General features: G+C 38.7%; 4 protein-coding genes across 10 annotated transcripts; 2 read left to right on the forward strand and 2 right to left on the reverse strand.

Annotated features, from left to right (window-relative positions):
- Positions 1-2,360: 2,360 nt before the first annotated feature.
- aifm3 (AIF family member 3) lies at positions 2,361-41,834 on the forward strand. 5 transcript variants are annotated; one of them, XM_028457387.1, is made up of 22 exons: positions 2,361-2,495; positions 12,050-12,120; positions 15,087-15,294; positions 18,454-18,667; positions 20,161-20,270; positions 21,912-22,021; positions 22,116-22,160; positions 22,244-22,340; positions 23,597-23,709; positions 23,996-24,082; positions 24,788-24,879; positions 24,965-25,095; positions 26,523-26,638; positions 29,255-29,326; positions 30,916-30,979; positions 31,046-31,140; positions 33,080-33,194; positions 33,275-33,373; positions 36,595-36,670; positions 36,742-36,846; positions 38,406-38,426; positions 41,058-41,834. In XM_028457387.1, exons 3-22 carry the CDS (start codon positions 15,264-15,266, stop codon positions 41,098-41,100), a joined length of 1,836 nt encoding a protein of 611 aa, XP_028313188.1. In that variant the 5' UTR covers positions 2,361-2,495; positions 12,050-12,120; positions 15,087-15,263; the 3' UTR covers positions 41,101-41,834. The 5 variants fall into 5 exon arrangements, with proteins under 5 accessions (XP_028313188.1, XP_028313187.1, XP_028313189.1 ...); XM_028457386.1 differs by lacking the exon at positions 12,050-12,120; XM_028457388.1 differs by lacking the exon at positions 12,050-12,120 and having other exon boundaries at positions 31,046-31,122.
- LOC114469662 (uncharacterized) lies at positions 39,089-68,139 on the reverse strand. 3 transcript variants are annotated; one of them, XR_003674794.1, is made up of 13 exons: positions 67,894-68,139; positions 65,048-65,159; positions 62,860-62,953; positions 60,295-60,349; positions 57,522-57,662; positions 55,599-55,759; positions 55,412-55,510; positions 53,666-53,811; positions 53,240-53,411; positions 53,057-53,169; positions 51,016-51,103; positions 49,732-49,892; positions 39,089-40,436 (listed from the first exon to the last, which is right to left on the reverse strand). XR_003674794.1 is itself a non-coding variant. In XM_028457391.1 (12 exons), exons 1-12 carry the CDS (start codon positions 68,003-68,005, stop codon positions 49,839-49,841), a joined length of 1,347 nt encoding a protein of 448 aa, XP_028313192.1. In that variant the 5' UTR covers positions 68,006-68,139; the 3' UTR covers positions 48,650-49,838. The 3 variants fall into 3 exon arrangements, 1 of the variants encoding a protein (XP_028313192.1); XR_003674793.1 differs by having other exon boundaries at positions 39,089-40,441; XM_028457391.1 differs by lacking the exon at positions 39,089-40,436 and having other exon boundaries at positions 48,650-49,892.
- A 2,040-nt stretch (positions 68,140-70,179) lies between these two features.
- LOC114470339 (uncharacterized) lies at positions 70,180-81,880 on the forward strand. The gene is made up of 4 exons (XM_028458497.1): positions 70,180-71,069; positions 78,746-78,949; positions 79,048-79,258; positions 80,419-81,880. Exons 1-4 carry the CDS (start codon positions 70,325-70,327, stop codon positions 80,669-80,671), a joined length of 1,413 nt encoding a protein of 470 aa, XP_028314298.1. The 5' UTR covers positions 70,180-70,324; the 3' UTR covers positions 80,672-81,880.
- An 11,939-nt stretch (positions 81,881-93,819) lies between these two features.
- slc2a11b (solute carrier family 2 member 11b) lies at positions 93,820-112,099 on the reverse strand. Its single transcript, XM_028457760.1, has 12 exons — positions 111,963-112,099; positions 111,755-111,853; positions 110,577-110,737; positions 110,352-110,476; positions 110,091-110,220; positions 107,510-107,658; positions 101,784-101,971; positions 101,579-101,689; positions 99,766-99,867; positions 99,601-99,676; positions 97,556-97,683; positions 93,820-94,371 (listed from the first exon to the last, which is right to left on the reverse strand). Exons 1-12 carry the CDS (start codon positions 112,032-112,034, stop codon positions 94,174-94,176), a joined length of 1,539 nt encoding a protein of 512 aa, XP_028313561.1. The 5' UTR covers positions 112,035-112,099; the 3' UTR covers positions 93,820-94,173.
- Positions 112,100-118,129: the final 6,030 nt, after the last annotated feature.

The following is a 118,129-nucleotide window of genomic DNA, read 5'->3' on the forward strand; positions in this document are numbered from 1 at the left end:
ATTTGTTTGGACCAGCAGAGGGCGCTGGTAACCCAGTGGTCGGTTGGCATGCAGATATCTTGCAGTGAAGAAGATAAGCTATGCTAGCAGACAGAGCTAATAGAAAAACGTGACTTTTACAGATATTCAAGTAATATTACAGATATTCTTTCGGTGCTAAAGGGATAATGAATCATTTATTAACATATTTAAGAGTAGAAGGCGGCCAGAAGAAACTATTAGCAGACTACGCCCGCCGCCAACACTTCCGCCCTCTGCTGGTTAAAAAAAGTACTGCGATTCAATTGTCAGAAAATCGATATCAACCGTGATACCTATGAATCGATTTTTAACTGCCTTACGATTAATCGTTACATCCCTAATAGCGACTACCTGTAGACCGTCAAAATAGCTGCACCAAATGGCTGGATGGATGTCCCTATTGGCAATAAAGAGCAACTGCAAAGCTTTAACAGAGAATGTTAAAATCCCCTAAAATGGGATTGATAAAACAACAACCTGCACAACCAAAAATTAATCCCTTGGGTTTTTTAAAAATAGAAACTTGCATTAAATTTTTTTTTTTTACGTAAAATTAACATTTTAAAAGAAGAGGTTATAGTGGGTATTTGAAACAGTTTGTAAAGGGACCATGTGAGATTCCACCACATCTGTAATCCTTTTCCATGTAGCACTAATAATTACTACGGTGGTCTGGAGGACCACCGCCCAAAGACGGACCGGGAGAGAGACTCATGTCGGGATTACCCTCGTAAACAGAAAAATCTATTTTATGATTATGACTTTTTAAAAATCGTCCTCAATAATTAATCTAACTTTGATTTTATATTGATTAAACAATGCAGCCTTATTCCCTGTTTACTTATTGAGACTTTCAGGGCGTCTGGAAGGAGACCCCGATGAAGACCCAAGACATGATGAGGGACTATTGCACCAAATGCGTTTCGGGCTTCAAAATCGTGGCTCACGTGCGTCCAAACAAGTAGGGAAGAGAGTGTGTTCATACCATGGATGATATTATGGTGATCAGTTACGTTCATAATTCACCCAGTGACTGTGAAGTGGTGGAACATTGTGTTGATAAGGCTGTGTTTCTGGTCAGATGTATTTTGGTGTGACTCAGTGTGTGCACTGTGATGTCAGAGGCCTATAAAGAAGTGTGGGTGAATGGAGAATCCTTGATGAACACGGCGCTTCCGACTCCTGTTCATCAGCTCTACATTATCCAGAGAGTTTCTGGATTCACCAGATCTGCGCTCGGACGAGGGTCTCTTTCAGAGCTACTTCCGTCTCTCCCGTGCCCAGTTTGACGACCTGCTGACCAGCATCGGCGCTCACATCTCTTACCAGGACCCCCACTACAGGCGCTCTATTCCAGTAGAAGAGTCCCTGTCCATCTGTCTCTGGTTAGTGTTTTTTTTTTTCATTATTCTGAATACGTCATGGTTGAGGAAAGGTCCTGATTGGTCGACACGCCGCGACATGCAACAAAAGTTCAACAATCCTAACTCAAGCGTCGGATGCGCCGGATGAACGTCTAGCGGCTGCCGCGCGTGAAGCTTCAAAAAGCAACGCACAGGAGGGGCGGGACGCGTAGCGGGACCTCTCGACGCTCCTAGAAGTGCGTCCACCATATATTGTGTATATACACCTGACGCTTTTGGCGCGTTTGGTGTGAACGTGCCGTATCTCTGAGACTGCCTCTCAGCTGGCCTGGGAATGCCTCAGGATTACCCCGGAAGAGCTCGACCAAATGGCCAAGGAGAGGGAAGTCTGGTCCTCCCTGCTAAGGATGCTGACCCCACGACCCGGCTAAAGATAAGCAACAGAAAATGGATGGATTTCAGGCGACCCCAATTGCTGCAATATTGTCTTGTCCGCTACACTATCGTCCCACCCTAGCGTGTGTATATGTATATAAAGGGAAACTGAGAGATTTACTGCAAACCTTGTTTTTGTTTTCCTGCTGCATGCTGGGAGCAGTGATTACAGCGTTCAGCACTTAGTGACGACAGTGAATTCCACTTCTCACATGGGGAGCTGCTGCAATGCACTGCAGCACATGCAGCAGTAGCAGATAAAGCGGTCAGTGCATAAAACACAGGGGCAGCAGGTCTCTGAGCTGGTTTAACTGGTCAGTTGGCTCTGTGACAGACAGACAGACAGACAGACAGACAGAGAGCTGTGTCAGCATCCTCACTAACTCCATCAATACTGCAACAGCTGAGAGAGAAACTGGCGGAGCTCGAGACACTCGCAGCACAGGACGGGCCGGTCCCACGCGCGCGCGCGCACACACACACGCGCGCGCACTGCACCGAGAGGCTGGAGGCGGGGGCGCGCACACACGCACTCTCTGAGCGCAGAGACTCCATCCTGGACCCGAAGCGGGCACGAGACTGACACGAGAGCCCGGAGAATATGAAGCCGAGGTCCGCGTGCGACGCTGAGCAGCAGCGGGAAATGTGACAGGTGCACCTGCCCCATGCACACCGGTAAGACTTTAACACACACACACACACACACACACGCACACACACACACACACACACACACACACACACACACACACACACACACACACACACACACACACACACACACACACACACACACACACACGTACTACTTTAGTTTGCTCTGTGTGTGTGTGTGTGTGTGTGTGTGTGTGTGTGTGTGTTGTAAATGCTACTTTTCCATGACATCATGGGGAAGTTGTGAGTCCAAGTATCTGGAAAATGACCGGATAGTGATTGAACTGAGAAGAAAGACAATTGTTCATGTTTTGACCAACATTAGACCACAAAAACCCCTCGGAATGTGACTTTAGGACGTGTTCCTATATGAAAAAATATTATTAGACTTTATAACATATTCATCAGAGATTATTGCAATTGATTCAAAGGCCACATTATCAATATTCATGTCAGCATTTTAAATAATGACCAAATCTGAGCTTTAACACAGGAAAAAAAAAAATCAAAAATCATTGGCCAGTTTAGGTCACGTGACTAAGACTGAACTTGAACAATTGAAAAATTATTGCGATATAGGGTTATAACCTAACCCTAACCCTAAGGCGTTACGTACATGTACTTCGGTAAACGTACCAATAGCACGGGGTTGTCCGTACGAATAGGCACTTTCTTTTTATTAACCTTTCCATTATTTTTATCTTCGTCTTTTGTACTTTTCGGGGGTAAATTATGAATCTAGATTATCTCTTATCGCACTAACTTCCGCGATTAAATCGGTGCGTGCTGGACCACAAAGCTCGCTAACCTCTTACGGTTAACACGGTTAACTCAGCGTATTGTTATCGACCTTCGTAGGACAGTTTCTCTCTGACAGGGAATGTTTAGTTAGGTGAAGCCTGCTAACAGAGATTAATCCAGGATAAAATTATCTAGATTCGTAACAGGCCCTTGGAGTAGATTGGTCTTTTAGTTGTTGTTGTTGTTTTGGAAATTTTTCAGTTTTTTGTGTATTTTTAGTCATCTTGTGTAACTTTTGGTTAATGGTGTATAATTCTGTTGTCATTTTGTATATTTTTGTTGTCCTTATGTGTATTTTTCTGTTATTTTGTTTATGGAGTGATTTTGTGTATTTATGTTGTCATTTTGGATTTTTTTCCGTAATTTTTGTGTATTTTCAGTTGTCTTCTCTATTTCAGTTTTTTTTTGGTTAATTTTGTGTATTTTTGTTATCATTTTAGGTATTTCTCTGTTAATTTTGTTGTCATTTTATCAGTGTTTCTGATGTTTTGTGTATATTTCTGTAATTTTAGTTTTTTTGGAGTCATTGTTTACTTTGGGGAGCGCACAAAACCAGACCAAGGGGCACGGGCCGCATGTGGCCCATGTCTGACATACATTAAACACATAACAATTGTACATTTTCTGTCCCTTCTTTGCATGAGGAACAAGCCGGTCAACGTGTGGTGCATGTTTGTTCTTTGTGGAGGTGACAGTAAACAAACAAAGTGCGCACTTACAGCGTGGCAACAAAAAAAACCCACACCCCCCCCCAGGCTTATCTGGTGGTTCATAAAGCAGGAAAACGTGCAGACAGGTCATGAGGTGGGGTCACGGTGTTAAGAGTTGTCCCACTGACGGTCCCAGTTAACCTGCTGGGACAAAGACACTGCTTAGATTAGATTGATGACATAGATCATAGACGGTAACTTTTATCACGGCAAGGGCCACAAAAATGTGATTGTCTGACCCATGGGCCACATGTCATCATTCATGTTAGTATTTAGAATAATGACCAAACTGAGCATTATTACAGGAAAGAAATTAAGGTTTGTGTATGTTTAATGTTTTAGAGTTTTTCTGATATTTTTGTGTAATTTGTTAGTAATTTTGATAGTTTTTTGAGTCATTATTGTACTTTTTTCTTCTGTTTTTTGTTTGTCATTTTTGTTGTTTTGTGATTTTATCTGTTATTTTTTTGTTCTCGTCTTGTTTGTTTTTGATTGAGTTCTTTTGTCAAAAATGTAGAACAAGAAGGTTTTTGTGTATTTTTACTGACATTTTCTGTATTTATTTATCTGTCATTTTGTGTGTGTTTTGAGTCATTTTGTCTATTTTTGTTTGTATTTGTTTTATGGGGCTACACAGAATCAGACAGAGGGCTACATGTGGCCCATGTTAAGGTGAAGTCTTGTCTAACTGGTGAACAGTGGCATTTCTTTCTTCTCACAGTCATCTCCAGCCTGGAGCTGCATGTCACTAATTCTCTGCTCCAACATTCCAGTAACAGGTATTACAATTGTAGGGGAGTGAGTGAAACTGACAGCTTGTTTGCAGGCAGGATTATTAGCACGACTTGGGGACAGGCCCTACAGCGAGCGGGACCTGCGTCATATGTTGTGAGGACCAAATCTGCTTAACCTACTTTAGTTTTGCACAAAATATCTGTGGTTTGCTGGGACTTTGGTGTCGTAGCTCTTTTCTGTTATTTACTAGAAAAGAACGTTCTTTAACTCAGTGGTTCTCAAACTTTCCACCCTGCGACCCCTCAAAATAAAGGTTCCAGAAACTGTGGACCCCCACTGTAGCCGAAGGTGGTTAAACACAGACATAAACATTGGAGAGCAGTCATGTGTAGACAGGACCATTTATATAAGGGGGAATAAAGGGGAGAGCTTTATGTGACCCATCCATAAAGTCAGCAAAATGATGGTCCATTGTTCTATGAATTTATGATAACCACATTTATTTATTTATCTAAATAATATCCACTGTTATCCAGGAAGTTTAATATTATTTGCGCCATAGCATATCGTAATCTTAAAGATTTAAATTATTATTTTAATCAGAAATATAATGGGTTAAATGTGACAAGAAATGGTGGAAAAAGTGGTGAAAAGGGATTTTACAAACCACAGAAATTGGTTAAAAGTTGAAAATTTGAGTGACAGAAAAATTGGTGAAAAGGGTTCAAAGTGTCAATATTGGCTTAAAAGTGGCTGAAATTGGGGAAGGGGGGTTGGGGTAATGCCATTTAAAAAGTACGAACAATTCGTTTAAACTGGCAAATAATGGCCATGACAAATCATGAATGTAGTTAAATTTGCAAAAAATAAACGTGAAATATGGTGAAAAGAGGTTAAAAGTGACAATAATGGGTCAACAACATATGCGACATTAGGTGGAAAGGGTTTATAAGTGCCGAAAATGTCTTAAAAGTAGATAAAATGTGCATAAAAGGCATTGGAATTTGATGGAGAAGTAGCAGAGATGGGAGTAATGTAGCTAAAATACATTAAAGGGGACATATCATGGTTTTAAATCCTTCCTTTTTAGATATAAATCATACAGTTGTGGTCTATATAAAGCGGAACTGCACTGCTTGGGTCTGAATTCCTCATTATTATAGCTCCACAGGCCCCTTTTCTACCGCTTTTCTGATGTGCTTCTAAGAGTAACTCGTTTTGGTGTGGTCTCTTTAAATGCAAATGAGACACTTCATACCCCGCCCCCTCTCCAGGTTCAACTCCACCCTGCTCGGCCATTTTTGTAGTTTGATAGAAGAGATATGGCTATGTAGCGGCGCAGAAAAAGTTTATTCACACGTTATTTACACAATGTCAACAATGGAATACTTGTCCATCCAGCCTTACATGTTCGAGCCAGAGTCTGACCCGGCGGAGCGAGATGAAAATGAAGATGAACCTGCAGAACCCTAACAAGTGAGCTAACACAAGCACCGAGCTAACGCTAGCGCCAAGCTAACGTCACGAAATGCATTTTAATACAGTCTTTTCAAAGACAAAAACGGCAAAATGAAATGACTAATGAAATCTTTAGACCTAAATTAAACCACGTAGGCCATATCATCAAGGATCTAAAACGAGCACACAGCGCTAACATATGAAGATGGTGCAACTGCTAATGCTAACAAAACAATGACAGGGACGTCTTATCATCACACTTTTTAGCGTTATTTACAGGTTACCGGCGTCCTCTGTTCGCCGTCTCCAAAGATAGAAGGAATTGAACCTTCAATCAGACAAAGTCTTTCGGCAAATCCTTCTTTATACTGGTGGAGGTTGCTGAAGCAGTCATCCTTGAAGTGCTGCGCGCACACAAAAATGACCTTACCCACAGATGTGGGTACATTTCCGTGAAAAATAAAACTCAACCTGGCACTTTGAAAAGGTTCTGATGCTGGGAGACGGTGTAATGAAGCGTGTGGGTTACTACATCCAACAACCAAACATTTTGATTTCTCCTCTCGTAACTTCTGCATCCTGGAGCTTGGACTACAAAATAAAAGCGAGAAATAAAAATGGCGGATCGCTCGAAGTGTTGGGCCTGGAGTCGATGTCCTAATTTGGCAGTTCCACTGATGTTATTGTTCAAAAAACGTAATAGAGAATCGAAAAATCGAAACAGATTGAAAAATATGACCAAAACAGAATATAAAGATATCTACGGAGCACCTGAAGAGATTAATTTGAACTTTTCTGTGGTTCTAAACAATCTAAATATACATCAAAATGCATTTAAGGGCTAAAAAAGTGGACTTAGTATGATTTGTCCCCTTTAAAAGGAGCAAAAATATGGCAAGAAAAAGTGATGAAAATAGGTTAAAATATGGCAAGTTTAGTGTAGTTGCAAAAATGGGCTCAAATTGTTCAAGAGAATATTCTTAGTTTCTTGAAGGCTTTTGGGGACCCTCTTCCAGTGTCTCGCAACCCCAAGGTTGAGAACCCCTGCTTTAACCGACTCCTCACACAGTTTCCCTGTTTAGGCAAGTATTGTATTTTGTTCACTCATTTTAATCTAATATGAGCTCAGATGGACTAATGTGGGTTTTATCTCCTGTAAGAGCAGCTCAGTATTTAGAATAAAGAATATTGACATTTTTTTTTTTCAAAATTACATTAATTAAACAAACAATCGATTGATGCTTTTCTGATCAAAAGACGTGTGACAAGTTTGCGACTCGTGTGTATAAACATCTGCCATACAAGGTGTAAATATTTTAGACAAAGGACCAATATTAGGCCACGTTTAAACACAGTTTCTGGTAATATAGTAAGTACGATCAAACCTAATGAGAAATAGAAAATGAAGAATTCATTATTATGTTTGGTAGAGTCGAATGTGTATTATCGTAAATAGCTCTTTAACATCTAATAAATAAATTTAAACCATATTTTTATTGTATTCATTGGTACACAGATGCTGAATATTCAATCCAATCCAATCCAACTTTATTTGTTAAGCACTTAAAAACAACCACAGCTGACCAAAGTGCTGCACAGACAAAACATCTCACATGAGATAAAAAAAAAAAAAAACTATATAAAAATAAATTAAGAAGCATAAAACATGTCAAGGAACGTAGTAAAATAAATAAAAGAAATAAAATCAATGTCAAAGGCCAAGGAAAAGAGATGAGTCTTATAGCATACGTACAGTATGACTAATAGGGATCGACCGATATGGGTTTTTTAGGGCCGATGCCGATACCGTTTTTTTTTTTCAATCAGCCTTAGCCGATGACCTATACAGACTACTTTTGCTCCCTCATTTTACATCATAAAAATTACACAATGATGATGAAAATAACGTGATGTCAGATGCGCATTAAGCAACAAACTGTTCAAGTTTCTGTTCTAAATTGCATCAACATTAACAGGAATAAATATTCAAACAAGCAGTAAACTGCTTCTCAAAGTTAAAAACTTCTCAGCACAGTGCTGAGTGAAAAGCAGAGAGAGAGAGGAAAAGACACACACACGCCAAACCTCCAGCCAGCTGCTCGTTAACTACAAGTGCGACAACACGGACCCACGGAACAGATAAGATAAACAGTTAAAAGATGCTTTGAAAGTTCAAAACCTGCCATTGCGATTGAAGAGCTTGCTTCACGCTCCGCTAGTAGGGGGAGGGGCTCTGAAGCCTCTGTCTCCAGCAACACAGGAGTGTTGCTGGAGACAGAGCAGCAGTGCGCAGCAGTGCGCATCGGCCGATGCCGATACGTGTAAAACAAGCTAAAATCGGCCGATTAAATCGGCCGGCCGATGAATCAGTCGATCACTAATAACTAAAATGTTAAAACGTGAAAATAGATTAGGAAACATACTGATTTCATCCCAATTCATGCAATGTTAACATTTGATGTCATGTTCAGAACACCCTAAAGCATCAACTCAGCTTTATTTATATATTGCGCAAATTACAACAAAGTCATTTCAGCGCACTTAACAAAATATATGGTCCGTAGTAAGAAAGAACCCAACAAGATCCACATGAACAAGCATTTATTGACAGTGGGAAGAAAAAACCCCTTCTTTTTACGGGAAGAAATATCCAGCAGAATCAGGTTCAGAGGTGGCAGCCATTCGTGTCGACTGGTTGGGTTAGTGGACCAAAAAATACCTTAAACGTTTCCCTCATCTGAAGAGAAATCTGGTGAGGAAGTGTTTAAAAAAAACTCCAATATTGCATCATCATCTGTTACGGAAGAGAATTAGGGCCAGTTTTGATGGAGAAAATATTTTTGGGTAAATCAAGATTAAAGTTGAAATGTCGAGAATTAAAGTAGAAATTTCATGATTAAAGTTGAAATTTCATGATTAAAGTTGAAATATAAGGTCGATGAGATTAAAGTCGAAGAGACACTTCGAAATTTCAAAAATAAACTCAAAACACAATATTGTGATAAAAGTTGAAGGTTTGCTAAATAATAAAGTCAAATCTACGGAAGCTGACGGGGGTCAATCCACCATATGACACCAAACAGTAGATCTGTCTACAAAATGCTGTGTATTGATGAATGTGTTAAACTGTACTTCAAAGTTAGATTAAATAACAGAGATTCTTTCTTTTTTAGCTCATAAATCCAGCATTGTAAATCTCTTTAAGGACTTTTGAAGAGAGAAGCTGTACGGAAAACAGATTAGGGCCAGTTTTCATGGAGACTGTGTGGCGTTTAGTGCAAAACGTGAGAGGGAGTTATTGGTTGGCGATAATTAAAGCTTTCACAAATAATGTTCAGGGACCATATCATCACACTTTTTTATGTAATGATTCCAGTTCAATGGGTAGCTGAGGGTTAGCAGTGCAGCTAATGCTGCTCTAGTGATGTAATCTCACGGGATTTTAGCATAACATACAGTTTTTGTAAATCTTCTTAAGCAGATAAAATGTAAAATTATTAACCGTTGTTGACTCTATTAACCCTGATTAGCCTGCTAGCCTGTAAATTATTTTAAATGTGTAAATAGGTAAACTAAACTAATTTAGGAGAAAAAAATTGAAACTGAAAGTATGGGAAAAATCTTGATTAGAAATGATTGACATTATTTTATTTCCATGTCTGCATATGTGGTCATAGGTTACCATTACATGTAGTGTAGTGCACTTTCATTGCAGTGTAAATAAATGTTGAGTACAGCATAGCCATACATGCTGATGAATAGTTAACTTAACTGGTGTACCGTAGTTTTGTATGAAGTAAAGATTGACAATGACTCGAGATATATTTGCTAAATGTTTTCAGGTTTTGGTGTCAATATTAAGTTTTTCTGCAACAAGCAGTGGCTGAAATAACAGGTCGATTCTTTTATAAAATTTTAAAAGAAGACGTAACAAATTAAAAAAAAAAAAAAGCAGCAAAGCATAACAACAGGTTACATGTATTCTGTTTTTTTATTTAGCTGAAATGCTGTACTTAATGTAGCATAACCAATTTAGCATCTGCATTGCTTCACCCCATGGAATTAATTTCAGAAGGTCCAGCTCTTATAGTGGGGTCTCCTAACCCTCTTCCCCTGGTCAGGGGTCTGCAACCTTTCCTCTACAAGGAACCATTTAACCTCATCTCACCTGGATTAAAGTCCTCCTGAAGCCAGAAAAAATACCTTCTCAATGAAGACAATACAGTGTATTAAATTCTATACAGTTAAAATTATATAGAATAATCTTTGATTTATTTTGATTTGTTTTATAATGATCATGTAAATGGAAACTTAAAAACTGTTTGAAATAAAATAAAATAAATTGACATCAAGAAATAAAACACTATCTTGCATCTTCAAATTCTTATACATCTCGGTTTACATGAACACTATGTTATATAAAAAAGATTCTTTTTTAGTTAATGTATTTGAAAGGCTACAAAAAGTAACTTGAATTTGATAACACATGATCATGTGATCAACACATGCTAATTTTTCATTTCTTGCCACACATAAAACATGTATATTTAACCTGCACATTGGTGGTTAAATGAATCTGTTCCCACACAATTATAATCTCTGTTTTCTTCCAGAATAGTGTTTTTGTTGGTTTAATTATCTTACCAGAAATTTAAAACTTAAGGTTAGCCACAGGTGTAAGGAAAGTTGATGGTCTGTGGATGTAGCAGGAGGTGAAGTAGGAAAGTGCTGAGTCACTGCACATGATTTATTTTTAGGTGAACAAATTGTTATATCTCGATTTTATTTGTCTTTAATCATTAATAGCCTCTGTAAAAAAAACAACTATTTTCAATAGTTTTTTTAAAGGTATAGTAGCCATGGATGTCCCATCTGAAGACTAAGCTCTTAAGGTCACTGAGGCACCCAGACCCCCTGACCACACAAAATAACAAAAAAATACCCAAAAGGACAACAAAAACACTAAAAGTTCAGCAGAAACAAAATGACTCTAGAAACCCAAAACTACAACAAGAAGACAAACATATACTCCAAAAAGACACAAAGGGACAAAAAAATATACTAATATGAATTAAAAACTCAAAACGACAATAAAAATAGGCAAAAGGAGAACAGAAATGCATAGAAATAACTGCAAAACACAAACTGACAACAAAAACTCACAAAAGGACAACAAAATTACACAAAACAACAAAAATATGCAACAAAAACACACAAACTCTTTGTTCTTTCCTGTATTAATGCTCAGATTGATCAATATTCTAAATGCTGACATTGTGGCCATCCAATCAGATACAATCACATTTGTTCTCCGGATGTTTTCTCAGCTCGGCTCTGTTCAACGCTTCACACTGTTTTCAGCAAAGTTAAAGGACATTAAGATGTGCTCAGAATTACAAGCAGCCCGTTTGGTTGTTTCTCAGAAGAATGATGTGGTCATGGATAGTAACATGTTGATACACCTGCTATTGTGAGCCGCTCAGATTCATAGCCGCCCGTGCTGCTGCTGGGAGTCATTTAACTACAGTATGTGTGTGTGCATGAAATTCCAGCGCTGGCACGAATTGGGAAAGCGATGTGGCAACAAAACAAGGGGGATTTTAAAAGCCAAGGGGCCCCTGCTTCCCTTATAAGAACAGTGTGACGAGAAAGTTAATAGGTGTGGGAGTGCTGTTAATATTTAACAGATTCCTATGCAATATGCATGAACAAAGGTAACAAAGTGTGTGGAAATGTTCCTAATTAACACAATCACTTCCTTTTTACAAGCACTAACATGTTACAATGACATGTTAAACCTCACTATAAACACGCAAATACAACAACCCATTTTTCCTATTAATTACAATAAATATAGAATGATCATTGCAGAGATGGACAACTGATGTCACAGTGCACCCCATCGTCTGACCCGAGGGTCGCATTTCAGTAAAAAGTGTTTTGTGAGTATTTCTGTGTAATTTATTAGTCATTTTGTTTTGTTTTTTGAGTCATTTTGTTTGTTATTTTTATTATTATTATTTTTTTTTGTATGTATTTTTTTCTTCTGGTTTGTATTTTTGTTGGTTATTTTGTGTTGGTTATGTTGTGTTTGAGTGTTTTTTGTTGTCATCTTATATGTTTTTGAATCATTAAGGGAGTATGCTGCAATGCCCGATTACCCCTTATCGCACTAACTCCTGGAATTTAATCAGTGTGCTGTCATACGAAGCTCGCCAATGTCTTACGGAGCTAAATCACCATGGTAACTTAGGCTGAATGACTAACCTGGTCAGGACCAGTCCCACCTCCCTACCAATCAGTTTTCTTGGAAAACGACCTGCCCATTGTTAGAAGATCCTGGTTGGTGCAGATCAATGAATTAGGAAAGAAAGATTACCGTATTTTTCGGACTATAAAGTGCACCGGATTATAAGGCGGACCATCAATGAATGGGTCTGACCGGGTCTATTTTAATGCATAAAGCGCACCGGACTATAAGGCGCACCGGCTTGTTATTATTATTATTATTTTTATTATTATTAAGCGAAACAAAATAGTCATATAAGTCAAACTTTATTCAACTCATTAACAATAACTCTCAACATTGTTCAGGTTTAACACATAAAATATAGAACATTACACTCACTTTTTCAGTTCAGTATGTTGAAGCACAGTAGTGGTACATATCACTCCATGAGGCCCCTGACTACGGTAGCCCTGAAGTGCCAAAAATCCATCAAGAGGTGCAGCTTCATAGTTTACCAAAGTTGTACTAAAACATTTTGACATATTAATTTCATACATAAGTCCGAAAAATACAGTATTAATGGATAAATGCAATCCTTTCATTTCACATCCTTTAGGAAAGATATAGATTTATATCTGATGGACTGATCTATAGTCAGCTGATGAAGCCTGTGTCTCCATATGCACAGACAGGTGAAGTCATTCATTCATTCGTTTATTCATTCATTCATTCATTCATTTGTAACAACAGTGTTGTTTTTAGTCTGAATTATGGATTTTAATTATTCATTATTTTAAACTTAAGCTGACTATGTTATGAAGTGGATCAGATCTGAGCGAGTATAAAAGCTCCACCTCCTAACCAATCCCTCCTGAGGGGTATTCCATAAGGGAGGGTTAACAAACTCTGAGTCTATCCATAAACTCTTGGTCAACATATCCCGCGATGGGAAACTCTGGGTATCTGGTTCCATTACAGCTGGTATGAAGTGAGTTAATCAACCCTGAGTATGTAAACCTTGGGTTACTTACGTGCACGCGCGATAAAAAGCCATCATCAACGGATCGAAGATGACTCGAGCTGCCATGACAACCAAACAGAAGAGAGTGATTATTCACCGTAATAGGTGAAACAAGCCGGTGTTTGAGGACTATGAGCCTGTTCTAAAGGTGCGTTCAGTCTTCAGTGACTATAGTGGCTTAAATCACTCGTAATTAGTCACACTTTTTGGTCACTTCATCACTTTATTGCTTCAGTGACGTGACGAGCGTGAATAAAATGTGTCTGAGAAGACGTGGCAGCAGCATAGGATGGCTGCATAGAGAGCCCTCCTGTTACTCTGGATATAAAGACAGTGACTGCCGCTTGATATCGAATCAGTTATATTGATTTTTAATGTAATATTGTCGCCAGAGTCATCTCAACATCCTAAAAAATGTCATTAAAAAACACTGAAGCGGGACACGAACCTGCAACCCATCGCTTCCAGGCGCAGCGTCACAATTCACTAAAAGTGGATTCATTTAAATGATCATCTCCTCCTTTATATTATCCACAGGTTTGTATTCAGTGAACTTTACTACAGACGTCAGTAGATGTTTTAATGCAGATCAACCTCTCAGTGACTTTCACTAAATGATCTGTATCCACAATGTTAGAAAGAAAACTACCGTTTGATAAAAAACCCCCCAAAAAAAACCCAACATTAGTAATGATGTGAACACGTCTGTGGTGTGTGATGTTACTAATGTGTTTCAGAGAAAAGTGTCAATGTTCATTAAAATGTTCAGAAGCGGTGTTCAGGTGGGCGGAGCCAGGTAGAGACCCAGGGTTTCTTTGATAAAACCTGCCAGCAACCAGGTTTAGTTCACGGACAATGTTGCCATGGTAACATACTCAGAGTTTGAACATAACCCAACTTTATGGAATACCCCTCTGGTGCACGCTGCACTAACACTGTTGCTCTTCGCCGTCGTCATGGTTTTAAAACCATCATATTTGTTCAAGATCATAAGCTGTTCCTCCATTGTAAAAAAGGTGGCTCTGCCAGGTTTCTCCATTGTAGTGATTGGTCAGACGCTGCAGTCTCCACCCCTTTTATGGGAGCGTGCACGCAGCAAGCTGAAAACACTTGGCTTATGTTGTTATTGATCTTCGTAGGACAGCTTCTCTCTGACAGGGAATGTTTGGTTAGGTAAAGCTTGCTAACGGAGATTAATCCAGGATATAATTATCTAGATTTGTAGCATACCCCCTATGTGTATTTTTTTTATGGCTTTGTATTTTTTCATTCTGTGTGTTTTTGTGTATTTTTGATGTTGTTTTGTATATTTTCTTGTATTTTTGTTGTCATTGTTTTGTTTTTGTTTTAATGTGTTTTGTGTATTTTTCAATCATTCTGTGTGTTTTTGGAGACAAGTTTGTGTTGTTTTTTGGAATTGTGAGTCATATTTGTGTACCTGTATTTTGAATGTCGGTTTGTATATTTTTTTGTAATTTTATGGGACCTTTGTAGTCATCTTGTATATTTTGTGTCATTTTCTGTTATTCTGTGTGTTTTGGGAGTATATTTTGTGTATTTTGATGTCTTTTTGTTCGTTTTATTTGGGGCTTGCACAAAATTAGACTAAGCCAGTTTCTAATGTCTGAAAGGCTCTCATAGCCTTTTTTTGTTTACAGATGATGTGGAGCAGCTGAGGACTGCCATGGACAGCTGGGACCTTCGGGCTCTACCTTCACTTTTGCATTACTGTCACTTCCCAACCAGGCAGCGCGGCCCGGGGATCTGACCCAGCCCTCCCTGCCTCTCCCCCCCACCCTCCCTCCTCCTGGGTGTCCCTCACTCCTGGGCCCAACATGGGAGGATGTTTCTCCAAACCCAAACCAGGTAAACAGCACAGTTCTCCCTAACTCAGGCTGTGGACGAATAGAAAACAACAATAATAAAAAGAAACAAAATACTGTTGCGCCTTATGTACAGGGTTTAATGGTAAAGGCTTGTGGAGGATGGTGGTGTGTTCAGGGACAACTCGTAAAACTGTCAAAACTACACTTCTGTTTAAACTTTACTGGTAAAAACAAACTGCCATTAGTTGTCTAACCAAGAAGCTTGGACAGCGTTACACACACCCAAACTCTGTGTGGTTTGCAAATAACAAAAACACCCTAATGTATTTTTTTTTTTTTTTTTTTTTTTTTTTTTTTGCAAATAAGAAACGTGCCTATCAATTACAGCATGTTTTACCACATGCAAAAAAACATTTCTTCAGTTACATAAAATGATCTTTCAAGTACGAAACCGGGCATTTATTAGAAAGTTTATTACCCTTTTTGTTTCAATCTAAGAGGTGGAAAATTAGTGCCAAAAGTCATGACATTTTTTAAGTAGAGAAAGTAAATCCTTCTAGTATAAAAGAACATTTAGTAGCACTAAGGGTTCCTTAATTAACATTAGTTAAGGCATAATTAAACATTCATTGTATTGTATTAACTAACATTAACTAGCATACCAGTTAATGCATTAATAAGCAGTGACTTAATGCATACTAATTCAAACAATACTAAGCATGAATAAATGCTTTATAATGTGAGTTGCTATCCTTATCTAACATTAATTAACAGTTTAATAATATTATATTTACATTAACATACCAGTTAATGCATTAATAAGCAGTGACTTAATGCTTATTAATGCATTAACGAGTATGTTAGTTAATGTTAGGTAATGCACTATAATTATTATTATGATAATATCAAACTGTTAATTTATGTTTAGTAATGCCTTAACTAATGTTAATTAAGAGCCAAAAAAACCTGTGGATAACGTGGATCATTTTTTGTAATTGAATTGATGTTTTTTTGCATGTGTAAGATATGATGTATTTGTTTGGTAGGTGCGTTTCTTATTTGGAAAACTAAATGTATTTGGATGTTTTGTATTCACAAACCACACTGAGTTTGTTTGTGATTCGTTGAGCTTGAGTAAAAACTCGTTTTGTGACTTTGTGAGGTTTGGACATGATTTTAACTCCACACTGTGTTTTTTTTAAAGAAAGTTTTTATCAAACCTAAAAGATAAAGGATAGAGGAAAGTCATGTGGTAGTAACAATGTCTGCGACATTGAGGTTATGTTGGTGTTTTATGGCGGGAAAGTGGCGAGTTTAGCATGTTTTTTTTGGGGGGGGGGGTTCTCTAGGTTCTCTGTGAGCCATAAACACCCACAGGAGATTTCAGCCTAAATACTGTAAGTCTGGGGGTAAACTGGCACAGTGTCAAGCTTTAAAACCTCTACATTAGCACAACAATATAAGGTCAAAAGTTATAGAGTAATCTAAATGTAGACAAATCAGCGTAGTAACTTCTCGCTGCTGCATCAAGAGATTCTTTTCAGCAGTGGAAACCTTTCTCTTTCTTTTCTCTTGTATGTGCTCTCACCCTTAGGATTTTCCATTGATTTTAATTAAGACTCGCTCAGCAGGAGAAAATTCCAGCCAGATTACCGTACTGTGTAAGAACCAGATGATCGGTGCATTTTTCCAGCCCAACAGATAAAGCCTGCTGCATTGAACCAAAAAAAATGTTACATAACTATTTCCTAATGTTAACAAATATAAGCACAAAAGCGTCGACCATTAATTAAGACATGCTGATTTCAATAATATGACCTCCATATGTATGTGTTAAGAGGTTGAATAAAATGGGATGTTTTGGATTTGTCTATTTTTTTTTTTTTTTTTTTTTTTTTTTTGGGGGTTTGTCTTATCATCTCCAAACCTGCAGCTCTTTGAGGTATTTCCATCTGCAGTGGGAGGAAAGAGCAAAGGCTTGACTGTGGTGAAAGAAGCCGCTTCTGCTCAAAAAGAGGAAAAAAAACTAAAACGTCCAAATCACTCAGATTTCTGTCTGTTGCACTGCGCAGTCAGCATGGCTCGGGGGCCAGATGCAGGCCTCGATCAAATATTGTGTGGCTCCTCAAAGTAAATGCACAAAATGACTCCCAAAATAAACAAAAGGACAGAAAATACTCAAAAGGACAACAAAAACATGCAATGAATGACTGCAAAATCCCACAACTACAAAAATACACAAAAAATACTCCAGTAACACACAAAAGAGACCGAGAAATACATGAAAGGAATGCAAAAACACAAAAATTACTCCGATAACACCAAACGACTACAAAAACTAACAAAATAACATCCTAAACTCACATAATAACACCAAAAGAACAACATGAATACACAAAAATGACTTTAAAAACCCAAAACTACAACAAATTGGCATACATATACTCCAAAAAGACAGAAAATGACAGAAAAACACAAAAAAATACAGAAAAGTTCATGTAAAATACACCAATATGAATTCAAAAACTTAAAATGACAACAGAAATACACAAAAGGAGAACAGGAATGCATAAAACAAAAACACAAACCCACAAAGGGACATCAAAAATACACAAAAATTTGAGAAATTTAATATGGTACAAAATAAATGTTTTTAAAAATACACAAAACAACAAAAACACACAAAATGACTCTAAAAATATACAAACTCTTGTTCTTTTATTATTGTATTAATGTTTAGATTGGTCAATATTCTAGATGCTGACATGAAGGTTGATATTGTTGCCATCGGATCAGATACTATGACATTTGTGTGCTCCCCCCTCGATATACTGAATGTGAAGGATCAGCTGCTTTATTTTTTGATGTGGAGCTGATGTGGAGCTTAGAGACCCTTTTACCCAGCTGTAAAACTACATTTAATGGAGCCAAACAAAAGACAATAATGATGCTGCTACACAATTCACCCTTCACTTCCCTCTGGGAGATATTTCATCAGTTTGAACTGTAGAGCAGTCTGATTCATTCTGTTGTGGACTCTTAGAAATACAGTGAGTTATGTCCACAGATGAGTGGTAGCGTTAGTGATGTTCTACTCTTACCTTGTTTTGGAAAGATTGACACTTTCTACCTATAGGACTAAAAAACATGTTTACACCCGATGTGTTTTGTCTAACAGAGACGTGTTTGTGTTATGCAGTTGAAGTTAAAGTGGAACTCTCTCTCCTGGATAAAGAAAAAGAGGTGGACGGGCTGTCGCCCAATGGCAAGGCGAGTCCTTTTGCTGACTGCAGGCCTAATGGAGCTCTGGGACACAGCTCTGATGACGACACCACGCCCCTCCCGTTGCACCACAAGTCACGGGACTACATCGAGGCATCTGTGTGCCACGTGAAAGATCTGGAAAACGGACAGTGAGTTAGCAAAGTAACCATTAAAAATGCAAGTTATGAATCTTAAAGCTGCTAACCCTGCTAATCTGATCAAATCATAGGCTGTGTTCGAAATTGCATACTTACGTACTACACACCAGGGTTGGGGTCAATTATAATTGTAATCGTGTAATTGATAATTAATTACAATTATGACATTATTATAATTGCTATTGTATTGAAAAAAATAGTTGCTGTTGTAATTTCTCTATAAAAGCACGGAAGTTCTGCGTGCGTGCGTCTGTGTGTATGTGCGTGTGTGTGTTTGTGTGTGTGTTTGTGGAGCAAATTTCTCCCTGACACCACAACAAAAATATGAAAATGACTCAAAATACACAAAACTAAATATTTATACAAAAAATACACAAAATGACAACAGAAATGTACAAAACTACACCAAAAAAGATACAAAAATACACAAAATGACTCAAGAATCACACTAAAATGGCAACAAAAAACAATAATCATACAAAAAATGCACAAAAAGACAACTTACAATGTATTACATAGATATTAGATAGCACAAGGAGTGTATGTGTTTTTATTTGTTTAGCATGAATAAATGTTACCTTTTGTCTTAAGTTTGCCTTTGTGTGATTACATCATTGGAATCAGTTTATTTCAAATTGCTTTATACAAACTGTATTGTTTTGATGCCATAATTTGCCTTAACACACTATCAATTGCATCAATTTTTGAATCGAGAATCAATTTTAAATCGAATTGTGAGACACCCAAAGATTCACATCCCTCCTATCTAATGTGAACGCACTACCCACTAGTTTTGATTTATTTGTCTTCGTATGAGTAGTATGAGTAGTATGTTAGTATGAGTAGTATGAGTATTATGAGTAGTATGTTAGTATGAGTAGTATGAGTAGTAGGAGTATTATGAGTAGTATGCGATTTCGAACACAGCCAGAGTATAGGCCACATACAACATTGAATCAAACATCATTTACTCCAAAAAGAAAGAGAAAAAGGTTGAAATTGCTCCCAGAAAGTTTGTTTTCATCGCCACTGTAAACACTAGCGTTGTATAAATTTTGGCGCATTGCATTGTGGGATGTTGAATGGCAGCGACAAGTGCAGAAAAGTGTTTTCACTTCATTCTGATATCATAAGAATACCGGGAACAAACTAGAATAAAAATGTAGTCAAGCCAACCACTATTCTCCTATTCTGTTAAACAAACAAACAAACAAACAAACAAACAAACACTTCTCTGTATCTGTTCACGGGACTCCATATCCCACAATGCAATGCGTAAAAATGCAGTGCTTAGACCTTTTTTCTCTCTTTTTGTGGTAAATAATGTTTCATTCATTGATCTATGAGGAATACGCCCCCTTCACACACCTTTAAAGTGACCCATTCATACGCTTAGATGTAAATATTCTCTGGAGCTTTTGCACATGATTGATAAAATGTGTCATAGTAACAGCTCAAATCTTTGTGGATTTGTCTGCCATCAGAATGCGAGAGGTAGATCTGGGGAGCGGCCGAGCTTTGTTGATCAAAGAACATGGGGAGTTTTCAGCCATGGGCCACAAATGCCCACATTATGGAGCCCCACTGGTCAAAGGTGAGAAAGACTTTTAGTAACAATCATAAAGGGATTCTCCACTGTTTTTACTGCGGACTGTTGAAGGACTCCCACCCAAAAGGACTTCTATACTCAGGGTTTGTGCATCTTCAATAGTCCGTGATTACTCGCTAACTTTAGCCACCAGAGCATCAGCTGCACACTGATGAAGAGAGAGTAAAGGTCCCTTAGAAGAGCTCTTCTTCTCTGCTTCATTGTCTACTACCAACCCCAGTGGTTACAGATTTCTTTGGACAGTTTTTATTTTCTTTCTGTAAACAGAAAAGGTCTACATCGGCATATTTGACTTTTCCTGTTTTTTTAGAGCAGCACAAGTTGTCATTTTGACCAAAAAAGCTGCTAAATTATCTAAAAACAGACTGAATATTTCACCCCAATAGAAAACAATGGGATGTTTACAGGTGGTGGGACCGTGTGACATCATCAGTCACATGATTTCAAAATGGCAGGACACAGGCTCTAAAACTGTATTGAATGCAATTAAATAAATATGGTGCAAAGTGATGCATTTTGTTTGGCATGGATCTTCTAATAAGTACATTTAAAAGATTTTAGGCCAAACTTGTAAAAACAGTGGACGATCCCTTTGAATAAATAAAGCAACAAATGTTTCTTTAGAACTTTATTTCACAGGTGTCAAGATCCAACATTGATATCAGGTATCGGTCCAATATTCAAGCAGTCAATTAATGTTGTTTTTCAGGGTCTTCAAATTTAATTTTTTAGTTAATTTAATCAATTGTAGAATATTCTTATGTTTAAGGTTAAAATGTATTAACTGATTGGTTAATAATAAATAATAATAATAAATCTCTGTTAGAGTATTATCACTTGGTGAAGCCTTTTCTAACATTCCACACTAGAAAACATACAAAACAAGTCATAAAAGTATGTATGACTCATGCGGATGCCGTATCGTATCGATATTGACCAATACTCAGTGCTGCAATATGATGATGCAAAATGATGGAAGTTCAACAATTCTTAAAGTCAAATGCTACACATGAACGTTATTGCTTTATGCTTAAGGATGCTCTAAGTGAATTACATACATTGTTTACACTGTAAGGTGAATTAGGGAACAATATTGATCTAATAGCACTTTTTCTTCAAAGAAATCAGTATTTTTTCTTCTTCGGGGGGTCTGTTCGTGCCTATCTCCAGCTTTCGTTGGGCATTAGACAGGGGTACACCCTGGACAGAGTGCTAGTCCAACGCAGGGCAACCACTCACACTCCCATTTACTCCTACGAGCAATTTATGGACTCCAATCAACCTAACATTCATGTTTTTTGGATTAAGGGAGGAAGCCGGAGTACCCAGAATAAACCTAGCACGGGGAGAACATCCAAACTCCACACAAAAGGACCCAAGTGTCCACCCCAGGGAATTGAACAATTTTAAAAATGTACATTTTACACTGTTGGATCTTGTGAAGGTTCTAAGTAGAGCTTCAAAATGCAAAAAGAAGAAATGACAGTGAGACAAAATATTTTTAAAGCTTTACTTTACAGTTCAAAAATGTAAATTCTGGCAATTTTTCAACTGGTCTTGAAATTTTGATCAGGAGTGTACATAAACCTGTGCTTTATGTGAATACGAACGTCAATGTGTTTCTAGGTGTGCTGTCTAAAGGCCACGTGCGCTGTCCGTGGCATGGTGCATGTTTCAACATCGCAACAGGAGACATTGAGGACTTCCCTGGTCTGGACAGCCTGCCCACCTTCCAGGTGACCCCCCCCCCCCCGCTGTCTCTTTACACACTCGCTACCTTATCATGCCTAGCAGTGCCATTAAAAACATCTTTGTGTCTGTTTGTTCCAGGTCAGAGTTGAAAAGGACAAAGTCATCATTCGTGCAAACAAGCAGGTAAACCCCATGAGAACGCAGCGTCTTTGGAGGCGAACAGACAACGATTGATTGATCTCAGATCTTTCTTTAAACATTTCCAGGCCCTCCAGTCACAGAAAAGGTCAAAGCCCATGGCTCGATGTTCAGCAGTGATTAACTCCAACACAAGCTTCAGCCACGTACTCATCATTGGCTCAGGTTGGTGTGTTTGTGTCTAACCTCATCTTCAGTCATTGCTATTTGTCCAAACTCCATTTGCAGTCTGAACGTAGCCTTTTAGGGTGCATTCACACCACAGCGGTTGTAACTCAGCAGACGCCTCTGAGGAAGACTGATGCAGTTTAGGACCCGAAACATGTCAGGAGATCAAAGTAAACATCCTGAAAAAAGTTGTCAGAATAAATTAAACCGTAAAGTATAAATCCACCCTAAAACCACTTTTTTCTGCTGAAATCATGTATGATTTGGTATGAAGTAATGTAGTTTATTGATCTTAGTCCCACTTTTTAGTCTTAAGTATTTTAATTTAGAATGTTTAATTTTAAAATGTCAGAGCGACTGCCCTCTATGGGTTGAACATTTGCTATTGCAATAAAATTTTGCCATTGGCTGATATTAGATCAGTGACATCTCTAACCGTCACTGTTAACCCCGCCCCTCCTATAAAAGAGGGGAGGAAGGACTAGGTAGAAGCATAGACTGTAAAAAGAATGGACGAAACAAGCTCCTCCAAAAGTGAAGCTTTTTTTTTTTTAGAGCTCCTCCTGCTGACTGGCTGCAGTATAGGTTATAAACCCCGCCTCCTCAATGTTAACTGATGGGACTTAGGTCAAACTGTAAAGTTAAATACTCATCACATAATTTTTTTCCAAACCTAAACTCTGCTGTAATCATCAGTTATTATCACCCGACATTGTGTTCAAGTGCTCATTTTTCCGTAAAGTTTGTTTTAAATAAGTTATTTGAGGTTGAAATATGGGATTTGACATAATATATTACAATGATTGACAGCCGATGATTGGGCAGTATGCTAAATGGGCGGGGCGTGTTACCAGGGCTCCTCTCGCAGGACCCTACTGCGCAGACTCTGGTGCCAAATGACGTCAAATTTGCAAGATGGCACCGCCCCAAACGCTGTATTTTGGCTTCAAGAATGTTGAGTGGGAACTATGGAGGACGTCACGTCTATTCTTTTTACAATCTATGGGTAGAAGCAGAACTGTGCAGCGCTGTGGGGGCGGGGCTGTTGTGACTGGGCGTATCTTAACTACTCTAGGAGCAACGCCCATAATCAAGGCATTTTTTAAATTTCCCCCTAGTGGCAGGTCAGCAAAAACCTGGGGGTGTACTTACACTTTAACACATTATTCAAAAAGAAGACAAAAATAACTGGCTGGAGTTATTATTTAGTGTCTTATTCACTGTTTTTCATGAGCTGTTGCACATGTTGGCAGGTCCAGCAGGTCTGGTTTGTGCTGAGACACTGAGGCAGGAGGGCTTCACTGATCGTATCGTCATGTGCACGACGGACCGTCATCCACCATATGACAGGCCTAAACTGAGTAAGGTTTGTACACAGAGCTGAACAGCACACACTGAGCACTGAGCTGCTTTGGTCAGTGTGACTTTAAAGCAACAGGACTTTAATGAATCCAGTGCATACACGCGTGGATTCACCTGAACTCTCTTATTAGTCCCAATAGTAATAAATACAATCTTTTCTGTTGGTTTCCGACGACAGTAATCACCAACGCAGACACATTTCCCTTGAAGAAGCCAGGGTGGAAGATGGCTTCTGTGGATTTGTCTTTTGCGTTTAGTTCCTTACTCAGCACTAATTCACTGATCTCTAGTCTTTAGAAAGCACAGCAGAGCAGCTCAGACTGCGCTCCACCGACTTCCTGCAGGACCACGACATCGAACTGTTCACAGAAAAAGAGGTGAGAGCTTGAATCATAATATTTGTTACTAAATTATTCATTTAATTGATAATTTAGGTCACGGGAAATAAGAAAAACATACTTCACATGTTCAGTAAATGGATGCTGGATACAAACAGTGCTGTATCACTGTCAAGTGTGATGGATACAAAAAGGGGGCACAGAAGGGTGTAGGAAAAAAAATGATTTGATGATACTGTATATTGCAATATTTCACGGCGCGATAATCGTATGAATCCAAAAAATGTCCAAATTGATTTTTTAAATTAAAAAACATTTAATTTTGCTAACATATGCATAGCATGTAAATATCCGGTCACTAGGTGTCAGTGAACCACATCAGATCTTGTTAAACTACCTCACTCCTCAATGCATTTTAGATGAAGTTGATTGCACTTTATTTTCATAAAACATACTGTACACTTTTATAGATGTAAGTGGTTACTTTATTAAAAAAAAAAAAATTAATAATAATAATTTACCACTTGTTTTTTATATTGGTACTCCGTCTTTGGCCCCTGAACTAAAATGAGTTGACGCCCCTGTTTTATTCTATTACTTTTTTTGGATTGGCCTTTTTTGCAACTTTATATATATTGATAATTGTAAATATCTCTCTTTTTACCTCATAAAACAGAGTTGTTCATTATTTTCTACTGTAATGAATGTCCTGCTGGTGTGAAAGTGTAACCAGCTTTGTTTTAGGTTGTGGCAATCGATGTGAAAACACAGTGTGTCACCTTTGAAGATGGCTTCAGAATGGAGTACCGGAAATTGTTTATTGCCACAGGAAGCAAGTAAGGAGCATTTTTGGTTACATGGTAAAAAAAAAATTTGATATCGTAACCTGACCTGAAATTTATTGTATTTTTGTCTTGAAAGACCAAAACCAATGAACTACAAGGGCAAAGACATAAGAAATGTCTTTTACCTCAGGACACCTGAAGATGCTAACAGCGTAGCGAAGCTAGCTAACAACAAGAACGCCGTCATTGTGGGAACATCGTTTGTTGGTGAGATACATATCTGACCGTTGTGTCAATTAAATGTTGCAACCAAAGATAAAATGTATTATTTCATTAACAGAAATTGAGTTTAGGTTTTTTTTACTTTTACATATTCTTGGGATTTATTTGGTGTGTGCTGTACTACGACACTGTTTAACTTTTTAATGCGTATATCTCCATGATAATTTAGGCTGAACAGCTAACCTGATCAGGAGTAGGTTAAATGCTGGATTAGATTCAAGCCAGCATAAAGCTCCGCCTCCTGACCAATCAGTTCTCTTACTGAGCCTTTATTAAATAAGCCCCTAAAACGTATCCTTCCTCTTGTGTTAGCTTTCTGTTTGCATCTCTTATGATAACAGGTCAGTTTTGACGCATGTCTTAAATGTCATCTTAAAAAATATAATCCGTCATCCAATCTGTTTTTAATCTCTTGGTTACCTTGTTAGGCTGCCTGCTCAATAAAAATATTGGTTTTAATATTTTTGATGGGGGCGTCTGAGCCTTTTTTTCTGTCACTATACACCTGGGGTTTTTTTTAAATGGTAGAATGATCCTCAAAAGACATGTTGAAAAGTTGATTTGAAACACATTTTAATAAATGTTCATTACATATTTATTTATTTATTTATTGGAGGATATGCCCCTTGAGATGGAACATCTCGTTTTCGAGGGGGTCCTCAACTTACATAAAATGACAGATACAGCAGAGCAGACAATACAAGAATTCAATATTTAAAAAATAATAAATACAACAAAATATAGATAGACACACACACACATACACACCCACACACACACAGTATACATTTAACAGTTGATCAAAACAGTAAATATTTTATACAAAAATAAATAAGTAATAATAGTGATATCATTAATAGTAGCTATCTAATGATAGTAAAAACTTTCATTAGATTAAATGAATAAAAAAGGTTTAGGTTACATAGCCTATAATCAAAAACACTGACAGATATTCTGGAGATATACAGTATGTGTAAGATATGGAACCGTAACATGGTCCCACAGGTTTGTGTTTGATTAAATTGTAAATGACTGTTTTTATAGAATTTCCATTACAATTATGTTTACAATATTAACAGATTTTTTTTCAATTTCAATTACAATTATAATTACACCATAATTGAACTTATTTATCAATTACATGATTACAACTATAATTGACCCCAGCCCTGGTTACTAGTAGTACTAGTGAAGTTTTTACTACTAGTTTACTCGTTAATAAACAGCTTTCCACTCCTACATAGACGTATTGTTACTTTACTGCACTGCTGTTATTTGTCCAGCCTCTAATTTTGTCAAAATAACGTTTTACACAAACATTCATAATCAGTGTGTGCTCTAAAGATGTTTTCGTTGACCTCTACAGCCTTCACTATGTGCTGCGTATGTGATGTACTTGGTTGTGTGGACAGGCATGGAGGTGGCTGCAGCTCTCACAGACAAGGCCCACTCCGTCTCCGTCATCGGCATCGAGCCTGTCACGTTCAAAAAAGCTCTCGGGGAAAAAGTGGGAAAAGCCATAATGAAGGTAGTAACATCAGCATAATAATACCAGCATATTCACGTTGTCTTCTTTTTGAATGATATGATAAGTTTTAATTTATTCCGACAACTTGCTGAAGTTGTTACGTGGAAGTCAAGGACGTGTCAAAGCGATCAGCAGACGCCTCTGAAGAATACTGGCAGTTGACAGTTGAAACATGTCAGGAGATCAAAGTAAATTTCCTCAAAAAAAAAGTTGTCTGAATAAATTAAACTGTACGTAATTCAGACTCATGGGAAATTTGGCTTTTTAGATCAAGCTGTGACCTCTGAGAACCAGGTTTGGGGTCAATTACATTTTTCAATTACAATTACACCTTCAATTATCCATGTTTAATTACAACTCGATTATGATTATGGTGACGGGCATTTTTCATCCAATTTGTTTCTGATTTCGTGGTTACCTTGTTAGGCTTCTTAATCAATGAAAATATTGGTATTAATATTTTTCTTAATCAATGAAAATATTGGTATTAGTATTTTTGGTGTGGGTGTCTGAGCTTGTTTTGGTGCAATTATACCCTCGATTTCCATTTATTTAAATGGTAAAATTATCTTTAAGAGAACTGACAGGTTGTGGGAAATGATCTGAAACATATTTCAATATTTTTAAGCCATAGAATTGTAACATGGTTTCACAGTTTTGCATTTAATTAAAGGTCCCATATCGTGCTATTTTTCACCCATCTCCATTTATTCTAAGAACCCCAAAAACATAGTATTTGAGGTTTATTTTCCCAAACTCGCCTGTTTTCCAGAGTTTTAGCCTCTGAAAAGTCATTTTCTTGAGCAACTCTACACAAACAGGCTGATTTGTGGCCTACTTATGCATATTCATGAGTGGGCGTGTCTATAGACGGGACACTGACTTCCTCCTCCCACCCACTCCATAGCTGAGCTCATGCTGCTTTATAAACATGAGACAGAGCGTGGGGGCGGGGCATCTGCCGGTACATACATAAATTGTAGAAAATACATACTGTACATAGCACTGCGCGAAGAATGCTGAAATGCTCACCTTTGTGGGCGTGTTTGTTTACATGTCAATCACAGCAGAGAGCTTCCTGGAGGCGCGGCTTCTCCAGCTCAGTGCCGCGTCAAATTTGTCATCAAAGTGGGAACGTGTCATCAAATTGTAGCGAGGTGTTTGGGCTCACCCTGTAGTAAGAAAGGAGCAAAAAAACACACTTTAGACATGTGTATGAAACCATAATAGCACTTTATGATGTTTAAAGCACAGAAAAGTCAATTTAGCTTGACATGGGCCCTTTAAATTGTAAATGAGATATGTTATAGAATTTTCATGCCAATTAATATTACAAAGTCAATTATCTGAACTCATTTCAATTACGATTACAACAGCAACAGATATTTTTCAATTACAATTACAGTTGTAACTAGGAAAGCACTGAGAGCGCAGACCTCCGCCATGCAGCTCATTTCCACCCATATTGTGATTTTCACCCTATGTTGTAGTTCTACATTGATTTTATATACACTATTAGATTCATTGATAATCAAAACATACCTTTAGTATTTAAAATAACAATGACATTATTAATTGTCAAATAGTTATTAAAATATTGCAACTCATGCTCTGTGAGGTTATATTTTTGTTCTTTTTGTTCTTTTTTATTTCAAAAGTAAAACATTTGCAAACTTTGCCATCTTAACCGTCGACATTAAACATAATTATGTCATAATTGTAATTAATTATCAGAATCAGAATCAGAAATGTTTTAATGGCCATGTACAGTTTTAAGGACAGTACAAGGAATTTGTCTTGGTAGTTGGTGCACGAAAAAAAAACAAAAAACAAAGAAACAACCCAGCAACAATAATAATAATAATGATAAATATAAAGGATGAGGGATAAATAAAGGATAGATAGAGAATAAAGGATAAAAAGGATAAATATAAATATATATATATATATATATATATATACAGTGCAGCAGATAATGTCATCATGGAGGGGATGATCGGGTGGGGGGGGGGGGGTTCAGTGGGTGACTGGGGATGTGTTCATGTGGATGGTGGCAGAGGGAAAGAAGCTGTTTTTGTGTCTGGAGGTTCTGGTCCTGATGGACCGAAACCTCCTTCCAGAAGGGAGAGATTGAAACCGTTTATGACCGGGGTGGGAGGGGTCAGCCACAATCTTTCCTGCACGCCTCAAAATCCTGGAGGCGTACAGGTCCTGGAGGGAGGGCAGATTGCAGTCGATGACCTTCTCTGCAGAGTGGATGATACGCTGCAGTCTGGCCTTGTCCTTGGCCGTAGCTGCAACGTACCAGATGGTGATGAGGAGCAGAGGATGGACTGGATGATGGAGCTGTAGAAGTTCACCATCATCTTTGTTGGCAGACTGAACTTCTTCAGCTGCCGCAGGAAGTACATCAATTACGCTATTACAATTGTAATTGACCCCAACACTGCTGAGAACCTATCTCCAGCTTTCTCCAAGACATGATTCTATTCATCAAAAAATCCTAAAAAAAGATCCTCCCATTAGCAGCAATCAATTGCATCAACACATGAGAATCCAGATGTTACTTAGTGCTCCTGTTTTAATGCCTGTGCTGTGGTTCCTGTGTCTCTGCAGCTGTTTGAGGCCAACAGGGTGAAGTTCTACATGCTGAACGAGGTGTCAGAGATGATTGGCCATCATGGACAGGTATTCAGAAAGTGAGAGACACTGCCTGACCTGGTGATTTTTTTGCTTATCCTTTCTGTTGATTAAAGAAACAAAATGGGTTAAAAGTGACCGAAAATGGTGGTGAAATGGAATTTTAAAAACCACAGAAATTAATAGTAATGCATCAATTTTATATAGCGCTTTTTTGGACACTCATAGACACTTTACAGAATTAAGGGATTATTCTTGCCCAAGGACACAATGACAGATACCACTTGGGTGACTGCCAATTCTCAGCAGACCCAGCCCTGCTTAGCTTCCAAGATCTAACGGGATCGGGCAATGACAGGCTGGTATGGCCACAAATTGGTTAAAAGTTGCAAATTAGAGTGGCCAAAAAAAGACAGAAAAAGTGGTAAAAGGGTTCAAAGTGTCAATATTGGCTTAAAAGTGGCAAAAATGGGGTTGGGGTATTGTGCGGTAATTTAAAAAGTAGGAACAATTAGTTTAAACTGGCATGACAAATCATAAACGGGGTTAATTTGGCAAAAATAAGCATGAAATATGGTGAAAAGAGGTTAAAAGTGACAATAATGGGTCAACATATGCAACAGGTAGGTAAAGTTGTGGAAAGGGTTTAAAAGTGTCGAAAAATTGCAGAAAAGGCATTTAAAATTGACGGAGTAGTGGTAGAATATGGAGTAATGTAGAAAAAATTTATTAAAAGGAGCAAAAATATGGCATGAAAAAGTGATGAAAATAGGTTAAAATTAGGGATGTAACAATATGGATTTTTTTAGGGCCGATACCGATTTTTTTTCCATCAGCCTTAGCCGATGACCTATGCGGACTGCCGGTTTTCTTGAGCCGATATTTGGAGCCGATACTACTTTTGCTCCCTCAATTTACATCATAAAAATTATGCAATGATGATAACAAATGGTTTGCAACTCAATTTGTTAAAAAAGGAACATTTATTGAAATTAACAAAAGTGAGATAGAACAAGAACAAGTAAAAAATGTTTAACAAATATTAAAAACAGGTGATGCAGAATAAGAATGAGTAAAAAATGTTTAACAAATATTAAAAACAGGTGATGCAGAATAAGAATGAGTAAAAAATGTTTAACAAATATTAAAAACAGGTGATGTAGAACAAGAACAAGTAAAAAATATTTCTGCTCTCTGTATATAATGCGGATCGGCGAACGCAGCAGCCTGCATCGGCCGATGCCGATACACGTAAAAAATGCAAAAATTGGCCGATAATATCGGCCAGCTGATGTATCGGCCTATCACGCGTTAAAATATGGCAAGTTTGGTGTAGTTGCAGAAAAAGGGTAAAAATAAGCAAAGTATACACAGTAAATATACACAAAATGACTCAAAAACACAATTTCATGTAATCCTGCAAACAGACCACCAGTGAAAATGTGACCTCCTTGTTGGCTGTAACTGTCAAAGCTTTGCCTCAAGCATGTACATTATGATATGATCAAAACAGCATCGAAGACCTTTGTGGCAAAACAAGAGGTTTATTATTCGAGACCTAGATATGATGTAATTTTTGATTAAAATCCCGATTTAATTCTGAAAACAGTCCACCTGTTTTTGATGTTGTCTTGTAGCTCAAGGAGGTCGTACTGAAGAGTGGAAAGGTCCTGCGTGCTGATGTGTGTGTCATCGGAGCAGGTGATGAAAACTGTCCTCTGTGTGTGTGTGTGTGAGCATGTTTAACCCACTCCACCTTGTCTGCAGGAAGCGTTCCTGCGACTGGTTTCCTGAAGCAGAGCGGCATCCACTTGGACTCCAAAGGCTTCATCACAGTGAATAAGGTTGTGTGTAAACGTGAGGTGAAGTGTGTTTGATGTGTTCATGTCAGGGTTGGGGTCAATTACAATTGTTATCTCTTAACTGATCATTTATTACAGCTAGTGCAGTGCCTGTAGGAAGTATGTGTTGCTATAGAAAAGTGGGAGGTTAAGTAGCTTTTTCATGGATGGTTAAATGAGGTTGTATTTGAAGGTGTGTTTGCTTTTTTTAGCCATTAGGAAAAAGCAAAATTAGTAATGCAACAGCATGATATTTGAAAGTGTTTTGAAGGCTAAATCTGGTTAGATTTCTATTTTGAGGATAATTATGTATGGTATGCATGTATTGTCAAATATTGTATTAAGTATGAATATGTTATCCATTATGGTTATGCTGTTGCATTGGTGTTAAACACAAACCCTTAATATGTTTAAACAAACATGTTAAGTTTCGAATAATTGGTTTTAAGACAGAATTTGGTAAGGTAGATGGCGGCTGTTGTAGCACAATGATTATTTTATTAGAATGAGAAATTGTTCAGTAATGGTGAGGGTTAGTGTTAGTGACAGTCATTTAAATTTTACCACATTCACAATTTGTCATGCCCTTTATTTGCCAAAATGACAACAAAAAAAAACTAATTTTAATCCAATTGCACAACTTGCACAACTAATTACTCCAAAAACAAAAGTAAATGACAGAAAATACACAAAATGTAAACAAAAGTACACAAAATGACAACAAATACAAAGTGACAACAAAAATACACTAAATTAGCACTAAAACACACCAAATGAACAAAAAAAGTCATATTGAACTAGGCAAGACCTGTATTCGCAAGGCAAATACGTATTTGGCAATTGAAAATTAGTTATCTAATGCAGAGAAAACAGAAGACTGACCTTGACCTTAAATATGAACTTTAGTGAAGGTCAAGGTCACACATTGAATGGAAATGTTGTTCAATGGTACCAGTCTGAGCACTATGTCTAAATTTGTGGCCAAGTTATAGGGAAAAAGTTTTTTTTTTTGGTAACGTCATTAACTTTGACCCCTACCGATCTTTCTACTGCTAGGTCGTACAGCTTCGGTCCTACAAAATAAAATACTCCACTTGAGATGAGCTTTTCAGAAATGTAAGCATCATTCTTGTACGATAAATATTCGTAGAGATTTGGAAAATTTTGGTTTTTGACACTTGACGCGACAGTTCTGTAGTGTGGCTTGTTTAGGGTTAGGACGTACCCAGCAATCGATCCAACTGTGCTTTTCATGCTGTTCTGAGAAGTAGAGAATGTAGTGACTCCCAAAATGAGTATTATAATAAAAATAAAAGCTATAAAATAAAAATATATCGATACAGGCGATTGGAATTTCCTATATCCTCAAAATAGAAATCTCGATATATCTTGACTCTCGATGTATTGCCCAGGTCTACTGGGAACGATGTTACATTTCTATGGCTTACACATACGTAGTTAACAATCATTAAAATATGTTTCATATCAACTACCCGTCAGTTCTCTTGAGGATGATTTTACCATTTAAAAAAAAATTTAAATAAAAAATTGAAGGGCATACTGACAGAAAAAAGGCCATACCAAAAATATTGATGCCAATGTTTTCATGGATTAGGAAGCATAAAAAGGTAACTAAGAAATTAAAAACAAATTAGATGATTTTTTAGTGTATTTTACAGCTGATTTAAGACATGGGTCGTTATTGTAAGAGATGCTAACAGAAAGCTGACATAAGAGGAATGTTACGTTTTATAGGTTTATAATTTAATTTGAACTTTAGGAATTGAGAATGTAATTGCAATTGACGTTTAGGGGAAATACAATAATTGTAATTGCGATTGCAATTGGAAAAAACGTTGGTCACCGTAATCATAATTGAGTTGGAATTGAACATGGATGATTGAAGATGTAATTGCAATTGAAAAATGTAATTGACCCCAACCCCCCCCCCCCCTTCCAGACGATGCAGACCAACGTTGACGGGGTGTTTGCAGGAGGAGACGTGGTCATGTTCCCTTTCCCACCACGCAATAAGAAAGTGAACATCCCTCACTGGCAAATGGCTCACGTACACGGTCGGTATGACACAGTAATGGACCATTACTGGTGTTAAAGCCATGTTTCTTACTAATTGTCTTCTATTGCACATTAACAGGAAGGGTAGCAGCTCTCAGCATGATGGGCAGAGCCTCCGAGATCAAAACTGTGCCTTACTTCTGGTCAGCCATGTTTGGCAAAACCATTCGCTATGCAGGTGAGATGTTCTCTGTGCTATCTGACCCAGTAGACTACACCAGGGGTTCTCAACCTTTGGATCAGGACCCCATTAGCTGTCACAAGATACTGCGAGGGGGTCGTTCACATTCATGATTTGTCATGCCCATTATTTGTCAGTTTAAGCTAAATAATCCTACTATTTTCTGCCACTTTTAAGCCAATATTGACACTTTTTCTGTCTGTTTTTAGCCACTCTAATTTGCCACTTTTAACCAATTTCTTTGGTTTTTAAAATCCCATTTCACCACCTTTTCCAGCATTTTTGGTCACTTTTAACCCATTTTATTTCTGAGTAAAACAAGGATTTACATCTTTAAGATGACTATATACTATGGTGCAAATAATACATTTCCTGGATAACAGTGGATATTATTCAGATAAATAAATAAATGTGGTTATCACAGATTCATAGAACAATGGACCATCATTTTGCTGACTTTATGGATGGACCCCAAAAATCTCTCCCCTTTATTCCCCCTAATAGATGACCCTGTCTCCACATGACTGTTCTTCAATGTTCATGTCTGTGTTCAACCACCTTCAAGTACAGTGGGGGTCCTTGGTCTCTGGAAGCTTTATTTTGGGGGTTGCGGTTGCAAATTGTCAATGTGGTTAAATTGGCAAAAATAAACATAAAATGTGGATGAAAAGAGCTACAAAGTGACAATAATTGGTCAACATATTTGACAAAAGTAGTGGAAAGGGTTTATAAGTGCCGAAAATGTCTTGAAAGTGAAAAAAATGCATTTAAAACAGCAAAAATATGGTACGAAAAAGTGATGGAAAAAGGTTAAAATTTGACCAGTTTGGTGCAGTTGCAGAAAAAGGGTAAAAAATAAGCAAAACTTGGCTCAAATTATTAAAAGAATATTCTGTTTCTTGAAGGCATCTGGCGACCCCCTCACAGTGTTTCATGACAACAAATAGGGTCCTGACCTTAAGCTTGAGAACCACTGTTCTACAGGACTCCATATCCCACAATGCAATGCACAAAACTTTTCTGCAGTTTAAGTCACATGACCATATGTCAGCCAACCCATTGTCACATGGATATATCTGGGATAGGAATGTACCTTCAAACTGTATACAAATAATCACAAGTGTTATGTGTTCACTTCATCACCACCAAGTCATCACGGACATGAGGCCTGGATTATCACCATCATGTACCTCCCCCTTGTGGCTTACTGCAGTACAATAAGTCATATAATGTAAACAAGGGTAGGTTTCAATTGTAATTGTAATCGTGTAATTCAGAGGTAGGTAACTTTTATCACAGCAGGGCCACAAAAATGTGTTTGATCAGAGCACCACATGGTCAACATTCATGTCAGCATTTAGAATAATGAGCATTAATACAGGGAAGAACAACGAGTTTTTATAGTAATTTTGTGTGTTTTTCTCTCATTCTGTGTATGTTTGTTGTTGTCTTGCTCGTATTGAGACATTTTGTGCATTTCTGTAATCCTCTTGTGTATTTTTCCTGTAAAATGCATGTTTTTGGAGTCATATTGTGTATTTGTGCTGCCATTTTGCATTTGTTAGAGTAATTTTTATGTATTTCCGTTGTTGTTTTGCTTGTTTGTTAGTGCTGTGGGTTTGCTGAGTCATTTTTGTGTTTTTTTTGCCTTTCGGTGGACTTTTGTTGTTAATTTCTGTAATTGTATATATTTCCTGCATAATTTTGTGTATTACTGTTGTCGTTTTGTTAATTTTTGTTGTAGTTTTGTGTTTTTTTGGACTATTTTCTCTGTTTTTCTCTTGTATTTTACTGTATTTTTCTGCAATGTTGTAATTATTTGTATTTTTATGTGTTCTTGCTTTTGTTTTGTGTATTTTTCTGTTATTTTGTACGTTTACATTTTTGGGGGCCGCATGAAATTAGACCGAGGGCCGCATGTGGCCCCCGGGTCGCCAGTTGCCTATGTCTGGGGTAACTGATAATTGCATACAATTATGACATAATTATAATTGTAATTAGAACAAATCTTTTTTATTGTAATTGTAATTGAATTCAGATAACTGTCTTTGTAATTTGAATTGGAATGAACATCCTATAAGAACTGTCGTTTACAATTTAATCAAACCAAGTTACAATTCTATGGCTTACACACATGTAGTTAACATCGATTACAATAGGTTTCATATCAAGTTTACCTATTAGTTTTCTTGATGATCATTTTACCATTAAAAAAATTAAAGGGATGTAAACGTAGAGTAAAATTGTAATAATAATAATATTAGCTCGGATTTATATAGCGCTTTGTAAAAGTGAGATTATGGAGGACGAAGAGTGCCACAATTAAATAAATATATAAATACACCTTTCATTAATTAATTAAAAGTGTCAATAATTAATTAAATATGTCAATAATTAATTAAATCAATTTTACATTTTATTTTCATTCGGAAAAGTATGAAGTATAAATATTTCAATATTTATTTAATGGTCTGGTGTTGCAGCACTTCATGAATTAATTTTATCTGTCAAACTCGCTCTTCAAAGTGTGAGGGGGCGGAGTTAACGTCAATCCATCAAAATCCATTGCTTTGGTCTTCACTCTTTCCAATCCTGGTGGCTGTGACAATGGAGGATGTCCATGAACTTTCCAGGGAGTTGATTTCAGACCTCGCTGAGCATGTAGACACAGGAATATCATACAAAACCAATGTATAGATTGTATAGCACCACCCAGTGTATCACAATAATGTTTACTAGCTCTGCCTCAATCCATTGTCAGGGATCGATTGAGCTTGACTTGATGTGCAGGTAACCAATCAAGTGTTAGGAAACCGCCTCCAACAGACTGTGACGAGCGAGTTTGACAGATCAAATTAATTCATGAAGTGCTGCAACACCAGATCATGAAATAAATAAACTAAAAAGGGAAATTTTTATACTTTATACTTTTCAGATTGAAAATGAAATGTAAAATGGATTTAATTAAATATTGGCACATTTAAATAATTATTGACGTTTTTAATTAATTAATTAATTAATTAATGAACAATGTATTTATTTATTTAATTGTGGCACTCCTCGTCCTCCATATCAGATCAGCTCTATTACTGAGGTCAAATTAAATGTTTTATTCTATTTTACAAACACGTCCGTGTGTGGCGTTAATACATTATGTCTGCGTTTGATTGAGATGCCAAAAAAAAAAAAAACCCTCATAAGATCTTCTACGTCTGCAGGTTATGGCGATGGATTCGATGACGTGATTATACAAGGCGACCTGGACGATCTGCGATTTGTGGCGTTTTACACCAGGTAATAAGTGTTTTTGTCAATAGTTTCAGCATCTGATTTTCAGATTTCTTTTCCCATTGTTTGGTCTATAGGAGCGAGGAGGTGGTGGCTGTTGCCAGCATGAACTACGATCCCATTGTGTCCCGAGTGGCAGAGGTCTTAGGATCCGGAAAGACGATTAAAAAACGAGATGTGGAGTAAGTCTCCCTGAGAGTGTTCTCACAGTTACAATAGCTGTTATGTTCTGGAAGGTCTCTCTGGGGGAAAAAAACCCATTTGTTGAAAACACAATGAACCTTGTGACTTTAATCACATGAAAAGGATCCTGTCAGCGATATACGTTGACTTCACAATACTCTCAATTCTTCCTTTTAATATTCAATCTCCAAAAATGCACAAGACGGCTATAAATGAAACACAAATGTAAATAAAACACAAATACACAAAAACACACAGAATGAGAGGAAAAATACACAAAATGACAACCAAAATGTAACCAAAGCACACAAAATGAAAATACAAATAATTACTCCAAAAACACACAAAACGACAGCAAGAACATACAAAATTACAAAGAACGCATAAAAAGTCACAACAGAAACACACAAAACACCAAAACATACAAAATGAGAAAAAAAAATAAATAAAATGACAAAAAATTAAAAAAAAATACACAAAATTCCTGACATTATTGTTTATTAATACAACGAAATGTTTTATAAAATGTAACTAGTTGCAGATTAGACACAAGGTAAATATTGGTTAATCAAATACTCATACTGAGAACGTACACGTCTCCCTGCTGTGGTGGTTTGAATAGGTTGGAATGGGTGTGAAGTACATTTCTGGAGCTGCAGCCCATGTGCAGTGATCAATATCTAGAAGTGCTTAAAGGCAGGGGTTCTCAACCTTGGGGTCAGGACACTATGAGAGGATTGCCAGATGCCTTCAAGAAACAACAATATTTTGTACCTGTTTGAGCCCATTTTTGCTTATTTTCACACTTTTTCTGCAACTACACCGAAATTGCCATCTTTTCATTTATTTTCATCACTTATAAGACATTTTTGGCACTTACAAACCCTTTCCACCTCTTTTCCAACCTAATGTCACATATGTTGACTCATTATTGTCAAAATATTACATGCTTATTTGTGCAAATTGCGATTTCTCATGCCCATCATTTGCCAAAATGACAAAAATAAATAAATAAATAAATAAATAAAGACAAAGAAAATACAAATACTTACTCAAAACACACAAAATGACAGCAAAAATACAACAAACACATAAAAAGTCACAACAGAAACACATAAAACGACAACAAAAACTTACAAAATGAGAAAAAACCCAAAACTAAATGACAAAAATACAACAAAAATACACAAAATGTAAATAATAGTACACAAAATGACAAAAAATACAAAGTGACAACAAAAATACACAAAATTATGACTAAAACACACAAAATGACCAAAAAAACTCATATTGAATGACTTAAAAAACACACAAAATAAAAGAAAAATCGAAAAAAAATGACAAAAAATACATAAAACACAGTTTATTGTGTTAATGCTCAGACTGGTCATTATTCTGAATGCTGACTTGAATATTGATCAGGTGACCCTCAGATCAATCGACTTTCTGTGCCCCCCCCCCCGTGCTAAAAGTTGCTCATCTCTGGATTTTGTATTTGTGGCTTGGTTTTAATGCGACTGTGTTTTTGTCTCTAACTTTGCTTTCACACAATTTGAAGGATGTTAGCGCGACTCGGCAAGTATGTGAAACAATGAGTTTTCCCTCTTCTCCACTACATACACATCAACCTTTGTCAGCAGCTGTAGGCAGGGTTGGGGTCAATTATAATTGCGTAATTGATAATCAGTTACAATTATGGCGTAATTATAATTGTAATCTAAAAAATATTTTGCTGTGGTAATCACAATTAAATTGTAATTCAGTTCAGATAATTCACTTAATTGTAATTGCCATGAAAATTCTATAAAAATTGTGAATTATAATGTAACGCTAAACTGGGGAACCACGTTACAGTTCTATGTACAGTTCTACACATAAGTAGTTAATAATTAAAATATGTTTCATATCAAGCTTTCCCACAATTTACCATTAAAAAAATTTAAATCAAAGAGTATACTGACAGAAAAAAGGCTCTGATGCCCACACCAAAAATATTAAAACCTATATTTTTATTGATTAAGAAGCCTAACAAGGTAACCAATAGATGGGAAAGAAATTAGATGATAGATATTAGTTTTTAGTGTAATTTACAGCTTATTTAGGACCAGTTATCATCAGAGATGCTAACAGAAAGAAGGTTAACTTTTATTATTATTTTATTAGAGACAATGCTGGTGGCATTGGTGTCGGGTGGCGGTGCCTGGCTGGGGATGCTTGGGTTCGCCTGCTTATCGGTCCGTGACTGGTGGGGTGGCCCTGCTTGGGTGGTTGATGGCGTCCTCTCTCATCGGGGGAGCCGGGGCGTCCTCCCTGTGGATGGTGTTGTATCGTCGGACCGTGCGGGCCTGTGCTGGTCCTGGCCGCTCCCTGTTGCAGCGGGGCGGGCTGTTCGGGGCCGGCGTGCGGCTAGAGTCGCTCCCTGGATTGCTGGTGGGTGTGGCTAGTGCCCCGCAGTGCCTGGGGGATGGGGTGCCACCGTGCTCAGTGGGCCAACATAGTTCGGAGGTGGCTGCTGGGTGGGTTTCCGGCTGTGCTGCTTGGTGCGTCCAAGGGGCTCGCGGTGCACCACACCTCTATCCAACCCTTTGGGGGCTGGATGGCAGGGCCGAGGGTGGGGGGGGACCATGTAGTGGCACAGGGGTGGCACTCACCTCAATTTGCCCTACCAATCCCTCCAATTTGAATCACACCTCAACACACCACTCCTCGCAGGGTATGACCACCGCCTCCACCCTCCGGAGCTAATGCACCACATACACATATTAACACAAAGGTTGGGTGGGGAGCACCGCTCCGGGCGGTGTTGTGGGCTGCCTCTTCCCTTTAGGTATGGCTTGGTGCTTGTCTTGTCTCCTGGTTGTCTTGGGGTTCGGTAACCCGCGGTGTGCGGACCCAGGGAGGCCTGCAGCGCCGGTGTGGGGGGTGGGCATGCTGGTGAGATGCTGGTGTCCGTGCCGGGGATGCTGTTTGTTGAGGGTTGGCGCTCGCTGTTCCAGTGGTTGGAATCTCTGTCGAACACCTGGTTGGTGCTCTCCCCGGGGGGCTTCGCCCGAAGGCTCGCTCTTGGGGGTTCCCGGTCCCGGGGGTTGCCCTTGGGGTCCAGTGGGCTTGGCCTGCCGGCTGGGCCGGTCTTGGCGGGGGTCTTCTGGGATATGCGGCACAGGCCTTGCCTTTGTATGCTTGCGGCGCGGGGTGGCCCCTGCTTGGGTGGTGCCCTGCGGGGCTGTGCGCGCTGCATACCGGTATGACGGTCTGGGGGGGGTCCTGACTTTGACAATAACTAAGGTTAATTGCACTGGCGGCATCAATGAAGGGTGATCTGGGGCACTCTGGGGGGCTCGGCCGGTGCACAGTGGGGTGACTTGCAGCGTCCCCTTGGTGCCCCAGGCGGCTGGGGTTGTGGCCGTCGTCCTTGGGCGGGCTGCTGCCGGTGCTGTTTCTGTTCCAATTCCTTCTGGCCTGGGGTCCGGTCTCTACTGACTCTTGGCCCGCCGGTGGGCACCCACTGGCTACCTGTTAGGCACGGCTCTGGCTGTCTACTGGGCGTGGGCCTTTGCTCCTCCACTGGGATCTCGGGTGGGGGGGCGCTCTGGGCTTTGAAAAAAAAAAAAAAAAAGAATTGCAAACACAAAATGTAACCAAAATACACAAAATGACAATGAAAATACAAATAATTACTCCAAAAACACACTAAATGACAACAAAAACATAAAAGGCCACAATAGAAACACACAACACGACAACAGAAATGTACAAAATGAGAAAAATAAATAAATTCAATGACCAACAAATACACAAAAACATGCAAAATGACAGCAAAAACTCACAAAATTAAAAAAAAAAAATCTACAAAATGGCAACAAATTCTCCTAAATAACTGTAAAAATACAGGGGATTTAGGACCTGTTATAAGAGAAGCTAACAGAAAGCTAACACAACTTTTATTGGGTTATTTAGTTCATGCTCAGTAATTGTAAATGATTGTAATTGGACTTTAATAATTGAGAACATCATTGTAATTGAATTTCTGAGGATAAAAAATAATTGTAATTTAATTGTAATTTGTAAAAAATGCTGGTCACTCTAATCGTAATTGAAAACATAATTGTAACTAAAACATGTAATTGACTCCCAACCCTGGCTGTAGTTTAAGGATGATTCAGACCTGTGATGTCATAATAATGTAATAATTTCTACATCTGCGTTGCAGGACTGGAGACATTTCTTGGTTGATTGACAAAGGCTCTCAATGAGGACGTGTGTGAAGGTTTGTAAAGGACAGACCTGGAGACACTGAGCGTCTATTTCTGATGTTCAGACTCACACACAGGATGTGACTGTGGGGGAGAAACAGACTCACTTTAGGTTCTGACAACTGTGAGGATGTGACTTAACGGAGCCTTGGAAACACTGTGGCTCATTGTTTCACAAGCAATACACGGACCTGCTGCTGCATCATGTACAGTATCTACCTGCACTGTTTATAAGAACCCAGGATGGAGGTTTGGCATTGTTTTTGTACAAATTACACTGTATATAGTCCTAATCCTGGATGCTCTGTCACATTTAAGAACATACTGTTTTGAGTGAGTTACAGAGTTGTTGTTTGTATATGTTATGGACCTTCTTAGATCAGCATGACTGTACTAGAAATGAATGAATCCCCAAATTAGAAAAGAATTATTGTTGTATAATTGGGTTGCAAAAGAAAATTTCCAGGAAATTTCCATGGGAACTTATGCTCTGGAATTTTTGGAATATTCAAAAATATAAACTTTTCATAGAAATTATTTATTGGAATTAACCAGAAATTGGGAGTAATTTTAACTAATTGTATTAAATCCAAAAACTTAAATGAAAGTTGTCCCTTAACAGGGATGTTAAATATAGTTGGTAAAATATATTTGTTTCAGCTAAAACAGTGATTCTGAACTGGCGGGTCGGGACCCAAAAGTGGGACACGGAACTGTACTGTGTGGGTCGCAGACAGCCGGTCAAAAATAAAATGTTCGTCATGTTGGACTTTTCTTTTAATTTGAAAGAAACTTTTCTTTTGACTGGCATGCTGTGAAATGCATGTTCTATAGGAAAATATCAAGATTTATGTTTTAAAAAAGATTACATATGTGTGTGTTTTCAACAGCTATTTTTGAAAAACTACATTTGGTTGGTTAAATTCTTAAAAAAAAAAAAAAGGGTTGCATTTTAATGACCATGGCAAAATGTGGGTCCCAGGGTGAGAACCCCTGTTTTAAAATATCAGCATTAGTTATTTGAAATGTACTCCCAATTTCTAGTTAATTACAATAAATATTTCTGCAGCATCTGCTGATCCACAGCGGGCGTGGCCAGCCTGATAGAACTGTCAGCTTGGCCACGCCCAGAAATAACCCATAAGTACACATTTAAGCGATCAGCAGACGTCTCTGAGGAAGACTGACAGTCGCAACATGTCAGGAGGTTAAAGTAAAATTCCTGAAAAAAGTGTTCTGAATAAATGAAACCTTAGCATATTAATTGCAATAAATAATTCCAATGAAAAGTTTATATTTTTGGACATCTCCAAAATGGAAATTTGCTGGACATTTTTCACCCATTTGCAACGAAGCTTAGCAGACAGGGACCAATTCTGCAAAAAAAAAAAAAAAAAATAAACGCAGCTTTAACTAACACAAGCATCTCTTTATATTTCTATGCATTGATGGCTTTGCTTGTACAGTGCACGAGCAGAATACCTTTCTTTAGACCAGTGTTTTACAAATTGGGGTATGTGATGGCAATACAGGGGGTAATTGAAAAATATTAAATATTAAAAATATGGTGTTTCATGTTAAAAATTACAATTATACTAAATATTACCAGCAACTCACAAAACGACACCAACAACACACAAAAATGACAACAAAAACAGACACAATAAGAGAAAAATATACTGAATAATAAAAAGAACAGACAAACAACAAAATACACAAAATGACAACAAAAACACACACATACTAAGAGATAAAAACACGTACTATTACCAGCAACACACAAAACGACAACAAATACACACTAAATGAGAGAAAAACACAAATAACAGAGAAAAATACATAACGACATAAGAAACAACCAAATTACACTAAAAACAGACACTGAGAGATAATTTAAATAACAACACACAAAAATTATAACAAAAACACTCAAAAGAAGAGAAAAATATACTGAATAATAAAAAGAACAAACAACGCAATACCCAAAATGACACCAAAAACACACACTAAGAGATAAAAACACGTACTATTACCAGCAACACAAAAAACGACAACAAATACACACTAAATGAGAGAAAAACACACAAGATCATGACAAAATACACAAAAATTATAAAAATACATAACGACATAAGAAACAACCAAACGATGCCAAAAACACTCACTGAGAGATAATTTAAATAACAACACACAAAATAAGAGAAAAATATACTGAATAATAAAAAGAACAAACAACAACACAATACCCAAAATGACACCAAAAACAAACACACACTAAGAGATAAAAACACGTACTATTACCTGCACCACATGAAACGACAACAAATACACACTAAATGAGAGAAAAACACACAAGATCACGACAAAATACACACAAATTATGGAGAAACATACATAAAGACAAGAAACAACCAAACCACACCAAAAACACTCACTGAGAGATATGAACTTAAACATCAACAACAAACAATGACAACAAAAACACAAAATAAGAGAAAAATGTACTGAATAGTAAAAAAGAACAGACAAACAACAACTAAATAGTCAACATGACACCAAAAACACACAAAATGACAAAAAAAAACCCTAAAAATGATAACTGAAAAAAACAAGTCAGTCTTGGTCCCACATCAGGCAGGAGATGACCCAAGATGATAAAAAACTATAGAAATATATTCAGTCAGAAAGTACTAAATATTTACAAAATGAGATTCTTTAAAACGTGTGTTATCATTCATTGGTTCCATCATTATGCTCTATAGTTTTTTCTTCACAGAATTCTGAGTAAAATGGTGTAGTGGGACATGAGGGGGTACTTGTATTCAAAAGTTAAAGAAAGGGGGTGTTTGAGCCAAAGGTGGACAATTGTAGCTGATGGTTACTTTGGATTGATCAATGATACTAACTCTGGGAACTGAGATTTCTTGCCTAGTCCGACTCCACACTGACCTTAAAACACGTCGTTCTCCCAGAATGCAGTTTTATAAGCTACACTTTGAAATAAAAGTCTTACAAACTATGAGAGGTTGGATGCTTTTTCTACGCACTTGGTTTGAAGCGTTATTTGTTGTGTGCTCCTTTCTTAAAAGAAGAAAACAATTAAACAACTTGGTAAGGATCAATATAAAATGTTTATTCAGGAAGTGAGTGAACAGTCTGGAGCGTTTTGACAGAATCAATTCGTGGGTCAGATATGAAATGAAAAAAACAGACAACTTCACATGAAAAAAGGCAGAACCTGAAATAGTTTCACAGATTAAAGTCTCTGAGCATAAAACACACATTCTAACAAGGAACACACACACACACACACACACAACAGGAAGACAATTGAATTGCAAAAATGTCCACTGAGATGTTTTAGTATCACTGAGGTAAAGTTATGAAATCATTTTTATTGTGTCTTTAGCACCGGTTGCAGTAATACCCAAACCCAGAACAAGTTCTACATGTTGACTGTGGGTTCTATTCTCCCGTCTGCAGTTACGCGCTTCTCTCCTACGCTTTTTCTCTGGTCAAGGATCCGGACACGCCCGCCGTGCGCAAGTATAGCAAAAGCGTGTAGTCTGTGAATGAAGGCGGGCTGAAGGAAAGGAGGCGGGGCTGTCTAAAAATCACGTTACATGGAGTTTTCCCAACGCTTGTAAATGTCATTGAAATCCTGTGAAAATGATAAAGTTCACTTTTAATTTGAAACGCCTTCATTGATAAACAATGTAACAGGTTGATTTGATCAGATTATTGATCAGATTATTGCAGTGTGATTGAGGATCAGCCACATTCTGTCTGTGTCACAGTTAAAATCTCTGTGCTTGATCATCATCATCGCTGTAAAGCGTGACTGAGTCAGATGAGCTGGAGATATGAGGAAATAACGCGGCCGCAGAGCGTCCTGCTTTAATACAGAGGATGTTTGCAGTGAAACACAACTATTGGCTTCCATAATACACAGTTTTAAATATAAATAGTTTAAAGTGACCTGAGCTGATCCTCATTAATATATGTGTGGGAACAGTTTGTGTTCCATCCTCATCTGCATATGACAGATTGTTTCACTCTGTAGTGGATCAAACTGTGACTTTACGTTGGACATAGTATGAAAATAGTTGAATCACTGTGACCAACGTGGACAGAAGTCTGTCAGTTTTAATTTATTGTGCAGCAGCAGCAGCTGAGTTATCACAGCTGCTGCTGCGTGACGCAAGAGTCCATGTGGCTTCAAATGTAACTAAGTCCATATTTCTAGTACAATATAATGTTTCACCTTATCAGGGCGCTGCACTTATTCCAGGGTTAGAAGCGCGTAAGAGTAAAACGACTTACGCACACCAGAGAATGCGCATAAAGCCAGATTTGAATGGGAACACGCACATTTCAGGGCTGCTCCACCCACAGTCCGTAACTAGGATGAAGGCACGCAGTGACTGACTTAAGTACAGGGGGAGAATAGCACACAGCCAGAAACAACGCCGCTGCGTGGCTTTTTGGACTTACGCACATGGGTGAATAGAACCCTGTGCCACCATCATGCAGCTCCGTAGAACAAATGATAATCTCATTTATAAACTGCAGGACTGGAGCCTCCATGACCAGGGACCCCTCGTTCACCGTGAACTTTGTATTAGTGAATATTCATTTAGGGCGCTCACCGGACCTTTTATAGGCACCATATGGGCGGAGAAAGGCGTTTCCTCATGTGCAATAACTTTCGAGTTGATTGTGATTTATAAACGGAAAAAAGCGTTGGACGTACGTGATCCCTCGTTTATAAATCGTAAAAAAAAACAAGTTTGTACGCACTTTCTGGTTTTTATCGTACGCCAGCTGAAGTGTGCTTACCTATAGACACACTTTTATAAATGAGGCTCCAGAGCTGGACTTTGTTGCTGATGACTTTGCATATTCTACCTTAAAGCTGCTTGACCACATAACCAACTGTTTTAAACTGTTCCACAGTCATTTCAACAAATGGCCCACGCACTTCAGTCTAAAAATGTACAGTGTGCCTATTAAATAATCACGGAACAATTGGTAGAAATTTCTGGGGTTTTTTAGTTTGATTGGATGAATACTTTTTGTGTTATGGACAAGTTAGTGAGGGGGGGTCATGTCAATATTTGCTCATCCCTATTTTTCTACCATTTTCAGCTTCTAATATCTCAGGAACTACATCACATAGGAAACTGAAATTTGGTATAGGAATATAGCTCTACCTACTCTGTCAGAATATATAAAAATATCTGCTATACATCCTATCTGGTGGTCATACCAGACCATCAAATTTGGAAAAAAGTTTGTCAGGGTTTGAGGCTGGAACATGTTTGGGTCTTCAGTAAACATACAGTATGCCTCAGCTCCCTGTGATTTGATCATCTTTGAGCTACAGTATGCACAAAGACTGTTCACATCACTTATGATTAGTCACATACAGCATATGCATTGGTTCTTGGATGACAGTCTCTTGAATTTGAAAAAAAAAAAAAAAATGTTCTATCCCCATTAATAACCATACAGCAGGTCACAATGTATGGATACACCCATTATTTAAAAATAATCACGATGAAATGCACAACCCGGATCCGATCGAGATGAAACTCTGTGGAGTAATTGAGGAACCAACCCGACATAGCAGCTCAATTTTCATAAAGATTGACCAATTTTTTTTAATTTTTACCAATTAGGATTCAAAAAAGGATTTGTAGATTTTTAAAACTGATCTAGAATTAGTATATTGATCCAGAACATCTCCAAAATTTAATGGAATATTCCATGGTGTAAGGTCTAATTTTGGTTCAAATCTTGTCAAAATCTGTAAAGTACTTCAGATGTAATCCTGCTAACAGACAAACAAACATTACACTTTCCACTTTGGCGTAGGCTTTGCATTTTTCTACAGAACACAATATCCCACAATGCACTGTGCAAAAACATTTCCAAAGTTCAAGTTACATGATCGTGTGACAAGAACCCGTTTGTTGAGGGTGGAAATGAAAACAAACATCTGAGCGACTTCAGTTTGTGACTAAATCACTATCAGAGGATTCATTTTGACAACAACCTTTGGATGACAGACAGATACAGTTGTTTAAAAATGTGAGTTATGTGGTTAAGCAGCTTTAAGTTGCTGTTTATTAGACTGGGATACAAACCCAGACAAACTGTCACTGTATCTTTTGCAATAGAAAGTGACAAGTATTGACATGTATGTAATGATGGATAAATATGAGCTGTGTAGTGTTGGATCAGTGCCTGAAGGTTTACCTAAGGAGATGTGACTAATAAACACATGGACTGCATCAAACATGTGCTGGAGTGGCTACAGGTTCAGTCCATCTGTAGGAAAAGTACACGTTTTAATGCTGAATATATTCAGCGATAGACGTCACGTCTCACCTCGACCACTGTACTGTAGAATAAACCAGGGGTTCTCAACCTTGGGGTCGCAAGACACTGGGAGGGGGTCCCTAGATGCCTTCAAGAAACTAAGAATATATTTTTTTTAACAATTTGAGCCCATTTTTACCATTTTTCTGCCACTGCATTTTAATGCATTTTTGGTACATTACACCCATTTCTGCCACTTCTCCATCAAATGTGCCTCTACTGCACGTTTTTCCCACTTTCAAGGCATTTAGGGCACTTATAAACCCTTTCAACCACTTTTGTCAAATATATTGACCCGTTATTGTCACTTTTAACCTCTTTTCATCACATTTTATGTTTATTTTTGCCAATTTAACCACATTCACAATTTGAAACCACAACCCCCAAATTAAAGATTCCAGAGACTGGGGACCCCCACTGTAGTTGAAGGTGGTTGAACACAGACATGAACCCTGAAGAACAGACATGTGAAGACAGGACCATTTGAGCACATTTTTGATTATTTTTACCATTTTTCTGCAACTACACCAAACGTGCCATATTTTAACCTTTTTCTTCACTTTTTTTGCCATATTTTTTCTCTTTTTAATACATTATTGTTACATTACTCAGATTTCTGACACTTCTCCATTAAACTTCAATGTCTTTTCTGCACATTGTTTCTACCTTCAAGACATTTTCAGCACATTTAAACAATCTTTTCCCTCCTAATGTTGCATATATTAACCCATTATTGTCACTTTTAAATGCTTTTATTTTTGCCACTTTAACCACATTCACAATTTGTCATGCTCATTATTTGCCAATTTAAACTAATTGTTGCATCTAATTCTAATATTGACACTTTGAACCCTGTTTATCACTTTTTCTGTCCATTTTTGGTCACTCTAATTTGCAATTTCTGTGGTTTTTAAAATCCCTTTTCACCATTTTTGGTCACTTTTAACCCATTTTATTGCTGATTAAAACATGGATTTGCATCTTTAAGATGACTATATACACGTAACAAATCATGATAAACTTCCTGGATAACAGTGGATATTATTCAGATGAATAAATAAATGTGGTTATCACAGATTCATAGAACAATGGACCATCATTTTGTTGACTTTATGGATGGACCCCAAAATTCTCTCCCCTTTATTCTCCCTTATAGATGACCCTGTCTCCACATGACTGTTCTTCAATGTTCATGTCTGTGTTCAACCACCTTCAAGTACAGTGGGGGTCCTCGGTCTCTGGCACCTTTATTTTTGGGGTCACAGGCTGAAAAGGTTGAGAACCACTGGAATAAACTATCAGAGCTGAATCGACTGTTTATCTAAATATCATTCCATCATGGTTCCCAAATAAAATATGGCTGACGATCATTTGAATCATAAAACTCTAACGATGAGAGACTCTTTGGATTAAGGAGAAAACAATCAAATATTATTGTGCATTTGATCAAATGTTCATCTTTAATGCCCAGAGGCTGTTAGTCAACCTATTATGTAAGCTTTCATTTATTCAGACAACTTTTATTCAGGAAATGTACTTTGATCTCCAGACATGTTTCGAGTATCAACTGTCAGTCCCACACCTGGGACTCTCTTCTCCAGAGACCATCGGCCGACAGGGGGCGTGGCCAGCCTGACAGACCCGTCAAAGGCACATCAAAGCGATCAGCAAGCACCTCTGAGGAAGTCTGCTGATCACTTTGATGTGTCCTTAGCAGTTCTTTCAGTTCTGTCAGGCTGGTCACACCCCCTGTCGCCAGATGGTCTCTGGAGAAAAGAGTGCCAGGTATGGGACTGTCAGTTGCCTCTGAGGAACGCTGACAGCTGAGAGTTGACACATGTCAGGAGATCAAAGTCAATTTGCTGAAAACAGTTGTCTGAATAAATGAAACCTTAACATGTTGTTTACAAAGAAGACAGAATGGGAATTATTGAATCTATTGCATAAAGTCAGCATTAGTTCCCCACTTTGGGTTTTCTTGCTGAGGATCTGTAAACAGTGACAAAATAAGTATGAAAGTTACACTAAACTTCATAAATATGATTTGCTGGTGAGTTTCTAGCTTCTTTATCTGCTCCAGTGAGTATTTAAAACAATCCAGTCACTTTAGAAAAATCACAGCTTGTTCCGTAACAACAACAATAATAATAATAATAAAAAGGCACTTAAAGCAGCAGCGGAGATGAAAGACGTCGGCAGTGATGATGATGATGATGATGATGATGACTGCTGCATCACATTTAATACCTGATTCACTGAGAGGACAACTCTGTGTGCGAAGGAAGTCAATGAATGCAAAACATTGTCGTAGACAAAGTGTTCGGACATGTGAGCGTTTGTCGTCTTCGACTTGTTCACAGGTCGTATTCAGCTGCACACTGCTGCAGATACCACTCGTACAGTTTGGCCTGATAAAACACAATAGACACAGTGAGAGGAAACGTTTGTGATTGCAGCAGGGATGGGTCAACTCTAACTGTAAATGTAATATTTAAAATCTGTTGCTGACGTAATCGCAACTAAATTGTAATTGAGTTTAGATAATTGACATTGTAATATCCAGGAAAATTCTATAGAAATTGTAAATTATAAACTGGTGAACCATGTTACAGTTCTATGTACAGTTCTACACATACAGTATGTAGTTAACAGTTATTAAAATATGTTTCATATCAAGCTTTCTTACATTTTACCATTTTAAAATAAATAAATCAAAGGATATATGGACCCAAAAATATTAATACCAATATTTTCATTGATTAAGAAGCCTAACAAGGTAACCAATAGATAGGAAAAAAATTAGATGCAAAATGACAACAAATACAGTGACAGCAAAAATACACAACATGATGACTAATACACACAAAATAACAAAAAACCTCATGTAGAACGACAAAAAACACACAAAATAAAAGAAAAATCAACACAAATTCTACTAAAGACCTGTAAAAACAGCTGATTTATGACCTGTTATCATTAGAGATGCTAACAGAAAGCTAACACAAGAGGAACGTTAACCTTTATTAGGTTATTTATGGCTCAGTAATTGTGATTAATTGTGATTAAAATGTAGTAATTGAGAACGTAATTATAATTATCTTTCTGAGGGTTAAAAATAATTGCAAAATAATTGTGATTAATTGTAATTGAAATTCAGTAATTGAGAGTGTATTTATAATTAACTTTCTGAGGATAATAAATAATTGTAAAATAATTGTGATTAATTGTAATTGAAATGTAGTAATAGAGAACGTAATTGTAATTGACTTAAAAATGGGTAAAAAATCATTGTAATTTAACTGTAATTGTGGAAAAAATGCTGGTCACTGTAATCATAACTGAATAGCAATTGAACATGGGTAATTGTAAATGTAATTGTAACTGAAAAATGTAATTGACCTCAACCCTGGCTTCAAGTGATCTCTATGAAAGTGGTCGGATTCAATCATCCAAATGTTGAACACAAAGATTAAATACACAAATATAAACCTTTGTACAATCTTTTCATTCAAAACCAAGACATTCACTAACCTTCTTAGGTTTGACAATATCCTGGATATAATCACTGTACTCGGCCATCTTCCTCTTCTCCTTCTTCGTCAGCGTTTTATTCCTCTTACTGGTGATGAAAAACACAAGTAAGTGTGTCTGTGTGGGCTGATCAATCACAATACATACTACAGCTGTACAATGCATTGCCATAATATGATTATACAATATATCCCAACATATCCCGACTACATACATCACGATATCGAAAATTACAAAAAGTACACTTTGGTATGAAAAACATTTTCTTATTTTTAAACTTACAAGAACGAGTAAATGGTGTCTAACTGTAATTCAAGTAACAATATCAAAAACAAGTGGTATGTTTATTAAACTATCAAATTTCATTTGTCATAAAAGTTAAACTTTTGCTTCTACAACAGATTCTGATTCTGTTAAGTTTTTAAAAAGTACCCACATACACTACTGGTCTTTTAGTGCAATGAATAGCTTGAAATTGTACAAAGGTAAGAACTGAACAGCCAGAGGTTAAAAAAAAAAGGTTTGGTTACGCAACACTGAAAAATAATGTAAATTTCAGAATTATACAAATAGGCCTTTTTCAGGGAACACAAAGTGGGTTAACAATGTAAAGCTGTTCTGCACCAATGAAGGTTGAATCAGCCTTGAAAGCTGGTGCTACTCATTCCTACAGGTGATACTTCCAATCCCCTCTGTCTGCATAAAAGCACTGTGGTACCAGACCCTCATGAGCATCAGATGAACAGTTTTGTTCATGGATTCCATCATTTCTTTTTCAACTCATTTATTTATTCTATGCTTTCATGTCATAGTGCAATGACACAATAAACTGAATCATTTTCAGTAAAAAACTGGAAAAAGTGTGGTGTTCTAAGACTTTTGACCAGTAGTGTACATCTATAAAAGTACAGAGTATGTTTTATGAAAATAAAGTATAATCAACTTCCAGCTAAAATCCATTGAGAACTAACAGCTCTATTCTCCCATGTGCGTAAGTCCAAAAAGCCACGCAGCGGCGCTGTTTCTGGCTGTGTGCTATTCTCCCCCTGTACTTAAGTCAGTCGCTGCACACCTTCATCCCAGTTACGCACTGTGGGTGGAGCAGCCCTGAAATGTGGGTGTTCCCATTCAAATTTGGCTTTACGCGCATTCTCCGGTGTACGTAAGTCCTTTTCCTCTTACGCGCTTCTAACCCTGGAATAAGTGCAGCGCCCTGATAAGGTGAAACATTATATTGTACTAGAAATATGGACGTAGTTACATTTGAAGCCACACGGACTCGTGCACCGTGCAGCAGCAGCTGTGATCACTCAGCTGCTGCTGCTGCATGATTAATTAAAACTCTGACAGACTTCTGTCCACGTTGGTCACAATGATTCAACTATTTTCATACTATGTCCAACGTAAAGTCACAGTTTGATCCACTACAGAGTGAAACAAGCTGTCATATGCAGATGAGAATGGAACACAAACTGTTCCCACACATATATTAATGAGGATCAGCTCAGGTCACTTTAAACTATTTATATTTAAAACTGTGTATTATGGAAGCCAATAGTTGTGTTTCACTGCAAACATCCTCTGTATTAAAGCAGGACGCTCTGCGGCCGCGTTATTTCCTCATATCTCCAGCTCATCTAACTCAGTCACGCTTTACAACGATGATGATGATGATGATGATGACGACGATGATCAAGGAAAGAGATTTTAACTGTGACTCGGACAGAATGCGGCTGATCCTCAGTCACACTGCAATAATCTGATCAAATCAACCTGTTATATTGTTTATCAATGAAGGCGTTTCAAATTAAAAGTGAACTTTATCATTTCTTGCCACCAGTTGCCTATGTCTACTTTAAGCCATAAATTAGTTTGTTTATTTCATTGTTTGCATGTGCAGTATATAATGCACAAAATAACAGAAAACTGTTTATTCATTGTTTTGCTGCACAAGAAGCGTCGAGTCATGACAAAACGCCTAGTGATTTGACATGTTATTATTATTAACACACTTACTGTAATTAGCACCTGTAAAACTTACCTTGCAAAACGCTTGGCCAGGAAAAGCAGAAGGTAGCAAAAACCCCCGAATACGATCACAAAAACAACTTGTCCATCTTCTGGTATCCATTCCCATAAATACATTATAATTCCCTGTGAAGCACATGAAAAAAGTCATTACTGCACAATCATCAGTCAGAGTCAGCAGAGTGGGAGGACTTACTGTGAAGACAGTGAAGGTACGAGCCAGACCTTCACCCAGCAGCTCGTCCAGCTGCTCTTTGGACAAAGTGTGGACGATGAAACTGAGGATGAAAAGCACGGGCAGGAAAACTCCCAGAGCTCCACAGAGGAACGAATGGAGGCGCACGCTTTTGTTGAACAACACGTCCGTCCTGTGTGCATGCACAACATCCCCTGGTTAGACATCGCACCTCATTTAATCACAGGATTTGAAACAACATCAAAACAACCCATCTTTAGCTTTACTTCACCTATGCTGTGAAAGATTCCTGGTGAGAACCCTGTAAATGCTTCATAAATCACATGTGAGTCCTGTCCTATGACCAAATATGAACTCATATTTGTACCCGTTTTCACGCTAAGGTTGACAAAGGGCCAAAGTGTGTTCAACACTGCATTAACAGACCTGTCTTTATCTAGTTTGCTGCTGATTGTTGAACAAATGAGGTCACAGTCTTTCTCCAACTGGTCCAGTGTCTTCTGAACGGCCTGGTTGATGGTTTTCTCAATAGTCTGACACATTCCGTCGATCTGGTTCACGCACCGGCTCGGCTAAACAACAGAAGAACCCATGAAAGGAAACATTATGTACTTTATAAACTGACTTTGAAGTCTTTGAAGAAACTAAATGCTCTGCAGGAACAAACCAATCATCACACAGGAGACATTTAAGATGGTGCAGCAGTAACGTAGAATGGGTTTATGACCCCTGACTTTGCACCATGACACACATTGCAGTAGAACATAAATCAACCGAGACAAGGAATCTCTTCTTAAACCTAAATGCAGGGTTGGGGTCAATTACATTTTTCAGTTACAATTACATTTTCAATTACCCATGGTTCATTTAAATTCAATTACGATTTCAGTGACCAGCAATTTTTTACAATATTTTTGATCCTCAGAAAGTCAATTACAATTATGTTCTCAATTACAATTAATCACAATTTTCTGTTAGCTTCTCTAATGCTAACGGGTCCTAAAATACACTGAAAACTAATAACTATCATCTAATTTATTTCCTATCTATTGGTTTCCTTGTTAGGCTTCATAATCAATGAAAATGAAGGTTTTAATACTTTTGGTGTGGGCGTCTGTCTTAAAATTATTTTTTAAATGGTAAAAGGTGGCATAATTGTTAATTACATATGTACATAAAAACTGTTACATGGTTCGCTTTGAATTATTATTGGCTATTTTGATAGAATTTTCATAGCAATTACAATTACAGTCAATTATCCAGACCCAATTACAACAGCAACAGATGTTTAAAGTTACAATTACAGTTATAATTACACCATAATTGTAATTCATTCTCAATTACGCAATTATAATTATAATTGACCCCAACAATGCCTAAAAGAGACGTTAGAAAATTAACTGCAGACCAGTTTTACATCACAATCGCTTTTTTCATTGTTCATATCAGTGTTAATTTAATTATTGTAATAAATTATCAACTCCACGATTACAATAATTCCATAATTATTGTAGTTGTAACTGAAAAATACATTGCTGTTGTAATCATAATTGAATTTTCATTAAGTTCAGATAATTGACTTTGTAATTGGTATTAAAATTCTATAAAAAACTGTCAATTAGAATTAAACGCAAAACCTGTGGAAACATGTTACAGTTCAATGGCTTACATATATGTAGTTATTAAAACAATTATTAAAATATGTTTTAAATCACTTTTCCCACTACCTGTCAGTTCTCTTGAAGATTTGAAATTGAGGTGTATACTGTCAAAAATATACTAATGCTAATATTTTCATGGATATGTGTTTTTTTAGTGTATTTTACAGCTGATTTAAGACATGGGTCAAAACCGACCCGTTATCATAAGAGATGCTAACAGAAAGCTAACACAAGAGGAAGGTTACTTTTTATGAGGTTATTTATTAACGGCTCAGTAATTGTGATTAATTGAATTTGAACATTAGAAATTAAGAATATAATTGTCATTGACCTTTTTCAATTCTAATTATAGTTGTAAGTGGAAAAAATGCCGGCCCCAATAATCATAACTGAGTTGTACTTGAACATGGATAATTGAAAATGAATTGTAATTGAAAAATGTAATTGACCTCCAACCCTGGTTCTTTCTATTACTGAAACAAAGTTCATGATAAACCTATGATGAGGTTACCTTCTGTGGGTTGGGGATGTATATTGTTGGCATCTCAAAACCACATTTATTCAGTCCAGGCCTTCGACACAGTTCCTGGACTATCTGCATCATCACTCTCTGGAAACAGAAAACATTGTGACCCAATTCACACTCTCATGGTTTCAAACCTTTAATGAAAATTATGATATACATCTTATGATCTCACCTGCCTGTCCGTTTCCTTTCCCGCTTCGTCAGCTTTGCTGAGGTAGAACAAAATCTTGTCTCCACATTTTTCACTCAGCTTTTCCACTATGTTGAGCGTACGTTTGCACAGGGCTTGGCCCATTGGGTCAAAGAACACAAATATCAAATCTGCCTGCTCTCCTGAAAAAATGAATGACAAGGAAATCTAATCAAAACATTTCAACTGTATCAATATCAACCTGCAATGCATTCATCATAAGGTAATCCATTGGTACTAAATCCTTAGCAAACTCTTAGAAAATTATTTATATTGGGTCTGCATATCTGCTTCTGTGCATCCGTCTTGTGGTGTTCCTCAAGGGTCTATTCTTGGTCCCCTTCTTCATGCCCTGTACCTACTACCTCTGGGGTCTATAAGGAGGAAATAAGGCATCTTGTTTCATTGTGATGCTGATGATTGTCAGATTCACATGCCCCTGATAGCCAATGATTCCTGCTCCTTATTTTTCTTCCATTTTCAGCTTCAAATATCTCCGGAACAAAATTACATAAGAAACTGAAATTTGGTATAGTAATACAGCTCCACCTACTCTCTGAGAATATACAAAAATATCTGCTATACATCCTATCTGGTGGACATGCCAGGCCCTCAAAATTGGAAAAAAGTTTGTCCGGATTTCGGGCTGGAACATGTTTGGGTCTTCAGTAAACAACTTAGCATATGCCTCAGTTCCCTGCAATTTGATCAGCTTTTAGCTATGTACATAGACTGTTCACATCACTAATAATTAGCCACATATGTACTGTATATACATTCGTTCATGGGTGACAGTTTCTTGAATTACAAATTTTTATTTATTTATTTACTATTTATAGTATGAAGATGACCTATTCCTGGGATATAAAACAAATGTTCTTCATACAATTTCGTAATTTTTACTTTGGACCCCAACTTTGGGTTATTTCACTACCCATAAAAATTGAAAATCCTTTACATGAGGCCATTGTAGCTTGCCTCTGCGTTATAATCATTTATTGTTTATTAGTTTTTCACTTGTAACATAGGTGGAGCTGTATAGTTCCTGAGATACTCAAAGCTGAAAATGGAGGAAAAATAAAGACTAGTGAAAATCGACAGCTAGCCCCCTCACTAAATTGTTCATATCTCAAAAAGTATTCATCCAATCAAACAAAAAATGTGCTGTACCTACTGAATAATCACGGGACAATTAGTAAAAAAAAAAATCAGATTTTTTTTAAGACCAAAGAGCGTAGGACATTTGTTGAAATGACATGGAATACTTTAATTTTGTGCTCAGAAAAAAATAGCCAAATAAATCTAAGTTGCTATATTCATTATTGTAACTTAACAATCCAAAGCTATTCCTACCATGGTGAAAAACATCGATTTGGCGATATATCACAATATTTCACTGCGCGATTATCGTATTGATCCAAATAATTTCCAAATCGGTTTTCATAATCATGTTTTTTTAACAAGAAACCATTTAATTGCACCAACATATGCATAGCACGTAAACACCCAGTCACCAGGTGTCAGTGAACCACATCAGACCTTGTTAAACTACCTCACTCCTTTTGTAGATGTATGTGGTTACTTTTTATTAAGAATTTAGGAACTTAACAGAATCAGAATATGTCGTAGAAGCAAAAATGAAATTTGACAGTTTGAGAAACATACCACTTGTTTTTGATAATGGTACTAACAAGTTTAATATAATTTCATACCACTTTGTACTTGTAAAAGTGAAAAGTGTTATTATTGATATTGCAATATATATCATATTGTTTAGTATCGGGATATATTATATTGTGACATGCAAATCGTGAATCCTATCGTCAGATTCATAGCAATGCACACGCCTATTATTTAGTGTTCCTAAAGACTGGGAATGCCTGACCTTACACTACAAAGACCTACCCAACCAGGTAATGGCGCTATTGACGTCAAACGGGTAGACCATGTCACCGTCCACCAAGCCCGGAGTGTCCACAAACGTCACCAGGCTGAATTTCTTCTGCTTAGAAGTGGAAATCTCTGCAGACACGTAGTCCATCACACCTGGAAAAGACGGATGCGTTGGGTGCTCAAGGACTTCGTTCAGGCAGAGAAAGAAGCCAGCTATTTATTTCTTCCTAGGTGAGTAGAAGCTTGAGGCACAGGACGCTGCAGTGTGGTCAATACTTAAGAACCTCTGGGACATCAGAGGAATGATCAGCTGAAAAGGAAACTTCTAGGGAAACTAGGGAGAGCATGTTCAGACACGTATACAGTGAAAAAACAGAATAACTCTGCTTTGTCTTTCAGTGTGAGAACACTGGCACCAGCTTGGTTAGACATTAACCAGGGTTGGGGTCAACTACATTATTAAATTACGTTTATGTCTTAGATTATCCATGTTCAATTACAACTCAATTACGATTACGTTCACTGGCATTTTTCAATTACAATTATTATTTCCCCCCTGAAAGTCATTTTTTAAATAATTAGAATTCATCACAATTACTGAGTCTTTATTAAATAAGCCTATAAAACATATCCTCTCTTGTGTTAGTTTTCTGTTAGCATCTCTTTTGTCTTTAATTAGCTGTAAAATGCACTAAAATATATTATCTATCATCCAATTTGTCTATTGTTGACATTTTTAGCCATAAATTCAGAAAAGTGTTGCTGTCTCGCTTTGAACAAGCCATTATTGAATTCTTGCAGACTCATTTTGTAAAGGTCTCTAGACAAATTTGGAGTTTTGTTGTTCTCCATTTACACTCATCTCTTCTACAATCAGATGGGTGACCTTGGCTCAGGTGGCAGAGGGGTTGTCTTCTGATCGAGAGGTTGGGGTTTCAATCCCTGTCTATACCCGTCTATGTGTCAAAGTGTCCTTGGGCAAGACACTGAACCCTAAGTTGCTCCCAGTGGTTGACTAGCGCCTTGCATGGCAGCTCAGTCCCATTGGTGTGTGAATGCGAGTGTCAATGGGTGAATGATATTGTAAAGCCCTTTGAGACTACTTCAGTGTAGGGATAAAGCACTATATAGATCAAGTTCATTTAGCATTCGTTTCTCATCTCTTGTTTTTCCATGAAAATATAGGTATTAATATATTTGGTGTGGATGTATGAGCCAGCATACCCCTCAATTTAAATTTTTTTTTTAAAATGGTATATTGATTCTCAAGAGAACTGACCGCTTAAATTGATATTAAACATATTTTAATAATTGTTAAATACGTATGTGTAAACCATAGAACTATAGCGTGGTTCCCAGTTTTGCGTTTATTTAAATTGTATTTGACAATTTTTATCAAATTTCCAGGCCACTTTCAAATACAAAGGCAATTATCTGAATTCAATTACAATTTAATTACAACAGCAACATATTTTTCCAGTTACAATTATATCATAATTGTAATTAATTTATTAATCACACAATTACAATTATAATTGACCCCAACCCTGCTTTCAACTCAAAGCTACATGGGTGGAGTATCTGTAATTGTTCAGTTGCCTTATAGTTACACACAACAACTCTTCAACTGGCAGCTTTAGCAAAGGGCGTGGGACTTAAAGCTAGCCAGGGAAGAAGGATTGTGAGGCAACATGCTGCAACTTTACCAGATTCCATTGAATCCCACACCAAACTCTCCAAACAGAACCGGATCACTCATTGAACCCATTCCCAGCTCCTCTGCTGGATCAGACCATAGCTCAGCCATTAGTAGGTTTTATCAATATTATGTTTCAGCTGCTTGTGCAGAAAATGGCTTCATATCCGACCACTGGAGCTGCGGTGACATTTTTTAGTTAACAAACCATTAAAAAAGCATGTACTTTTCATTTCTTCACCATTAATTAAAATAATGTCCTTAATGTAAGTAAAATGAGTCATAAAACTCCTCTTGGTGAATATTGGCCAATGAGAGCTAAGCTCCTGAGATGAATGTAAATGAAAGGATGTAGCAGAAGATCCTGAGCACCAGCAAAAGAGCAAAGACTGTAAAATGTATACACGGATTGATTGATAGATGTATATATGGATGGATGTAGAAGGATGAATAGTTGTGTATACGGATAGCTCAGTGCAGATGGATGCATGCATAAATGGATGGATGCGGATGAATGAACGGTAAATATGGATGGATGCAAATGAACGAATGAATGTATACTGTATATGGAAGGATGCAGATGGATGAATAGACGCATATATGGATGGATGCAAATAAATGGATGAATGCAGATGTGTGTATGGATGGATGGATGCACGGCAAATATGGATGGATGCAGATGAATGTATGGATGCATATATGGATGGATGCAGATGCATGGATGATGCAAATCCAGTAAATGGATGGATGCAGATGCATGGATGGATGCAAATGCAGTAAATGGATGGATGCAGATGTATGGATGGATGGAATTACTGTAAATTTAGATGATGGATGTATATATGGATGGATGCAGATCTATGTATGGATGGATGCATGGTAAATATGGAAATAAGGTGCTGTTAGTGTGTAATTATGGATAATTTACAGATAAATATTTATGTTTCTTTCACCTAATGCAACACAACAATCGGGATTTAAGCAACAACATTTTTTAAACATTCTATCCAACAGCACAAAGTGTGGTAACAGCTGCAGAAATCGCCTTTGATCAAAGGCAGGAGCAGAAAATGAGAAGAAAGATCTTACCTTTGATGTCGAGGATCGGTCGAAAGTGAGGATAAAGATGAAGTGTTGCATTTCCCTGCAGGAGAGACAAGAAGAGAGAATGTGAGACTAATCAATGTCAGTTTGTTCCCACCTCTCAGACGCCCGGCAGCTTTTGCACAATGTGGCGTTTGAGAATCCTTTCCCTCTGAAGTCCTGCCCTGAAAATACATCAATCATCATCTCCATTGCCTTCTGCAGAGGACATGACTGCAGCCGTGTAGGTATGAGGATGATGAAGCCATGATTACATACTGTAAAAAGTGTGTATGACAGCATCAGGAGTGGAGCAGTATACAGAGTGGGAAATCATTAGTGACAACACACACGCACACACACACGCACGCAGGCTGAGGCTCTGGGATTTGCATCATTTAAAGCACATGTGTCAAACTCATGGCCCGGGGGCCAAATCTGGCCCCTTGGAGCATCCATGAATAATTTTATAATGAGGATAGAAGTCTTTTTGTGTGGGAGTCCTTCAACAGTAACTTTGGCTACCAGAGCGTGTCGGCGAGGGAGATAGTGGAGGTCCCTTGGGAGAGCTCTTCTTCTCTGCTTTGTTGTCTACAACCTAACTGCAGAGTTGGAAATGCCCCCCTGCGGTCATGGATCGTTTTTCGGGTCACAACTGTTTTGTCCTCTTTCGGTAAACAGAAGAGGTTCATATTGACATCTTTGGCTTTTCCTGATTGTTTATGGCCACCAAGAGCAGTACAAGTTGTCATTTTCACTGAGGAGCTGCTGAATGATCTAAAAGGCTGCTGAATGATCTGGGGGGCGGGCTGAACGCTTCACTCCGGTGGAGGACAATGGGATGTTTACAGGCAGTGTGACATCATCAATCACGTGATTTCGAGATGGCGGAACACAGGCTTGAAAATGGTAGAGTGGTCCCATTTTTAAAAGTTAATAAAACATATATGGTGCATAGATCTTCTAATATGTACATTTCAGCAGAGAGGAAAAGATCCTAGACACAGCTGTCATAAGAAAATAAGCATTCAGAAGCAACCAGCAGCAGCCAGGCTGGAGGTGTGGGTGTCGCCAATGAGTTATCCATCACTAATTAGAAGGCAGGCTTAATCTGCTTCTCTTACATCACTTTATGTAAAACATGTATATATGTAAAAAAAGAACAGTTTAAGATAAATTAAAATTCACAGGAAGTAGTGTGAAAAATAGAAAATATGACATGAGGCTTGTCTTGGTCCAATGCAAAATCATTAGAAAAGTTGTGCACATGCAGCTGATAATGAGATCACTGATGAAGCGCATGGTGGAAAAACCCAAAACTAGCTTAAAGGGGTGGTATTATGCTGTTTTCACCCATCTCCATTTGTTCTAAGAACCCCAAAAACATAGTATTTGAGGTTTGTTTTCCCAAACTCGCCTGTTTTCCAGAGTTTTAGCCTCTGAAAAGTCACTTTCTGAGCAGTTCTAAAAACGGGTTGTTTTGGAGCCTACTTATGCATATTCATGAGTAGGCGTGTCTGTAGACGCAGACTTCATGTGTCGCTCTTGCGAGTCTTGCGAGGCTGATCAGTGATCACCAAAGTGATTTATTTTGCTATCCACACACTTTTGTTATTGTTTTCAGCCAAAAAACTGCACATTACAGTAAAACACATGGCTATTTAAGCGGCTATTGTGATTGTGAGTCCGTCTCAGTGCTTCAGGCTGTGTGAAAATCCAACTCGCCCATTTGGAGCTGATTTTTTACAAAATGTGGAATAACAAGGGAGGGAGGGAACAGAACTTTTTCAACTTTGACCCTCTGAATGTGGCTAAAGGGATGTATATCACTGTAGCAAAACTATTATAAAGTGATTTTTTCATAATACCACCCCTTTAAAAAGAGACAAACAAGGGTGTAAAAGTACTGCAGACACAATGATTGTATGCACTGGTTTGTATTTCTCTAGTTCAGAACAACACATTTCTGCAATTCCGTGAACTTTAAAAAAATAAAAATAAGAGAAAAATTTTATGAATGAAACTCAACAATATTTGGAGGTGTACACAGTTTTCCTGGTGCTTGAATCGCATGATCCCAGTCATTCTTAATGTTTAATTGTTGAAAAAACTCAAAATTCTTCAATTTTCCTCAAATTATGACATAATATTTCCCTTAATTAAATACAAATTGATCACAAGATCTAGGCAATTTAAAGTGAGTGTTGGAACTAATATCTGTCACTTATTGCTTGGATATTGTCAGTTTCTTACATATTTTGTATTTTATCTATACGTACAAGTGCAATCTAGGGCACAATAATGTAGAAATTACTCGTTTTCTAGCATAAAATCTGAGGCCAACTTAAGATCAAACTGTTCCGTGTTCGGCCCCTGAACTAAAATGAGTATGACACCCCTGATTTAAAGATTTCCACCTTTTAACAAACACAGATCAGAGAAAACTCATTTAGCAAAGTGAATATAATAGAGGAAGAAATGGTTATCATGGTTCCACTGATGTCTCAGACCTAACATAGTCTCACTAAGTGGGACAGCTGCAAACATCAGCTCTCCTTGGGCTTCTCTTACCGTCAGAGATTCTCTTTTACGGCCACTCGTAATGAACGTAAACCCCTGTGTCTCGATGGCCACACCCGTTTTCTGTATATGCTCTTCAGCGTACCTGGAAAGTGAAACAGCATTGTAAACTCTTACTAATGCACGTGCACAAAATCCAAATCCTCAGTGACGTACAACCCCAACTCTCAGGGTTTGGGTCAGTTGTAATTGCATCATAGGAAATGAATTACAAATATGATTTAAATATAATTGGAAAAATATGTTGCTGTTGTAATCATAACTGAATTGTAATTCAGTTCATATAATTGCATTTGTAATTGGCATGAACATACAATGAAAACTGTCAATTACAATTTAATTAAACGCAAACCTGGGGAACTAAGTTACAGTCCTATGACTTACATATACATGAATAACAATTATTAAATTATATGTTTCATATATAAAGTGTACCTATTAGTTTTCTTGAGGATTGAATATAACAGTAATATTTCTTAGTGTATTTTACAGATAATTTAAGACGTGGGTTAAACTGCCCCGTTATCATTAGAGATGCTAACAGAAAGCAAAGGTCACGTTTTATGGGGTTATTTATCAAAGGCTGAGTAATTGTGACTATTTTGTAATTGAAGTTTGGTAATTTAGAACATAATTGTAATTGACTTAAAGGGAGAAATAATATTTGTAATTTTCATTGTAATTAGAAAAAATGCTGGTCAATGTAATCATAACTGAGTTATAATTGAACATGTATAATTGAAGAAGCAATTGTAATTTTAAAATGTAATTGACCCCAACCCTAGCCCACACACATCAAAGTGTGCGTCCTCATTAATGTAAGTAAAGGATTGATCAGGACTGATGATTTCATGACATCTACTCATGTCCATTAACTGTTAAGTTGATGTTGGTTTCACGTTGTCAGGTGTCAGATCACAGGATACACAACCGGCACACGTTCTTTAAGTATGCACGGTTGGCACACTAGTCATACTCAACCGCCACATGATGCATTGTGAGGGGAATGCAACATCGTCCTTGGACCGGCTTCAAGCTAAATATTAAATCAAACATTCCCTTTTCAAAACAAAAGCATCTCTTCATGTCTTCCATTAGATTTTCAACCCTTTTGTAAATAGAGCTCTTATTTTGAAGTTAACCAGAAGTTTTGTCAGTAGCGCAATAGAGGGTCTCCAAAAAACTTTGAAATGTGGGAATAAAATGTGTATACGTGAGTTTTATGGATGAAATGAGCACATGATGATATTCTACTTGGTCACTTTCTCACTTAAAATGTTTTCAGAACTTTCAAAGGTGGAGAATCAACAGAGATATTTAATCTCAATATAATTCAGGTTTTTGATGTTGTACATTCCAAATGCATCTTAGAAAACTTGGAAGTATACTTCAGTGGGAACGCTCAACATCCTAATCATACCAATAGTATACAGTACACAGTATATACTTATTGAGCCTGTAGTGTAGTAGGGCTGGGATATTGATACATATACATTTTTATTTTATAGCTTATTTTGAATTAAAATACTTGTTTTAGGAGTTGCTGCTTTTACTACTTTTCAGAACAGCATGAAAAGCACAGTTAGATGGATTTCTGAGTGCGTCCTAACCCAGACATTCCCCTAAACGAGCAACGCTACAGAACTCACTCACACGTGCTGTCTATTAAAGGAGAAAATGCCAAAAGTAGCACATATTGATCAGCTGTTTGTTAATAAATGTGCCAGTGTGGCATTTTTCATCAGCAAATTTAACTTACAATTGTCTTTCTGGCAAGACTTTGAGTTAAAAATATTGAGATTTACATTGTAATTCGCCATTTTGAGAAAAATGTCAAAATATGAATTTTGGTCCATATTTCCCAGCCCTACGGAACGTTGTTGAAAACTCCTCAAAATAAATAAATGTGGAAGTTGGCATTTTACACACAAATATTAGGTTGAGGGTTTGCACTCCGTTGGATTAACCCTACTAAATCACTATGTAGTTTGCATGTTATCACTGACAGTGCCTTTGTTTTCTAGAGGCATTCAGCTTTCCAAAAACAATGGGAGGTTGGTGATCTGTCAGAATTAAGATGAGCTGTATTTCTGCAACATGCTGCCCTTATAGGGATAAATGAGCTGGTGGTGTAAGTTAGAATAGAAACATACATAATGGTTAAATAATAGGTTGTTACCAGTTAATAAAGGAGCTCTTTCCTGCAGAGTGATTTCCCATTATCATCACAAAGATCTTCTTTCTGGGAGGCAGGAGCCGAACGCCAAGGCTGGTGGCGATCTTTACCAGGCCTGAAAAGACGTAGGAGACACATATTAGGGTCCATAGAGAAGGATGGCACAGCCAAAAGACTGTTAATTAAATAAGGATTAATACCACCTGTTGAACACAACCCCCCCAACCTTATTCCTTCATTTGTCATTTAAACTTTGTGTTTTTTTATGCTGTTGCTTTTTTTTTGTTTAAAAATTTAGTTTAATCTGTTTCTAGTTTATGTCCACCCCACAGTTGTATATTTGCTATATTATCCAATATTGGTTTTCATTTTTTGTTGTTACTGAACTGTTTACTTTTGCTATTCTATGGTGTTGCTGCAACGTGTGCATCCCCTGTGGGGATCAAGAAAGGTTTATTCTATTCTATGCTATTCCATTCAAGTGCACGCATTACAGTCCAAAAAAAATTAAATAATACAAAAATAAAAACATTAAAATAGTATACATGCAACTCCAAAAGTAAATGCAACAAAATTACTCTAGAAACATACAAAACAAGAAGAAAATATGCAGAATATAACTATATATCTATCTACAAAGCAATCTGTGTACAGTCTGTGTGTGTATGTCCATCTCAAATATCTCACCGCATCAGGATCAGACAGACCTGAGAGTTTCAACGTGGCTGCTGCTTGGTTTAAGGGTGTGCAACGTCGGATTTGGACCGCAATGATACCGTTCATGTATTCTTTCATAAAATTGTCTTGAATGCAGCTTTGCAGAACAGCTCAATGTTGACAGGCAGTCATGGTAACTCAGGATAAGTTAGAACAGCTCAGCTTTCACTATATACTGTATGTGTAGCCTATATTACAGTGCTAAATATTATGCTCTGCACAGTTCATTTAGTCGACTAGCTACAAGCTAGTCTGTTTATACTGCCAGATTTCATCCCATTTGAGATGATGCTCGCTTTGTTCATTGCAATTTTGTATACTCTTAACTATGACAATGACATAAATACTAGACATAATCAAAACTGTAAGGCCTTCTGTTGCCTTCTCATTTTAAATTCACCAAATCCTTCTGAGCTGTGACTGTGGAGGTAGGACTGTGATGAGCCTTCGCTGGCTTTGAAGAGTTTGTAGAGCTAAATATATGCTAATTAATTATCGCAGCTTTCATTTGTATGCCAAAAAAAAAAGAGTGATGGTTTAACCCAACCTTCATTCATAGTCATAGCGCCACCTATCGGTAAAAGGAAATCATAGGCATTATATTTGCATAGAACAATAAAGGAAAGTTTGTGATATAATCCTTGAAAATGTTCCGCTGCGTCTCAACACTTGAAAATTTCTTCCACACCCCGACATGCAACACACCTCAACGTGCGCCACGTCCCGACTGTTTCACTTTGCTCCGCAGAGCAGAAGAGAAAGCAGCAGAGAAAGCAGATAGAAGTCCGTACTTTGGTCAATCAAAGCCAGTGGTTAATTCAACAGCTGTTCTATCTCTACTATTCAGGACGTTGAGTGTAAAAATGAACTTTGTAATGATCCGAACATCATTAGTAAAGCTCTGCTGCTTCATGCCCCGGTGAAGCCTGTTCTGTTTGCCTAGGTCCGTGTGTATTTATGTGTGTGTCGTTTTTCCATTGGCAATATTAAACTGAATCCTGTAAAATAGCAATATATACTTCCTACAAGTACACTGCACTAGTTGCTCCAAAAAGCATAATAAATTAAATTTTTAAAAAAAAAACACAAAATGAGAACAAAAATACAGAGAATAATATACAAAATGACAATACAAAAAAACATAAAAACACTGAAAAATGTATAAAACCACAACACAATATTGCACCAAAACACACAACAAAAACAACTCTAAAAACATACAAAACAACAACAAAGTACACAAAATTACTCCAAAAGGCATAACAAATTATAATAAAAAAAAACCACAAAATGAGAACAAAAATAAACAGAATATCAGAAAAATATACAAAATGACAACAAAAACACACAAAACGATTGCAAAAAAATATATAAAAAATAAAACCCCAACACAATTACACAAAATCGCTCCAAAAACATGCAACAAAAACACACAAAATGACTCCAAAATATATACAATTATAACAAAAAAAAAAAAAACACAAAAATATCCAGAAAATAGACAAAATGGAAATAAAAACTACACAAACCCTTTTTTCTTTCCTGTATTAATGCTCAGATTGGTCATGATTCTAAATGCTGACATGAATTTTGCTTATGTGGTATTTAACTCCTGCAGATTTCAGACTATTCAGCATCTTTAAAGACGCTCACGGTTTGAAAAATGTTGGTGACTCCTGATTTAGAGACTTTAAAATATGCCTTAGAAATCATTGTATGAAGCCCCTGAAAAAAACAGTTCCTTCTACACAGTGTGTGTCAAAGCAGGTATTTACATGAACAGGTAGAAAAATAGGTGTGTCATTCAAAGGGGCCCATAAGTAAATAATAAATGCTAAAATATAAACTTAGAAGTGGAGGTGAACGAGTGAGAGGGAGTTCACATATTTATTACCTAACTTTGAGGAAGGTGAAACAGACAGCACCAGTAAAACAGTAAGAACCTGGGACACGATCCAGTCAGTGTGGGACGGGCTGCTCCATGTGTTTCCTGTCAGTGTTAGTGACACAGACCAACAGCTGCTGGTAAACAGCTTCTCTGAATGACAGGGTCCAGTGTCAGTGTGAGTCTAGGACCTGTCCCTGGTTACTGGTTCTCCTGAATGTGGACCATGTATGTATTTTTTCTTTACCGTGGTCGCTGTCCACGTACAGACAGTGGCATTCCTTCAGGATCCTCTCACTCGGGCTGGTGATGGTAGACTCCAGAGGGTTGGCCACCGACCGGGGCTTTCTGCCCGACATCTCTCCTTCGCGCACCGAGCCGACAGCCCGCTACTGTCTGTGATTATAGAGCAGTGGGGAAGTATTTCAGAGTGGGACTGAGGCTACGTCCGAATATTCCCTCCTATCTCCTTTCCTATCTACTGTTCTTTAACCCCCGGAAGTGTTAAAGTAGAGCGTTCGTATTTGCTTTTAAGCTGAGGAAAGGAGGCGCGGCAGTCCGATTATTACGTCACCAAGTGGAAGCCTATTTATTTATTTTTTTTCAAATTACCAGGGGATTACTGAAATGGAAGAAACTAAACTAGTATGAATTTTTAAACACCCCCCTTTTAAATTTTTATTTTATTTTATTTATTTATTTATTCAGTTTATTTCCGCCATGGTTACATTCACTTTTTTTTTTTTTTTTTTTTTGTACATGCCGAAAAAGGAGACGAGAGAAGCAGTTTGCTTATCTGGGTCCCATCCCCTGTTTTACCATCGCAAATTTACATGGGTTTACATGTCTCTCTGGTCAAACATTCTTGAGTTGTTCTGAACAGTCCTTTTTTGTGTATTCTCATTTGTAGTCAGTGTTGTCTTTTTTTTTTTTTTTATTCCTCCTCCTCTCTATCGTTGTTCATGTTGGCCTTGTTCCCTGCCAGACGTTGTTAGCATTCCTCCAGTTCAAGAATAGTTCCTCTTTCGAAGGTGTTTGGAAGGTTTTTCCCTTTTCATCCATAGTGTCACCACTCGGGAATGTCTCTTTTGGACACACAAGTTTGCAGCTTGTTTTGTCTCTACATCAAGGTTAATCCAGCTGTTGTTAGTTCTATTGGCAGTGTTGTATTTTCCACTGTTAGATTTAACTTGTATAAACACATTATTATATCTTAGTTCATAAGCAAGGTAGTAATTTCATTGTACAGGAAAACGTGTTTCTAATTGCACATATGACAATAAACACTTTGAATTTAAATTTAATGTAATCCTTAATCACCCCACCACCTAGCAATTGAAATGAATAAATGACAGACCTTTTTTACTCTTGGTTTCCACATTTAATTCAGTCTCCATAAAATAATCACAGTCTGAGTTTTGTTTCCAGTGTTTATATAGAAATAGAAGTTGGTTGTATGCATACAAGTTATATGTCTATTAGTATGTCAATAAGCATTGCGATATGATTGATCATAATACGATACAAGTTTAAAAACATGAATGAAAATTCATAGCAATACATCATGTATACAATACATATCAACACGGTTTTTAACCAAATTAATGTTAGCCTTAACTACGTCAAAAGAGCAGATAAGCTAGCCGTTTACGCTAATCTTTAAAACGAATTTACGTTAGGAAAAAAACCTATTAATGGAACTACATAAACAATTATTATATACACACATACATGTGACTGTGTACTGTTTAAATACTGTCAATCAATGCAGTTATTGACGACTTAAAACTCCACACCACCCCACAGCTACATGCGCACATTTGTTCTCCCAAGACGATAGCAACCGATCACTGAAAAATCCTAATACAACAATGACACTAAGGGTGCTTTCACACATATATATTTGTGTGTGTGCTGCCTACTGGAGAACTGGGTTGTGAGTGTGTGTGCATGCCTGTTGCCACGACAACAGTGTGTGTGATCGCTGTGTGTTGCAGCTGAGCTGTCACTGCATAAAGTTGATACGTTCCTCGAACAAAGGTCTTCTTTGCCTTTTTTTTTTGCTGGCTCCGCCATGATATCAGTTTGAGAAAAGTGAATTTGTAGACAACCGTGTGCAGCCACGGGGCTGGTCATAATCTAGCATTAGTTTGTATTGGGCTGCCGTAAAGCAGTACGTCTTGCCACCGGGTCGGAGGCAGGAAAGTTTCAAGTGCGGTTTTCTGGCCAGAGGCAGCGGGGGGAGATGAAAGACCCCCCCAATCACCCCATAAACACTTGTGTTAGCTCACAGGGACTATGAGAAAGATTTATTGAGGTAAAAAAAAAGTTACATAGTTCTGCTTTAAATGTTGTCGCCGCAAGGAATTGTGGTCAGCATTATCTCGTCACCTTTGGTAAATAATGTATCAGTATAAAAAAAGGAAGCATTGAGCCTCTTTTTCTGAACTTAAAGACAACTTGAACACTCTTTATCATGGCCGCCACTTAAACACTTCCGGGGGTGAAGGAACAGTGGATAGTAAAGGAAATAGGAGGGACTATTCGGACGCTGCCTCATTCTTAAAGACTGCAGAAGTAGTGGTTGGGGGGGGGGCATCAAACTCACGTTGCTGTCGTCATCAACGTGCGTTGATCAGCTTTGTTTGTTGTTGTTAGCTGTGATTTATATTGCAGTCATGTCGTTAACCTCTCTGAACAATGGCCCCTCTCTGGTGGACTTTTCGTCCGTGTTGCCCCCGGAGCTCTGGGTGCTCGTGCTCAGCTATCTGAGCAAGGAGGATAGGTACGTGGTGCGTGCGAGCTCCCGCCGCCTGCGGACGCTGTCTGACCACCCGTCTCTGTGGCGGGACTCCACGGTGGTGCTGTCAGATCTTCGCCGCTACACCTTCGGTTTCTGGTCCACCCTGGAGTCCAGGAGGCTGACCCGGGTGGCGGTGCGTCATCTGCGGCGCCAAGAGTGGCGCCGCCTGCTGCGTTTCCTGCCGTCGCTCACTGCCGTGGTCTTCCTGGACGGGTGTCGCCAGTACCAGGAGAAGTACCTGGATAACCTGTGGCGCTTCGAGAGCCTCAGGGAGCTCGGGGTACGGAACGCTGCCTGGTCGGAGCCGCTGATCAGCCTCACGCTGGCTGAGAGGCTCGCCGAGCAGCTGACTCACCTCAGCGTGTGCAACGTCCAGATACCGTCCGAGGAGGACTTCATCCGAACCGTGTCCGGCTTTTCCAACCTGCGGTTTCTGCTCTTCCACCCGAAGGAGTCCGAGTGCCGGTGCGGGACTAGGGTGAGACCTGTGCCCATGCCCGTCTTCCACGGCTTACTGCTCGGTCTCAAGAAGCTTCGCCATCTCTCCTGGGGGACGATGTCCGAGCTGCGGAAGCCTCTGCCCGACGACTACTTCAGCCCGGCCGACCCAGAGCACCCCGGTGAGGGATTATTACACAAACATGTCTATTTACTAGGCTTGGACAATATATTGGGATTCAAGATATATTGATATCAGTGTTGGGATCAGTTAGGGCTGCACAATTAATCAAATTTTGATCGCGATCACGATTTTGGTTGTCACTATTAATGGCACACAAAATAAATGAAAAATACAAAATAAATAGTTCTAAATAAAAGACTATGAATGTATAAATAAAACAATACAAATACAGTATAAATAACTTTTTTTTTTATAAAACACTAAACCAACTATCTAAACAATACAAATTCAAATCAAGCATATCAAACATAACTTAACAATGAAAAATTGTGCAAAAAAGAATTACTGCGCTGTGCCTCTGATGGCTGCTGCACTGGGTCGTGACAATGTGGCTAACTATGTTGATTTTCCCCTGTTTTACCATATTAACTTGCAATGTTTCAGCTGTAAGAAAATATATGATCGCAAGTCACCACTCGAACTAAATGCTGCCGGCAGCCGAGGCACGGTAGCGGCCGATGTGCGGGGAAACCTACGCTACGACTGCTACGCTGGGACGACTAGGGTTGGGCATCGGTTGGGTTTTATCTGATACTGGTGCCTACTCGGTATTTTTTAAACTGTGCTTAAACCGGTATTTAAAAAAAAACAAAAAAAAAACGCATGCACTTTGTCAAAATACAATACCCTTTTATTTTCAGGGCCAAATTGAACACAATATTACCTGAAATAATATACTGTATATACAAGTAACATTCGGAAGTAATACATAAATAAAAACATTTAAATAATATCCAATAAAACAATATTATATTAAACTATATAATACTGGAGACGGTTCTACGATCTCCCAAATCACGGGGATCGTAGAACCGTCTGTAGTTCACATTTTAACCCTTGCGGTGCCGTGTCTGCGTCATACAGTATGTCTGTGGTCTATACACAGCACATCCAATGGTTTTTTTTCTCTGCCAAATCACATCATTTGCTAGTCAACATGTCAGCGTTACAGACATTACAGATTATTAAGCGCTTAAACGGGGCAGAAGTACACTCCCCCCACCCCTTCCCCCAGTGCACGTACACACTGAGTTAGCTGTGCTGCTTCCTCCGTGTTAGTGACTGTCTGTCAGAGGCTCAGTGCAGATGTCTGTCTGTCCTGTTAAACTCCGTCAGTTCTGAGTGTTGAAGCACTGAAATATGTTTGAGAAAACACTGCATGTGTTTCTCTTCTATAACTAACTCTCTGTCGCTGCGCTATAGTAGAGATCTGCTGCTGTAGCTAACAGGGCTGTTTCCATATTCTTAAAGAGACAGTGTCCTGAATGTCATTTACTTTAAAAACTACTTTCAGCATCTCAGAACTGCCCTGAAAAAGCAACACTACATAATTTAATCACATTTCAGCCTTAATGAAGGAAAAAGTCAAAAGTGACCCAAAATGTTGTTATTGTGCTGCTAGTGATTAATGAAAGGGTATTTGTGGCAAATTTTTCTTGTTTTTCTTGTAAAACTATTGAAAAAATAAATAAATAAATAAATGGAGTTTATATCGCTTATTGCCATTTTGAGGAGAGATATGAATATTGGTCCATATCACCCAGGCCTAATGTAACCAAAGCAGTAACGTTTTATCTTGTAAAGGATATGATTGTCTAAACTGTGTGAAATGAGGCGTTCAAAGACTGCTTAAAGTAGGAATTTATTAATATGAGTGTATTACCTCAATAACAAATAGAAATCACTAGACTGACTATGTAGCAAGTGTTGCTAATGCTAATGCTACACCACTTTAGTTAAACAAAGTAAAATGACCGTGTGTGACTAAAATAATTGTTTGATGTTAATTGTACTACGAACCAGTTTGATGAATTGCTTACATACAATTTAAAAAAAAAAAACCCAGATCATTACCTTGTCCTAAATGATCTTTTATTCCTTTTTTCCATTTAGGGTGATGATTTTAAGTAAGTGAATTGGTTTGTTTTATTGGTAAATAACTTTAAAATAGTCTAAATGATTTGAATGAAAAAAACGTGATAAAATCGTGATCGTGATTTAACAAAGAAAAAATCGTGATATATTTTTCCCATATCGCCCACCCCTACCGTGACCGTATTCAGAATAATGAGAAGAAAAAAAAACACTGACCGGAGGCGGAGACAGATGGACAGGTGCTCTTCTGCTGGAATAGAGCGCCTGTAGTTGGTGTCCTGGTAGAAGATGAGAGCGCCGATGTGGGTCAGCAGGTCATCAAACTGGGGATGGGAGAGACGGAAGTAGCGCTGAAAGTGACTCTGGTCCGAGCGCAGCTTTGGTGAATCCAGAAACGGCGTCGAGGTGCAAATAAGCCAAGCCACTCTCTCGATAATGTAGAGCCGATGAACGGGAGTCTGCGTGTTCAGCAAGGAACTCCAAACTTTATTCTCCATTCACCCACACTTCGCTATAGGCCTCTGACATCACAGTGCACACACTGAGTCACACCAAAATACATCTGACCAGAAACACAGCCTTATCAACACAATGTTCCACCACTTCACAGTCACTGGGTGAATTATGAACGTAACTGATCACCATAATATCATCCATTGTATGAACACCACCAGCAACAGAGAAGCTCCTCCCCTCAACGCGCTCCCTTCCCAACTTGTTTGGACGCGCGTACCCAGCATCTTCGATGCTGGTGACAAGCGTACTGATTTGTGCGCAAGCGTCCAACTTGGGACGTGAGGCACGAATTCGAGGCCAGAAACAGCATTATGCTGCGTTCACACCAAATGCGTCTTCTGCGGCACCAGACGCATCTGCTGCACGAAATGTTCCGCAGGGTAAAAAAACTGTCCCCAATTCGCTTCATATGTGCGTCTGAAACTAAGCACCGCCCACCAGATTCCCAAAAAGGTGGCAACCAGGCTGTTTCTTTTTCTACTCAACTATGGAGGACCCCAGGCAAATTGCTGCTCTTTACCTTTTTTTGAAGAGGGAGAGCCATCAAAAAACTCGCCACCGGCGTTCCTGGATTCACCAGGTAAACCAGCGACGTACCCAACTTGGTGAGTTTCACTGCCTGCTCCAGGAGCTGCGCCTGGATGATGACTGCTTCCAGCGATACCTGCGACTGACCATTGCCCAATTCGACGACCTACTGGGTCGGATTGGCCCAAGGATCTCCCGGCAGGACACCAACTACCAGCGTTCCATCTTTGCGGCCGAACGGCTGTCAATCTGTCTTCGGTAAGTTTCATAAATCGAAGATCCATGATTCATCGGGCTTATCTCTCAAATACACAAAGATGGATAGATACTTCATTAAAATCAGAATTATTAAAATGTTTGTCCTCTGGAGACACCTATTCTGGGAAGTAAGGCCTGCTTCATTAATAATATTATTTATTGTTTATAATTCATTGAATTTTATTAAGTAATCATAAATCATTATTCACTATAAATTATTGTCCTCTGGCTACACATATTTTGGGAGATAAGGCCTGTACTCTCTCTCATCTCTCCCTCTTTTGTGCACACACGCACACACCCACATTATGTATATCTGATTATCAATCCATCTAATCTTTTCTGTGTTGTTCACTGTGCAGGTACCTGGCCACAGGTGATTCCTTCAGGACCATTGCAAACAGCTTCTGTGTTGGGGTCTCCATCATTGTGGCTGAGGTTTGTAGCTGCTATTTGGGACTGTCTAGTGGAGGAGTTCATGGCTGTTCCCACCACAGAGGAGTGGAAGTTCATTTCTGAGACCTTTGAGACAAAGTGGAATTTCTCTCTTTGCTGTGGAGCACTTAAAGCTCCTTAAACCCCCCCAACTCAGGATCCATGTTCTACAACTACAGGGGAACGTATTATTTAGTTCTCCTTGCCTTTGTAGATGCAAATTATTGCTTCAGGGTGATTGATGTCGCGGGCTATGGGAGAACAAGTGATGGAGGGATTCTCTCAACTCCACCTTTGGTCAGGCCCTCCGGGCCGGCACCCTCCCCCTGCCTGCGGACTGGACACTGCCAGGAGCAGACCACCTTGGGCCACAGCCACGTGTTTCTCGGAGATGAGACTTTTCCTCTCAGGAAAAACCTCATGAGGCCATTACCTGGGCGCATCCTCCCAAGAGAGCGGAGGACATTCAACTATCGTCTGTCCCGGGCTCGTATTGTGGTGGAGAAAGCTTTTGGCTTCCTCTCTTCTCAGTGGAGGATGTACAGGCGTGCCATGGAGGTCAAAGTAGATGTTGCAGAGAAGTGTGTAAAGATAACCTGTGTTCTGCACAACTTCCTGCGACAATCATCTACCACAGCCAGGGGAAACAATCCGACTGCTGAGGTGGAGCCACTGCCAGGACTGGGGAGAGTTGCCACCAACTACTCTGGACAAGAGGCCATAAAACTGCACTTTTAAGAGCCAACCACATACTTCTATAGAGTATACTTCCTACTGCCTTAACATGTGTATAATAAATATGGCAGAATGGGGGGAGAAATATTTGTCATCTTCATTTTTAACCAGATAAAAATAATCAAAGAAACCTCACCTTTGAAATTAATTTAAGACATTAAAGGTCTCACAGAGACACAAGGAAACCATATTTTATTTATTTATTTATTCAGTTTATTTCCGACATGGTTGCATTCACAGTTTTCTTTTTCTCTTTTTTTTTTTTTTTTTTTTTTTTGTGTACATGCCGAAAAAGGAGACGAGAGAAGCAGGTTGCTTATCCGAGTCCCGTCCCCTATTTTGAACACAGAAAATTTACATCAGAGCTCGTCTCTCTGGTCAAACATTCTTTGGTTCTGAACACAATTTCATTTTTTTCTTGTATGAACACTATATATAACCTAGATGTGGAGTACACATAGATGTTGAGATGCATTGATAAAAATTACAAAGAAAGCAAAAGTAAATGTGAAAATGTGTTTTTACTCAACAATTCTTAAAGAAAACTATTTACATGAACATTATAATGCCTTGATTCTAATCAAACTATTTACATTTACTTCATAATACTTCAATTGTAACTATTTACAAAGTGGTTCCTGCCATGCAAAGAGTGCCCCCCATCCCCACCCCACCCAGCCAAATTAAAAACATAATCACGTAGTTTCAAATTCAGATTTACTGGAATGAGTAATTTATTAATTTGGAATTTGACGTAGTTCCGAGTTTTTGGGGGCACTCTCTTCAGGGTAGGAAGCAGGCCTCTTTCATCCGAGCATATAGGTGGTGGTGTGAGGAGGTGTCCTGAGGGCCTCCATGATCACCAGGTCCATCTCACTTGGGCCCTGGCTGGGCCTCTTCTTGGCTCTTTTTCCTTAAAAACAAAACTATACATATATTAATAGCTTATCAAGTCACTGTTGCTTAAATAAGATCATAGATATATTTTAATTAAACATTAAATGAGGTAATGATCAACATTGTCATCACTGATATACCAAGCAATCATAGATCAATTTTATTTATAACAGAATGCAAAACAACTTCTGTCATGTTCATACTAGATGGTTTGGCTGCACTTGATCCTGTAGGAGATGCTGCTGCAGCACCATCATCACGACCACCAACATCAGCAGCACCTCCAGCTGCATCCTCACCTTCTGCTCCCTCTCCCTCGCTCGTCTGATTACTCGCCTTTGGGTGACAGTAAACAAGATATGAAACACATTACCCTACATTTTAAATCATGATGCTAGATTTTGACCCCCCCACTAGAAGAAGCCTTCAAATATGTGTCCCTGAGGCTCCTCCTCCTGACATAAACAGCAGAAATATAAACAAGAACAAAGATATCTATGTGATGGTTTAACATATATTTATACTTAATAAACACAATAAAAAGTTTAATTTATTTTATATATTGCCACTCAAAATGTAATTGATGAAATTTGTGTCATAAATGTGAAATAGTATAGTGAAAAAATCCGGTGTGGTGACAGTGGTTATGCTATAATTAGCTATAATTAATGCAAATCCTCGCTCATTGCCAACTTTCAAAGATGAAAACTACAGAGGGAACATTTACTACTACATTAGCTACTCCAAGCTCCTCACTGATTCTCCTCCATGCCAATTCCTTTTTGGTCCAGTCCCGGTACCAGTAACTGGCAGTATCGTACAGCTCGGATCGGTCACAAACTGCAACAATGAGCTTCTCATCCATGCTTCAATGTCTGCAGCGCTATATGAATGGTTTCTTCTTCTCTGTGGAGTTTTTTGGCGGTAAAGAACAGTTTCCGCGTTGACGTCATTGTTAACGAGGACTCTGATTGGCTTTCGTGCCTACGCGTCATGCGAAACAGTCGCTTAAGTTCAATATTTTCAACTCTTGCGACTGTGCCGATATGCGTATATGACAAAAAATCGGGAGCGCGCTTGCACGGCCAACGCTCTTGACGTGCGGATCGGACTGCACCGCCACACAGGAAAGATTTTGCATCTGGGACGCATCGATCCATTGATTTTGTATGTAATCTGGACATACGCATCCGGTGTGAATGCAGCATTAAGGAGCACTGACAGGCAGCACGGCAGTCAATGCTTGTCTGAGGCTAGAGGATTAACGCAACCTTAAAAATACCGTTAACAGGACCGATAAGGATGTAAAAAAATAAAAATAATAAATTGCAGCTTTTGCGATTAGAAAATCGTGTTTTATAATATCGCAAATGCAATTAATTGTTCAGTCTTAACCAGTATATATATTTTTCTTAAATCGTTTTTTTGTTGATTGTTGTATTTGGCAATTTAAAATTGTCAAATACATTGTAATCATAGTTTTTCTTCTTAATATTATTTTTCATCCGCAACTCCTTTGTCCTAAAATTCCTCCTGGGCTATTAATTCAGCACTAATGACAAGTATATCATCTCATTAAGGCAATGTCAAGGATGATCTGTCAACCTTTTTTGGAGCCAAAATGTCAAGGTCAAGGTCGCATCAAGTGTCAAATAACAAAAATGTCCGTATCTCTACGATGTTTTATCGTACAAGTTCGAGACTTACATTTATGAAAAGCTAATCTCAAATGGAGTGGAGTAGTTTATTTAATTAAACCGAAGCTGTACGACCTACCATTAAAAAGATTGGTAGGGGTCAAAGTTCACGACGTCACAAAACAAACAAACACAAACGTTTTCCCTATAACTTGGCCACAAATTGAGATACAGTGCTTAGACTGGTACCATTGAACATTTCCTTTCAGTGTGTGACCTTGACTTTTGCTTAAGGTCAAGGTCAATCTTATTTTGTTCCTGCATTATACTGTACATTTTGTCAACAAATCCAGATACAGGTTGTCATTTCTGCCAATTTTCAGTTACCAAATACGTATTTGCAAATACAGGTCTTGCCTAGTTATTTTTGTAATTGTTGAGTGTAATAATCAAAATCATAATCAAATTTTGATTAATTGCACAGCTTTAACTCACGCTACGTTTATTTCTATGAATCATAAATTTTGCGTCGAAAGTGTCGTGCACATCTTTCAGGCCCCAATTTTGGTGTACGTAATGGTTATAAATGAGGCCCCATATTGTTTAGATTTGGTTCGTTTATTTCTTGTTCTAATAATCTGGAATGAACTGATCCATTTCTAGCTGTGATAACATTGGTTTTCAGACTTTACTTTTATCCTAAACTCAGACTTGGTCCTCTGTGTCTTCTAAGGATCGTTCCAGTATGGGGGTCCTGAGCTGACCAGCCTGGAGCTGGTGGATTACATGGAATCTGCTTTGTCCAAAGACGCTCTGAAGAACCTGACTTCGCTCCGCTCACTGAAAATACACTACAAACACATCAGGAAAGACGAGGAGTGCTGCCTTGGATACTGGCTGACATCTCTGCCCAACCTGGAGTCCCTCAGCATCCACGGTCCTCATAATCCCACCCCAGTCTGTAAATCACAGGCTTCATAAATCAGGCCAGGTTTTAATATTGTGGTTCCCTTTCCTGTAAATCTTTTTCTCCAGGTGGAAACTCTCTCTCCAACTATGCAGCCAAAATTCCTCCTAGTGTGACGCGGCTCACCCTGCGGATGATTCTCACCCTGAAGGACTTGCACCTTATCTCAACCAAACTCCCACAGCTGAAGGAGCTCGACATCTGGCAGAACCGTTCCAGTGGAAGTGTCTGCCGACGGATCCCTAAATTATTCCCCGAGCTCCGAACTCTCCGAATACGGTCAGTGTCGCGTTAAAACAACTCAGCAGATAGGAGAAGTTTGTGCACCTGTTAGTTTGTCGGATCAACTGGCGATCATTATAAGTGGTGACACTTCACATTGTTTATGTTTTCCCGAACCACTTGTTTTGTCACACTACATTAAAAACACACTTCAGATGACGGCTATGCATTACATTAGTGGTTCTCAAACTTCTTCCGTTCAAGTACCCTTTGTCCGACTGAACATTTTCCTTAGAATATTATAAATAAACATCTATAGAGTGTAATTAATGAAAGAATGATGCATTTTAAAGAATTAAACTTTGTAAATAAGTGGAATGAAACAGTATTTAGTGCCTACTAAATTCTGTAGTTTTTATAATTTCTGGTCTTCTCCTTTCTTGTATTTTCAGTTTACTGTATGTTCTAATCAAGATCAGTTCCATCATGTTGGTGGGGGGGCCTTGGGGTTGGGGTCGATGGTGGGGTGAGCTGGGTCCTCGGCTCCTTGGGGCTTTCTCGGGTGTGTATGTAGGGGGCGGTGGCTGCCTCTTGGCTTGGGATCTTGGGGGTGTCTGGGGGGCTACTCGGACATAGGGGGGTGGCCTGGGGCTCCTTGGCCTCCGCTCTTTCTGATGGCCTGGCTGCATCTTCGGGCCCGGGGCAGCGCTTGGGTTTGCAGTAGCGGTTTTTGCACATACTTGGTCTACGATGCCTTGGACTGTGGGATAAAACTCGTACTGGGCTTAACCTTAGAGACGTTGATCCCAAATACCTGTTTTAGGTATTACCACTCACTCCTTCCTTCTGTCCACAGCCACCACCATTATACCTAAGCTTCACACTTGTCACCAGACTGGGATGATTACACAACACAATATGCACAACTACAACTTAACATCTTATTCTCACTTTAAAATAATCAACTCTTCCCCACCCGTTCCATTTCCTACCTACTGAGTCTCTCCTTCATGGTCCCATGGTCATGTAAAAAGTGAGTGACAGCAATAAAGTGTCATCAGGTATAATGGTCACCAGTTATAGTCATCCCCCATCAGTTGAAGTGCTTCTCTTTTTCTTTTCATCATCACAGCTGTATCTACAGATATTCCTCTTTGTTTCCCACGCTGAGACTTTAAACAGTTTGTAGAAATCCTAAATTCTACGCTCTGCTTCAGGTTTTTCCGACGGGAACCGGAGAAGGATCTGTTGAACCTGGTCCGCCTGCGTCACTTGCAGCGCCTGGAGCTGCTGGTGGAGCATTTCTTCATCATCAGAGATTACCTGAACGGACACCAGTGGCCCAGCCCGGCCGTGCAGGAGCTGATCGATCAGCTCTACTCGCTCTCACACAACCGCATCTACACGGTCACCAGCATGCGTCAGAGGAACCCACGGTGGGATTGCGACTGCATATGGGAAGGAGACTAAAAAAATAAAACATCTTGGTGTTCATGTTGGTTGAACACTGCGAGGAAGTGCTGACAGTGTGTCTTTATCTCTGTGGGGGGAGGCGGGGCTGCAAGGTAACGTGAAGCACGACCATGTACGCTCCATCTAGCTTACCCAGTGGCCCTGAAGCCATTTGAGCATGTGCACGCCCTTGCCGTGCTTTCTCGCAAGGAAGCTGTAGCTTCTTTGTGAAGTTATTAGCCAGTAATGCTGCTAGCCATGGTGGCCTGAGCACCCCCACGCCCTCGTCCTGGGATAATTCTTGACATTCCAATTACAATGGTATATACAGTGGGTAAAATCAGTGTTGAACACATCAGCATTTCTCTCAGTAAATGTATTTCTAAATTTGCTATTTACATGAAATCTTCACAAGATGTTGGTAACAGCCCATGTGATCCACACAGCATTGAACACACTTAAGGAAATGTATTTATTATATGGTACAAAATTGATTTCCAATAATGATTTCAGCTGGTGTCTTGGCTTTCCGGGGTTTTTTTTGCCCCTCCCTATCTTTGTGCGTTCATTACTTTTTCCCTGTGTCATTTCACATTGTTACACAACTTAATTTATGGTGTTACTGTGTTGGTATATGTGTCCTTTTATGTGTAGTATTTGTCTGTGAGTGTCTGCTTGAGACCAGTGTAGGTTGGCCCTTCATGTTACGTTCCGTTACCCCTAGGCTGATGCGTGACATGAATTGGGGGGCTTGTCCGGGACATCTATAGTTTGATTTCTTTGCATGTGTGGATCACATGGGTTGTTACCAACATATGGTGAACATTTCATGCCAATAGCCCCTTTATATGTTTACTGAGAAAAAATTGTGATGTGTTCAATACTTATTTTACCTGCTGTAATGGTATAATAATTGTTGTGGCAGTTTGGATGAATGAGACATAGTTTAGCTTTAGGGTTGCTGGTCAGATGCGGACACAGGGTTTATTATGTCAAAATATTTGGGGAACAGACCAGTTTGGGATGTCAGAGTTTAACAACAGTGCTCTGTGTTATGTACTGTATGTTGCTGATAGCAGTAGGTGTAACACAGCAGAGACATTGGTGAATGCTATCAGTGTACAATGGTATCTGGCGTGCTTAGGGCAGTCTGACCAGAACCAACCAGGAGAGAGTTCTGTAATTTCATATGAATAATGAGGAATAAAACGTTTCTTGCATTTTAAACGGTGTACTTGCATCATTATGATATTTTATTAATAAATTAGGTTCAAACAAAATTTCGGAAATAATTAAAGGGACAATATATAGATCAGAAAAGATTTAGTATCGTCCCATATGGGGCGCCGATTGTAAAGTTGTACATACTAAAATAAACACCAACTTTATGCAACATTTAGCCACAAACCACATTTACAAAATGTAGGTGAAATGTACTGTTTTTTTTCCTCGTAAAAATATGTCGATGTTAAATCTAAATGCTAAATAGTGAATTTGCACAACATTAGAACATTTAGATTTAATATTGACATTATACATTGAACAAAAATATAAACGCAACACTTATTTTTTTGTTTCCATTTTCCATGAGCTGAACTCAAAAGATCTAAAACATTTTCCGTAGACACAAAAGACCTATTTCTGTCAAATATTGCTGACAAATCAAGAGTTACGTATGTAACTATGGTTCTATGAATCCTGGATGACCCCCCGAGGCGGTGCTTAAATCACTGGATGTTCCATCTGGCGCATGCGCAGGTCGAGTAATTATATCAACAAAGTCACCTGTGACCCCTTGATGACCCGGAGAGTACTGGTGTCATCAGGTGATCTGTTCCTGCTGAAATCTTCTCACAAGAACACAAGGATCCTGAGTGACAGGATGCTCTGGCGGTCATCCAGGATTCATAGAACCGTAGTTACATACGTAACTCTCGTTCTATTTCATTCTTACTGACCACCAGAGGCGGTCACAAAAGAATCTTCACCTACTCAAGGCCTGAAGTTGTGGACAACACAGCCATTGCCACAGGTTGGACACCAGCAACGTTCACCCTGCAGAAACGTCCAAAGGTGCATGATGAGAACCAGATAGCTGCAGCACAGATGTCCTGCAGGGGAACTCCCCATGATGCAGCCATGCCTCTAGTAGAATGGCACTTTATGCCCTGAGGCACCGGGATGCTCAGTGCACTATAGGCATACTGAATGACCTCCACTACCTAGTGAGAGAGTCCCTGTTTAGAAAGCGCGTTCCCCCTTCTACAGCCTCCATGGCAGACGAAAAGGCTGTATGTTGTTCGTAGGCTAGCTGTCGCCTCCATGTAAGCCTTCAGCGCCCGCACGGGGCACAACAGTGTTGATGGCACGCCCTTCTTCCCAGAGGAGCCCGGAGGACTGAACGAATTCGCCTGAAAATGGTGTGGGCAACTGCCCCATCACAGGATGCCAAATGTGGGTCCACAACTATAGGGGCCTCAAAAACAGAGCTTCAGACAAGCCGGACTCGGGTGCCATATGCATCCGTTGACATGAGACAGGAGGAATTTCCTCTCCGGAAGATGCCTCGATGTCCCCTGCAGGAGGTTGAGCAACAGCGGGAACCATGGTCTTCCTGGCCAGCATGGGACAACCAGAAGCAGGCAGAGACCACCCTGCTGGACTCTGTGAAGAGTTGCTGGTATGAGGGGGAGTAGAGGAAATGCATAAAGTAGGTCGTCCGGCCAGGTTTGCGCCAGGGTGTCCTGTTCGAGGGGGCTGGTCTCTTCACTCGGAGAGAACCAGAGAGGGCAGTGAGTTGTTGCCTCTGAGGCAAAGAGGTCCACTTCTGCTCTGCCAAATGTGGCTCATATCACAGCCACCACCTCTGGGTGAAGTCTCTACTCCCCGGATGGAGGCTTGTCACGGGAGAGGAGATCCGTGACAGTGTTCCCGAGATCAGGAACATGCATTGCCCGGAGGCTTAGGAAGTTGGGGTAAGCCCACGTGAGGAGCCGGTGTGCCGCCTGCAGACATGTCAGAGATCTGGTGCTGCCCTGCTGGTTGATGTGGTAGAGAGCTGAGGTATTGCCTGACCGGATGATGCCGATCTTTTAGCACAAGGAGAAAGTGTCTGAGCGCCAGGAATACAGCCTGAAGTTCCAACACATTTATGTGCTGCCGCTTCTGCTGGGCACTCTACAGGCCCCTGACAGTTCTGGACTGCCACAACCCACAAGAGGTGCATCCATCTCGACAACCTCCCGGTGGGAGGCAACCCTCCCCACATTAAGTATTCCCTCTCTCTCCAGGGTCAGAGGGTAAGGAGACACTGGGCAGACACCCTGACGACTTTGTGCCGGTGGCGGCTGGGTTTAAATGCTGGCTGTCCATCCATACCTGAAAGAGGCGCAGTGTTAGAAGCCCAAGTGATGTCCGCTGAGAAGTAGCAGGAGTTGGAACTGTCACCACCTCCGGTCACAGATTTTTTCGGGTCACAGATTTTGTCACAACAGCAGTCTTCCCCTGCTAACGGAGCCTGCGCTGCTGATGTTTTCCAAATCTGCTTAATACACAGACATGTTACCACTACAGCTAACATTAGCATGTACTGTATATTAGCCATAGTATCTGCCTACCAGCTGCAGTTTGAGCACAAACCAGGAAGGAGCGAGAAACGCTTGATGTTATGCTGCCTTGCCGTGCAGGGGTATTAGGACCCACATTTGCTGTGTTGCGCCGCCATCTTGGGCAAAAGTCAGGTACTGCGACTAGTCGACATTATGTGGACAGAGTCGCGAGACAACACTAAAGTCGACTAGTCTGTTCAACCTCTAGTATGTGAACTGTTGATAGCAGAGGCTCTTAACTAGTGTGATGATAATATAATTCATATCCAGCTACTGCATGTGGCATTATTGACTTAATATAATCACATTTAATAGCCTGCTACAGTACCAACACAGTTCTTAAAATGTAGAACTAAAATGTGCTGTATTTCTCATTGTATTCCAGGCAAAAGGTCTGACCTTTATCAAAAGGATGACCCAGATTGGGTTAGGGTTAAAACCAGGTAGTTGACGATATCAGGATACGCAATAGACCGAAGACTCTCCGTGTCGTCATTGATCCAAGTATGGATCTGCACCACCAATAAATCATAACTTTTCCAAATATCGTGCCCTTTCCTGCGGCCCAAGTCCTTCCCTGTATGCCTTTGCATCTATAATGCATTTTGAGGTGCTTTTCCGTGGTTTAGGACATTTATCCAACGCAGTGTTTACCTCCGAGTGTGTCCAATAGTTAGTTAGTTAGAGTTAGTGCCGAGAACGTGATGCAGGTGAAAACCCTCAATAAAGCGCCCTCACACAGAGATTGCCTCTATCTCTCTAACAAATCTCAGCAAACATTTAATCACATGACCCTAGCACTAATGCTCAGAACAGACTGATGCGTTCACGCAGCGCCTCTGTTACCTTTCTCCTCCTCTGACAGCAGACACTGGCTCCTCTTAGAGGGGGAGCACACAAAGTCAGACGCAACACACCGTTAAGAAAGACTCTAGTCATGCACAACGGCACGTTCCACTCACCCAGGACAACTCTCTTCTGTTTGGGCTCTGGTGCAGGTGAATTGACGATGACTGGAAAAACAGAATGGGTGTGATTCATTTGAACTTTTAGAAACAAAATAAAAGGGACAAGAATGAGAGAAAAGTAATACCTGGTACTTCCACTACTTTGATGCGTGGGTTAGAATCTGTGGACAAACAGAGAAACATGTAACGTTACATAAATCTGTGCTTCTGAACTGGTCCCATTACTTCATCAAATGCAAGGATGGAGCTGTTGTTTATGTTTACATTAAAAACCAAACTGGGAATTAGTCATTTTTACAAAGTAATGTATCTTTGTAACACACGGTAGAGCTTTCCATTAACAAGTTGCATTTTTGTTGCAATTAAAAACTGAATAAAGTGTATACATTTTCTTTTTAAGTGCTTTGGAATTTTTTTAAGCCTGCATAGTAGGCAGACTACTTCATTCATGTGCATTTTTTTCAAAATAAAATAAAAATAGAAAACATTTTAAAAGATGCAATATAATAAATACATGAATAAAGACAGAAGGAAACACATACATAAATCAAAATATAATCAAAGCACACATTTTTTTTTAAAAACTACATTGAATGCATCTCAACTGGTAGGCCTGGCGCCCCAAAGAAACCCAACTGTTAAATTGTTGTGCAGTGCCAGAAGGCATGAATATGTGTCTACTTTGTTTTGGGTGCAGTTAGTACAAATTGAATTTCTGGGGTGAATCCCATTTTAAACATGTTCTGCCTGATATGGTGTGTTCGGTCATGGTGGATAATTTTTTTGATTATATTAGTTGTAATTTGCATTTCTCGACATTGAGTTCGGATTTTGGATGATTTGGTTCTAGAAGTCGACATCAAGATCAATTGATAAGTCAGTTTCCTGTTATATTATTGGCATTGTTAAAGTAATAGACTAATTTAAATTGTGCTTTTTGGACAGGAGTTCTTTTGCTGAGTTAATATTGATTAGTTCTGAGCTCGGTGGTGGAAGATGAAGGTCAAAGTTTGCAGTGTTATGGCATGGTATGCATGGACGATATTCCAAGTATTGATTGTTCTTGATGTTAAAAACCAATTTATTGATTTTAAAGATAATGTTCCAAGTGTGTATGTGATGCCTTTGCCTGACTATGAATGTAGGAGTTTCCATAGTGCTAGAGTAATGTTTGTGATTTTGTGAAATTCCAACCAGGCTGTCAGAGCTGATGATATTGTTGTTGTTTTAAAGGTCCAGTATTATAGTATTTTTCACCCATCTCCATTTGTTCTAAGAACCCCAACAACATAGTATTTGAGGTTTTTTTCTGGGACAGTACCATTCTATAGCATACTCAAATAACCAATGTTGGGAACGTTACTTTAAAAAAGTAATTAGTTATAGTTACTCACTACTTGTTCCAAAAAGTAATGGAGTTAATAACTGAATTACTCTATAATAAAAGTAACTCATTACCAAGGAAAGTAATTATTTGCGTTACTGTTAAAAAAAAAAAAGTTGCTATATGTCAAAGAATTCAGATTTTTTTTAGATGCGTGTGTCGTCAGGTGTTTCATTAAATTCGAGTCTTCACTCCTGGATATAATCTACACTTCACATACACGTTCTTGCCTTTGACCACAATTAATTTAAAGTAGTGTTTGTATTGCCACTTTAAAAATGCTTTTCATCAGACTTCTCCACGCTCACCATCACTGCTGCTCCATCAAATCTGTAGTGTGTGTGTGTGTGTGTGTGTGTGCTGGCACGTCGCCTTAGCCAATCATAATCGCTCACCTTGTTTTTAACCCACCTCCTCACTACAGCTGAGTAAGCCGGGGATGCTTTCGGATAAAAGTTTATTCAATCAATACATGTAACGTACCATATTTAACGTTCAGTAACGATAACGGCGTTGTAACGGCATAAAAAGTAATTAGTTAAATTACCCTGTTACTGAAAAACAAACGCCGTTACATAACGCCGTTATTTTAAACGCCGTTATTCCAAACACTGCAAATAACTATGCTACCCAAAATTGTTGGGAAAATGCAGCAAATATCAATTACTTAAGAAGAAATTTCCCTCTGTAGCAACACTGTTCATGACGCTTCGATTTTGTCTCTGTCTCTTTAAGAAATTCCTTGCCTGTCTGAAACGCTCATGAACATTCCCCGTTTCATAAAACACGAAATATTGTATGATAAAAATGGTACAGTGTAAGCTCGTTACAATACATTAGAATAGTTATCAAAGTGAGGAATGCTAACACAACAACATTGAGTTACAGTATCTCTTACCTGTGCTGCTGCTGGCTGTGAAGTAGTAGTCCTCTTTAGAGTAGGGATCGCATTGTTTTTCAGTGTCAGTGTACTTATTAATCCACTTTCAAATAAGTTCTTGTTTTGAAAGCAGTCATCTGAAAAGTGCCTCGAACAAACATAGCAGATCTTTTTGGGATGAGGGCCGCTTCCAAAGATGAACTCCAACCATTGTTGACGAATTGTTTCATCCTTGGGAAGTGTAAAAAGAGGATTGTTTTCTCCCAGAAGGCCTTTTTAAAAAGTAAAGCTATTGCAATGAGCAGAGTAAACCGATCGACACGCAGTTCTGTCTCAGCTGTTTGCTAACTGCAACGGAGGTGCATCCTTTTTTTTTCTTTTTTAATATGTACATAAATGAGTACAGACAACATAAGCCACGGGTTTCTTACAAAAGTATTTAAAATAAGTAAATTAAAAGCTAAATCTGCAGAGGCGGGTGCTGTGGGCTGAACCGAGGAAGAGAAGATGGGAGGGGCCTCGTCTCCAGTTGGAGCATCGTCCCCTCAAGCAAAACAGCAGGAAAATGGCTGCTGGCAGGAGGTTCAAAGATTACTCAAAAAATTGTGAATCACTCTGAGCAACACTGGAGGTATGTTTTTCAGGAGGGAGTGACACACTAACATGATATAAAGCTTGAAAAAGTGATTTTTTATCCCCTTAAAGCTGATATCTGGAGTTTCTGAGAAATCTGTTTATGTATGATTCTTTTGAAATGCGGAAAAATACCTAACTAATATTTTACTATGGTCTACTGCCGGTGGTCATTCATATACATTAATGTATATAAGTCCCTCCTTTATCCTTTAGACCCCTATACAAATGGAAACAATATCCGAGTGCACCCAGGCTAGGCTTTGACTTCCTGGAGCAACGACTGTCAATCAAAGTGAATGCGCATGCTGCGTAAACTGTGCACGGAAACAAGGCAGAGCGTCTCAAACAGGTATATCACTCTGAGCAGCAGAGCATCATCGAGGAGTGCTCCGAAACTCCAAAGTTACCCATTCCACGATTGCCAACGTATAAAGCTTCTACTAAAAAAGAAAAGTACAAAGCTTGTGGATAAACGTCTGTGACCGCAACAGAATTTTTCTCGGAGCTGCTTTTCAAAGGTGGAGGGACTTGCTGCTTTTAAAAGGATTCCGAACGGACCAGGATTTGGCTACACATCTCATGGACAGGTAATAAACACATTTTAATCAAAAGTTATGGCACTCTAACAATAAATGTGTAGTTTTTGTAGTTATGCGACTTTGTTATGTTTGGTGTGGTTTGGCCAAAAATTTAGAAAAAGTGCTAAATTTGGCCCCCTAAATTCTAATTTTCTGACTTCCTGTTGAATTCAGGTTATACTGTAGGTCCAAATTACATTTTTGCTAGTCACAGTCCACTGCATATACCTACTGAATGCCATCCAGCTAGTTCAAACCAGTGAAAAGTTACAAACTCTAGGTGGAGCTGAGTCCTGAAATTGCACAAAAAAACTACACAATAAATATTCACCAAACTATACCGTCCTGCCAAATTTCATGAAATTGCACCCCCAGGAAGGGCCTCAAAAATCCAAGTACATTGTTTTGGTGCATGTACGCTGAGGAGGTTTTTTTCCTAGCTTTTTACGGCCCTCCCTAATTGGGAACTCAGTTCAAAACCTGCCTTTTCCCCACACCTCTTCTTCCGTTCTCCCATTTTTCATCTAAATACAGGGCGCCGCCCATGTGATGGACTACGGATCTCCTGGTCCTGTCTCCCCATGTTATATGTATTATATATAAGTGTCTTTTCATGTTTTCTTGGACGGGATGGAACTGAAATGAAATTTCGTTGTTCTGTAACATGTGCAATGACAAAGTTGATTCCGATTCTGTAAAGTGGCAGTTAAAGAAGAAGAAGATGAAAAATCCAAAATAGGGCCATCGCACCACTCCTGGTGCTCGGGTTCTAATAATATTAATAATACTTAGTATTTGTCATGCACTTTACATTTAAAACAACCTTGAAGTGCTACAGTGCAGAAAATAATAATAAAAACTAAAAAGACAGCAACGCAACACAATTTTAAAATAAGAAAAATGTCTTGAACAATTTTCCAAAAAATGGTAAAAAGAACCTTTAGAAAATCAGACATTTAGCAAAATGCTTCCGTAAGAAGAAAGGCATGAGACATTTTTCATAATGTTTCCAAAATCCTGCAATTTTTCTCAGATTATTCCATATAAGGTCCTAAAATAAATTAAAAAAATTGCCACAAAATTAAAGAAATTTAAGTGAATTTAAGTTCAAGGTCACTTAGTGCTTGGATATTGTGGATGCCTTACATACTTTACATATCATTTATAAAAATGAAGTGCAAACTAGAGCAGAATAATGTTGAAATTGCTTTTTTCCCGCCTAAAATCTGTGGCCCACTTGTAATCAAACTGCTTTCGTATTCTGCCCCTAAACTAAAATCACCAACACTTTTTTCAGAAACAAAACTACTTTTCTACACATTTGGATTGAATAGTTTTTTCAGCGAGGTCACTCAAGAACACAGATTGGACAACAAAAAGCTGAGGTTTTAATAAGATTTATTTGAACACAACAGTCAGTCTCACTAAAGTTTTGTGTGTTTAAATAAGTCATTTAAGGACAGAGACTGAATAAAGCTCAGGTAATCACACTTTACTTGTAAAACTTGAGTTGTTTCTTGGTTTCTTGACAAATGCCACGTCAGTGAACACTTTGTTCTCCTGATCACAAGCTCTAATCTGTCTAATCCGAGGTTAGAAAGTGGAAAAACAAATCAGGCTGAGACACAATGACTTATGCTATACATCTAGATAATTATATCCTGGATTAATCTCCGTTAGCGGGCTTCAACTAACCAAACATTCCCTGTCAGAGAGAAGCTGTCTTACAACAGTCGATCACAACACGCTAATTTAAGCCTTGGTATGTGCGTGTTCACATGAAAGGGGTGGAGATTGCAGCTTCTGACCAATCAATGGAGAAAACTGGCAGATCAAGCGTCTTCACAGGAGAAACAGCTTATGATCTTAAATAAATATAATGAATTTAAATCCATGATGACAGCGAAGATCAACAGTTGTGCTACGCACCAGGAGGCGGAGGTTTTACACTCCCTCAGATCTGATCCACTTCATAACTTGGTCCCGACCAGTTAGGTGTTGCTTAAGTTTAAAATTATGAATAATTAAAATCCATAATTCAGACCAAAAACAACACTGTTGTTACAGAAAAGGCAGAAATGAAAGAACCCAGGCAGGACGCTGCTGATATGTTAATGTGCAAAAGCATGATATTATTCATCATATGAATCCATTGGATGGGATATTCCATTCAGTGGATTCATATCATAAATAATGTGATCTGATAAAGCCTGTGTCTTGATCCGTATGCGCGGACGAGTGAAGTCATATATTAATTAATTGAGGGGTCTATTCTCCCATCTGGACTTAAGCACTTTTTTGCACGCCTGCAGTTACACACTTCTCTCCAACGCGTATTCTCCGGTCCAGGCTGCTGACACGCCCACCACACGTAAGGAGCCAAAAAGCGTGTATGAGTGAATGAAGGCGGGTTGAAGGAAAGGAAGCAGTGATGTCATTTTTTTCGGCTGTCTAGAAATCACGGAACATGGAGTTTTCCCCAATGCTTGTAAATGTCATTGAAATCCGTGAAAACGATAAAGTTCACTTCATTGATAAACAATATAACAGGTTGACTTGATCAGATCTATGATCAGATTATTGCAGTGTGACTGAGGATCGGCCGCATTCTGTCCGAGTCACAGTTAAAATCTCTCTCCTTGATGATCATCATCATCATTGCTGTAAAGCGTGACCGAGTTAGATGAGCTGGAGATATGAGGAAATAACGCGGCCGCAGAGCGTCCTGCTTTAATACAGAGGATGTTTGCATTGAAACAGAACTATTGGTTTCCATAATACAGAGTTTTAATTAATCGAGCAGCAGCAGCTGAGTGATCACAGCTGCTGCTGTGCGACGCACGAGTCCATGTGGCTTCAAATGTAACTAAGTCCATATTTCTAGTACAATATAATGTTTCACCTTATCGGGGCGATGCACTTATTCCAGGGTTAGAAGCGCGTAAGAGGAAAAGGACTTGCGTACACCAGAAAATGCGCGTAAAGCCAGATTTGAATGGGAACACCCACATTTCAGGGCTGCTCCACCCACAGTGCGTAACTGGGATGAAGGTGTGCATCGACTGACTTAAGTACAGGGGGAGAATAGCACACAGCCCAAAACAGCGTCGCTGCGTGGCTTTTTGGACTTACACACATGGGAGAATAGAACCCTGAATGAATATATGACTTCACCCATCTGCGCATACGACACAGGCTTCATCAGCTGATTGTAGATCAGTCCGTTAGATATAAATCTTTCCTAAAGGATGCCATCCGTAAATGAAAAGATTGCAGAGAACATTTAGACATCAATGCTGTGTGGATCCGATGTGTCAGCTGTCACATCAGATCCACACAGTGACGTGTGAAATATTCACCTTTTGTTGGACAGCTCGCTTACTAAGAGAACTGATTTCTCAGGCAGTGGGACTTTATTGCTCGCTCAGATCCTAGCCAGCGCAAAACCTGCTCCCGAGCAGGCTATCCATCAGCATAAGTTTCCATGGTGATTTAGCTCATTAAAACGTTAGTGAGTTTCGCAGTCCAGCATACACTGATTAAATCCTGGAAGTAAGGGCGATAAGAGGTAATCTAGATTCGTAACATACCCCCTAAGACTATTCTAAGCCTTGGTATTTGAATTTTCTTCTAAACAGGGTTTTCATGAGAAATTTCAACAATTTATTAGTCATAAAACCAAAGATTTACATGAAATTACAAATTAAAAGCATAAATGTAAGTTGTTTACTTAAAGGTAAAAGTTAAAAACAACATATATCTTCAAATCACATGGGAATCTTCAGTGTCTACAGCAGGATAGCTTTTTACCATTAAACCCTTTGTTTGTTGCTGAGATGGGCAACTTTTATCACAGAAATGTGATTTTATCTGATCCAAGGTCAGCATTTAGAATGGAAATCAATCTCAGCATTTATACAGGAAAAAAAGGATTTTAGTCTGTTTTTCTTATCATTTTGAATATTTTTCCTTCATTTTGTCATTTTGGATACTTTTTCTTTGTTGTTTTGTGTATTGTTTGCTAATTTTGTGCATGTTTTTGTTGTGGTTTTGTAGTTTTCCTATCATTTTGTGTATTTATTTTTGTCATAATGTGTATTTATTTATTTAGTCATTAAGTTGCATTTAGTTGTCATTTTGTATATTTTGCTTTTAGTTTATGTGTGCCGTTTGTCTGTTTGTGTTTTAGCATTAATTTTGTGATTTTGTTTTTCTTGTCATTTTGTGTCTTTTTGGAGTCATTTTGAACCATTTTTTTTTGTCATTTTTGTATATTGTTCGCTAATTTTAAGTGTTTTGTTTTTTAAAAGTAATTTAGTATGTTTTTGTTGTCATTTTGTATATTTTTCTTTAATTTTGTGTGCTTGTTATCTGTTTGTTTTTTTGCATTTATTTTGTGTTTTTTTTTTTCTTCTCATTTTGTGTATTTATTATTGTCACAATGTGTTTTTTTTTTTTGGAGTCATTTAGTTCTATTTTAATTCTCAATTTGTTTTTTCTTTCATTTTGTGTGTGCTTGTTGTTGTTTTGTGTTTTTAGATTTTTTTTCTTGTTATTTTGTGTGTTTTTGGAGTCAGGCTGAATCCTTTTTTGTTGTTTTGTGTGTTGTTTGCTCATTTTGAGTGTGTCATTTTGTTGGGGGGTTTTGGAGTCATTGAGTATGTTTTTGTTGTGGTTTTGTAATTTTCCTATCATTTTGTGTATTTATTTTTGTCATTATGTGTGCTTTTTTTGAGTTATTTAGTTGTATTTTAGTTGTCATTTTTGTACATTTTTCTTTCAGTTTGTGTGTGCTGTTTGTGTTTTTGGATTCATTTTGTAATTTTTTTTTTTTTTTTTAATTGTCATTTTGTATGTTTTTAGAGTCATTTTGAATACTTCATTTTGTTGTTTTGTGTATTGATCGCTAATTTTGGGTGTGTTGTTTTGCTGTTTTTTTTTGAGTCATTCTGTATTTTTTCGTTGTGGTTTTATAATTTTCCTATAATTTTGTGTATTTATTTTTGTCATTATGTGTTTGGTTTTTTTTGTTGAGTAATTTGGTTGTATTTTAGTTGTCATTTTATATATTTTATTTCATTTTGTGTGAGCTTGTTGTTATTTTGTGTTCTTTTTGTGAAAATTTCCTTGTCATTTTTTGCGTTTTGTAGTGATTTAGGCTTTTCGTTGTCATCTTGTGCATTTTTAATTGTCATTTTGTGTAATTTTTATTGTATTGTAATACATTTATAAATACATTGTATTTTTCTATAATCTTATGTATTTTTGTTGTCATTTTGTGTGAGTTCGAGTCATTTTGGGATTTTCTTTGATGACCGCACAACTTGTGGCCCCCAGGCTGCCAGTTGCCAACGGCTGGTTCACAGTATAATTAAGGAGTTTGTTCCAAAGCTAATCCTCTGTGTTCCCTCATACGTCCACACACAGTAAGAGAGGAACAGAAGCCTAGATCCATCCTGCGTACTTTCATACAGATGTTGAGAGGAGGTTTGCTCCGATTTCTTCGCCGTAGTAGGAGAGCTTTTTCTTCCGTCCTGACTTGAACTCGTTCTGAATTTCAAGGAAGGTTTTGTTCTTGGTTTCAGGAATAACAAAGAAAATGTAGATTGAAACCAGGAAGCAGACAACCAAGAACACGAGGAAGCAGTACTGCTGTAGTCCGATCTGTGGGAATCAAAGACAAATGATATCAAATGAAACGTTTACGGTATGTGTTTCCTATGTTGACCCTTGTAATATTAGTATTTTTGTAGTTTTTTCCCCCAAAACTGTTAGGTAAATAAAACAGTGAATTAACAATCGCATTTCCTGAATACAATGCAAGTGAAGATATAGGTTCTGACCCATGTCGTCGAACACTGCATTAGCATTAGCCTAGCATTAACATTAATTAGCTTTAGCATGAGCTAGATTTAGCGTATAATTAACATTAGCTAGCATTAGGGTTGCCAACTGTCCCGTATTCGCCGGGACACCCCATATTTGAACCTTAATTGGTTTGTCCCTATACGGGACTCACCTTGTCCCGGATATGGACTGCAGTGTACTACTCCAACCAATAGATGCCCCCCTTGTACTAATTTCTAAGGTAAGGTACTGATTTATTAGAAGCAATTCCAATAATTAGTAACGCCATCGTGGGATGCAGTTTGGTGGTGCCACGTGCCGAGCGCTCAAATATGGATAAACCAGGCCCAGCTAAGAAGAAAAGACTTTGCAGCTTCAACAAGCAGTGGGAGGCAAAAAAGACACGAATAAAGCCAGTCAGCGGTGATGCGACAAAAGCTTTTTGCACTTTGTGCCGACATGAGTTTTCAATTAGCCATGGAGGTGAAAATGACCTGACTCAACATGCATCCACAGAAATGCATAAGAAGGCAACATTAGCTAAAGATGCTAGTAATAATAGTACATTCTTTGCCACATCAACAGCAGTAAATGACCAGATTGCTGCAAGTGAAGCCGCGTATGTGTACCATACAGTTAAACATGGACAAAGCTACAGCAGCACTGACTGTCTGGTTAAGCTCAACGGCGCACTGTTCAATGACTCAAACATTGTGAAGAAGATGCACATGGGACGAACGAAAGCTGCGATGATTACTATGAATGTTTTGGGACCAAAGACTGTGGGGGATATATTGGATAATCTTTCCTCCACTGAAGGTGAGCCTGTATATTTCTCAGTTGCAACTGATGCCTCAAACAAGGGAAATAGAAAAATGTTTCCAGTGTGTGTCAGATATTTCTCCATGTCTGAAGGAGTTCAGTGCAAGTTACTGGACTTTTATGAAGACGGTAATGAAACTGCTAGTGGCATTTATAATACACTAATAAACTGCCTGGAAAAGCATGAGCTGGACACCAGTCATATCATTGCTTATGCAGCAGATAATGCTAATGTCAACTATGGCAAACATAACTCCATTCATCAGTTATTCAAACATTCAAACAATCGTATTCTGAAAGCAAACTGTCCAGCTCATATACAGTAGCTCATAACACTTGTAAGCATGCCTGTGATCAGCTGTCGGTGGATATTGAGACAGTTGTTTTAAAAATCTACAGCCACTTTTCAGTGTCTGCTTCTAGAAGAGAAGAATTGCGGACATTTTTTGACTTTGTTGACATTGAATGGCGTGAAATTCTGTGTCACGTTTGCACAAGATGGCTCTCTCTTCATCCAGCAGTTGACCGACTCCTGCAAAGCCGGCCTGCTCTGACTGGATACTTTAGGTCCCTTGATGGTACTTGTCCTGTGGTGCTTAAGCAGATTTTTGATGATGAAGAAAAAACTGAAGAGGTCGAGATTTATCTGTGCTTCTTCCACAATGTGGGTTGTGTTTTTGAACAACTTGTGTAAAAACTGGAGGAAACGAAACTTTGCATCACAGATGTTTTTGAAGAAATCCAGAAGTTCAAAGCTAAGATGATGCAGCGGAAACGAGAGAGCTTTTTTGGATACCAGACCAAACAGCTCATGGACAGACGACTGCCAGCTCAAAGGTCCAAGCAGCAACAGGACTTTATGAAGTTCTATGACTCGGTCATCTCTTACATTGACAAGTGGTTTGACTTTTCACCGGAGATTGTTATGATGAAACTCAAACCTATTGGACTCTATGAGGAGCTCACCTTCACTGACCTGGAACAAGTGGTGGCTGCCCTGAAAATGACAGGGATTGTCAGTATGGATGAACTTTATGACGAATTTTGTGCGAGCCGGGAGGAAATGCAGAAAGCCAAACAGGATACTACCAAAACCACAAATGAGAAGTGGATGGCAGTTTTCCAAAACACTGGAAAGGCAAACCTGACCAACATGTTCAGGATTGTCTCATTTGTCCTCAGTGTGCCAGGCTCAAATGCTTTCACTGAGAGCATTTTTTCTCTAATCAAAAATGAACTTCAGATATCTGTGAATTGTGGCTTTCCATGCAAAGACTTTTTCTGGGTCGTGCAAACAGACAAACGACTGTTGGAATCCATCAGGAGCAGCAAAAAGTATCCTTGGAAGAAGTAGACTTGGTGAGTTTAAAGTTCTCCTCAGTTGCTATTGAAAAGTTTTTATGTATTGATTGTGTGTTTAATATGTATGTGAAGGTCCAGTTAATAATAATAATAATAATAATAATAAAGGTTTGAAATTTTTTTTTGCCTAAGTATTATCAAAAATGTGTTAAATATAGATTTTTTTTCAATGTCATGTATAAATTAAGAAATGTCAGTCTTATGTGGCACTTATTACCGGTGAAAAATTTCTGTCCCTTATTTGGTCTTGGGAAAGTTGGCAACCCTAGCTAGAATTAACGTTAATTAGCATTACCTAGCATCAATATTAACCTAGCATTAGCTATCATGAGGATTAACCTAGCAATTGCATTAACCTAGCATTAGCTAAACATTAACCTAACAATAGCTTAGCATTAACCTAACACTGGATTAGCATTTGCCTAGCATTAGCACTAACCTAGTATTAGCCTAGCCAATGAACCATTGAAGGATCTGAAACAATCTAAAAAATGAAAGAACATTTAAAAGTTTGAAAAAGGTTGAAAAGGGTTGAATGTATTAGCTGAAAGTAAACAGAGACTTCCAAGTTGAGGGCTTAAGTTCTTGAAAATATCTGATGTGGATGAGAAAATGAAACCAAATTAAAAAGTTGAAAAGTTGGAGAAAAGGAAATACATAGCATAAATGCCAGAAATGATATGCAAATTTTGACACCAAACTTGTTGAAATCGGTTAAAAAATGTGGGAGTAGTAGGAGTAAGACCCAAGCAGATTAATAATTATAATAAATGGTGCCTCCTGCATCCGCACTTATAATAAATATCGGGGTACGTACCACAAGGAAAGGGAAAAGGAGGCCAATAAAGAAGAAGCTGAGCCAGTTCACTGTCCCTGTGAGCATGTACGCCGCAGGCCGCGCGTTCTGCGTAAACAGCTCAGTTGTCAAAATGTTTGTCACGCCACCTTCACAGAAGAAGAACAGACAACATTGTATAGGATGGTTAACCCTCCTATTATCCTCAAATATTACTAACACATTTTACCCTGTGGATTTCTGCTTCCAGTAAATTATTTTCAGAAAATTACTGACCAAGTTTTTGTGTCGGTCACTTTGTTTATTTGTTGAATACATAAATAAGGGCTCGATAATGAAACCTTGACCTGTTCTCTAGCGCCACCATCAGGCCAAATTTTTCATTTAAAATTTCTTTATCTTGAATAGTTTTCATCCAAATATTCTCAACTTTGCTGACATTAAAGACCACAAGAGTTTGAACCCTATTGGTTGTGGTGATGATATGACCTTTCCTGCAGTGCCACCATCAGGTCAAACTTTTAGTTTTAGAGTTAGTGTATCTAAAATATCATCAACACTTACTTGAAGATTTAAAAAAAAACTTTAAAAAGTTTCTAAATTATGACACCTTTTGCTAAATTATGTACCTTATTTTCCGACGTAGAGGACGTTATTTTTTTTCCTTAAAAGTTGAGGGCCAATGCAGCAGTGCTCTTTATGTGTAGATTTTTCAGTCATTCGCACACTTGTTCAGTGAAAGCGGGTTTCAGGAGGCAAAATATTACTAACAGTCCCCCCTACAGCGGAATAACTGACCTGTAACAGCCACTGAACATCACGGTGAACTCAACGTTCAGAAACAAGGTTCGGATAATGTGAGAAAGTGATGCACTCACAGCTTTAATAAGAGGATGGAGGCGTCATGGTCCTTATACGGGACGGTGTCCGATCGTGGAGGGAAATTGCGTGGCAGCGAGTGACAGCAGAAGTCATACATCTGTTGAATATTTGTTTTTATTCATGTATAAAATAATTCGGGAGTCGGGACTGGCGTGATCGCTGCTGAGGCAATGGTGGATGGGAGCGGCCGGAGCGGTGTGTCAGTCTGGGTCCAGTAAAAATTGGCCATAAAAGCTGTAAATGGACTGATATGCAGTGAGGAAGTGACTTTATGTGGAGATGGAAACTCGTCCGTTGAAACTGATCAGAATACACAGAAACATACGAAAACCTTCGCTAACGCGGGAGTATAGCAGCCTGCCTACCTGCCCATTCTGACTGGTCGAGTCGTTTGAAGGGCACCCCCATCAGTCAATAGGGTGCAGCCTATGTCTCGAAGTGGCCTTTAAGTGAATTTTTCTTGGAAAATTGCTAAATACTTGGAATGCGGCCAATACAGCGGTGCAATCAATAGCCCGGAAAATACGGTATTAACTTCAAAAGTATCAACTGTGCACCTGCAGGTGTGAGGATGTAAGCTCACAACTGGGTCACACACAGACAGACACATTTTCCACAGCTAAAACAGCTTGGGGTCAAATTGACCCCAGAGGAACACCAAAGCTTGCAATATGTGTCCAGCACATTGAAAAAAAATATCTTCACATTACCAGTACATGGTTAGAATATCAACTCATCTACAGTACATATTGCTTCTGATTTGTCACATTTGTGTTTAGTATTATTGTTCAATTCAACTTTCTGTATGTAATAGTGCCAAATCATGGCATTCATCACAAAATATAAAGTTCTGTTTTAATGGAAAAAGCCACCACATCAAAATGAGTGTGTACCAACATAATGTTTTTGGTTTAAAGGTTTTGCAGAAAACATTGTTAAAGTTAGAATCGAGTAAATAAAGTACAGTGGTCAGCCCTGGAAAAACAAAAGAAGAATTTAAAAAAAAATACACATCTTCATGATACATATGTTTTGTTTCATCAATTGCACTCATTAAATTAGGAAACGTCATGAAATATGAAGTAAAAAAAAAAAAAAGTCAATTATTTTTTGAATGATAAACATTGAATGGGGTCAAATTGAAGGAAAATATAAGCTGTCACACCACAGATGTATTCACTTACCAGGTCCCAAGCCGAAACTCAGGATAAAAGCAAAAACACAGACCACGCTCAAGTATGGAACAACTGGGCTCGCATCCTATAAGGAATACACACACATTTACACACACACACACACACACGCTGTACATACTGCAGAGCTCACATGGTTTGATTGTCACTAATCACCTGGAATGTGAGCGTGAGGGTGAATAAAATGCAGCAGATACCCATTAGTGTGTATCCTCCTGTGATGAGAACCTTCCTTCCTAAACATTCAACGAGCATTCCCTGTGAGAGAGAGAGACACACACACACACACACACACACACACACACACACACACACACACACACCATATCACAAGACCCAAGCGAAACACACATTCTACAGCAACTTAAGCCTTTGAAAGAATGTCGATTGCATTGTTTGTGTGTTTGACACCATTAAAGATATTCTAACTTTAATCAGCAACAACAAGAAAAGTTAGATTAGTTTAATTTTAGCCTACAGGCACTCCTAGATGTAATAAAAGTTCATATATATATATATTTTTAAATCTCTTCTGTCATTGTCAGAGAAACGTTTCGCTATTTGATGCTCTTTTGTATATTTCTCTAATGTTTTTTGAGTACATTTTGTCTACTTTTCTGGCATATCATGGATTTTTGGAGACATTTTGTGTGTTTTTGTTGTCGTTTTGTACTTTTTTCTTTAATTTGTTCACGTATTTGTTGTTTTGTGTTTTTAAAGTCATTTTGGTGTATTTTTGTTTTTACATTTTACCTCTCATGCTGTCAGATTTCAAACCTTCAAACCAAATTTTTCAGTATTTTTGTAATCGTCATGTATGTTTCTGAATAAATTTTGTCTACTTTTCTGGCGTATCGTGGGTCTTTGGAGACATTTTGTGAATATCTTTGGTATGTCTTTAACTCCCATGCTGTCAGATTTAAAAAGAAACCTGAAAACTTCTTTAACCAATGATCTATTTAAAGTTATAATCTCATCTTTGATTTATTTTAAATGTACAAACACTAAGTGAACTATTGTAATTGATGCAGCGTTAATTGCCATAATTCTGCTTCATTACATTTTTAAATCGATAATTACAATATGACAGTGTGCACCTCTGAACATATAGATTAGAGATGGGCAGCTTTATTCACAGCTGGGCCACAAAAATGTGAATGTATCTGATCTAAGTGTAATATTATCATCATTCATGTCATAATTTAGAATAGTGACCAACCTGAGCATTAATGTTGGAAACGACAAAGGTTTGTGTGGCTTTAATTGTTTGTGTATTTTTCTCTCAATTTGTGTTTTTGTTGTTTTATGTGTTTTTCTTGTTATTTTTGTGCATCTCGTAGTCATTTCTGTATTTTTGTAGTCGTCTTGTATGTTTTTGAAGTAGATTTTGTCTACCTTTCTGGCATATCTTGGGTTTTTGAAGACACTTTGTGCATTTAGTTTGGGGGCCACACAAATTAAATTGAGGGCTGCATGTCACCCCCAGTTGCCTATGCCATATTTTAGAGTAATTTTTTTTAATGATTTTTTATATTTTTGTGTGTTATTGGAGTCGAATTGTGTGTTTCTGTTTTTCTATTATGTGTTTTTTTCTGTGTTATTTTGTGCATTTTTGGAGTCGTTCTGTGCATTTTATGATCTGTTTTTGTATTTTGTGTATTTTTCTGTCATTTTGTGTTGATGGCGTCATTTGTGCAATTCTATTGTCAGTTTGAGCATTGCTTTCATTTTGTGTAGTCATTTGTTTTCATTTTTCGTTTAATGTCTTTTTGGAGTAAATCTTGTGTTTGGTTTTGTAGTATATTTTGTCCATACTTTTCTGACATAATATGGGTTTTTGGATTTACTTTAGGGATGGAACAAAATTAGACTGAGAGCCACATGTAGCCCCTGAGCCCTCAGTTGCCTATGTCTGATTTACATTTTGATTTACTCCAGTGTAAAATTTGAACATGAAACTTGCACTTACGCATGTTAAAGCAGTGATGCATTCACAGGCACCGGTGCCAAGAGTCACATATGGTATCTTATCGTTGGGGATGCCAGATCGCTTAAACACATACTCTGCATAGAAGTAAATCTACACATAATATGGGAAAATTAGTACAAAAAAAGGTAAAAAAACCTGCATTTAATAAAAATGTGTGAATTTCCCAGGTTGGGTTCTTACGTACAGCGTTGACACCGTTGAGCTGTTGAGCAGCGCTGAGCAGAAGAACAGTGACGAGCTGCCAACGTATGCTGCCGTCTGTAAAAAGCTGCCAGGGTTTCTTGGTCTGGAGACCCGCTAGGTTATTCTTCTCCTTCTCTATATCCTCCCATTCCCTTTCACTGTCAGTTGAACCGTGCAGTTGTCTGAGCGCTGCAGGCGGAAAAACACATGATTCAATGACTTTAGGTTTTCTGTCAAGCTTGTAATTGTTTCACATGTTTGTTGTCCTTTTTTGTGAATCATATCAGGAGATTTCTTAGAACCTTAACACCAGACTAATGTATTCATTTCTCATATCGTTGGTCTATCACTAATATGTTCTCACGTGCTTGACCTCACAGTCAAGCAGAGAGATACTATCTCTGAATCCGATCTTGGGATCTGAAGAAGAGAGTTTTTATTCTTTAAATAATGGCCAAAAATAGCCTTTAAAGTGTAAGTCCACCCTAAAAACACTTTTTTTTTTTTTTGCTGAATACATACTGTATATGATTTGGTATGAAATAATACAATTTATTTATCCTAGTCCCACTCTTCACATTTAAGTCTGAATATTTAAATGTAGCGTTTTTAGTTGTAAAATGTCAGTGACTGTCCTCTATGGGTTGAATGCTGGCTATTGCAATTGAATTCTGCCATTGGCTGAGATTGGATTAGTGACGTCTTTTTGGACCCGATAGTCCCGCCTCTCCTATAAAAGATGGGGGGCTAAGTTCGAAGCTGTGCAAGATCAGAATACTTCAGAGTTCTGCTCGGAAAGTGTAGAGTGAGAAAGTAATGAATAAAACATGTAGAGTAGCTGGCAATATGGACCTGTTCAAGTTGGTTGAAACACACCAATAACCAAGAAAGAAAAAGAAGGGCTGTTTTGGAAATGCCACACTCCGTACTATACACAACAAGCTGAATGAGTATATTAGTATGACGATCATGGCACTGAAGTATACTTCCAAGTTTCCCAACATGCATTTCGAACCTACGACAACAAAAACCAAGTAGAATATCAACATGTGGCCATTTTATCCATAAAACTCGCGGAAACACATTTCATTAGTGGATATTTTGGTATGGGAATTCTGGTGGAACCACACAATATTCATGCAAGAAAATCTGATGTAATTCAAATATACAGTATATAAATGTACATTATGTATATTAAAAAAAAACTCTTCCTCACCCACCGCGGGCGGTCTCTTTTTCCTTCAAGCTCGGGTCCTCTGGGAGCTTGAGGGTTCTGTGCAGTATCTTTGCTGTCCCTTGCACTGCACTTTTCTGGACCGAGATGTATGATGTATTTCCTGGCATTTGCTGTAGCCACTCTTCCAGTTTGGGGGTCGCAGCCCCGAGTGCCCCGACGACCACGGGCACCACTGATGCCTTCACCCTCCAGGCCTTCTCCAGCTCTTCTCTGAGCCCCTGGTTTTTTCTAGTTTCTCATGTTCCTTTTTCCTGATGTTGCAGTCACACGGTATTGTTATGTCAACCACAACGGCTTTCCTCTGCTCTTTGTCCACCACCACAATGTCCGGTTGGTTCGCCATTACCATTCTGTTCATCTGTATCTGGAAATCCCACAGGATCTTAGCTCGGTCATTTTCTACCACCTTTGGAGGTGTTTCCCACTTTGACATTGGGGTTTCCAGCCCATACTCTGCACAGATGTTCCTGTACACTATACCAGCCACTTGGTTATGGCGCTCCATGTAAGCTTTCCCTGCCAGCATCTTACACCCTGCAGTTCTGTGCTGGATTGTCTCAGGGACCTCTTTGCACAGTCTACACCTGGGGTCTTGTCTGGTGTGGTAGATCTGGGCCTCTATTGCTCTGGTGCTCAAGGCCTGCTCCTGTGCAGCCATGATGAGTGCCTCTGTGCTGTCCTTCAGATCAGCTCTGTCTAGCCATTGATACAATGTCCTGATATCCACCACTTCTGTTATGTTTCGGTGGTACATCCCATGTAGGGGCTTGTCCTCCCATGACGGAACCTCCAGCACCTCATCTTCTGTTCTCTATTGTCTGAGACATTCACTGAGCACGTCATCTGTTGGAGCCTTGTCCTTGATGTACTTATGGATCTTGGATGTTTCATCCTGGATAGTGGCTCTCACGCTCATTAGTCCTCGGCCTCCTTCCTTACGGCTAGCGTACAGTCTCAGGGTGCTGGATTTGGGGTGGAACCCTCCATGCATGGTTAGAAGCTTTTGTGTCTTAACATCTGTGGTCTGTATCTCATCCTTTGGCCAGCTTAGTATTCCTGCAGGGTATCTGATTACTGGCAGGGCGTAGCTGTTTATTGCCCGGGACTTGTTCATGCCATTGAGCTGGCTTCTTAGGACATGCCTTACTTGTTGGAGGTATTTGGCCGTAGCCGCTTTCCTTGTCACCTCTTCGAGGTTGCCATTTGCTTGTGGGATTCCGAGGTACTTGTAACTGTCCTCAATGTCTGCTATTGTTCTTTCTGGGAGTGAGTCCCCTTCTGTGTGGACTACCTTCCCTCTCTTAGTCACCATCCAACCACACTTCTCTAGTCCAAATGACATCCCAATGTCTGTGCTGTATATCCGGGTGGTATGGATCAGTGAGTCTATGTCTCGCTCATTGTTAGCGTACAGCTTGATGTCATCCATGTAGAGGAGGTGACTGATGGTGGCGCCGTTCAGGCCTATGCAGAACAGCAGTAGGGACAGGGAGTCTCCTTGGTATATGCCACATTTGATGGAAACTTGTGCAAGTGGCTTGTCATTGGCCTCAAGGGTGGTTTTCGACAACCTCATTGAGTTTGCAATGAAAGCTCTTAGAGTCCTGTTTATGTTGTATAGCTCCAAGCATTCAATGATCCAAGTATGTGGCATTGAGTCATAGGCTTTCTTGTAATCAATCCAGGCAGTGCTAAGGTTAGTGTTTCGGGTCCTGCAGTCCCTAGAGACTGTTCTGTAAACCAGGAGCTGGTGTTTGGCACCTCTGGTATTTTTACCGATTCTCTTATGGACTGTGCTCATGTATTGATCCATCTATGATGCCAGACATGAGCTTCAATGTTGTGGAGAGGCAGGTTATTGACCAATAGTTGGATGCAGTTGCCTTTTGTGGATGTTGGAACACTGAGTTACTAGTAGTTTGGACTGTGGGTTTTGTAGTAATCATTTCTCCCACATCCTTTGCATGTAGCCCATCTGACTAGGGTTACTGGAGTAGTAGCATTCCAACAGAGCCCTGTTATCGCATCTCGCCCATTTCAGTCTTGTTCCAGTAGCCCATTTTTCATCAAGGTGCTCTAGTTCCCCAGCACCTGATGCAGACCTTGTTTGGCCGGGCGACGTCTGAGTCGGCATGTCAGTCATTTCATTGTCTCTCATCATTGTATGAGGTAGGCAGTGGTGTGATATATATACACACAGTCCCCTCCAAAGTTATTGAAACGACAAGGTCAATTCCTTTGTTTTTGTTGTATACTGAAGACATTTGGGTTTCAGATCACAACATGAATAAGAGACAAAAGTTCAGAATTCTAGTTTTTATTTCATGGTACCTACATCTAGATGTAAGGGTTCAAACAAAAGGTGCTCTGTCCTGAGTTGTTTAAAGGGGACATATTATGAAAAATCCACTTTTGCAGCTTTTTTAAAAACATTTTTTTTTTTATCACATATGAGGTAACTTGAGTGTCCACCAGCACACTAAATGTGAAATAAAACCATCCAGCCTTTTGTTTGTGGTCTGTATAAGTTTTACAACACAGAGAAAATTGCTCCATTTCCAATTTTCTGAGTTTGTGACATCTCAAGTGAAGAAAATACACTCCAATCCACTGGTAACTCCACTCGGGGACTCCACCTCCAGTACCTGTTATATCGCCTTGTATTGCTGATCTAACGTGTTTGTGACACAATTGAGGCAGCAGTTGAACATAACAAATGAGTATCAGCTTAAATGCACTATTCCTGTAGTTATAAAAGCAGAGGAGGAGGAGAAAGTGAGTGTGCAAAGCTGGGTGACAGGGGAGAGAGAGCTGATCACTTCTCCGAGCACTTATCATTAACAGCGCCGCTTTTACGATGTAAATGATCAACTTATTAAAGGATGAGTTCACTCAGCACTGCAGCCGTGTCACTATAGCGGAGTGGGAGGGAGAGGCTGCTGCCTCAGCTCTACACACAGTGAAGGAAGAGGCAGGGAAGGGGGGGGGGGGGGGGGGTCTATGCAAATCCAGGGACACACCCCCCCAAAACAGAGCACTATCACAGAATTTGTTTTTACAGGGTATTAAACCTCTTCTGTTGCTTAATTAATGTTATGTCATGATCAAACACCAGCACAGATATGCCATTTTGACCACAGGGAACTGTTTTAAAAGGTGATAATTTTTCATAATATGTCACCTTTAACATATCTAGATGTACATACCATAAAATAAAAGCTGGAATATTCGCATATTCATGTTTTGATCTGAAACCCAAATGTCTTCAGTATACAACAAAAACAAAGAAATTGACCTTGCCGTTCCAAAACTTTTGGCGGAGACTGTGTATATATATAATCACAACACATAAAATGCAGTAAGAGAGGAGATCACAACACATTTGATGACAAAATCCCAGATCTGTAATGTCGTCTAGAATCACATAACAATCTGACATAAAATCTTATGTTCCAAAGAAAAGTGTTAAAGCTCTCCCAAGATCAAATACTCAATACTGCAACAACAACATGGCAATAACAACACAATGCAGAACTCACAGAGTTAACGGCACACATCCAATACAAGACAAGCTAAGCTAGTGATGCCTTGTACATGCCTCATACCAAATTGACCAATAGGAAAGTGTCTTAGGCCCTGGCTGTCAGGCCCCACTGGCCAAGCTATAGTGTGCATTGAGCCCATCCACACAGAACAATATTGCAAACAAGTCTAGAGAAGAAATACACACTGCAAATGAAATCTTTCAACATTTTATTTGGCAAACAAAGTTTGCTAAGTTTAATTTTGTTGCACAACATAATTGTGTCTAACACAGATGAGCATAATTCTCCTCTGCACAACAGCGACATCTGGTGGGGCAGCTAATGCAAAAATGCAACTGCATTTCATGCCAACATTTCGAAGGCTAACTTCAAAACAAGAGCCCTATTCACAAAAACTACTGGAAGACAAGCAGAGATGCTTTTGTTTGAAAAGGGGATGTTAGATTTTTAGCTTGAAGCCAGAAGCGGGACGACTTTGCATTCCACTCGCAATGCATCATGGGGCGGTTGAGTATGACTAGTGTGCCCACCGTGCATACTTAAAAAATGTCCCCATATACTGTAGTATACATCCAGGTATTTCTCATGTACTCAATCTTTTCATACTATCTAATGTGAACGCACTACATACTAATTTTGACGTCAGACTTAGTATGAGTAGTACGATAGTATGACATAAACAACACAGCCCACGTTTCCTCCTCTCACAGTCCTCAGTGAACATTGATTGACAGCTTCATGTGAAAATGTGCAGCACTGTGGGTGCTGTGAATGGGCGTGTCTTAACTACTCTAGGAGCAACGCCCATAATCAAAGCATTTTTTTTATTTCGTCCGAGTGGCAGGTCAGCAAAAACCTGGGGGTGTACTTACACTTTAAGGCTGTTTATGATCTTCTAATGCATGTGGGAATTATGAAATGGTATAGTATTTATTTTATTTTTACCTTTTTGACATGCCTCCTTATCTCCTTTGTCAATGAGCAGGTACCGAGGGCTCTCTGGAAACCAGGGCAGGGTGACGAGCTGTAGAAGTGCTGGAATGCTAACGGTGGAGAGAAGAATCGGCCAGTATTCCTCTCTTCCCAGCAGCTCCCTGTGCAATCATACAACTCACATCAACATACTTCTTTATTTTTTTTATCAGAATTTAACCTTGTTCATGCAAAATTTTTAAAACTGCTGGAGACGAATGTTTTTCAATCAGATGAAGACATGGTGTTTAGGCCTCATAGATCAATACCTTAAAGAAAAGTTTCTTGCAATGCATTGTTGGATTTGGAGTCTGGTAGACGGATGCATAAAAGTGTTTTTACTTAATTATTACTGGGACTTCTTGTGTTTGCCCCCAAAAACTAAAATGACTTCCCAACACATTTAGGGTGTTTTCAAAGACTGAAAGATATGAAAAAACAATGGCGGCTGTTAATTTTGGAGTTTACACAGAAAGATCCGAATCCGTGTAACGTTGAATGAGGTTATGAGGAATACTGGGAACAAACCAGTGACGTGCCATCAGGGTAGGCAAGGTAGGCAGTGCCTACCCAAGGGTGAATTGATATTTTGATTATTTGTTTTAATTATTATCCATTTCCAATAGCCTACAGTACCTATAAGTTTGAAAGTGTCCGCATTTTGTGTGTTTCATAGCCCAAACTACTAAACAGCGCTATTCCCTGGAACAGCTGCACAGTCTCACTCCGCTGTAAGGCAGAGGGAGGCCACGCCCCCTCCCAAAGGCACGTTGCTCCTCTGCCTCCGTTCCCATTGCGTGTTTTTACGTGTTTGCGCATGCGCAGTCAGGTACCCAAGATGACAACCATTTACGTCCAAAGGCAGCGTAGAGAGCTGCCTTTGGGCGTAACCGCGCTATGCTAAATACTATACGTAAGTTCACAGTACATTAGTGAATTGATGCCATGTGACCGCTGCTGTTACGTTCTCTAGCTAGTGGGCGCGATAACACTACAGTCATGATGACAGCGCTAGAGATGATAGAGAAACTTTTTTTGAGGAAAAACGACAGCTTTTAAAAGATGGAGACCAACACCTGAGTTACAGCAAGATAAGGTCAGAAAATGTTTCATACTTTCCACAGTGAATGGAACAAAAGGAAGCATTTACTTTGTGGATGCCCCTCACTGAGGCTGTTCCGAGTTGTTGTTGCCATTTTCGTGTTTCTGTGTTTCCAGCACAAACAACCGATGTGCTGTCGTGTCATGAGATATATCTTGTTGGGAGAGTATGGAGGTTATATTAAATAATTGTTTGTTTCTTTAATGGTATTTATGATGTTGATTTTGTTAGATGGCTAAACACTTGTTCATGTGGATCTTGTTGGGTTTTTTTCTTTCTTATTATGAATTTTATATTTTGATAAGTGCATTGAGATGATTTTGTTGGAAATTGCTGTACAAAAAATAAAATTGCTTTCAATTGAATTAACCAGCAGAAACATATGAAATTGTCATTGGTGGTCTCGATTTGCAACGTGCCTACCCAGGCCTAGTGGTCACGACACGTCACTGGAACATACTATAACAAAAAGTGTGTCAAGTGAATCACTGAGCTCCTTGTTCTGAGAAGAAATACAGTAAATCTCAGTAAGATTTAAGTGAAAACATTTCTATGCATCTGTCTACATGGACTCCACATCCCACAATGCAAGGCACAAAACCTTTCTGACAATGTCATTAAGGGAGTGTTTACAGTGGAGAACTAAACAAACTGTCCAGTGGCAATTTTTTTCCTACTCTATGGTCGTGTTTGAAATTGCATACCAACATATTACTCATACTAAGTCTGATGTCAAAATTAGTATGTAATGCCTACACATTAGATAGTATGGAAAGATTGAGAACGTGAGAAATACCTGGGCGTATACTATATGGGGACATTTTTGAAGTATGCACGTTGGTTACACTAGTCATACTCAACCGCCCCATGATGCATTGCGAGCTTAATGTAAAATCGTCTTGGGTTCGTCTTCAAGCTAATAGTCAAACATCCCCATTTCAAAATAAAAGCATATCTTCTGGTCTTTCATTACTTTTTATTGTTTTTAGAAATAGGACTGTTGTTTTGAAGTTTACCGTAAGTTTAGTGAGTAGCACAATGGAGGGTCTCCGAAAATCTAAGAAATGTTGGGATTAAACGTGTATACAGTATGTGATTTTTATGGATCAGATGAGCACATGTTGATATTCTACTTCATAACTTTCTCACTTAAAATGGTTTCAGAACTTTCAAAGGTGGAGAATTTAGTCTCAGTGTGCTTCAGGTTTTTGTCGTTTGTTCCAAATGCATCTTGAGTAACTTGGAAATATACTTCAGTTGGAATGCTCATCATCATTATCCTCTTAACCATACTTATAGTATATAGTAGATATTATACTGTATACTCATTGAGTTTGTAGTGCATAGTACGGAGTGTCCCAATTGAAACACTATGTCTTTATCTGAAAAAAATAACAATAATAATAATTGTCTCCAGTAGCTTTAAATGACAAAAATCTGCTGAGGATTTACTTGAGGCCGATCACTTGTCCAGTTAGGATCCCACCAGTAATGAAAATGGAGGTTCCCATTCCCATGGCACCGCGTAATGATGTTGGTGCTATTTCCCCCAGATACAGAGCCTGCACACAAAGGCCGATGCCTACAAACAACAACAAAAGATGACAAAGAAAAACAATAGTTAGACTATAGAATGAAAGGCTGAAATTCATCTGACATGTGTGTACAATGTGGTTTTCAAGAAGAAATGAAAGCAACAGACAATATATTTACCTGCATTTATTCCAATGAACAAACGCCCAACAATGAGTAATTCAAAATACCCAACTGAGTAACTCAGACCCATTGCCAAAGCAGCCAATAATGCAAATATGTTATTCATCAGCAGGCTTCCTTTTCTATAACAGCCAAAAAGAATAAAAAATAGTCACTTCTTGGTTCAGAGAGAAAAAAAATGAAATTGTTTTCCCAGATTCTTTTCAAAGTTTCCCTCCTTACCGTCCTAGCTTTACTGACAAGGTGCTACCGATTGTTGCTCCCAGAAGTCCTCCTAAAGTGAAAACAGAAACTATGGTAGACCACAGAAGGACCACAACGTTCTCCGAAATGTCCGTTTGGTGACGCTGCTTCCAAGTTTGGTTGATGAAATTTTGCACATACTTTAAAAAAAGGAAAATGTAACATGATTCATCAAGAAAAAATAGTAAGTACTTCTTTATACCAAGCAAATATAACAGTATTAGCTGCATAGAAATAACCAGTAGAATGAACAGAGAACAGCTCCACTTTGGCAGCCATCAGTGCATGGATATAATCAGGACCAGCTAAATTTGTTCTGGAGTTTTTTTCATGCAAATGTTTATTCTTTTTTTTTCTTCTTTTTTTACATTACCAAGAGTGACAGTTATAACACAGCATTGAGGTCTATCTGAAATGAAGGCCTGTGATTTTTTTTTTTTTTACAAACCTAAGGTAAATATCCTGAGGGGTAATTACTTGTCATGTTACATGTATTTTTTTTGTTGATATTCTATGTATTTTTCTGAAATGTATGTGGGTTTTGTTGGTCATTTTGTCTATTTTTATTGGAATTTGGCGTGTTATTTGAGTTATTTAAGTAATTTTGTGTATGTTTTTGTTTTTTCGTTTTGTGTATTTTTCTGTAATGTATGAATCTGAGTCTTTTTTGTATTTTGTGTTATTGGAGTCATTCGATGTGTTTTTGTTGCCATTTTGTGTACTTTACTGTAATGCAGGTTTTTGTTTGGAGTATTGTGTGTTTCTGTTTTCATTTTGTGTGTTTTGGGGTCATTTTATGTATTTTCATTGTCAGTTTGTGTATTTATCTTATTATTGAAATTAGATATCTTTTTTAGAATATTTGAAGTTTTTTAGAATATTACATCATGGCACATTGAAGAAAAGGTTTAGTGACCAAAGTTTGATACTGAAAGTAATATCTTCTTCTTTTATTTAATCAATAAATTGCTGCATTTAAAACTAGTTTTTAGCAAAAGTTGACAAAGTCACTTTTTATTACATTTCAATAGGTCAATGTCAGGAGCATTTTTTACGGCTCATTAAAGCTCCTTCAAAATAGAATCTTTTTAACACCTTTTATTTCCAGTGTATATAAATCTCCCTTTGTATCCACGAACAGGCAGTTGTGATTTTACCTCTGTGGGAGCGTTGATGACAGATACATTATATCCATACTGGAAGGTTCCTCCGATACAAGCAGCACACATAGCCAGTAGGAGGCATTTATTAGGGTACTGTGAAAGAAAAACACAAACATCAAACATCAAACAGTTCACCATGGATAGAAAGGCTTCTCCCTCCAGGCAAACTCATCTAGTTTTTTGGTAAAACCCAAAAACCTACCTGTGACTGCCGTTTCTCTTTGATTCCCTTTACAAGCAAAGGCTCAAATTCCTCCAGAAATTCATTTGGCATTTTTTCGCTGATGCTTTAAAGTCCAAAAATCTTTGGTTTGCATGCAGGGTTGCTATCCATGTGAGAGCTGGCGCTCAAAAAGAGACTGGGGTTAGATGAAAGGACGGTTTTTATCTGGATGATTATACAAACCTTCTGTTGTCACTAAATGAGCGAGTGGTGCGGATGATCCGCAAAGTTATTCCACAGTTAACCAGATTTCATGCTTTCAGAAAAAAACCATTTAGATGGCATTAAGAGCAAAAATCAGGGAGAGATGGACCCGCATTGCCTTCACCTTCATGCACATACTGTATATATATATATATATATATATATATATATGAAAAGATTTACAGATGCATGCAGCACAATGTTAGGGAGAAAGCAAACAAAGGGCCACTTGTCCCCTGATTATTGAATTACCAAACATCAAGCTGAAAGAAAACCACGTGTTTGTTGAAAAATCAGTCTTTAAAACTGTGTCCATGAAATGGTTTTGTAAGAATGTATCAAAGTGAAAATTTTAGGCATGTAAGAGTTGCACAATATGTATATATATATATATACATATTTTTTTTTTTTCTTTTTAATTTGTCAAGTCTTTATTTACTCATCTTTTTCATTCACTTTAGCGTCACAGACTTTGCTGGTGTCTATCCTGGCTCACATCGGATGTAAAGCAGGGCACACCCTGGACCAGAGATGGGTAACATTTATCAGTTGTTGTTTTGTATTATTTTTTTCTGTTAATTTGTTTTTATTTTCTTAGTCATTTGTCATTCCTGGAGTCAATATGTGTGTTTTTTTATGATTTTGTGTTGTATTTGGAGTAATTTTGTAATTTTTGTGTTTTTTGTACATTTTCTCTCATTTTGTGTTTTTTGCTGTTTTTTTTAATTTAAGATTACATTAGATACACTTTATTAATCCCTTTAGAAGGCTCCTTCAGGGAAATTATATTTCCAGCAGCATTGCAGAAAATAATACCAGCACACAGTTGAAATAACATATAAATACAGAATATACGAGAAAAAATCAGAATGTACAGAACTAAATAATAAATAAACAAACAATGTTGATACAGACTACAACTATCAATCAATCAATAAATCAATCAATCTTTTATTTGTATAGCGCCAAATCATAACCAATGGTATCTCAAGACACTTTACAGTAGAGCAGTCTTAGGGACGGACTCTTCATTTTACGGATACACACATATGCATATATACGTATATACACATACATATGTATCCCACACCCAACATGAATTCATCATGGCGGCAAGGAAAACCTTCTGTTAAGCAGCAGGAACCTTGTGTACTACTACTGCTCCTCCTCTGTCTATCTGTTACCCCTCCTCCCCCCGACCCAGGAGTTGTACAGCTGAGGGACAAAGGAGGGCTTCAGTCTGTTGGTTCTGCACTTTGGAAGGAAGTCTATGGCTGAACTGGCTCCTCTGGTTGACGATGACGGTGTGGAGAGGGTGGCTGACATCTTCCATAATGTCCAGCCCTTTGTCCAGTGTTCTCCTCTCTGCAACCGTCACCAAAGAGTCCAGCTTCATGCCAACCACAGAGCCTGCCCTCCTGAATAGTTTGTCCAACCTGGACGCGTCCTTCTTTGAGATGCTTCCCCCCAGCACACCACTGTGGCGAAGAGGATGCTGGCTACCACGGACTGGTAGATCACCCGCAGGAGTACAGCCTGCTCTGTCCCTTATTGAACAGTTGGTTGGTGTGAGTTGCCCAGTCCAGTTTGTTGTCCAGCTACAGCCCAAGGCACTTGTAGGAGTCCACAACCTCCACCTCAGCTCCCTCTTTCAGAACTGGTCGCAGTCTTGGTCTGGACCTCCTAAAGTCAATGACCAGCTTCTTTGTCTTTGAGGTGTTGCGATGTAGATGGTTGGTGTGGCTCTGAACAGCAAAGTCCCCCACTAGGCACCTGTACTCCTCCTCTCTGTCATCTTGGGGCGACCCGATGCTGCTGATCACAGTGTCAGACGTGTGTCCTTCAGCCTGACATACTGTGGCCTTTTGGTGAGGTAGCTGGAGATCCAGGTAACCAGGCAGGGGTTCACTTGCATCCTGTTCAGTTTGTTCTGAAGCAACAGGAGCTGGATGGTATTGAAGGCGCTCGAGAAATCCAAAAACAGAACCCCACTGCGCCGCCTCCTTCATCCAGGTGCGAGTGGGCTCGGTGTAGCAGGTAGAGGATGGCATCCTCCACACCAACACCTTCCCGGTATGCAAACTGTAGACGTCCTGGGCGTGCTGCACTTTGGGTCGGAGGAGGCTGAGGAAGAGCTGCTCCAACCAACGTCTTCATCAGGTGTGAAGTGAGTGCCACTGGTCGGAAGTCATTCAGCTCACTGGGCCATTTCTTTTTAGGAACTGGCATAATGCAGGATGTTTTCCAGAGAGTGGGCACTCTCCCTCGCTGCAGGATAAGGTTGAAGATGCTTTGTAGCGGTTCACCCAGTTCAGCAGCGCAGGTTTTCAGCAGCCTAGGACACACCATGTCTGGGCCTGCTGCTTTCCTGGGTTTTTTTTTAATGTTTTTCTGTTATTTCTGTGGTCATTTCTGTATTTTTGAGTTATTTTGTGTATTTTTGTTGTCATTTTTTATTTGTTCTCTTTTCGTATATTTTACTCTCATTTTGTGCATGTTTGGATTGTTTGGTGTTTTTATTGCCATATTTTTGTTTTTGGGGGGTTATCAATGTCATTTCGTATATTTTACTTTCATTTGGTATGCTTTTATGTTGCTCTATGTGTTTTGGAGTCATTTTATGTTGTTTCTAAGTTTTTTTTGTTGTCATTTTGTATATTTTTGCCACATTTTGTTTGTTTTTTGTTGTCATTTTCTATGTTTTTGTTTTTAGTTTGTGTGTTTTTCAGTCTTTTTGAGTGTTTGTGGACTCAATTTGTGCATTTACGCTAGTTGCCACATCTGGTCCAGACTGTTCGTTTTTATCACAGTACCCGAAAAATAAAGGAACACTGAGGTATAGCTGAAAAGGGGAATTCAGCCTACCAGAAATGTCTGTGTCAAACTCCTACATTAGTACATTGTTCTGATTAATTGTTAAATGGGGAAACTATGTAGCTGCAGGAGCCTGCATCAACCCCAACAACTTCAAATAATGCTTTTTAAAGACCATTTCTATTATTTTCCATCATATGTTCATGCTATTTAGAAAACAATGGTAATAGAAGATAAAAAATTCTTTTTTTCAACACTAGTGCAGTGCCCATAGGAAGTATGTCTTGTTATAGAAAAGTGGGAGGTTAAGTAGCTTTTTCATGGATAGTTTACATGGGAGCTTTAATTCCTCTTTAAGTCAGAATAAAAGTTAAATCATCTTTAAACTGACCTTGTAAACACATTAAGTGCGCGCACACCCATGGTTCCAACAAAGCGAGCAAAAAGTGAAGCCACTCCAGCGGAATGTTGTAGCGTTCCGCCGGCCGGCATGCCACGGGGCGACCATTAAGCACAATTCCTTGAGCCCCCGTCTCAGCTCTGCTACCCCGACACAAAGCCTCTGCCCGGCCCGCTGCGTGTGCTCGCAAAACACACACACGCCCGCAGATGGCGCCCCAGCACGCTGCGGCGCCTCCGCCCGGGACAGGCTGCCCCAGGCCGGACACCGAGCGATTGGCTCTGGTGCGCCCACAGGCTGCCTCTAACCCGGCCAACTGTGCCGCATGATCAAAGCCAGCAAAGGCTCAATCTATTCCACATTAATGTCATCAGATCTAAAATTTCATAAAATTTTCCGCTCCCGGTGGACAACTCTATGAAATAATTGATGAACGGTATCATTACAGTCCAAACAAATCCAATGTTGCACACCATTGAACCAAGCAGCAGGCATGTTTAAAGTCTCAGCTCTGTCTGTCCCTGAACTGCAGATATTTGAGCCACACACACAGATTCCTTGCTTTTATAGATACTAGTGCAGTGCCCGTAGGAAGTATGTATTGCTATAGAAAAGTGGGAGGTTCAGTAGCTTTTTCACAGATGGCCAAATGAGGTTGTGTTTGAAGGTGGGACGTCAAGGACACCAAACAATGAAGATTATGTGTTGGGAGTTTTAGCCTAACCCAAGTGACTGAAGAAAAGGCTTCATTACAACTGATGTCCCAACCTGATCTACACCACATCATATTGTTTCATATGAATTAAATGGCTTTATTTGATGTATTTTACTTTTAATTCACCAAATCAGAGAAAGGAGTAAGTATTCCTATAAAAAAAAACAAGTAAGATATTCACTCACCACTCTCTTCAATGCTGCAGATCCTTCATCAAGATTCATTTTGTAAGTAGACAGTATCCAAGCCAAACGTTTAAACCCCCCCACCCCCCAAAATAAAAAAAACCCTCTTACCGCTTTGTCTGGGAACTTTCATAATAACAGCCAAGTGTAAGGTGCAGCATGTGACCCCAATCCTGGACCGAAGGAATACTTAACCCTTCCAACCATGACCTGGATTCTGTAGAGAAGCAATACATCAGGATTTCTCTCTTTAACAGTTTCTAGGCTTGTTTTACTTTTTAATCTAATATCGAATGATAGTTTTGTGCAAGGTGGAACAAACTGTCACTTGAATGTACATGTACATATACTATTTAATTGAAATGTTCACCTGCCCTACTATTCTATTATTACCATATTATCTTGTTATATTATCCTATTTAGTTTTGCACATATTTTTTTTTCTAGTTGATTGTTATTGTTTAATGTCTACATTGATAGAGAGCACAGTTCACCAAGTGAAATTCCTCGTGTGTATAACTTACATTACATGGCCATTAAAGTTGATTCTGAAGGTGAGCGTAAGATATGAATATTTTATAAGAGGCTTGGCAATTTTAAGAAGTGGTTATAGTCATATCTATTCTAAGGTCAGCAACAATTGGAATAAATCTGTAACAGTGATGATAGTAATAATAATCAGATGCATTGTATACTAAATGTTTAAAATACACAAAAGGATAGAAAAGAACCACAAATACCAATCAATGACTCACAGTGCCACCTAGTTGTGAGCATGAGATGATTTTTCAAATAATTTCAAAAATTCACAAGAAATCAAAGGAGAGTCTGAGTAGGCTCAAACCCGTCTCTCCGTAATCAGCTTTCTATGGCCAACATTTCATACACTGCAACCTATGGTCTACAAAGAAGTCCGTCACTCTAACTTTTTACAAATATGTCGCACGTCTGTTCACGACCAATAGTAATATTTCATATCACTTCTTTATGCAGGAAACACACCATTTTACATGCTTAAAGCCGTGATTAGTAGCTTATCAACAACGTTGAAACGGTCGAGATCGGGCAAACGGTTACATTTCTATGAATATTTTAATAAACATAAGTCCTCTGTGATCACTTCCTGTCTTCTTAAGCATGGCTAAAAAGCATTTAATCTCTTCATTGGTTTGTTCAATTAATATGAGGTTTTAAAATGTTAATTAGGTACTTGACCCTAATATAGCAAAGTTTGGTCAAAATATTCCCAGTGGTTATATACATTTTTTTTAAAGGTCACACACACACACAAAGCAACACAGACTTAAGACAGACAGAGAACAGGGACACAGACAAACATGGAGACACACAGGGGGACGAAGACAGACAGGGAGACAGAAATGTTACTACATAAATGTTGCTATTTTTTAACATTGATTATTTTGTGCTATGTAAATTATGCTTCTTTATTGTCTTTTTGTGCATACATTTTGTGTGTCACATGCTTTGGCAATTGAAATGTTTTTCATGCCCAAAAAGCTTTTTTGAATTTAATTGAAAATTGAGACAGAGCGGATCACCATAATGATCACACTCCCATACACCTACTCAGACCTGTGGTCAGATGCTTGAGAAACCCACCATAAACACAACACCTTAACCAGCTGAGCAGAGGAGGAAGAAAAGAAGCCTCAGAAATACCTGGATACCGGCTGTCACAGACACTCTCCCCCTTCTTCTGCTTTATCTGACAAAGATTACCACAATTTCTTTAGGTTTATTTTTTTTTCTTGCACGTCGCGCCTCTCCTGAAGAACTCTGGCACCATTTTTACCGACACCAAACAGAT

The sequence above is a fragment of the Gouania willdenowi genome, chromosome 9 (genome assembly GCF_900634775.1).
Source record: "Gouania willdenowi chromosome 9, fGouWil2.1, whole genome shotgun sequence".
Classification (NCBI taxonomy): Eukaryota; Metazoa; Chordata; class Actinopteri; order Blenniiformes; family Gobiesocidae; genus Gouania; species Gouania willdenowi.

Coding starts and splice junctions, on each gene's coding strand:
- aifm3 (XM_028457387.1), top strand. CDS start 15,264: ATGGGAGGATGTTTCTCCAAACCCAAACCAG. Junction 29,327..30,915: donor TGATTGGCCATCATGGACAG/GTATTCAGAAAG, acceptor GTTGTCTTGTAG/CTCAAGGAGGTCGTACTGAA. Junction 36,671..36,741: donor TTTGTGGCGTTTTACACCAG/GTAATAAGTGTT, acceptor TTTGGTCTATAG/GAGCGAGGAGGTGGTGGCTG.
- LOC114469662 (XM_028457391.1), bottom strand. CDS start 68,005: ATGTCGGGCAGAAAGCCCCGGTCGGTGGCCAACCCTCTGGAGTCTACC. Junction 53,812..55,411: donor ACATCCCCAACCCACAGAAG/GTAACCTCATCA, acceptor TCTGTTGTTTAG/CCGAGCCGGTGCGTGAACCA. Junction 49,893..51,015: donor ATATTGTCAAACCTAAGAAG/GTTAGTGAATGT, acceptor GTGTTTTATCAG/GCCAAACTGTACGAGTGGTA.
- LOC114470339 (XM_028458497.1), top strand. CDS start 70,325: ATGTCGTTAACCTCTCTGAACAATGGCCCCTCTCTGGTGGACTTTTCG. Junction 71,070..78,745: donor GGCCGACCCAGAGCACCCCG/GTGAGGGATTAT, acceptor GTGTCTTCTAAG/GATCGTTCCAGTATGGGGGT. Junction 79,259..80,418: donor CTCCGAACTCTCCGAATACG/GTCAGTGTCGCG, acceptor GCTCTGCTTCAG/GTTTTTCCGACGGGAACCGG.
- slc2a11b (XM_028457760.1), bottom strand. CDS start 112,034: ATGCCAAATGAATTTCTGGAGGAATTTGAGCCTTTGCTTGTAAAGGGA. Junction 110,221..110,351: donor GTTCATTGGAATAAATGCAG/GTAAATATATTG, acceptor TGTTGTTTGTAG/GCATCGGCCTTTGTGTGCAG. Junction 99,868..101,578: donor GCATCACTGCTTTAACATGC/GTAAGTGCAAGT, acceptor TCTCTCTCACAG/GGAATGCTCGTTGAATGTTT.